The sequence below is a fragment of the Tachysurus fulvidraco genome, chromosome 20 (assembly GCF_022655615.1).
Source record: "Tachysurus fulvidraco isolate hzauxx_2018 chromosome 20, HZAU_PFXX_2.0, whole genome shotgun sequence".
NCBI lineage: Eukaryota > Metazoa > Chordata > Actinopteri > Siluriformes > Bagridae > Tachysurus > Tachysurus fulvidraco.
In genome coordinates, this window is record NC_062537.1 from 7173319 (window position 1) to 7317497 (window position 144179).

At 38.5% G+C, this 144179-nt stretch overlaps 4 protein-coding genes across 7 annotated transcripts; 1 reads left to right on the top strand and 3 right to left on the bottom strand.

The window, feature by feature from the left end:
• The first annotated feature begins 18728 nt into the window (after positions 1 to 18728).
• Positions 18729 to 22411, top strand: si:ch211-244c8.4 (APC membrane recruitment protein 2). Its single transcript, XM_027139413.2, has one exon. The coding sequence runs from the start codon at positions 18921 to 18923 to the stop codon at positions 21402 to 21404; it is 2484 nt and encodes an 827-aa protein (XP_026995214.1). The 5' UTR covers positions 18729 to 18920; the 3' UTR covers positions 21405 to 22411.
• Positions 22412 to 25539: 3128 nt separating this feature from the next.
• Positions 25540 to 72817, bottom strand: phldb2a (pleckstrin homology-like domain, family B, member 2a). Of its 4 annotated transcripts, none has more exons than XM_027139641.2 (16): positions 72556 to 72815; positions 69088 to 69176; positions 61556 to 62439; positions 61046 to 61303; positions 57727 to 57861; positions 53224 to 53364; positions 50386 to 50541; positions 50096 to 50206; positions 49914 to 50003; positions 31480 to 31579; positions 31197 to 31389; positions 29231 to 29324; positions 28722 to 28868; positions 27734 to 27953; positions 27209 to 27294; positions 25540 to 27066 (listed from the first exon to the last, which is right to left on the bottom strand). In XM_027139641.2, the coding sequence occupies exons 2-16, from the start codon at positions 69134 to 69136 to the stop codon at positions 26926 to 26928; spliced, it is 2805 nt and encodes a 934-aa protein (XP_026995442.1). In that variant the 5' UTR covers positions 69137 to 69176; positions 72556 to 72815; the 3' UTR covers positions 25540 to 26925. The 4 variants fall into 4 exon arrangements, with proteins under 4 accessions (XP_026995442.1, XP_047661012.1, XP_047661013.1 ...); XM_047805056.1 differs by having other exon boundaries at positions 29231 to 29321; positions 72556 to 72814; XM_047805057.1 differs by lacking the exon at positions 50096 to 50206 and having other exon boundaries at positions 72556 to 72817.
• Positions 72818 to 74771: 1954 nt separating this feature from the next.
• On the bottom strand, positions 74772 to 108671 carry smg6 (SMG6 nonsense mediated mRNA decay factor). The gene is made up of 19 exons (XM_047804743.1): positions 108513 to 108671; positions 105669 to 107943; positions 105361 to 105553; positions 105084 to 105194; positions 104604 to 104710; positions 104438 to 104516; positions 103528 to 103638; positions 102641 to 102829; positions 100671 to 100732; positions 100381 to 100523; positions 100159 to 100275; positions 99674 to 99833; positions 98791 to 99004; positions 97941 to 98120; positions 83437 to 83604; positions 83206 to 83350; positions 82843 to 83066; positions 75997 to 76078; positions 74772 to 75834 (listed from the first exon to the last, which is right to left on the bottom strand). The coding sequence occupies exons 1-19, from the start codon at positions 108601 to 108603 to the stop codon at positions 75704 to 75706; spliced, it is 4782 nt and encodes a 1593-aa protein (XP_047660699.1). The 5' UTR covers positions 108604 to 108671; the 3' UTR covers positions 74772 to 75703.
• A 29232-nt stretch (positions 108672 to 137903) lies between these two features.
• ovca2 (OVCA2 serine hydrolase domain containing) lies at positions 137904 to 140263 on the bottom strand. The gene is made up of 2 exons (XM_027137478.2): positions 139947 to 140263; positions 137904 to 138509 (listed from the first exon to the last, which is right to left on the bottom strand). The coding sequence occupies exons 1-2, from the start codon at positions 140104 to 140106 to the stop codon at positions 137998 to 138000; spliced, it is 672 nt and encodes a 223-aa protein (XP_026993279.1). The 5' UTR covers positions 140107 to 140263; the 3' UTR covers positions 137904 to 137997.
• Positions 140264 to 144179: the final 3916 nt, after the last annotated feature.

Below are 144179 nucleotides of genomic sequence, written 5' to 3' on the forward strand. Positions count from 1 at the left end.
GCCACTAGGTGGCGCTGTCACGAAACGTTGCATGCACCCTCAGGTCATGACTATAATGACATATACCAAGTTTTATGTCGACATGCATAAGTGTTGCGAAGATACAGCCTCACGTCTGTTTTGGCGTGCTCGCCACCATGTATGTTGCCACGGTTTGGTATCGTTTGACTCGGCATGCCTCAAGTAGTCTAACAACACCTCCTTCATGATTTTAGACAAAGGTTTGCAGTAGTTAAAAGCGAAAATAGCTGTTTTTAAAATCTCGTGGCCACTAGGTGGCGCTGTCACGAAACGTGGCATGCACCCTCAGGTCCTGACTATAATGACATTTACCAGGTTTCGTGTCAACATGCATAAGTTTTGCGAAAATACAGCCTCACGTCTGTTTTGGCGTGCTCGCCACCATGTATGTTGCCACGCTATACGAGAAGGCATTAGTCTATCAAAAAACTTTTGAAACATTTTTGTCTAGGGTGTCTCTAGATGCTATATACCAAAGGACATGCAAATCGGACAAACGGTCTAGGAGAAGTTCGAAAAATTAGGTTTTACGGAAAATTCAAAATGGCGGAAAGGTATTCATGACAGAAATGATGTCATATGGTGCATTCGAATCGACATGAGCAAAGGATCCGAAATATGCAAGAACTGTGTCTCTAGGCCTTACCAGTCAGCAGTTATGAACATGAACATAATTGGATTTTGGACTGTTGGTGGCGCTAAAGGGTTTGAGCTAGACACACCAGAGTTGCTAGAGTAACTTCTAAGACTTGCCTCTACATGTGCGCCAAATTACATAACTTTCCTACGTACGGTTCTATGGGCTGCCTTTGACTTCAATGGAAGAAGAGGAATAATAATAATAATAATAATAATAATAATAATAATAATAATAATAATAATAATAAAACCGACAATAACAATAGGTGTCTACGCCCCTTCGGGGCTTGACCCCTAATAATAAGAAAACCGACAATAACAATAGGTGTCTACGCCCCTTCGGGGCTTGACCCCTAATAAGAAAACCGACAATAACAATAGGTGTCTACGCCCCTTCGGGGCTTGACCCCTAAATATAGCTGCAAGCAACCATTCCGGCGTCAAGCCGATCACATGCACTCAGAACATGTCGCTGATGAACCATACCAAGTTTCGTAGCGATATGGCATTGTTTTTAAAATCTCGTCGCCACTAGGTGGCGCTGTCACAAAACGTTGCATGCACCCTCAGGTCATGACTATAATGACATGTCCCAAGTTTCGTGTCGACAAGCATACGTTTTGTGAACATACAGCCTCACGTCTGTTTTGGCGTGCTCGCCGCCATGTAAGTTGCGACGGTTTGGTATCATTTAACTCAGCATGCCTCAAGGAGTCTAACGACACCTCCTTCATGATTTTAGACTAAAGTTTGCAGTAGTTATAAGCGAAAATAGCTGTTTTTAAAATCTTGTGACCACTAGGTGGCATTGTCACAAAACGTTGCATGCACCATAAGGTCATGACTATAATGACATACACCAAGTTTCGTGTCAACACGCATAAGTTTTGCGAAGATACAGCCTCAAGTCTGTTTTGGCGTGCTCGCCACCACACAAAATGGCCGTCCGAAAACCGTTTGGTATCGTTTGAGTCGGCATGCCTCAAGGAGTCTAACAACACTCCCTTCATGATTTTAGACTCACGTTTGCAGTAGTTATAAGCAAAAATAGCTGTTTTTAAAATCTCGTGGCCACTAGGTGGCACTGTCACGAAACGTTGCATACACCCTCAGGTCATGACTATAATGACATATACCAAGTTTTGTGTCGACACGCATAAGTTTTGCGAAGATACAGCCACACGTCTGTTTTGGCGTGCTCACCACCATGTATGTTGCCACGATATACGAGAAGGCATTGGTCTATCAAAAAGCTTTTGATAACTTTTTGTCTAGGGTGTCTCTAGATGCTAGATACCAAAGGACATGCAAATCGGACAAACGGTCTAGGAGGAGTTCGACAAAGTAGGTATTATGGAAAATTCAAAATGGCGGAAAGGTATTCATGACAGAAATGATGTCATGTGGTACATTCGATTCGGCATGAGCAAAGGATCCAAAATATGCAAGAACTGTGTCTCTAGGCCTTACGAGTCAGCAGTTATGAACATGAACATAATTGGATGTTTGGACTGTTGGTGGCGCTAAAGGGTTTGAGCTAGACACACCAAATTTGCTATAGTAACTTCTAAGACTGGCCTATACATGTGTGCCAAATTAGATAACTTTCCTACATATGGTTCTATGGGCTGCCATTGTTTTCAATGGAAGAAGAGGAAAAATAATAATAATAATAAATATAGCTGCAAGCAGCCATTCCGGGGTCAAGCCGATCATATGCGCTCAGAACATGTCGCTGATGAACCATACCAAGTTTCGTAGTGATATGGCATTGTTTTTAATATCTCATTGCCACTAGGTGGCGCTGTCACAAAACGTTGCATGCACCCTCAGGTCATGACTATAATGACATGTCCCAAGTTTCGTGTCGACACGCATAAGTTTTGCGAACATACAGCCTCACATCTATTTTGGAGTGCTCGCCACCACACAAAAAGGCCGTCCGAAAACAGGTTTCGTATCCTATGACTCAGCATGCCTCAAGTAGTCTAACAACACTCCCTTCATCATTTTAGACTCAAGTTTGCAGTAGTTATAAGTGAAAATAGCTATTTTTCAAATCTCTTGGCCACTAGGTGGCGCTGTCACGAAACGTTGCATGCACCCTCAGGTCAAGACTATAATGACATATAGCAAGTTTCGAGTCGACACGCATAAGTTTTGCGAAGATACGTCCTCACGTCCGTTTTGGCGTGCTCGCCACCATGTTTGTTGCCACGGTATACAAGAAGGCATTGGTCTATCAAAAAACTTTTGATAACTTTTTGTCTCGGGTGTCTCTAGATGCTAGATACCAAAGGACATGCAAATTGGACAAACGGTCTAGGAGGAGTTCGAAAAAGTAGGTATTACGGAAAATTCAAAATGGCGGAAATGTGTCCATGAAAAAAGTGATGTCATATGGTGCATTCGATTCGGCATGAGCAAAGGATCCAAAATATGCAAGAACTGTGTCTCTAGGCCTTACCAGTCAGCAGTTATGAATATGAACATAGATGGATGTTTGGACTGTTGGTGGCGCTAAAGGGTTTGAGCTAGACACAGCAAAGTTGCTAGAATAACTTCTAAGACTTGCCTCTACATGTGTGCCAAATTACATAACTTTCCTACATACGGTTCTATGGGCTGCCTTTGACTTCAATGGAAGAAGAGGAATAATAATAATAAGAAGAAAACCGACAATAACAATAGGTGTCTACGCCCCTTCGGGGCTTGAACCCTAATAATAATAATAATAATAAGAAAACCAACAATAACAATAGGTGTCTTCGCCCCTTCGGGGCTTGACCCCTAATAATAATAATAATAAGAAAACCAACAATAACAATAGGTGTCTACGCCCCTTCGGGGCTTGACCCCTAATAATAATAATAATAATAAGAAGAAGAAAACCGACAATAACAATAGGTGTCTACACCCCTTCGGGGCTTGACCCCTAATAATAATAAGAAAACCGACAATAACAATAGGTGTCTACGCCCCTTCGGGGTTTGACCCATAATAATAGGAAAACCGACAATAACAATAGGTGTCTACGCCCCTTCGGGGCTTGACCCCTAATAATAATAAGAAAACCGACAATAACAATAGGTGTCTACGCCCCTTCGGGGCTTGACCCCTAATAATAATAATAAGAAAACCGACAATAACAATAGGTGTCTACGCCCCTTCGGGGCTTGACCCCTAATAATAAGAAAACCGACAATAACAATAGGTGTCTACGCCCCTTCTGGGCTTGACCCCTAATAATAAGAAAACCGACAATAACAATAGGTGTCTACGCCCCTTCGGGGCTTGACCTCTAATAATAATAATAATAAGAAAACCGACAATAACAATAGGTGTCTACGCCCCTTCGGGGCTTGACCCCTAATAATAAGAAAACCGACAATAACAATAGGTGTCTACGCCCCTTCGCGGCTTAACCCCTAATAAGAAAACCGACAATAACAATAGGTGTCTACGCCCCTTCGGGGCTTGACCCCTAATAATAATAATAATAAGAAGAAGAAGAAAACCAACAAAAACAGTAGGTTTCTACGCCCCTTCGGGGCTTGACACCTAATAATAATAATAATAATAATAATAATAATAATAATAATAATAATAATAATAATAATAATAATAATCTTGTAATGGAAATCAGAATGTTGGCTTCTACAAAGCCAACATAATAATAAGCTTATAACGGAAATCAGAATGTTGGCTTCTACAAAACCAACATAATAATAAACCCGAGCAAAAACAATAGGGCTTCGCACCATCAGTGCTCAGGCCCTAATAATATTAACAAACCGGAGCAAAAACTATATGGCTTCGCACCATCGGTGCTCGGGCCCTAATAATAATAAAAAACTCAATCAAAAACAATAGGACTTTGCACCAGTCGGTGCTCGGGCCCTAATAATAAACCTGAGCAAAAACAATAGGGCTTCACACCATTCGGTGCTCGGGCCCTTATAAACCCAAGCAAAAACAATAGGGCTTCGCACCAGTCGGTGCTCGGTCCCTAAAAATAAATAAGTAAATAAACCCGAGCAAAATCAATAGGGCTTCGCACCATTCGGTGCTCGGGCCCTAATTATGTTTGGGGTTTCTATTTTGGGGGTTACTGCCTTTTTTTAATGAAAATTAATTCTTTTCCACCAGTATCAACCAAACACAATACATTTTTTTTTTTTACAAAACTTTAAAAAACTATATATGGCTAAATATTATAATAATGAAGATCAAAGTGAACAGCATAAGTGGATGCCGTGATTTATTGGAAGGTTGGAGAAAATAGAACACTGGTAGGCATGGACAAGTGTAAAATTTTCAAAATTTTTTTTACTGCTGCACAACAGGACTCGGCGCAATCAGAAAAATCTCACAGAGGAAGGGCCTCGAACATTCTTTAGTTTTTATAGACATCTACATTAAGGAAACAATGTTACACCATCAAAAAAATCTAGGTTTGTCCAGATTAAGCTTATAATTCTAGCAAACTAGTTTGTTTAGCAGGATAACCTGATCTTTACACTATTTCATATAAACAAATGAAATTTCACAAACAGAAAACCTTTTCAATTGCAGTGACCTTTTCGTTAACTTTCAGTGAGTGTTGAACAGCACAGATACAACTATGAGAAACATTAATATTAACACACATATGTTGCATCTGTAATTGCTTCTCTTTATGGTGTCTGTTATATGGCCTGGACACAAGGTAGACTCAGTGGTAGACTACTTATGTACACTCATGCTCAAGCAGGTTAAAGTTTTACAGATTTCTCTCTCTCTCTCTCTCTCTCTCTCTCTCTCTCTCTCTCTCTCTCTCTCTCTCTCTCTCTCTCTCTTTCACACGCACACACACACACACACACCACATACACAGAGAAGAGTGATTTGATTTGAGTGCAGAGTGCATGAGTTTCAACTGCAATGATGCTTCTGAAGACATCCGCAGCTCTTCTGATATTTCTCAAGATATCTGTATCAATAAAAAGTCTTCCAAAAGGTAAGCCATACAATCTCACACGTAAATAAATACTGCTGAAATAAGCTATTTTGTCTTCAATAATCTAAACATCCTGTAAGAGCATTATAAGTCTGCAGTGCAAGTGAAAGGCAAATCTGCAAGAATGGTATATGTTATCTTGGAATGCATCTGAACAAACCAATCTCTTCAGATCATCTTCATGATCTAATAATAACTTATTATAAATAAATAGTAAATATTGAATGCTCATTTGCTTATTTTACAAAATATATAATGCATTCTTTTAAGTTGATTTTTCAGGTTCAAACTAATCTCTGTCAGAAAAAAATGTGAACGCATGGCTCAGTGGAACAGATATTTCAGGAAATGCCATTAGTCCCAGATTAATGCCCAGGGTGTAAAGAGACAATAAAACCCTGTTACTCATTTGTCCTTGTCTAGATTAGATGGGAATTTTAATGCTGCTCAGGCATCACAGTTAAAATTGAGAATTAAGAAAATTAAGTACAGCCCAATGGTGCTAGCAACCTTAATGCATGCTACTATCTTGAAATTTAGATATTTATATGCGAGCACTGTGTTAACTTAATATAATTTAGAAATTGATAGGAATTAGAACACTTTCATAATAAAATGAAACAAAATTTGTGCATGCAATAATGTCAGCAGTGTCACTGAATAAAAGGAGAGTAACTAAATTGCAAAATGCTTTGGTTAGGGCATGTTATAGTCATTTAATGTTCTAATGCACTTTGTAGATACACAGATGACCTGCTTGTTTCATGACGACTGCATCCTGCCCTGCAGTTTCACACCAACTGGTGCTGTTGTGATCCACTGGTACAAACAGCAGATCCCAGTGCACAGTTACTACTACAACAAAGACCAGTTTGGCCTTCAGAACAAGCACTTCAGTGGTCGGACTTGCCTGTTTAACGTCCAGATCGCTCAGGGCAATGCATCTCTAGTTTTACGCAAAGTAAAGGTGCTGGACAGGGGGCGGTATAAATGCTATACCAGCACAAGAAAAGGCAACCAGGAGACATTTGTAAACCTAGACGTGAAAGGTTAGTTTTTTGCATATCCAAGCATATACATTTACTTTAAATAAATTCAGTATGTTTGCAACTAAGGTAACACAGCTTGAGCTAGACCCCTTGATCCATAAACAGCATTTTCTATGCAGCAAATTCAGACAAAAATTAAGCAATATAAAATTGTATTTATATTATAAATATGTATTTAATTTGTATTGTATTTATGTTTATATATGTATGTGTGTGTGTGTGTGTGTGTGTGTGTGTGTGTGTGTGTGTGTGTGTGTGTGTGTGTGTGTGTGTGTGTGTGTGTGTATTATTCTTCATTACAGCTCTTATACAGATGGTAAAGGTAGATATTATTGAAAAGACGGTAAACTGTCTGGCCCAGAACATCTACCCTGTACCTCAACTTTTCTGGTCCACTGAACCTCCATCAGACCTGGGCAGTCTCCATAACCACACCTGCAATACAGCTGATTCAAAGGGCTTGTTCACCATTGAAAGCAGCATCAACATTCAGGGTAACATTTCCGAGCATGCCTACTTCTGTTCAGTGGTCTCTGGGGATAAGAGCCAAGTTTGGACAGCATCAGTGAAACAGCAAGGTATTAGCCATAGCAATTTGTGGGAAAAAGGAATCTTGCTACTTTAAAAAAAAATGATAGTATTTTATTTACAATCTTAGATAGCTGCAAAGCCTAAATGTTTCTTTTTTCTCAGACCATTTATTTGGTGTGGAGGGCAACACATTGTTCATCCCTTGCATGTTACCGCAACCATACAATAACTTCACTCTCACCTGGATCTTGACCAGAACTGTTGAGCCTATTATGATTTTCACTTATGATAGTCAGAGCCAGAAAATCACAAACTCTTGGGAAAAGATGGCTGAAGTGAACATACAACAGGCACACAAGGGAAATGGTTCTCTTACACTATCCAACCTTGAAAGTTCTGCACACACTGGGATCTACACCTGCACAATGTCAAGCTTCCAGATGAAGCACCAGGTCCATACTTGGGTCAATGTTACTGTAAAGGTGACAGGTATAGTATAATGCTGTGTGTGGACATCTTGTTTGGATTATTTTGCAATATAACATAACATATAAAATAAAAATATAATTCTGCAATTATTTAAAAGCATTTTCCTTTTACAGGTGAAGATGAAATTGTTTGTCAACAGTCATGGTGGGGAACTGCTGCTTCAGGAGTCATATTTTTGTTAATCATATCAGTGACACTGTCACGATGCTTCAGACACAGAGGTTAATAAAACAGGACGTTCTTTTATAAACTGTTTTCATTTTGGCTTCTGACTAAAAATAAAATCCAAATGAAAATAATTATAGATGGAATAAAATATGAAGAAAAGTTCAAACTTAAAAGTTTGGAACCACAGGGGAAACCACAATAGTGATGAGTAAAATAAATGAGTATAATTTTTATTTATACATTGTTCTTTATCAACAATATTAAAATTGCAGGTGTAAATTTGTGGTGTAAATAAATTTAAGCCAATATAAATCATGTCAGAACCTTTTCACCTTTATTTTGAAATTGCAACCTTTGTATTAAAGTGAAAAACACTGAAAATCATTTTAAACAAAAAAGGGTGCACACCCTTATATTTGTGAATGTGTCAGTCTTCAGAATAAACCAGTCATGTTAAAATTTAAGATAAATACTCTATATAGTAATTATATAGGATATACCTGCCAACAATAAAAGTGACTGATTAACTGCATATACATTACAACTGTCCCAACAGGATTTTTCTGACATTTTCTTAATAACATAATATTCTACTAAACTCTGAAGATTACAGTAACAGTTTTTTCCTTTCAGCATGAAAACAACCCAAAGCACACCTCCAAACCAATGAGTCCAGATCTAAATCCAAAAATCTGTGATGTTCCCTGAAAAGTTAGGAGACAGGAGATGAGTCGGACTGCTTTTGTAAAGAAGAAAAGACAAAATACTACTAAGTCAAGATGTGCCAAACTGATTGAATATTACCAACAAAGATTGAAAGCTGTGATCAAATTAAAGGTGTTCCATCTAAGTATTAGTTCATGGTTGTGCACAGTTAAGCAATCAAGTTAATGTACATATTTATTTATTTTTTTTCCCATGAAATCAGACTTATGAAATATTATTTCTTAATGTATGGGTTGCAATTTCACAATAAAGGTGAAAAGGGTTCTGACATGATTTACCATTCTTTTTACACCTATATACAACATCAAAGTATTTGTACCCACTAAACTTTTCCACAATTTGTCACCTTACAACAACAAACAAAAGTGTATTGTGTGCATCCAAAATGAGTGTGTTCATCCTCCTGCAATTGTATGTTTAATAGTAAATAACCATTGTGTTTTTAATGTTTATGTTCATTATACAGCAAAACTGCAGGACTGCAGGCTACTCTTGTTTACAAATTCTATTTTTTTTTATTTGTTAAACTGTTTTGGATTAATATCTTTATTTTCAGTGGTTTATTTTTGTTTCAGTAAAGCATGGATTAGGGGGACCCATAGTATTAGTGCAAACAAGCTTTCTTCATGCTGGCTTAGGAATTGTATGACTATAATAAGTTTCAGCTGCCCTAAGTGCAGATATTTTGTACGGTTTTACAAAAATTTTCCCTTTTACTCCAACAGTTGTGATTAATAATGCAACCTTCATATTGTTGTGAAGTTTGGAGAAAATAGCACACTGGTAGGCACAGTAAAGAGTAAAGATTCACAATTTGTTGTACTGCTGTGCATCCTCAAAGAAAAGGGGCCCTGATCATTCGTTACACTGAGTTACATTTACATTTTCATCAAGGTGGATGTACAAAAGAGCTTTGAACTTTTCCTTTATCAATGAATGGATCAACACTCGTATACTAGGTCACAGACGTATTATACCATCAGAATTAAAAACTGTGTTGGGAGGAATATAGCACATTTTTTTTAAATAAATACATAAAACAAATAGGGAAATGAGTGTTTTGGGAAGAGGTAGGACTACAACCATCATTTAAAGACAGTCAGTGACGTAGTTGTTCTGAAATGTATGGGAAGTTCATTCCCACATCAGTGCAAAAACATAAAAGAGTCTTGATGTATACCTCTCTCTTGCCCTCAGAGATGGGGGGACATGTTAGGCAGTGCCAACAGATCTGAGGATGCAAGGTGCAGTGAGAGGAGTGACAAAAGCTTTGAAATAAGAGAGTGTTGGTCCATTTTTGGCTTTGTAGGCAAACATCAGTCAGCTACCAGAAGCCAGTGGAGGGAGCGTAGCAGTAGGGTGATGTGTGAGAACTTAGGCAGATCAAAAACAAGTCACAGCACTGCATTTTGGAAGTACAAGTTGTGTTCATAGTTAAAACTGCCAGCAAGCAGTTGCAATAGTACAATCTTAAAAATTACATTGACATTATATACTGTCCAATATCACCCAAATGAGGATAGGTTTCCTTCCCTCATATCATGTGAGTTTTTCCTTGCCACTGTGACCTCCGACTAGTCATAATTGTTGGAGATATATAGTAACATAATTTTAAACTTTAAACTTTTCACTCCATGTCTTTTTACTTTTTTTTGTTTCTAGGAAAACAACGGATTAAAAAAGAACTAATTAGTTTTGTTAGAACTGAGAGTGTATAGAGGAACATATGAGATTTGACTTTTCTCTTTATTTGAATTATGTTGTATGTAGGAAATCTAGAAAAACCTTAGCAACCAACCAAAATATCAACTAACATCACTCAACCAACGAACTGGGTTAGCCTGACAACCAACTAGCAACACTCTAGTAGCCAACTGTTTTTGCATAGCAACCAACTACCAACATTCTAGCAATCAACTTGCTTAATAAATCAAAATATTATTATTATTATAAATATTATATCCTAATTTTACCTTTCTATGGGTTATAGTTTTTGACATAAAGCCACACTATTTGGCACCGACAGAGCCCATATGGGAATTGGTTGTTTGTGCTTTTAATACAGCACTCCACAGTACAGCCATTATTCATGGAAACCAAACAGCAGAATTCACAGACATTAAATCCAATCATTATTAATTCATTAGTATATAGATTGAATTGTCACAGCAACCTGTGATACACCAGAGCATCCAGCTGGAATAGCATACCATTCCTTTAGTAACAACTGTCCAGCCACATGGGACTATATATAAATTTACTGGAAATATAGTTAGTTGGTTACGTTAATTTAAAAAGGATAAAACTCATTAAGATACAATCTCTTTTACAAATGAGACCTAGTCAAGAAGGAAACACAAAGTAAAAAAGAGAAAACAAACACACTGAATGGTGAAAATTTATTTTTTTCAAGATAATTATATTGCCCAACAATCTAATATTCAGGACAGGAGATATGAGCTGCTGTGCCTGAACTTTGAAATGGAGGACTACAGAAGTGCAAAACAATAGACCAAATAAGAAAACAAAACAACAAATCAGAAAACAAAATAACAAATCAGAAAACACAATTACAATTCAGAAAACAAATTAACAAATCCAAAAGCAAAACAACAAATCTGAAAACATAATGACAAATCAGGAAAAAGATCAGCTGATTGTTTGAATTTAAGGTCTATTACTGCCTTAATAAAAAGGTCTATTACTGCCTTGCATTGTTTTCAAGCAAGGTGCCTGCTCCCTGTGGCTTGGGCCCCATGTCCGTAGAAGTGGCACGCTGGCTTCATTCATAAGGGTTCACAGGTGGATGTGGTGGAAATGGAGCATGAAACTTGGTTGTACTCTAGCTTTCTTCCCCAATTCTGAATCCCACATTTTGGACTCGGAAGCATTTCCTGCTAATTCCTCCTGACCAAAAGAAGATGATTGTTTGAATTGGGCACTGAGGAGATGAAACTGACAACTTGCAGGTGTTGGCTGAGCAGCTTCTTTGGTCAGTCACATTTGAGGAAAAATACCCAAGTGTTGCCCAAGGTGAAAAAGACTCTTATAATCTATCTCTTCAGCTCAAGACTAAAGGTTGTAATTGCTGCCAAAGGTGCTTCATGTAAGTTCTGAGTAAAGGGTCTGATTACTTACAGTATGTACATGTGCTATTTCAGTTTTATATTTCTTTTAAATAAATATAATAATAATAAATTAATAATAATATTTTAATCAATTTCTAGAATTTTGTTTTCACTTTGTCATTATGGGGTACTGAGTGTAAATTAAAGAGAAAAGCAAAAAAATTTGATCAATAGGAGAATCAGGCCGCAACATAACAAAATTGAGAAAAGTGAAGGAGGTCTGAATACTTTCCAAATCCACTGTACATTTATGTTTAGAGGTTTACAGCACCACTTTTTTCTGTGCTACCAAACTGTTTCTGTTCTTTAATGCTGTTTTTGCACATTACACTTTAATGCTGTGATCAACTGCTGCTATTTTATATGTTAAAATTTTTACAAAAATACTTTTCTTTTTACAATAGTCCATACAGACTGTATACTGGTCTGCATTGTCCTGTAGCATATTGATTGTATTGTCTGTCTGCACTGTCCCTTGTCTTACACTGTCTCTTGTATTGCACTAGTTGGCATTGCTCTGTAGCATATTGTATTGTCTGTCTGCACTGTCTCTTGTCTGGTAATGTTTGCAATGGTTTGCACACAATGCATTTTATGTGGTTAGGTTAACATACTTTTTAGTTCTTAGCTGTTATATGTAGCACTGTGTTGATTTTAAATTCAAACTGTAAAAAAGCTGATGCATATCTGAGGAAAAGCTCTTAAAGAGGCTTATTTTAACTAATGATGTAGTTTATAAAACTTTGATTTGTTTATCCACATATCTTCATTTACTGTCTTTTCTGTGTAGTGCAAATAGTAGACAGATAAAAGGCCATCATTGTAGGTTAATAAGAAGGATGAGACACAGACTTATTTCCCTCTCTTTAGTGTGGATGGTGTAGCCCTCTCCCAGCTAATTCACAAGCATTAAAGTTCCTTTGACCTGGCTTTTTATTGACAGACTGCCTTAGAGTTATATGTGCCTGCAGTATCCTGAGGCAAATATTGTTGTTGTATGGAGAACACTTTGTTGGAGTATCCACTAGGTGTCACTGTGTGGTTGCTTGTTAAAAGATCCCTTGTTATTATGAAAGATGTAATAAACAAAAATCATTAAGAAAAGATGAAAAATTAATATAAACTGCACTTTATGTCAGTTATAGATGGATTATCACAACATATTAAAATAAATGACTGATGACTTGCATGTAGGGAGATAATACGAAAGGGGAAGAATTAATAATATGTTTAATAATATGTTTAATTTATATAGCGCCTTTTCCAAGCTCAAGGACGCTATACAAGATACAGTATTTCAAGACAGATGACATATAGTGTAACATACATATCGCTGTGTGAGGTGCCGACCATCTGCGGATCCGTAATTTTCGGATCCGTTTTGAGCGTTGGATCCGTTAAAAAATTTTAACTTGTGCGACTACACCGCATCCGATATGCCGACCGGATGTGATGTATTCCAATGTTGTCCAATCAGGATCGTGTGCGCGAGGTGTTAAGAATTATTAAAAAGTATTAACATAATCTTTAGTAATTTTTAAACTTTATCCAAAACAATCTTTTTGTTTTAAATACAGTGTTATTGATATAAAAAAAAAGTAATAAATTATTAATATTTATATTGTGTTATAATATGTTATGATATGTATTATTTTTTATGTTGTTCCCATGTTTCCTCAAAAATTATTCGCGGTCTTTCTGGATTGCATTGACTGTTTGTACTCCTAACTTCATTCACCATGATAAATGCTAATTAAGTTTGCAAACATTTAGCCCATTTCGGTAACACGCTTCCATGCTTAATTTTTCCTGTAAGCATCTCTGTATGATTCAAGAGTTGGATCATAAAGTAACGGGTGTTCGGAGACCGCGAGAATCACGCTTCTCTCCCATGTTGACGTCTGCACGATCATATTGCACATTACGTGCGACTGTCACTAGGGGGTCAAATCCGACATTCGTGTCCGTTTGTCGTGTGCAGTGTGAAGGCGGCTATAGGATGAGAGATGAGACTGGCAGCCAGTGAAGATCAAATAATATAGGGGTGATGTGGGCAGATTTTTTATTGGAGGTTAACATTCTGGCAGCCGAGAGTTTTGTATGTACTGTAAACGTATGATTGAGTGAGCTGATAGACCAGAGAAGAGTGAATTGCAGTAATCGAGACGGGACGTAATCAGAGCATGTACTAATGTTTCGGCATCATTTCTGCAGATAAAAGGTCGCAGTTTGGCAATGCGTTGTAAATAAATTAAAAAAAGACGTTTTTAGAGGCTGCGAATATGGGCATCAAAGGATAGTGAGGAGTCAAATATGATACCTAAATTTCTAACAGTAGCTGAGGGGAAAATAGCATCCAGTAAATAGCATCCAATAGTAGAATCCAGATCTAAAGTCCACAGAGTTGTTTGTTATTAGAGATGGAGGACCAGTTATCAGAATGTCGGGTTTTACCCAGATTCAGGCTAAGAAAATTTGAGTGTAGCCATAGTTTTAACTCGCTAACACAACTGGAGACTGAGGATTTTACATTAACAGAATCTGGTTGACAGGCAGTATATAACTGAATATCATCAGCATACTGTAACAATGATAACTAAAACCATGTCGACGAATGATGTTGCCAAGCGGCTGAAATGTACAGAATTGTTGGTCTAATGAACAGAATTCTAAGAAAATAACTATAATAAAAAAATAATGATAATTAATATTTTTTTTATTATTGTTGTTGTTCTTATTGTTACTATTTAGCAGTAGCAAACAACACTGCTTTAAGATAAGATTAGAGATAAAACAGCCCTGGATCTCAAAAATTTCTGAATCCTCTCTACTAATCCCTAATGTTAAAACATAATGAATGAGAAACATTATTCATACATTCTAGGATTAGTGTTGTGAATATTTCAATTTAAAAATGTATTTATGTTACTTATTAGCAGTATCAATACAAGCAACAATCTCTGAATTGTACCCAAGTTACTAAATCACGAATCATATGAATTAATGGTGCTAAATCCTCAATTCATCATTAGAGTATTGTGACTCTGCCTCAGCCTATTCTTTGGATTTGTTTGCTTGCATATGGAAGTCCCATTTCTACTGCCTCTAGCCTGTCTTTATAGAAATCAATACACATAAAATACTTGGCACGCAGACAGCTACAATACTGGAACAGGACTAGACATCTTTGTGAGATTCACCTCAAATGTATTAGAGATTTCCAGATGAGAACGGATCCGTCTCACAGATGTATATGTGCTCTTCTGCCACTGCTCCCGTTAGGGATTGTTAGAGTGGATCACTAATCCGCATACTTAATTAATAATAAACTTTTTTCATATTAGCTGTTTAAAAAATCTTTTAATCGTTATTGTGGTTTCCTTCACACAAATCTCGCCGCCTTCTGGTGTGTGTGTGTGTGTGTGTGTGTGTGTGTGTGTGTGTGTGTGTGTGTGTGTGTGTGTGAGTGTGAGAGTGTGAGAGAGAGAGAGAGAGAGAGAGAGAGAGAGAGAGAGAGAGAGAGAGAGAGAGAGAGAGAGAGAGAGAGAGAATGCTTCTGTAAAATTAAGAACAGGTTGCAGTGCCATTTCCTTCCCCCAGGTGGAAGTCACTCCATGGGTTTATAAACTGCCTTTAAAACTATTGATCACAATCCCAGTGACTAGGGTGTGGCAACGCTGTGTGCCTCCAGTTTTGTGTTTCTGGGGTGAAAGGTGCTAGTGCGCTGGCCCAAAACCTGTGCTGGTTTGCTACATTGAAACTTAATAATACATATAAACTGTGTTTTCCATTGATAGTAATATTGCATAATAATAATGATAATAATAATAATAATAATAATAATAATAATAATAATAATAATAATAATAATAATAATAATAACAATGATAATAACAATAATTATTATCATTGTTATTATCATTATTATTATCATTATTATTATCATCATTATTATTATTATTATTATTATTATTATTATTATTATTATTATTATTATTATTGTTGTTGTTGTTGTTGTTGTTGTTTGGATTAACCCCAACCCTTTTATCTTAATAGGGGTTTATTTCTTTAAAGATGCTGGAACCCTAGTTTTTGTTTGGATCATTTGGATCATTTTGTCCAAGCATTCAAGGAGGTCTCTCTTCCCTCCATCATGGACATTCACGACATATCTGCAAAGCCAACAGCATTGTGGATGGCAGTTCTGTGTTTTCGTACGTAGCTATGGGTGTCTATGCACCAGGGCCTGGAGGAATGCTGTTTGTCAAAATGACAACAAAAGCCTCCTGACTTGAAGAAGCAATGAAATTGCTGAACCCCTAATTTAATTTGTGGGGATTCTTCTTCTTCTTCTTCTTCTTCTTCTTCTTCTTCTTCTTCTTCTTCTTCTTCTTCTTCTTCTTCTTCTTCTTCAATTATTTGAGTATGAATCCAGTTGTAGATAAATTAAACTGCTTTGGAAATGTATCTGCCCTGCGATGGGTTGGCATTCCGTCCAGGGTGTATCCTGCCTTGATGCCCGATAGGCACAGGCTCCCCGTTCGGTTAAGCGGTATAAAATGAATGAATGAATGGAAATGTACCTTTGCAAAATTCACATTTTAAATGTAGCATAAAACATGTACAAAAAAATCAGAAAACAGGTTTAATTAGGCATTTTGTGGATTAAAATTAGGGTATAAACATGAAAATTCCACCTAAGAAATATTGCCAAGCTAAAAACATCCTATCTTTAGCTGAGGCTGAGAAGCAAGTTCATGCATTCATGACCTCCAGGCTGGACTACTGTAATGCATTAATAGGTGATTGTCCTGCATCTTCAATAAATAGGCTACAGTTAGCCAAAAATTCAGCTGCCAGAGTTCTTACTAGTTCGAGAAAATATGGTCATTAGATTAGATTCCATGTATCTAACTAGTCTTCTAACACAATACAATCACGCTCTCTGAGATCACAAAACTCAGGACTTCTGGTAATTCACAGAATATCAAAATCTACTAAAGGTGGTAGATCATTTTTGTATTTAGCTCCCAAACTTTGGAATCTCCTTCCTTATAGTGTTCGGAGCTCAGACACACTTTCCCAGTTTAAATGTAGATTAAAAACTCTTTAGTCAGGTGTGACTCTTTAGTCAGACTTCCCATAATCTTGTGCTCTGATACATGCACATTATCATCTAGTGCTTGCGAATATTATGTACAGCAGCTACGCTAGTTCCTCTTCCCTCCTTCTCTCTTTCTACCTATCCCGAGGCATCCGGAAATTGTACCAGCTCCAATTTTCTTCCGTGTCATGGAGATTGTGGACCGTCACTGAGATGACCAAATGAGCATACTGAGACATCTAGAGATTTACCAGCTCCAGTTGGACCCTGCTTCATGAAATATTCGGACATACAAAGAGGAGATGCCAACTACATGTGGTCTTTGAGGACAACAACCTCCTCATTAATACAGCATTTGTTGGACTGTATACTTATAATCACACCCTCCAGTGTCACCCAAATGAGGATGGGTTCCCTTTTGAGTCTGGTTCCGCCCAAGGTTTCTTCCTTTACCATCAAAGGAGGTTTTTCCTTGCCACAGTCACCTCATTGTAATTTTACAATTGACATTGTCTCAAAGCAGCTTTACAGAACATAAACATAGAACAAAAGGTTATCATAAAGAATAATATAAAGATTAATATAACACAATAATACAATACAAAATATTCTAAGGAGGTGGTGACAAATTTACATATACAGCTCTAACTCATTACTGCTTGCATGGTTTCAAACCTGGAAAAGCATATAGAGGACAAGTAAGCCATGCAACTCACTCAGTTTGGGAGTCATGTTCATGGTTTTTCACACACACACACACACACACACACACACACACACACACACACACACACACACACACACACACACACACACACACACACACACACACACACACACACACACACACACACACACAAATATCTGGAAAAGGTAAAATATATTTCCTTTTAATCCTTTGGCTGAACACGAATTTGCCTTTAGGAACATTTAGCCACAAAAAAAAGCCAAGGTTCCCAAATTTGGTGTCAATCTACCAGTCTCATGTTCAAGAACATCTATAACTGGATGTTGTATGAAATACCCATACATGTGTTATGAGAGAGTGTTTTGGCCAGGCTCAGCCTATTGTATGAAATATGCATACATGTGTTATGAAGGACGTTTTGGCCAACCATTGCAAAATGGCTTTCAGCAAAATTTCGTACAATTTCAGATATGTCATATTTATTAAATTGTTGATTTTTTTTTATTGCGCTATGTACCTTGCTAAGAACTGGCCACTGGGGCAATATTTGCTGGAAGTCCTTTGAGTCTGATAATAACCAGTTGTAGTTAATATTATTGCTGTTTTAAATCTTTATAATAATAATAATAATAATAATAATAATAATAATAATAATAATAATAATAATAATAATAATAATAACGGATAAAAAAATATGCATCTATTTTGTTCATGATCTATTATGCAGATGAGATGTCAGTGCATCATGGTTCATTCAGCATTTTTGGGATATGTGATACACCATGTTCTTTCTTTGACCATCTTAAGACATGAATACAGATGCATAAATCATTTTTGATAAATAATTAGATAAAATATATTAACACTGAAAATAGGCAATACAAAGACTTTTTTTATCCAGTATCTCTTCTCTTTTACTGCTCTCTTTTCTCTCATAGTATTCTATAATATTTAAATAGATTTAAATACTATTTAAATATTATAGAATACTATGAGAGAATATTATAGAATACTATGAGAGAATAGAGAGCAGTAAAAGAGAAGAGATAGCTGTTTCTGGAGTAGTATGATGAAAGAGCTCTTGGCTCTGCTCCAGTGCTGATGAAAGCTGCTTAGACCCACAGTTGCCATGGAAACCAACCAGAGCAGCCAGTGAGAAAGAGAGAGCAGCAGGGCAGAGGGAAGGAGGGACAGAGCGAGACAGAAAGAGAGCTGTGATAGAAGAAGAGCAAGAACAGAAATGGATATACAAATTATAAGCCAATCTACATAATTACAGGCAAGCAGAAAGATATTTATATATATATACAAATATATATTTCATTTTTTTTCATTTTCAGATGAAACATATGCAATTGAATTGGGGGAATTTGGGTGAATGCTGAGAGAGAACAATAGACACGCTGATACGTTGCTGAGAAATATTAACATGGATGCCCAGTCGGACAACTGTGAGCCCCCACCATGCGATCCTCAGCCTTCAGGTAAAATACGTAAGGCTTTGAAGCTGTTCAGCAAACGCAAGCCAGGCAGTGGTGTAGCCAGTATCTTCTCTGTGCGTATAAAAGGTGAAGGTGAACTCAAATCACCCCCATCAAGAAGCAAAACCCTGGATGGATTAACAGAGATAGTGTCTCCAGAAGCAGAGGCAGAATCAGTGGACCTAGACCAGGAGGACAGACACAAAGATGATGCTACATTGGACAAGCCGACAAGCATGAAGAATAATCTTGAGTCAACCTCAACTAGACAATCCATCTCTTCTCTTACTTCTGCTAAATCACTGAGCTTCCTTAGCATGCTTCGGTGGAATCGGAAGGGAGGAGGGGGAGAAAGAGAGGCCCAAACTGAGTCTCACAGACCTGTGCAGCAAAGAAAAGGCCTTAAAAGTCTGTTTGGAAGTGTACATTGGCACAGAAAAGACAAAGCGGAGGGAGAAGAAGATTTAACTGGTCCTCCTCTCCTTGCCTCTCGTTCTAATAGTGTGGAAATAATGAAAGAAACCCTGACCCTGACTCCAAGACCTGAACGGCACTCTACAGATGAATCAGAGCTTGAACATCAACCCCCTTCAAAGGATGATAATGTCAGCCCTAGGGACACTAAGGTGAGTGGAGCTGCTAAAACATCAACTAATGACAGACTGAGCATGCTACTTGGAGATATATCATCTATATTGAGCTTGGACTCATTAGCAGGTGGTGATGATATTGTTGCTGATGTAGAAGCAGAATGGGTCAAAGTCAGTAGTCGTGTGGAGGTAAAAGATAGCACAGGTGAAGCTGTGAAAAAGGAGAAGGCTTTACAAGCTCCTATACAAACACTTTCTGATGCAGCTACCATTAACTCTATTTCCACTATACCCTCTTCCACAGCAAACCTTATTTCATTTTCTACACCAGCCGAACCCACGCCGAGCCCTACAACAAAACAAACACTTTCACCCCCATCTACTCCAAACATTGCTACTTCAACTAATATCATTTCCAATACATTTCCCCCTACATTTATTCCTACAACAGAAAATCTCCTAACTACTATATTTAGCCATGAATCTTCCACTATTCCATCACCCAACACCATACCTGTCCATATTACTGTACCTATGTCCCATCCAACAACACCAACCTTAACTATTCCACCTAAACACGTCACACCGAGTTCTCCACTTACTCCTGAGCCTTCACCTAAACCTTCCCCAATACTTTTCCCTGCCCATACCCCTTCTACTATTTCTAAATCTCCTATCTCACTCACAGAAAAAGCTCCAGAGCCTGCTGCTGCTTTTACCATCATAACTGAGCCCACTCATGCCCCAAATCCAACAACCACCCCTAATGCTGCTTCCACATCCATAACAAGGCCCATTAATTCCATAGCTCTGGATATTAAGCACAGTAGTGCTCCAGTAAACAAATATCCTCCATTCATCACATCAACCAAGCCTGTTCCAACTGCTCCACTGGTCAGACCCAAAATCGTAACTACATTTGGATTATCAACTAGCCGCAACACCGCACCTATCATCAAACCTGAGCCTAAGCAGTCTGCTCATCAAAATAAATCAGGTCCCTTACAGATTGAAAAAAATGGGTCAGGGTCAGTCATCAAGAAGGGTTTACTTTCAGATGATGGACCTCCTCATGCTGCTAAACCTTTGTTTGTAGCTAGAAATCAGCCAACTCTGGCAACTTCATCTGCTACCTCTGAATCCGCCCCACATAAGGCAGAACTTGCTCATACTCTACCTTCTGGGCATTCCCTGCTGCCAAATATGTCAAACACGCCTGCTCCAAACATTGCACCATGTTATGTGCCAAGAGGAGAAAAAGGAGAGGAAGATATGGCAAGCACAAAAGTTATACAAGACACCCAAAATGCTACTTCTTTCAAACCAGAAAAGAGGAACCTAATTATGAAGCCCACAACTCTCAGTAAGATCCCTGTGAGTGGTGTGGGGAAGTCAAAGCAGCACCACAAAAATGTCAAATCCAATAGTGATGAGAAACAGTGGAACCCCCCAACACCAGTGCATGATGAGGAAACACTTACTTCTCTCTCCCGGGAGAGCAGCAGCAAGGATGCCCTGAGTGACATCTCTACTGAATCAGGGTCCATTACTTCTGTCCTATCATACAGCAAGGAAGATATACTAGATTCAGCAACCAGCCTCACAATGGAGACAGTCAGCATACACAGGGAGTCCAAAATTCCCATCAAACATGGTTCTACTGCAACGTACCACTCATTGCAAGGGAAAACAGAGGTATCACGCTCCAAAATCCCTATATCTAAGGTTCCTGTCCGCCGGATTAGCAATAAGACTGGGCCCACTTCCACAGCTACTGCCCCACAAAAATAATGGACTGTTGTATGCGATATTGCTCTATTTAATACACTATTTAATTTACAACTGTTCAGAATCTTCTCATATTTGGACTTGGATCACTATGCTTTTTCACAGACTCTTGGATTAGATGTCCTGCTTGGAATAATACAGGATTTTTACTGTTATATTGATCTGACCTGCATATCTGTGTTTAAAACTCTGTATGTACTGGCTATTTCATTTCACATTGTACCACTATAAAAGGCAGAGACATTATAAATGTAACATTTATGAATTAAGAAAGCTGTGTGCCACCAAGGAGAGAGCTATGTAAACAGCAAGGCAGACATTGAAGCACAACAGCTCTTGCCTGAGGACTGTAGCTATGTACAGTAGACCTTGCTTGTTATTCACTCAAGGTATCATTTCATAATCCAAAAAATTTAAAAAGGAGTGTCAAGATTATGTGGTGTTTAACCTGGTCTGAACCATCATGAATTATAGGTGCTTTTTTCCTGTTTCTACACAGAATTTTCTAATGGAGTTTTTGGTAGCCTTTGTTACATGTATTTTGCAGATCTTTTGGTTCTTAACCTTTAAGTGAATATTGTTAATCCACACATTGTGTTTTTCTCTCTTGGAACTCTCCAGCTCACACAAAAGTGGCAAAATCTCTCTCTCCTTAATACTGTATCAGAAGGACAGGATGTCACAGAGTATGTAGCAGAATGCATGTCCTACTTTTGCACCACAGGAGCTGTTGTGTTAATTTTTTTTTCTCTACACACTTTATTCTTCTTACATGTTCTGAAAAACACACTGCCTGTAAGCAACATTTTAAGTACTAGTCAGTGAAGGACACTTTGCCTTATGGATCTGATTCCTGGGACTTACTGGATTGATTGTTGACTGGAGTGCAAACCAGGTAATATCTTTAATGAAGCCTTCAGTCAAGTCAGGATTAATAGATCGATTCAACAGTGTCAAATGCTTTGTGCATGAGTAGTAGAACATTTGTGTGTGTGTGTGTGTGTGTGTGTGTGTGTATATATATATATATATATATATATATATATATAAAATAAATGTTGTTCTGTTTTTCTGTTTCCTACATGATCAATAAAATGGAACTATATTTAATCCTATATGTTATTAGACATTACAAGTACAAAGTAAATAAGGATTGGATGGTGTAAGGGGTTGGGCAAAAAGAAGAACAATGTTAAGATTCTCAAAATACACTTTTTTTTTGTTTGTTTTACAATTAACAATTGATGAAAGGAGGAGCATCTTCACTGAAGCATAGATATATTCCGGAGGCAGGATCGCTGAGGCAGCCTGTCAAGGCCCAAATGTCAATGCATACTAAAAGATGCACCTATAACTCTAGTATTGTCACAATTGCTGTACACCAAGCAGTAGTGAAATACTATACAATATATAACAACTGAGTCTGATGACCGTCCTTGCACACAAAGGTCTGATTGTAGTCACAGGGCAAGCCAAAAAAAAATGTTGTTTTTCCAACAGCCAAATGAACAAAGATTTGATATAGACTCTGCAAAATCAAACAACTCATGTTCTTTCATGAAATGAAGATCAGATTTGTGAAGCTGGAAAAAGCATGCAGTGCTCAGATTACAAATGAGCAAGTGCCTGAGGTCTTTCAAATTGAAAGGGCTTTTTGATAGTATACCAGGACAGCTTTTCTGTCTTTACTTACTTAAGAGAACATCTGATATTGTTTTAAATCAATTCTTTGGAAGGTTAAAGTAGCCTTAGTTTTAGCTTAAGCCTAAACTCAATTCTCAATCTTTCACAACATTGTTTGCGATGGAATATCATTGATTAAAAAGTAAGACATGTTCAAAATTCAGAGTAGAATGGTTTATTGGAATTATACTTCCTCTTCAAACTGTGTACTGTTAGTACACATGGACTTGTAGTAATGGCTACCATAATTAAAATGACAGATATGACTGAAAGAAAAGTGAATAATCTGCCCATAAAATGTGATAATGATAATACAACATCATTCTTCATTAGCAATCTACAAATTTCAATGGTCTATATAGTTTGTAAAATCTAAAATCTAAAAGTTGTAAACCAAAAAACATCCAGTCAGCACTATTTCTGCAAGTGGAAGCACCTTGTTGATGAGTGAGGCTACTAAGTCATACTAACACTACTAAGTCATGAAACCACTCTTTAGAACTGTGGTGAGCAGGATAGCATATTAGAACACATAATGATACATTATAATTTCAAACTAATTTTCATACCAAAATTGCAGCTATGACACAAAAACAGACACAAAATGCACTTTATTTTAAACATAGTGAGGAGTGTTTGCAGACTGCTTATGAGCTTTAGTGTAGGTGCCGCCATCACAGTCTTTATAGTTTTTAGGAGTACATGAGTGTGAGTGTATGTATTTATACAGTGTAACAAAAGTATGTGGACTTTGTGAGTTTCTTTGACATCCCACTCCAAATCTGTGTAAAGTAAAATGTGTTTGGTCCCTGCTTTGTGGTTATAACAGCTTCCTCAATTCTGATAGGGCTTTCTACAAGATTTCTGAGTGTTTCCATCGAAATTTGTGCCCATTCAGTCAAGAGGGCGCTCTTGAAGTCAGGTCTCATAAAGTTCTCTGAAGAAGTTAAATGAATAACTGTTAATAGCTAAAATAGTAACAAATAATTTACAGGGTTGCTTACTCACAAAAATACTAACAAGGTGTGATGAAATGACACAAACAAATTAATTGCAAAATATGCAAAAAAAATTTTAAATAAAAAATAGAAAGTGTTTAGAAATCAGCATTACTTTTCCATTAATCTTTGGAATTTTTTCTTTGAAGATTTAATCAGACATTTAAGTTCTTTCATCGTATCCTAAAAACAGCCCAACATTCTATTTTGACAATGTTAAAAATGTAGTAGTGTCTGTCCATTTGAATGGTTGTCTAAATGATTGATAATGGAGCTGAAAACCAATCAGATTTATTACTGAATCACTGGCACATCTGAATTAAACCCAGATTTATTTATTTTTTTAACTATTAAAAAAAAAGGAAACTTTGCTATTGGTTATCCTAACTGGGAAGAAAAGGCAGGTATGTAGTTCCTTCTAAGGAAGTATTGATATTTAGCTTTGTGCCAAGGAATCATGGGTATTAATTGGGAAGTCCATTTCAGAAAGCATGAGCACTAAGCTTTACATCAGTGGTGTGTGCTCATTTAGGAGGAAGACCGTTTAAGGCCAGAGGTGTGTGCTCATTTCCCCCTACTCGAATTCTTTGTATTTATTTATCATTGTATTATTTATAGAGCAGATTTTTCTTTTTATTTCTGAGCATTAAACAGTCTGATCTTGTACAGAATTTTCTGTACTTCTGGGGAGAATGGAAACATTTTTCAGTCCATTTTTCAGTCATTCTTACTGTAGAATGGTGAATTTTATGCTATTTTTGCAGATAGATAAAGCTTTTCATAGATGGAGTAATAATTGCTTCCCTTTAGATCATGGCTGATTTATTCCTAGCTTGATGTAGACAGACACCAGTTTTCCAGAACACCAAACTTCCAAAGGTTATGCTTTTATAAAAGTAGTCACACTTATTGATTAAACATCTGTTTGCTCTTTACTGACTGCTGAGGAATTTCAGGATCTTCCCAATTAAATTACAACTGTACAAAAACTGTTTACATTGCCTAGACATTTGCAGATTTTTTTTAGGCTGAGCAGTAGACCTCAGGCATGTTACAGCATGTGACAGATAGGATGGGGTTTTTAATGAATTAATTGGAACACTCAGCCCGGACTTTTGGCCACGTGCCTTTTGTTTATTTTCCTCGTCTCATCCTTATTGTGTCATCGTGTCTTTTATATTTAAGTGAGCCGCGTTGCCGAGTGCAGCGCGGAATCATTAGTTACGTTTACCCTTTCGTCATGTCTAGTCGTTAAGTGTCGTCATTTGTATTGTTTCAGTTATCGTCTTTTGTCTTCATCATTTATTAAACCCCTTTCATTTGAAGCTATCCTGCATACGGGTCTGTCTCCTTCCGCCTGTGGTTGTGACACACACACACACACACACACACACACACACACACACACACACACACACACACACACACACACACACACACACACAAACAAACTTTAGTCATGTTTGCTGATCTTTTATTAAGCAATATAATGCAATGCATGTATATGGACAATTTTCCAAAAATAAGATCTTTAAATTCAAGTACAGTATGAAATAAACTGTTCATGTAAACTTTGGAGTTTATTATAGATTACATTCTAACTGATGAAAAACTACTTCATTTAATTATTGTAAAGAGTTTTAATTGTGTATAATATTAATTACAAAAATATAAAACATGCCATTATAAATTTTCAGTATATATGTCTAATGCACATACTGTTTGTTCAGCCTCCTTGCTTTTAACCCCTGGAAATATTATCCAAGTACCAAAATGTTTGGATAAAGTTGATTGTACATACACTAACATTTTGTACCTGCTAAAATCAAACCTCCAACTATATTCATGCCATCAAATGACTATGAAATAATAAAAAAAGTAAGTCACTCTCAATAAGGGCATCTGCTAAATGCCGAAAATGCCATAAACTATTTGATATGTTACTATAATTTTGCTTGCCAAATTACCTTAATCCTTATAGCAATAAAATTAGTTACAATGGTGACTATTTTTAACAAAAGAAACATTTCTATAGTGAGCCTTTACTTTGGCTGTTGCTGCTGCTAAAAGGGCTTCAACAATGACACAACAGGATCAGAATATTTTCTTCTATAATATTTATAATTTCTATCTTGTCCTTGTAATGATTAAGTTGGAAAGGTTATTAACTAAAGAAATTACAAAAAATAATGTGATATAAGATCTAATGAGAGCCTTGAATGCATTCACATAATATAGATCAATTCAAAGGAAGCATGTCTTTGGTTATATATATCCTTCCATTTTTTGACCTATATCCTGCTTCTGGTTTTCTATGAGCAACAAAAAAGAACCAAATTTAACTTGTGTATACTTAACTTGTTTAACTTGTGACAGACCTTGCTGGCATATGAAAATAAAACCCTAAGTATTAGCAAAAGCTTTAAAATTGTAACTCTTTTAAAATATGTTTGAAGGTTAGAAAAAGTAGCTAAAACAGAATAACGTAGCATATTCTCTGGTTAGTACACTCATACAAATTGAATAAATGAGAGCAAAAAACATTGGTGCCATGCAGAAAGGGGTTTCTGGAGCTGCTATCTGGAACAAAAATTCAAAAATGGGACAGCATACATGGGTTTAGGGGAAAAATCAGATTAGGCATTGATAACTTCAATTACAGCTGCTGAACAGAAAACAATATTTTTATACTATACTGTGATTCCCACACCAAAATATTATAATGTATATAATACCATGTATAAATCTGAGCTACAAAAAAGATTCCTCAAAAAGCAGAAAGTACTAGAATCCATTTTAAAGTCTGAGCCAAAGTATGATGGGTCACTGCAGAAAGCTGCTACTCAAACCAGAAAGTGTGAGTATCCTTCTGCTCCTGTTACTATCACATCCATCCAGATCCTCATAGCCTCTGGAGAAGGTGCTACCATGAAGTAAACGCGATCATGTGTCTTTATGCTGAATGTCAGTAAAGGGTTTGGACTCTGTGTGCATGTGTGTGAGAAATATGAAGAGAAAAATACCATTAGTAAGTTACATAAGAAAATAAAAGTTAAATTAATTGAAAAATCATGTACTTTCTTTAACACTGATATTTATGTAAATGTGTAAATTTCTGAAACTCACCTTATGTGCATTCTTAAGGTGATCATAATACACTTCCTTAATAGCTTGAAAGTAGATGACACCCTTTGTTTTTACTTCATGTTTATCTAAAGAGAAGAAATACCAGAAACAATATTTGAATAGAATTAACATTCAGATTATCCAAGATGAAGCTCATTAAAATAATGTAAAAAGAAAGTGTACAAATAATTTATCATATTCATATGAAATACATATAAGCTCATTTTGAGTGCACCACTTCCAACTATATTTAGGTTAATACTGCCCCCTAGTGCTGATGCACTAGGGGGAAGTATTAACTTAAATCACTACACTATATCTCACTCATTTTCTACCGCTTATCCGACACTACACTATATATATATATATATATATATATATATATATATATATATATATATATATATATATATATATATATATATATATATATATATATATATATAAAAGACACTACATGCATCATGATGTCATAGATATGATGACCTCACAATTCAAGTGTTGTTTCTTTTAATGCAGCTGTACCTGCATAGTATGCCAGGGTCCTGCGATTTCGGTCAAATACAAACCAGCGTTTTTTCCAGGTTTTGATTTTCCCCCCCATCTTGACTAGAAAGCCTCTGCATGTCTTGTCAGTAATAGCAAGGTGAAAACAGCTGTTGGGTTGATGACCTGCTGCCTCAATATGTCTCCGCAGGTCAAAGTCATCCCTCCTGACTGGCAGGTAACGTGTCAATGGACGAGACTGAGAAGACAAATGTCAAATAAATGCTGACATTAGGTGTGGGTTATTTGCTTCCATTTTTTAGCATCTGTGTTTGTTTCCATGCATACATTTCAACAACATAAAATGCATTTTCACTGTTATATGAATAATTTGAAAAAGACAACAATTTTAAGTGTTTAACTTTGAAATCCTAAAGTACTAAAATAGTATGTCATGTCTTGTAAATATGGTAAACTGAGTGCTAAATAACTATATTTAGTTATATTTATAGAACAGTTCATGACTTTCAATTAATCTGAAAATTATTCCCCATCCTGCCGAGGTAATCTGAAGTTGTGTGTTTTTAAATTGTGTAGGGGTACAAACAGAGAGTTAAATTCTGCAGTGGAATAGTTTTTAAATCTAAACTAGAACTACTAAATCAGTTGAAATCTCGTTCTGTTTGCATCTTGTGGGCAAGTCGTGGTCTAATGGTTAGAGAGTCTGACTCGTAATCCTAAAGGTTGTGGGTTCAAGTCTCGGGCCGGCCATGACTGAGGTGCCCTTGAGCAAGGCACCGAACCCCCCAACTGCTCCCCAGGTGCCGCAGCATAAATGGCTGCCCACTGCTCCGGGTGTGTGTTCATGGTGTGTGTGTTCACTGCTGTGTGTGTGCACTTTGGATGGGTCAAATGCAGAGAAGGAATTCTGAGTATGGTTCACCGTACCTAGCCGTATGTCACGCCACTTTCACTCTCATCATTGGCATCCAATTTTATATACCTAATCAAATTCCCATTGTCTCACCTGTGTTCTTTGCTTCTCCCGGAGCTTGACCTCCCTTTCTATAAGTTTCTGCCTTATGTTTGTCTCCTCTCTAAGTCGCCTTTCCAGTTCTTCTAGCCTCATCTTCTCCTCCTCTAGAGCCTGTTGACGCTGCTCCATTTCTCTCTCCTACAATGAAAGAAATACAAACAAAGACATGCATAAGTCTTGATGTGAGGACAGTGGGGTCTAAAATAAACACCTTTGAAACTGTGAAATCCTATTGTTTTTCTATTGGGCTAATATATCTTTGCTTTTTTATTAAGGGATGTGATAGCAATCAACCTGGGATGTCAATGGGGAAAAAAAAAAAATAAAAAAATTAAATATCACACACTGCAGCTATTATTCATTTCCATGAAAAATGCCAGTAATGAAGTTGACCATATTACATCACATTATTACACAGGAATGTACCTGAATTGAGAGACAGAAAAAAAGTTACTCCATTGGTAGGAGAAAAAAGTTTAGAGAATGATGACAAATGTTACCCTGTACTTCAAGAGTCTGGACTTCTCTGCCTGCAACTCTCTGAGCAGACACTCCATCTCCTCTATCTTAACCACATTAGATATTCTGGCACTGCTGACACCAAACACACAGACAAATTGTTTTTATTATCCTTGTGATGATCTTTCATCAACATATCAATTAATGTAGCTAATTAATTATATGCAAAATCTAACCATTACCCTTTTTAGTTTTTTTTAATAAGAAAGGTTTCTTAAGGTTCAGGAAGACAAAATCTTAATGTCCAAATATCAGTTTCAGATAATTCAAGTCCTTTGGACATTTGTCCCAGCATTTTCAATGAAGGGTTAAGATCCTATGAAAAAAACAGACATTACAGTAACAAACAGAAACTAACAGTAACTCTGGACATAGAGACAGGTCCTGGGAGTCGATGGGATTAATGCAATGTGACCATAACATTAAGAATCTGTTTACAATCTGTTTGTTAAAGGCAGTACTTGCTCGGTCTCCAAATCTCCATTTAGCCACACCATATTGGCTAATTTGATTGGAATGCAGTTTAAATTCCAGAAAAGCAGACAGAAAAAAAGGAAAAAAAACAACTACACAACTCTTGCTGTATCAAGAATTCCAGAAATTAAAGTAATTATAGAAAATTAAGTTAATGAGTATCTGAAATAACAATTTCACCTTGCTCTGACCATTAGGTGTGGACTAGAGGTCTTCACGGGTCTAAAGAAATGTACCCGACCCGAAGTGACCCGAATCACTTTTTACCCGAACCCGACGTGCATAATTTTATTTTTTTTTTAAGAAAGATCCAACCCGAGACAAACCAGAAAAAATTAGACCCAAGTCCGACCCGACCCGTTGGCAATTTTTTTTTAACCCGACTCTACACTAAAGTAACCGCTACAGCATGGATCAAAAATTGATTGACAGGTCTGTTTCAACGAAAATTAGCTTACCGCCCCCCACACGTCGCCAGCCACATGTCGCAAGCGGTCTTGGCAAAAAGAGGAGAGGTTGGAAAAGGACTCGAGTCGATGCACACACATGAGATACAGTAGTTTGGTCTTCTTGGGTCCGTTCGGTAAAAACACATTCATTTTAAATTACCCGAGACACGATGCTGCTATTATTAACCTGACCCATGTCCGAGGTACACGTGAAACTTTTAGACCCGAACCTGCTCGGTTTTCGGATCTAAGTGGACCCTTGAAGACCTATAGTGTGGACTCTACAAAACTGGTGAAAGTGTCCTCTGGTTTCTGGCACATAAACTAACACCTTTACGTCCTTTAAACTTGTTTGTCCAGTAAATCCCACAGATGCTAAATCAGATTGAGGTCTGAAAAATTTGAAAGCTAAGTCAAGACCTTGAACTCTGTCATGTTCCTTAAACTATTCCTGAACAATTTTTGCAGTGTAGCAGAGCACATTATACCAGAAGCCACTGCCATTGGGAATACTGTTGCCATAAAGGGGGTTTACTTCATCTTCAACAATGTTCACACTGATACTCTGATCATTCTGCAGGTACGCAGCCACATACAGTACATAGCAAGCTGTGATGCAGTGTCTTCTGACACCTTTCTATTATAGCCGGCAGTAACTTTTCCAGCATATTTTTGTGCTACAGTAGCTCATCTCTGGGATCAGACCATAAGGGTTAGGCTCCACCCAGAAGGGTTTGGCTCTGTGTACCCATGACCCTTAACCTGGTTCAATAGTTGTCTTTCCTTAGACCACTTTTGATAGATAATCTGACCAAGCCATCTAGCTAACAGTTTGACCTTTGTGGCTCAGATCCACATGCTTGCCATTTTTCCTGCTTCTACCATCAACTTTCAGAACTGTTCACTTTCTGCCTAATATATCCCAAACCGTAACAGGTGCCATTGTAACAAGATAATTTTGATATCTGTACAGCAAAATTTTTTTGTATTCAATGGGGTAGATTTTGTATTGAGTCAATTCTACCTGGAAATGTTGTCAGGAGAGCAGGCTGAGATGCTCGTCTCCAGGCTGTCTGAACTTTCCACACTGATGGTATCAAAGTTGGTAACATTGTCCACATGGTGAAAAGGGTTCAAATAGAAGTTTGACTCAAACACGGTCCTGCTGTTTATTTCACTCAACCTCTGCCTGCTGTCATTCAAATGCAGGTGATCAGCTGAAAGACAAAGAGACAAACATGGAAAGTTATGGCTTGAGACTTAAAGAAACACATGGGAATAGTGGAGTGAAAAGTGAAGTGCCTCACCCTTGAGTAGACAGCGAGTGTCTAGATCTCTTGGTGTGAGAGAGGGAGCATGAGGGGGCATACTACCACAGCTAGAACTCTGAGACATGGGCAGATGGGGCTACAGGATAGAAACAGTAGAAAAGAGTGTAACAAAACATATTATTCATGTTTAGCACAATATATGCGTTACTATATATATCTGTTAATCTGAGATCTGTTAATTTCATCGTAGGTACATCTAAATTGTGAGAGACAGAATAAAAGAAATCCAGAAAATCACATTGTATGATTGTTAAATAATTAATTTCAATTTTATTGCATGAAATAAGTATTTGATCACCTAACAACCAGCAAGAATTCTGGCTCTCACAGACCTTTTTGTCTTTAAGAAGCCCTCCTATCCTCCACTCATTACCTATATTAATTGCATCTGTTTTAACTCGTTACCTTTATAAAAGACACTTTTACACACACCTGATCAATCACAGCCTCTCCACTATGGGCAAGACCAAAGAGTTGTCTAAGGACACTAGGGACAAAATTGTAGATCTGCACAAGGCTGGGCTGGGCTACCGGACAATAGGCAAACTGCTTGGTGAGAAGGCAACAACTGTTGGTGCAATTATTAGAAAATGGAAGAAATTTAAGATGACTGATAATCTCCCTCGCACTGGGGCTCCATGCAAGATCTCGCCTCATGGAGTATCAATGATCCTGAGAAAGATGAGGGATCAGCCTAGAACTATACAAGAGGACCTGGTCAATGACCTGAAAAGAGCTGGGACAACAGTCTCAACGGTTACCATTAGTAACACTCTACACCAACATGGATTAAAATCCCTGCTCATGTCCAGGCCCGTCTGAAGTTTGCCAAAGACCATCTAGATGATCCAGAGGAGGCATGGGAGAAGGTCATGTGGTCAGATGAGACCAAAATAGAACTTTTTGGTATAAACTCGACTCGCCATGTTTGGAGGAAGAAGAAGGATGAACACCATCCAGACTGTAAAGCATGGGGGTGAAAACATCATGCTTTGGTGGTGCTTTTCTGCAAAGGGGACAGGACGACTGCAAAGTATTGAGGGGAGAATGGATGGGGCCATGTATCATGAGATTTTGGGCAACAACCTCCCTCCCTCAGTAAGAGCATTAAATATGGGTCATGGCTGGGTCTTCCAGCATGACAATGACCCCAATAACAGCCAAATTTACGGAGGGAGCTGAAACTACAGGAACTAAAGAACTACAGGAAATGACTGACCTCTGTAATTGTAAACAAAGGTTTTTGTACCAAATATTAAGTCCTATTTTTCTATTGTATCAAATACTTATTTCATGCAATAAAATGGAAATTAATTGTTTAAAAATCATACAATGTGATTTTCAGGATTTTCTTTCTTTGATTATGTGTCTCACAGTTGAGATGTACCGAAGATGAAATTTACAGATCTCTCCATTCTTTGTAAGTGGGAAAACTTGAAAAATCGACAGTGTATCAAATACTGTACTATGCTCCCACTGTGTGTGTGTGTGTGTGTATATATATATATATATATATATATATATATATATATATATATATATATATATATATATATATATATATATATACTGTGTCTGTGTATATATATATATAAAGATGTTGTAGCGTTTTAGGTCATTTAGATTTCATGTCCCAGGCACCCTAAACTTCGGCATCTACTCTTCAATCAATCGATGAGCAACCCAGTTTTACGATTTTATTCATGGCTACATTCCACAGTGTCTCACACACACAACTGGCTCCAGAATGCCTGGAGCCTACACAAGGACCAGATAACCCCATGCAGCTTCTCTGATTGAACTCATGGGGGCCCTCAATACAAAACACGCACACACACACACACACACACACACACACACACACACACACACACACACACACACACACACACACACACACACACACACACACACACACACAACACAATGAGACATTCCTTTTTACTAATAAAACCAGTAGATAAGATACTCTAAGATTCTTATTCTTGTAACCCTTTTGTAATGTTTCTTCTGTTAAGGCTTGCCTGACTTAAAATTATTTGCTCCTTACTTTCCTGACAAGGGTGTATTTTATTCATGTGTCAGAACACAACACTGTATTAACATCAGTTATACTCTAATTACTGATCCTGGCATGTTAATGTATACCTGTTCTATTGCTGTATGCCCCTTTAAGGTCTGGTGTCAGAAAGTATACAAAGTTATCGGTTTTTCACTTCCCTAATGAAAGTGCATTTTGTTTTGTGTTTCATTTTTGTTTCTTTGCCTTTATCAGAACACAATAGCGTAGTAACATCAGTTACACTTTGATTACTGATCTGCATATGTAATGTACCGCTGCCTTTATACCGTCATCCCCTGTCATGTTTAGTATCCAAACGACCACAAAATTACCGATTACTCATTTTTCAAACAATGGTGTATTTTATTTGAGCACGAAAGGCGCCATACCGTCTTAATACACCTTGGATAAAACTTTAAATTCATCTAAAAGTTTATAGCTAAACCACGCCCACAGACACCTGAAACAAAGGGAGTTTTTCCCTCTGAAATCTGGGCCATAGTATTGGCCATCTCCCCAAAGATGAAATGTCACAAACACCACCAATCCTTGGTCAGATTTTCGGAACAGCTTAGAGACGACTCCATCTTCCTTCATAGAACTTCTGGCAAACTCCACTTCCCAGAACCATCCTCAAGGAAGAACGTCTGATCCCACCCTAACTGACTCTTCAGAGATTTCTCTGTTGCATCCGGACTCTTGTGCAGCAAGCCAGTGCAAGTAACCGTTTCCTTTACCAACCAATTTAGATGCGCATTTTAAGTATGAACCTTGTATTGTGTCTTAAGGTGAATTTAAGTTTCTGTGAGGATTTCCCAGTTAGGGTGTGATTCATTTTTTAGTCTAAGCTTGATATTCCTTTCCTTCCTTTCTAATTTCAATTTCTTTTGTGTATTTTATTTTCATCTTTGTTTTCTCTATTTCTTTTGTTTGTTTGTGTAGTTAGTTTTATGTTGTGTTTGTCTCATTCATTAAACGCCATATTTTTGTTCCACAAGTGATTGTCTCTGAGTATCACTCACAAATGTAAGGTACCTGCAACATCTGGTCTATTAAGTTAATTTAATTTATATTACGGTATAAAGTAAAAGGGAAGTGCATCTTTCTAGGCCGGGAAGATAACATTATTTCCATTACCGTCAATTTCAACTTAGATTAAAATATTTAGGAGTCACTATAACACGTTATAATTACTTATAAATATTTAACTTGCTTCACGAGCCAAAATCGCTACAATGCTTACAAATGCATTTGCTAATGATCACTAACCATTTCAAAATAATTTAAAGCATTCACATACAATTATTTTTCCTGTATGTGAAATTTAAATCAAGTACAGTATTTTCCGCACCATAAGGCACACCGGATTATAAGGTGCAGTCTCAATTACGGGCTCTATTTCTGTACTTATCCCATACATAAGATAAGGCACACCGTATTATATAGTGATGGCCAGTTCGTGAACGAATCGTTCTTTTGAACCAGTTCTTTTTAGTGAACTGGATGAACCGGTTCACCAAATCGGACTGATTCGTTCTAAACAGTTTGCGTCTTGAGTCAGCGCTGATCCACAAGTTACTAAAGTTACTCACTTTCAGTCATGCCTGACAGTCTGTCTGACTCTAAATAAACTAATATCACGGAGTATATGTAACTCCTGTACACTGAACTGACATGTTGTGCTGAGAGAACTGTGAGCGCGAGCTGTTGATATTGCGCATGCATGAATTACTGAACTGATACAACGAATCACCAGTACACTGAACTGAGAACTGTTTCTTTCGGACGCGTCCGAGAACCGATGAACTAGTACAGCGAATCATCAGTACACTGAACTGAGAACTGTTTCGGACGCGTCCGACATACTGTTGATGCTGCGCATGCATGAACCTTCAGAGCAAATTATACATATTGGGATATGCATAGTAACTAGTCATAGGCTATTAAACATTTTTATAAAAAAAAATCAATATATGTCACTCAATATATGTCAGTTAATTTTACTATTGACTATTGTGCAGGTTAGTCTGTATTTTTATCTGCCGCTTTTTGTAAGTTGATGAAGATTAGTTTATTAACTTTATATCTTTAAGACACGTAAAACATCCACGTTTGCACATAAATGCCTGTACTGCGTGTTTTAGTTGCAAAACTTAAATGTAAGAAACGTATTCAACTAAAGTTATGATTACAAAGAACTTTTCGAATGTGTTAAATTGATTGTATTAATATCTGCCGTCAGCGGGATAATGGAATTTGCATCATTACGTCATTGTGAATAACGTCATTACATCAGGACGTAAAAGAACTGGTGAACTGGATTTTTGAACTGGTTCATTAAATCGAACTGTCCGAAAGAATATGGAGTAACTACTCCACCTACTGCATTTTTTGTGGCCACACTCAAATACTAAGATATAGGCTTTTACAAAAACAATGGAGAACAAAGTTATGATGCACAAAATTATACACATGAATGGCCAACCTTAGTGTATTGGCTGTGGTCCAATGTGAAACTACCAAAGCTTCCAGAACTGCGTCTCTCCCTTTTATGGGACATATTGCTGTCATTCTGCATAGGCCCACCTTCCTTATTGCTGTTACTCAACCAATTTAGATGCGCATTTTAAGTATGAACCTTGTATTGTGTCTTAAGGTGAATTTAAGTTTCTGTGAGGATTTCCCAGTTAGGGTGTGATTCATTTTTTAGTCTAAGCTTGATATTCCTTTCCTTCCTTTCTAATTTCAATTTCTTTTGTGTATTTTATTTTCATCTTTGTTTTCTCTATTTCTTTTGTTTGTTTGTGTAGTTAGTTTTATGTTGTGTTTGTCTCATTCATTAAACGCCATATTTTTGTTCCACAAGTGATTGTCTCTGAGTATCACTCACAAATGTAAGGTACCTGCAACATCTGGTCTATTAAGTTAATTTAATTTATATTACGGTATAAAGTAAAAGGGAAGTGCATCTTTCTAGGCCGGGAAGATAACATTATTTCCATTACCGTCAATTTCAACTTAGATTAAAATATTTAGGAGTCACTATAACACGTTATAATTACTTATAAATATTTAACTTGCTTCACGAGCCAAAATCGCTACAATGCTTACAAATGCATTTGCTAATGATCACTAACCATTTCAAAATAATTTAAAGCATTCACATACAATTATTTTTCCTGTATGTGAAATTTAAATCAAGTACAGTATTTTCCGCACCATAAGGCACACCGGATTATAAGGTGCAGTCTCAATTACGGGCTCTATTTCTGTACTTATCCCATACATAAGATAAGGCACACCGTATTATATAGTGATGGCCAGTTCGTGAACGAATCGTTCTTTTGAACCAGTTCTTTTTAGTGAACTGGATGAACCGGTTCACCAAATCGGACTGATTCGTTCTAAACAGTTTGCGTCTTGAGTCAGCGCTGATCCACAAGTTACTAAAGTTACTCACTTTCAGTCATGCCTGACAGTCTGTCTGACTCTAAATAAACTAATATCACGGAGTATATGTAACTCCTGTACACTGAACTGACATGTTGTGCTGAGAGAACTGTGAGCGCGAGCTGTTGATATTGCGCATGCATGAATTACTGAACTGATACAACGAATCACCAGTACACTGAACTGAGAACTGTTTCTTTCGGACGCGTCCGAGAACCGATGAACTAGTACAGCGAATCATCAGTACACTGAACTGAGAACTGTTTCGGACGCGTCCGACATACTGTTGATGCTGCGCATGCATGAACCTTCAGAGCAAATTATACATATTGGGATATGCATAGTAACTAGTCATAGGCTATTAAACATTTTTATAAAAAAAAATCAATATATGTCACTCAATATATGTCAGTTAATTTTACTATTGACTATTGTGCAGGTTAGTCTGTATTTTTATCTGCCGCTTTTTGTAAGTTGATGAAGATTAGTTTATTAACTTTATATCTTTAAGACACGTAAAACATCCACGTTTGCACATAAATGCCTGTACTGCGTGTTTTAGTTGCAAAACTTAAATGTAAGAAACGTATTCAACTAAAGTTATGATTACAAAGAACTTTTCGAATGTGTTAAATTGATTGTATTAATATCTGCCGTCAGCGGGATAATGGAATTTGCATCATTACGTCATTGTGAATAACGTCATTACATCAGGACGTAAAAGAACTGGTGAACTGGATTTTTGAACTGGTTCATTAAATCGAACTGTCCGAAAGAATATGGAGTAACTACTCCACCTACTGCATTTTTTGTGGCCACACTCAAATACTAAGATATAGGCTTTTACAAAAACAATGGAGAACAAAGTTATGATGCACAAAATTATACACATGAATGGCCAACCTTAGTGTATTGGCTGTGGTCCAATGTGAAACTACCAAAGCTTCCAGAACTGCGTCTCTCCCTTTTATGGGACATATTGCTGTCATTCTGCATAGGCCCACCTTCCTTATTGCTGTTACTCCTCCTTCCTACCTACATGGAGTGAAAATGCTGTGTGTAAAACCATGATAAACTGTTTTCTATAAATGATATCAACTGAACAAAAACCTTTAAATGTATTATATTTCTAGTATTTCTAGCATTATTCGAATTGAAACTGTTATAACAAATAACAATGACACATTTGAGTGTTCAATTGATTTTTCCATAATAGTTTACAAAGGAAAGAAAACAAGTGAATAACAAAGGAATATCATTGCAAGCATTTATAGCAAAAACAGCTACTCTGAATGCTCCATAGAGCAATATATTATACAGTACAGGAAAATTATATCAGATTCAGAAAAAAAAAACAATTAAGCAGTTACATAAAACTATTTCCTCTGTCCGTCATTATTTAATTTTATTAAATAAAAGTGTAAAATGATATCAGTGAACCAAAAAGCAGTTACATAAAACTATTTCTTCTGTCCGTCATTATTTAATTTTATTAATAAAAGTGTAAAATGATATCAGTGAACCAAAAAGAATCTGTCAGCAGCATGGGGTTAAAACCCAAATGCAGGATAGCGTAAAAAAAAAAAACACAGACTAGGACACAGACTGGGAAACACAACAAATAACCACAGGACAACATCAGAGGATTCCGCGCTGCCATAGGCAACACGGCACGGCTAAATACACGTGACAATCAACACACAAGGAACAGGTGTGCAGAGGCGGGCAGGAAGAGACAAGGCAGGCACGTGACATAAAACAAACAGATGCACATGGCCAAAGTCCGGGCTGAGTCCTGACAGTACCAACCCACCCCCCCACTCCACGAGGCGCAGCTCCCGACGTGCCAAGGCAGGTTGGGGGTAGCAAGGCACACAGCGAGGCAGGTGGGAGAGCAAGGCACATGGCGGCACAGCCAGAGAGGGCCGAGCGACGTCCACAGCCGAGCAGAGGGGCTGAGCGAAGTTCACAGCCGAGCAGAAGGGCCGAGCGACGTCCACAGCTGAGCAGAAGGGCCGAGCGCATACCCCCAAAATATGAGCCTGAAACAGTCCAAACGGACAGGAAGTGGTCCACAGAAAACCGGAAGTGAAGTGAAGCAATGCTTGGTGACTTCAACCTCCCCTCGGACAAGCTACATTCTTCTTCCCTCATGTCTCTTCTCAACTCATTTACCCTCACACTCAACAGCTACATCCCCACACACAAAGGAGGAAATGTCCTGGACCTGGTTTTCACCCGTCCTTCTCCAGCTACAGACGTGACTGCTACCCCTCTACGCGTCTCTGATCATCACCTGGTATCCTTCACCATCACTCCTATCTTACCTAAAACTACCTCTCACCCCCTCGCTCTTACCCGCCGCAACCTTCACTCTGTCTCCCCTTCATCTGTAGCTTCTGGCACTCTTTCTTCCCTTCCTGATACTGAATCTTTTTCCTCACTACCCTTGGACTCAGCCACAGATACTTTCCTCTCATCTCTTTCCTCAACAATGGACTTCCTCTGCCCTATGTTCACTAAACCCAAGAAAACTTCTTGTTCTGCTCCTTGGCTTTCAGATGTGCTGCGCAACAATCGAAGAGAGCTAAGATCATCAGAGAGAAAGTGGAAGAAATCACAACTTGATGTAGATCTTGATTTTTACCGAACACTTCTCGTCAAGTTCTCCTCAGATGTGACTTCTGCCAAGACTTCCTTCTACAAGGAAAAGCTTGAAGCTTCCTCACATGACCCTCGGAAATTCCACAACATCATCTCTTCTCTGCTCAACCCCCCGGCTCCACCTTCTTCGTCCTCCCTGACTGCAGAAGACTTTGCTTCTTTCTACCAGGAGAAGATTGAGGAAATCTGCAAGACCTTCACTTCAGCCCCGACTGCACTTACATCTCAGAGTATGCATTCCCCTACACCTTCGTTGTCACATTTCTCAACTGTGGCAGCAGAAGAGATTTTACAACTCATCCAATCCTGCAATCCTACCACCTGCCCATTAGATCCGCTCCCTACCACTATGCTCCAGACCATCTCGCAAGACCTTTTGCCCTTCATTTCCACTATCGTCAATAGATCCATAGCATCTGGTCAGGTACCAACTACTTTCAAGAGAGCAAGGGCTATTCCCATCCTAAAGAAACCTGCTCTGGATCCATCAGACATCAGTAACTACAGACCAGTATCACTTCTCTCATTTCTTTCAAAAATTCTTGAACGCATTGTCTATAATCAACTGTCTGTCAATCTCTCACAGAACAACCTCCAAGATCCCAACCAGTCTGGCTTTAAAGCAGCTCACTCTACAGAGACAGCCCTTTTGGATGTCTCTGAGAAACTACATGCTGCTAGATCAGCCAAACTGTCATCCGTCCTTATCCTCCTTGACCTTTCAGCAGCGTTTGATACGGTCAACCACAAGACTCTCTTATCCACCCTCAAGAGTCTTGGGATTTGCGGATCAGCTTGGGAATGGTTTGCATCCTACCTGAAAGGATGCTCGTATCAGGTAACATGGAGGGGAGTGACTCTCCACTGGCGTCCCACAGTGCTCAGTACTTGGTCCTCTTCTTTTCTCCCTGTATACTCACTCACTTGGTGAAGTTATTTCATCACATGGGTTCTCTTACCACTGCTATGCTGATGATACACAACTTATCTTCTCTTTCCCACCCTCAGATGCCACAGCTTCTGACCGGATCTCAGCATGTCTGGCAGAAATTTCATCATGGATGACTGCTCATCAGTTAAAGTTCAATCCTAGCAAAACTGAACTGCTGTTCATCCCAGGTGATTCATCCCCAGGTCACGATCTTGCTATATCCTTGCACAAAGATCTGATCTCCCCTTCAGCCACAGCTCACAACCTTGGGGTAACCATGGACAATCAACTGTCTTTTTCCTCTCATGTTGCTAATGTGACTCGCTCATGTCGGTTTCTTCTCTACAACATTAGAAGAATTCGGCCCTTTTTGTCCACACAGACTGCTCAGGTACTTGTTCAGTCTCTTGTCATTTCTAGACTGGATTACTGCAATGCACTGCTGGCAGGTCTACCTATGAACGCAATCCGTCCTCTGCAAATGATCCAAAATGCAGCTGCCCGACTTGTTTTCAACCTGCCAAAGTTCTCGCATACCACCCCGTTGCTGCGATCCCTCCACTGGCTTCCGGTAGCTGCACGCATCCGATTCAAAACACTGATGCTGGCCTACAAAGCCAAAAATGGACCAGCTCCCTCTTACCTCAAAGCCCTCATCATTCCTCGCACTGCACCCCGCAACCTCCAATCTACCAGCACTGCTCGACTGGTTCCACCATCTCTCAGGGTAAAAGGCAAGTATACTACTTCTCTGTTCTGGCACCAAGGTGGTGGAATGAACTTCCCCTAGAGGTCCGGACAGCTGAGTCACTGGCTATTTTCAAGCGGCGGTTGAAGACCTACTTATTCAGGAAACACTTCAACTAGCACTTCTTTCCTTATCTTTTGCATTAAAAAAACAAACAAAAAAAAAACAACAACTTTCATTGTAACTTTGAATAAATGTTTTAAACTCATGGTATCTTAAGTATGTAACCTAGTGAACCAGCATTAATGTATTCAATGTTAGAGATTTAAGCACTTATGTACGTCGCTCTGGATAAGGGCGTCTGCCAAATGCTGTAAATGTAAATGTAAATGTCGACCACTGGACAGTTGCGGGGCGATGTCGCAGGACACAGCAACAAACAAAACAAAACTCAGGCTGGTGACATTGCCCACAAACAGGAAGTGAGGCGGCGCCCCCCACGGAGAACTGAAAGTGGCATCCCTCACTGGAAAAATGCCGATGTCACCAAAACCACAAAAGTCCAGGGCAAAAAAAATAGTCCGAGAAAAAAAATGCTCCCACAGAGAAGGTCCAGGCTGACGCTATCCTGCTGTGTCTTAAAGTGTCGGAATCCTTCTGTAAGCAGTGTGGGGATAAAACAGACCCAAATGCAGGATAGCGTAAAAATAAACAGGGTTTAATAAATAAAAACATGTAACAAGGACACATACTAGGACACATGACAAATAACAACAGGACAACATCAGAGGATTCCTCTGATGTCATCTGATGCACAGATAAATACACGCAACAATCAACACATAAGGAACAGGTGTGCAGAGGTGGGCAGGAAGAGACAAGGGCGGAGCTAGCCGCCTACCAGGAGCAGCTTAAAGCGTTACAGAATACCAATGCAAACCTCCTCCGGGTCCTGCACAATCCACCTACGCCTTAGCCTAGACAATCTAATCCAGAACAGGCTGCAACAGCCCCAGTCTGTACCACATGTACTGCACTTCTTCCATGACGAAACGCCAGAGCCCATGCAGATCGGCCAGACTAGAGTATCACCAGAGGATCTTCTATTGTGGATATGCAGGTTATCACTGTGCAACCTGTCCAGAGCTAGCCACTGTATGTGGAACTAATTTCATTGTAACTTTGAACAAATGTTTTAAACTCATGGTATCTTAAGTATGTAACCTAGTGAACCAGCATTAATGTATTCATTGTTAGAGATTTAAGCACTTATGTACGTCTCTCTGGATAAGGGCGTCTGCCAAATGCTGTAAATGTTAATGTAAATGTAAGCAGAGCCCAAATCCTAGCCAGTGTTGTCTTTTAATTCCTGCTTTAATTCTCAATGCTAATTCTGCCTGTCATGAATCAGCCTTGATAGATTCTGGCTCCGTGTTTAATTAGATCCACCGCCAGCTCGCAGAGAAACTACAGCTCCCATTCACTCAATGTCCCTTTCCACTAAGGATTACGGCTGTGGACAGTCCACCCATTGGAAAATGCCTCATCACTTATCACACACCTCCCCTCATGTTACAACTGTGTTGTACATCACTTCATCTCCTACTAACCCATTCATTTTAGGATTTCCTTGGGTTCAGTTAGATAACCCACAGATATATTGGCCCAACAAGGAACTCCTCGACTAGACACCTCACTTTGTCACTTATTGCCTTAAGCACCCCAGAATCTTCCATGCCATAGCACATTCATTGAGAGCCCACACACTAACCTCCAGGGTAACATACCATCAGTTATGAGGACCTGAGGGAGGTATTCAACAAAACACACTGTGCCCAGTTACCAATGCATTGACCTTGGGATTGTCATTTGGGACTTGCTCCCAAACACAGCGCCACCCAAGGGTCAAATATACCCCCTGTCCAGACCAGAGCCCAAAGCTATGGAGGACAACATAGAGGAGGTGCTCACAGCAAACTTCATCAGCCCTTCAACCTCCCAGGCGGTAATGGGCTTCTTCTTTGTAGGAAAAAAAGGGGGCGGCCTAAGGCCCTGTATTGGCTTCCAGGGACTGAATTCCATTACAGTAAAATACTCATTTCCCATAGCACTAGTCTTATTCACCAAAGGACAACTCAAATGTGCAAAGATTTTCATCTTTCAGGCATTTGTCACAGAAATACTAAGAGACTTCCTGAATCAGTGCATAATTGTTTATATTGAAGACATTCTCATCTACTCACCCACCCTGGAATCCCACATTACTCAGGTATGCCAAGTCCTGCAGCAGCTCTTGCAGCATCATTGTAAAGGAGACGAAGTGTGAATTTCTCCAAGATACAGTCTCATTTCAGGTTTACAATGGCCGGAGGTGGAAATTGACCCTAACCAGTATCAAAGAACTGCATATATTTCTCAGATTCAACATTCAGACCACCCATTTGTCATGGAAGTAGACGGTTCATGTACCGCAATAGGGGCTGTTCTATCCCAATATTACATTTACATTTACATCATTTGGCAGATGCCCTTATCCAGAGCAACATACAAAAGTGCTCAAGTCTCTATCATTGGATACATTAACTCTGGTTCAGAGTTTCATCTGGTTTCAGAAACCTCCAGATGATCCAAAACTTAAGACTGCTGGCTGAGCCTACGCTACGCTCCTGGAGAGGACTGCTTCACCTTGCTACTGCCTAGGCTTGGAGCCTGGATTTCTGCCCAAGCACCCCTACAACCCCTTAAAGGAAGGACCTAGTTTGTTTTCTCTTTATCACTGACTTTCTGCGGCTCTAATATTGCACCAGAAACTTAAGAAAAATAAAACCACGACACTGCTTGCTCTAATCCTGTTTCTTTGCCTGTTTTTCCATATCCCATCTCTCTAAGTGCCCTACAATACATACAACAAACAGGGAGGAAGTGATGGTTCATGTGTCTCATGAATAAGTAGTTCTTCAACTGTCGTTTGAAAATAGCCAGTGACTCAGCTTACCTCTTACCCTGAGAGATGGTGGAACCAGTTGAGCAGTGCTGGTAGATCTGAAAGTGTGAAGTGCAGTGCGAGGAGTGAAGAGGGCTTTGAGGTAAGATGGAGCTGGTCCATTTTGGGCTTTGTAGGCCAGCATCAGTATTTGAATCTGATGCCTGCAACTACCAGAAGCCAGTGGAGGGATCGCAGCAGCGAGGTGGTATGCAAGAACTTAGGCAGGTTGAAAATAAGCTGTGCAGCTGCATTTTGGATCATTTGCAGAAAATGAATTGCAGTCATAGGTAGACCTGCCAGCAGTGCATTGCCGTAGTCCAGTCTTGAAATGACTAGTGTTTGAACAGGTGCCTGTGGTAGCTTAGTGGTTAAGGTGTCGGGCTACCACTCGGAAGGTTCTGAGTTCGATCCCAGGTCCACCAAGCAGCCACGGTTTTGCCCCTGAGCAAGGCCCATAACCCTCAATTGTTCATCTGTATAAAAATGGGATAATGTAAGTCGCTCTGGATAAGGGCGTCTGCCAAATGCTGTAAATGTAAAGTGCCTGAGCAGTCTGTGTGGACAAAAATGGCCGAATCCTTCTAATGTTGTAGAGAAGGAACCAACATGGGCGTGTCACATTAGCAACATGAGTGGAATAGGACAGTTGATTGTCCATGGTTACCCCAAGGTTGCGAGCTGTGACTGAAGAGGAGATCAGATCGTTATGCAGGGATATTGCAAGATCATGAAGTTAAATTTATCTAGAATGGAGCTTTAACTGATGAGCTGTCATCCATGATGATATTTTTGCCAGACATGCTGAGATCCGATCAGAAGCTGTGGTATCCAAGGGTGGGAAAGAGAAGATAAGTTGTGTATCATCAGCATAGCAGTGGTAAGCGAACCCATGTGAGGAAATAACTTCACCAAGAGAGTGAGTATACAGGGAGAAAAGAAGAGGACCAAGTATTGAGCCCGGTGGGACACCCACTGGTGTCCCACATTTGGCACACAATGAGAGTCTGAATGGAGCAGAGGTCACTCCACTCCATGTTACCTGATATGAGTGTCCTTAAAGGTAGGATGCAAACCATTCCCATGCTGACTCACAACTCTCAAGACTCCTGAGCAGAGGTGGCAAAAGTACACACATCCTTTACTCAAGTAGAAGTACAGATACTCATTTTTTAAAAGACTCCAGTAAAAGTAGAAGTATTGACTACACTCTTTTACTCAAGTTAAAGTAAAGAAGTATGGGCTCTGACATGTACTTAAGTAAAAAGTCGCCGATACTACTACCTGTTTAGTGTCATGCTGGTAACTGGACATCATGTTTTATTTATATATATTCATCCCAAAGGTGTTCAGTAGGGATGAGATCATAAAACAACCACATATATCAGGAAAGGTCAGGTGACCCAATACTTTTGGAAATATAATGTATACCAAGTGTATCACTAAGACCATATACCACACTGTAGGGAGATTCCAGCTCTGTCCTTGAAAACAACTCAAAATTATTGTGATGTTTTACAAATGACAAAATTAATGTTAATTAAATTAAGCACTTCATGTTTTTTGGGTTGACAGGGGCGGTTCTAGGATTTCATCTTTAGGGGGGTTTAGCACTCAGTGAGAATTTAGAACAAGAAGAGTTCAATAATATATATTATATGACAACTCATAATAAGAATAGTGAAATTTCACTGCTTTTGGTTGCTGTCTTTGTGTCTTTCCGCCGATTAACTTTATAGATAAATGCCTCCAGCTCTGACTGCGCGTGCACGCTGCGCGTAACTGTGCTTTTCTGTTCAAATAAAGCAGACAGCTGAAGACGCTCTTTTGAAAGACTACAACACACGTGTGTAAAAGCAAAGTAAAAAAAAATCGCTCTTGGATCAAACTGATAAATAATTTTCTTTCCCAACGACAACATGTCCTGCATTTTAACGGGATTTTTATTGTTTATTTATGAAAGTAAAAATTATCCTTATAGTTTTAGGGTGGCTGAGATTACAGACAGGGGGCTGAAGCCGCCCCTGGTTGGCACAATTCGTAACGCATTCGCCAGGAATCCTTTTTGACGCCGATTATTTCAAACATCTCCCTCATATATGGCCATGTGTGTTCAGGAATGTCCTCGTTGTTAGTTATTTTAACATCGGTGACTCCCTCTGAATTAACATTAGCCATTCCTTTTGTAGGCATGCCGATCATTGTTAGCTCCGCTATCCTTAGTCTATGTCTGATAGCCAGTAAATAATACAGTACACCATGCAGTCACATGTGAAAAAAGCCGCACAGTGATAGGATGATAGGCTGGAAACAAGAAGAAGAAATAATACTAAAAGTAACGAGTCCGTTTTGAAAATGTAAGAAGTAAAAAGTACAGATATTTGTGTAAAAATGTAATGAGTAAAAGTAAAAAGTTGTTCGAAAAATAAATAGTGGAGTAAAGTACTGATACCAGAAAAATTTACTTAAGTACAGTAACAAAGTATTTTTACTTCCCACCTCTGCTCCTGAGGGTGGACAAGAAAGTCTTGTGGTTGACCGTATCAAATGCTGCTGAAAGGTCAAGGAGGGTGAGGATGGATGACAATTTGGATAATTTAACATCACAAGTCCCCAGCCAAACTCCACCCATGTGCATTCTATTTTTGTAAAAAGCTTACCTTGGTTGAAGCCAACTATGACATGGGAAACCGGGAGCTACTTTTCATCAAGGAGGCGTTGGAGGAATAGAGACACTAGTTGGAGGGGACACAATGTCCATCTTAAAATCGGACCACAAGTCTGTTTTTACATGCTCTCAGTTCACGGTTACTTACAACCATGTATCCAAGAACAGCAAAGCTGATGCACTGTCCCACCGACATGACCATCAACATCAAGTCCCAGAAACCCCTCCCCACCTCCCGCACCTATATAATAGGACCTTATAGAGGAAATACGACAGGCATAACAGAGTGAAGAGCCCCCACCCGAGTGCCTGCCTAGGTTGCAATATGTACCAACAGACCTCAGGCAATGCACTCTGGAATGGGTCCATACCTCCTTGATCTCAGGACACCCAGGCACTCGATGACCGACACAGCTAACTTTATGGAATGCCTTGCGAGTTAGCTGTGTCATTCATGTGGGACCAAGGGCACTGAGGTATACTGAGCAGTTCTGCTCAACGGGTCAGCCAGATGCAGGGCTCCTGGAACTGCTCCCTATAAGTCAGTGCCTTTGTACCCACATCACAGTAAATTCTGTCATAGATCTCCCCAACTCACAAGGATTCACAACCATCCAGGTGCACACAGTTTACTTCTTGGGTCTGGAGGGCCTTCTGCAAAATGTTGGGGATCATTGTCAGCTTAAGATCTAGCTATCACCCCCAATATAAAGGGCATGCAGAACGTCTTAACCAGGAGCTTGGAAGGTACTTACGAACATATCGTAGCCAACAATGACACTGGAGCGAGATTCTCCCGTTGGCGAAATATGATCAAAACTCCCTCACCCATATGGCTTTGGGCCTCACCCCATTCCAGTGCATCCTAAAGTACCAGCCGCCCTTGTTCCCATGGTCAGGAGAAACATGTAATAAGCTTTTATTATTTTAAGGTTGGATTGTGTCTTACTGTCTGCATAAATGAGCTCCAATTTGAATGAATCAGCAGATATGCTAGAATCAGAAGATATGAACACATAATCTTTTCGACACTACATTGTATCCCAAATGTGACGTTGAATATTAAATACTTCTACTGCCTGCTGTGTCTTACAAAAGTATTCATACCCACTGAACTTTTCCACATTTTGACACCATCCAATCTGACTGGTACAGGCTAATTGTTGGTACCTCAAATTGTGAAGACTACAGCAAAGGACAGGGCTTTCTCTTACAAAGTCCTGCATTTATGGAACTGGCTTCCAATTACTATTTGAGACTAGGGCCTAGACGATTAGTCAACATTGTCGACAAATGTTTGGTTGTTCAGTAGTCGTTTTATCGCATGTGACCTAATGTAAGGGCCTGAAATATCACAATTTGACTGCTATGGTGTGGTACCGCTATAAAGCATAACGTAGCCCTCTTAACTGCTATTGCAGTAGAAGAAATCCCAATTACGCAGACTAGCAAGGTGTGGAAAAGTTTCACAAAATTTAAAACAAAGAATAATATTGTGTGTAATACATGCAAGGCGGAACTTGCTTGCTTTGCTTTATGACCTCCTTTTGACGATGAATTCTTGTACTCCTAAGAAGCCACTACTCTTACAGAATAAATTTTGGACATGACATGAGACCTCTTTCCATAGTGGATGTACAGTAGAAGGCTTTCATGAAATGGTTTCTGCATTCAAACCTAGATATATCCTTCCATCAAGAACCTTCTTTACAAGTTTAATGGAACAAAAATACGTAAAACCTGGTTGGTTAACAACAAAGGGTAAACAAACACCTAATGCAGAATTGCAAATGCCCAAACAAGGAAAATGAGGGATGTTTCAAACATATATTTCTGCCTATAATGCAGCTGATTAATTTATTTAGTTTTATTATTAGTTATTTTTCTATTGAAAGGAAACTAAAAATGAAACAATGCTTTGAGAGCATGTGTGTGAGATTTTTGTTCGGCAGAATCGGAAAACTTACAGAATGACTTGTTTAGTTGCCTCTATTTCAAAAGCTGAATTGATAATATGTTTTATTTATTAGTACAGAATATGTATAATTCAATGTTTTAACTAGCTGCAAATGCTGAATAATTGTTCAAAACCTACTAATTAGTGAGTGAAATAATCAATGATTCATTGATTCATCGTTCTAATAATCGTTAGTTGTTCAAGTCAAGTCAAGTCACCTTTGTCGTCACATCACGGTGTTTAAGTCTAGCCTGTCTAGCCTGAAAACATTTTTAGTCAAGCCCTTTTATGAACAGTTATTCAGTATTTTTTCCCAAAAAGTAACACATTTACTTTTAGCAGGTAAAATGCATGCTCAGCTGGATTAATGGATTAAAGTCATTAAAAAAAAACTTTGGTTGCTTTTGAAGTATGCAGAAACACCATGCAGTGTTTTCTATCCATTTGCTGTGTATTGTACCACTTGTAGACCATGGTGGTGGCATTCAACTGCTGTTGCAGCAGACTGTTCCACTCTTATGCTTGGGTCTCCAAATTTGAATATTTGATGGCTTTGTTCTGGTTCCTCCCTCATATCGTCTCAATGAGAGTCTTTTAGTGAATGTCTGTATTTTCTATGATCCTCTATTGATTGATAACTCAGGTATACAGGTACACTTACCTCCTGACATCATGAATTGTTGACTGTGGGTTTTTTCTTCTAAGTATGTACCAAAAAGTTGATTTGGACATACCAATGGTTTTGATATCACTCTCATGGGTTTGTTTGTCTCATAGATTGTCTCATAGTTGTTTTACTAGCATTACGTTTTTTGGACTTAATGAACATTAAAAGGAACGGAACCAAATACAAATATCACACTTAAAATAACACTAGACCTTTATCTGCAAAGTGAAATTATATGTAAATATTTTTAAATAAAAAATTAACTAAGTCCAAATATGTATGAAACTGAATATATAAAGTATATAACCATGTGTGTTAAATGTAAAATGAATAGTCCCACCTCTTTCAAAGACACAGGGTTCAGAGAGAAGGTCTGGCCACTTATCAGCTCTGCATAGTTCCTTTCCAGTGTGGCAAGATTCTCTTGCTCCTGATGAAGAAAGTAATCAAAATGTGTGATACTAAAATCTTACATGCCCTGAACCAACCCACCCAAACACACAAACAGAGACACACATTTACCCTTTGTAATATCAGATGAAGATTGTTCTTCTCTTTCAGGAAGTTCTCCTTTTCCTGCTGAGCCTGCTGGGTAATCCGAGTGGATTGTTTCTTCAAACCCATAAGCCTCTCCTTTAATAAGTATACATTTTGTTTGTAAATTAAAAAATATTATGATTAAGCTTTAACTCTTCCACACCAGTACATTACCAGTGTTTTGGTTCCCAGCTAATTAAATGTATTTTCATGATGGACACAAACCACAGAAAGTACAAAAATAAATAACCAAATTCCCACTCCCATAAACACACCTTGCGTGTGAGTAAATTGTGCTGGTACTCAGCAATCTCTTGGAGGAGTTGCTGGTTCTGTGACTCTTTTTCTTCAGCCTGATTGCTCTTTTTCTCTAGGTGCTGAAACTCAAGATCCTCAAAGTGCTTCATCTCTGTCCCCAACGTCTCTGTGTCCTGAGATAACAGATATATACATGTACACACTAAACTGAACACAACTCAGATCCTGTTCACTCACATAATATTGTTTATTTTTTTGTTTATTTATAAGTTCTCAAACTTGCTCAACTACTACGGTAGAAAACGCATCAATAAGGCCTTAAACACAACATATGGGAAATGATTCTTGGAGAGCCTGCCCCCAAAATGAAGAAAGCAGACTGCATAAAGGAGAGCAGAAAAGCCCAGGAGACAAGGAACTGTTTCTGGAACAAGTCTCTCTTCTCTGGAAAAGTGGAAGAGACTGAGAGTGGCCAACAGATGACCGACTGACTCTGGCGAGCTGACTCTGCAGCTGTTCCTTCAGTGCTTCTGGACATGAGTCCAGCTGGCTCTTCTGTTCCAAGACCAACTCTGCTAACTTCTCTACATTTATCTCTCTCAGTCTCCAACAGTGCCTTACCCTGTTAGTCCAAAAATGGCCCAGGTGCAGACATACAGGAAAAACACATAAAAAACAAAAATGGAAGGGATAGAGAAAAGACTGAGTTAGTGAAATAGAAAAGGAAAATGTAAGTATGTGAAAGTAAAAGTCCAAAATTTTGGACCAGCTGTCACATACAGATTGATCTTGTCAAGCTACACATGCACTCATGAGATATTCTAGTGATCCTGATAAATTTCTGCTCTCTGGAGAATGTAGAGTCAATAATATTTGTAAAGGGGAGGTCTAATTGGGTTAGAGATAAAAAGATGAATATCAGAATCTCAGCTTTCATATGCTGATATTTACATCTAGATGCATTAAACTTAAAAATGGTACCTTTTGCTTATGCCTACATATACAGTGTCACTTGAAAGTTTGTTATCCCTTTAGAAATTTATATATCTCTGCATAAATATGACCAAAAACATCATGAGACACTCTCCTAAAAGTAAACAAGGTCAACGCAACCAAACAAATGAGCCAAAAATGTTCCTTCCATAACATTTCTTTGGCTTTGACCATTACAAAACATTATCTTAGTTCCTCTTTAATCATTCTTTTGTAGACAGACTTGAGTGCTTGTGGTCATTGTCTTGGTGTATTGCCCATTTTCTCTTGAGTTTCATTTCATGGACAGATGTCCTAATATTTTTCTTTAGAATTCACTGGCATGATTCTGAATTCATTGTTCCTTTAATGATGGCAAGCTGTCCTGGCCCATCAAGTTTCACAGATGGTATAAATGTTATGCTGGAATGCATTATTTCCCTTTTCCCAAAATAATGCTCTCATTTCAACCAAAAAGGTCTATTTTGTTCTCATTCCTCCAAAATTTACTTTTCCTAATAGTCCCCTGGTTTGTACACTTGAACTTTATCAAACTTTATGGGTAGCAATGTTCTTTTTGGAAAGTAGTGGCAACTCTGCCATACACACTACGGTTGTTCAGTGTTCACCTGAAGACAGACTGCCAAACAGTAACATTATCCAAAATAAGAGAGGCCTTTAGTTGCTTAGACATTATCCTGGGCTCCTTTCTGACTCAACAGACCATTACTGGTCTTGTTTTTGGAGTGATTTTGTTGGTTGTGTATTTCAGTATGATTAAGGATTCATTTTATCGTTGGCTATAATTTTACAATGAAAGTGTTATTACATCATGTGAAAGAACTGATAATGTCAACAGTTTTATTATTTGAAAATAAACAAACAAACAAATAAATAAATAAATAATATATATATTTTTTGTTGCACATAATTATGCAGAATGCAGTTTGAAAACATTCAATGGCTTACAATGAACTCAAAACATAAATAAATACATTTTAATACAAAAAACCTATTTACAGTTCACGTTACACTCCCGTCCACCCTCTTAGATCTTCATTTTAAGGATGCCAACAGTGGCTTTTTTATAGCTGCCCTTTTAATAACATTAATTTGTCTGACAGTAACCTCTCTTAATCTCCCTTATCTGATCACATTCTTCTCGGCTGTGAATCACTGACAAATCTTCTGACAGTTCGATGATCTCTTTTCAGTTTTTGTAATATATCGATTGTTTTCATACCTTTTGCAAGACATGATCCACTTCTAAAAACATGTTGTAAATATCAGACTTTGATACATCCCTGTTCTTTAAATAAAACAGGGCACTCATGTACACCTAATTGTCTTCCTATTGATTGAGAACAGATCAACCCTAATTTGACCTTGAAATTAAACACTAATCCTAGAGTTTCACATACTTTTTGCACTCACAGATAAATAATATTGGAACTTTCCTGAATATAAAAAAATTACCAAGTATAATATACTTGTCTGATTTGTTTGATATGGTTCACTTAGTCTGCTTTTAGGACTTGTTTTGCCCAGGTATGTCCTGTTGGCTGTCTAAACAGTTCTGAATGTCTGAATAGTTCTGAAAGCCTACATTTGTTGTTAAAAATGATCAATCAACATGACAAAGACAGTAAGCAGTATATGGGGAAAAAGAAAGCCATTTTTAAGCTCGGAATAGACAATAAAATCCAATGCAAGTGGAAGCCTTTGGAATAGCCAAAATTTATTGTCTTGTAAACTAATGGTGTAAAAACAACTAGATATTGAACTTGGACAATGAAAGAAAATGCAAATTATTACAAAATTTTAATCTATAGCAACAACAAAAGTATTGGCTTTGTCAATTCAATGTGATAAAGAGACTGTACCTTTTCAGTTGTATTAGGATTTGTGGTTTTCCCCATTTTGCTCATCTTTTCATTTAACTTCTCTAGCAAAACCTTATCTGCTTGCAGGAGAGCAAGCTCTTCATTCTGCTCACCTTCCAATAGGGCCCTCTCCACCTCCATCTAAACAGAGAGAGAGAGAGAGAGAGAGAGAGAGAGAGAGAGAGAGAATTAGAGAGGAACTAGAGAATTCAGCATTGCACTGCAGAACTTTATCCAAGTTTCTTATCAAGTTATTTATTATATCACACACACACACACACACACACACACACACACACACACACACACACACACACCTAATCTAATTTACTCAAAACAACAGGATTAAATAGGGGAGGAAATCATGGAAACAAAAGAAACAGTTGTGCACCTGGAGGGAACCGATTACAGACCGGGCGTGGCAACACCACGTGATACCAAAACCAAAATGCACATAGCACAAGACAAAACCTGCCAGTCCCCCTAGTGTCCAGGTAGGGAAAAAGTCCAAGCTGCTCCTGACAGTAATCCACCTCCCCCCAAACCAGAAACATGCCTGAAAGTAAAAAGAGGCAATGATCCCGGCTAGAAACGGAGAGAGGAGCGAGGAACACAGAGAGGCATGTGGAGAGAGTAAGGAACACAGCGAGGCAGGTGAGGAGAGCGAGGAACAAGGCAAGGCAGGTGGGGAACATAAGGAAGTGATTTGACATCCCCCACGGGAACAGGTGCAGAGCCATGTCCTCATAGAAAAAGGCAATAAAGAAATCCATAGTCCAGAGGAAAAAAAAGGTTTCTAAATGCCAGAAAGAATAGTCCAGAATGGATGCTCTACAGAACGCAGGTGCCAGGCATAGTTATCCCGCTGGGTCTGAGACTGACTGAGTCTGTCAGGAACTGGGATGTCAAAGCAAGGATAACATAAAAGGGGAAGATATTATAGGAAAAATAACAAAAAGCGGAGACACTAGGAACACAGAAATACAACATTCAGGAACAGAAAACACTGCAAACCAAAATCACAGGGAATCAGAGACAGAGCAACACAGACAAGCACAAAAAAAAGACAAGGACTCAGCAAACAACAAGCACAAAACAACAGGATTAAATAGGAGAGGAAATCATGGAAACACAAGGAACAGGAGTGCAGAAGTGGGAAGACATTAAGGATAGAGTGGCTCAACACACAAGATACACAAAAACAAAAATAAAGGACGTGGAACAAGACAGAACCTGCCAGAATGTCCCTCTAGTGACCAGCCAGGGAAAAAGTTCAAGCTGTTCCTGACAAATACACTCTTTCTTGAAAAAAATGTTTTATATCCAGCACAGATTCCTTTCATGTCTAATGTGACACTCTCATGTCGGTTCCTTCCCAACAACATAAGAACGATTCTGCCATTTTTGTTCACACAGGCTGCTCAGGTACTTGTTCAATCTCTTGTCATTTCAAGACTGGACTACTTCAACGCACTGCTGGCAGGTCTATCTATGAATGCAATTCGTCCTCTGCAAATGATGCAAAATGCATCTGCACCTCTTGTTTTCAACCTGCCTAAGTTCTTGCATAACACCCCACTGCTGAGATTCCTCCACTGGCTTCCGGTAGCTGCACACATCAGATTCAAAACACTGATGCTGGCCTACAAAGCCAAAAATGGACCAGCTCCCTCTTACCTCAAAGCCCTCATCATTCCTCGCACTGCACCCCGCAACCTCCAATCTACCAGCACTGCTCGACTGGTCCCACTATCTTTCAGGGTAAGAGGTAAGTATACAAAACGACTCTTTTCTGTTCTGGCCCCAAGGTGGTGACATGAACTTCCCCTAGGGGTCTGGACAGCTGAGTGTCATGACGTGGGGTAAGGAAGCGGACCCAAACGCAGGATAGCCAAATCAACAGGGTTTAATAACAAAAGGACATGAAACAACACACGGACTAGAGACAGGACAAAGACAACAGTAGATCTACTGTAACAGTAGATCTACTGTTTACTCTACTGTAAGTAAAAATCCAGCACCAGGACCCAGCAGTATAGCAGTGCTCAGACCAGCTTATCGTGGGAGCATTTTTGTTTTTTTTCCCCCTGGACTTTGCGGGTTTGGTGACATCAGTCCGCATTTTTTCGGCGAGGGACGCCGCTCCGCATCCGGTTTCTCGTGTGTGTGTGTGTGTGTGGGGGAGGGGGGGGGTGGTGGATGGGTGTGTGTGTGTGTGTGCCGCCTCACTTCCGGGTTGCGGGCCATGTCGCCGGCCAGAGTTTTGTTTTGTTTTTTTGGTGTCCTGTGACATCGTCCTGCATTTGTCCGGTGGGGGGCGTCGCTTCACATTTATTTTCCGTGGAGGACGTCGCCCCACTTCCTGTTCGTGGGGGGTGTTGCAGGCCCATATTCTTTGTGTGTCAAAATGCACCTCGCCCACCTACCACCACTGTTTGAGACTTACACAACAGAGGAGGGTAGATGAGGTTACTGGGATTGTGAACTCTGCTCTGTAGATGAGAGCGTCTGCGAGAGTAGGTCTTGAGTACAGAGATTGGTTTAAGGCACATATTTGTAGTCAAACAAGTGTGAGAATTGAGGTTTGGTAGAATATATCAAACAGTACTAGACACTAATGTTAGAGAGAGATTCTGACAAACCTGAGAACCTTCAATTTAAATAGGTAAACCCTGCCCCCAATTCACACCTTAAGGGAGACTGAAACTACCTCTGATTAATCAGCTGGGAGAACAACAAAGACCAACACTATAAAATCAACAATGGTATAGAATATAACACAATTCAAATCACATTACTCTAGAACAAAGTGAGTTAAGCAGATAGTATACAAAAGACAGGAACCTACTGTAACAGAAGACAATATAATCAAATGTAGAGAGTTAAAGCACACTGAAGAGTAGGCTGGTTCACCTTCAATTTAAATAGGTAAGCCCTACCCCTAATTCACACCTTAAGGGAGACTGAAACTACTCCTGATTAATCAGCTGGGAGAACAACAACGACCAACACTATAAAATCCACAATGGTATAGAATATAACACAATTCAAATCACACTACTCTAGAACAAAGTGAGTTAAGCAGATAGTATACAAAAGACAGGAACCTACTGTACCAGAAGACAATATAATCAAATGTAGAGAGTTAAAGCACACTGAAGAGTAGGCTGTTTCACCTTCAATTTAAATAGGTAAGCCCTGCCCCCAATTCACACCTTAAGGGAGACTGAAACTACTCCTGATTAATCAGCTGGGAGAACAACAAAGACCAACACTATAAAATCAACAATGGTATAGAATATAACACAATTCAAATCACACTACTCTAGAATAAAGTGAGTTAAGCAGATAATATACAAAAGACAGGAACCTACTGTACCAGAAGACAATATAATCAAATGTAGACAGTTAAAGCACACCACCATGGTGACTCCTCTCCAAACATAAGAGTTTATGGTTGTGACTATAAAGTTCAATTTTGGTCTCATCTCTCCAAATGACTCCAGAAGCTGTGAGGCTTGTTTAGGTGCTGTTTGGCATAATGAAGGTGGGCATTTTTGTGGCATTTGCACAGTATCAGCTTTCTCCTGGCAACTTAACCATGCAGGTAATTTCCGTTCAAGTACCTCCTGATTGTGTTCCTTGAAACAACACCACTTTTTTCCAGAGCAGCCTGTATTTCTCTCAAAGTTTGTTGTGGGTTTTTTTTGCATCCCGCACAATTATTCTGGGAATAGTAAGTAAAATCTTTCTTGGTGTACCTGACAGTGGCTTAGTATCAACAGAATCCTCATCACATCAAGAGCTGAGAAACTCACTGTGTATTTATGAACAGAGACTAATTATAATTATAACTAATTATACTAGAATTACAATGAGTGAAAGGTGTGGAAAGTACCATTTAATAGCCATTTAAACCTCTGTGTGTCAACCTGTGTGATCAGGGTTGTTTATGTGATTTCAGTTATCATTAGGTTTCCAAAAGGAGTCAAATAATTATGATAATGACTTTATGTGACCACTGTCCTTAAATAAATTATTTTGTGTCATAAGTCATATTTTACAAATAATTATATATTTAACAATTTCTTTCAGAGTTTCTTTCAATCTTTTGAGCACAACTGTATATAACAAAGTTATAGCAAGTTTTCATCTTTTAGTTTGTCTTTTCTCCCTTTAACCATTTCTATTTGTTTTTACTTGAATTTTGTTGGATGTTTTATAACTTTAAAGGTGAAAATGTCATTATTTTGTTGTTTCATTTCTACATCACAAATGTCCTCAATGTTATCAGGGGTGTGAATGTAAAGGTGAAAATGTCATTATTTTGTTGTTTCATTTCTACATCACAAATGCCCTCAATGTTATCAGGGGTGTGTAGACTTTATTTTCACTGTATATATTTAAGCTCAAATGTCATTGTATGTGTTCATAATCATTTTTGCTCATTTGATAATCCTGGAGTTTACTGTGTTTAGAATAATTAAAGCTTCTGACACAAACCTTTCTGATAGACTCATCCACCTGTGTGTCTAAGTCCTTTATCTTCTGCTCCAACTCTTCAATGCTGTTGAGGACTTGAATCCTCTCCTCTTCTACCCAGGTTATATCCTGTTTAATCTGCATGGTGTCTGATGCCTGAACAGATAAACCAAAAACATTTAAGGATCACAATATCAGAAAATCAAATTTATCTTAGAAAATGTGTTTATTTAAATACATGACACATAAGTTGATCTATCTGTCATCTTTTTGCCGAAGAACAGGTAAAACCTCTCCTTCCGTGCAATGAAACCAGATATCACAACAGCCTGCATCTTTCATTTATGCAATATATTTTAATTACTTACTTACTGCATTGACTCACACTGTTAGTGTCAGGATCATGCTTGGAAATTCTCTGCCGGCATTCCAGCAGCATGTTTTGGTGCTGTCTGTCTCATGTGGCCTAACAGAGTCCTTGTTATTGGTTAATTTCTTTGTTTAATTTTTGTGTCTTCAGTTTTTGTATTCTAGTTTTTGCCATGTCATGTACCAAGTTTCCCTTGATTTTCCCTGTTGATGTTATGTTATTTTTATGTTATGTTATTTTTCCCTGTTGATGTGTTTTGTTATTTTGGGTCTGGTATTTATCCACGCCGTGGCAACCAATATTACTGACAGAAAGCCTCCACAACTTTCAGACGCAGTAGGAAAATGGAAAACTAACATTTTAACATAAACGTAAACATTTTTTCTCTGTACTTTTTTCTTTTGTTGAGGACATTTATTTTGGTTTCCGGGTTAGTTTGTTGTATGCCGTGACCCTCACTCCTGTTCCTGTGTGGGACACTGCAGAAAATTAATTTAATACTTTGTTGGAAATGGCACCTTCAAAATGCATTCTGTATGGAGAAACTACTTGCATGCATTGGTCTGGTGTAATTTTGGCCCATTCTTCCACTCAAACAGTATTCAAATCTTGAAGGTTCCATGGGCCGCTCAAAGTAACTCTGATCTTTGGTTATTTCCATAGATGTTCTACTAGATTCAAGTCAGGTGATTGGCTGGGCCATTCGAGCAGCTTTATTTTCTTTCTCTGAAACTCACTTGAAATTTTCCTTGGCTGTGTATTTGGGATCACTGTCTTGCTGAAATGTCCACCCACATTTCATCGTCATTGTCCTGGCAGATGGCAGCAGATTTTTATGAAGAATGTCTTGGTACATTTTTCCATTCATCCTTCCTTCAATTGTATGAAGTTTGCCAATGCCGTATTCCGAAAAACAGCCCCACACCATGATGTTCCCACCTCAAAACTTTCAAGGTTCAAGGTTTTTTATTGTCAATACCATCATTTGTGCAGACATGCAGAGGAATTGAAATTCCATTTCTTTTTCCTTTTTTTTTAAGTATTTACATTGTCAATGCATTATAGAAAGTTTGTACAGAATATCAGCAGTTATAGAATATAGAAACAGATTTTTGAGATAACAGCAGTGTACTTTTAATAAATAGATATATTTAAACCGAGTGAATATATCTCATACATCTGAATGAATATACATCTGAGTAAATGTAAACATCCAAATATATGTAAACATTCTGTGTATAAATTCATTTGTAAGGTGCAAGACAGATAGCACCAGAATGACTGAATTGCAAAAAGACTGTAATGTGTAAATGTGCAACAGGCAGCAGGATGAAGTAAAGGTTTGATGAGTGTAATCTATCAGCAATGATGCTGATGGCTCTGCAAGTGAGGTGGGTGTGGAAGATGGCCATAAGGGAGGGCAGAGAGACACAGATGATCTTGCTGACTGCATTCACTATGCATTACAGAGTCTTTTGACAGGAGATTCTCTCAATGTCCCATTAGAAGGAGCCGTGATGGGAGGTGGGACTCGTGCTTTCCTCAGTTTGCGGAGGAAGTAGAGGCATGACTGAGCTGTCTTGGCCAGTGATGTGGTGTTTGACATCCAGGAGAGGTCCTCAGTGATATGCATCCCTAGGAACTTGGTACCGCTCACCCTGACCACTGCGGCAGCATTGATGGTTAGTGGGGGTGCTGTGATCCTCTATTCTGAAGTTGATGACAATTTCTTTGGTCACTTGAGGAAGTGATTGCTGTCATTACACCACTGGACCAGTCGGCTCACCTCGTTACTGTAGCTGGTCTCGTTGTTGTTGGTGATGAGGCCCACTACAGTCCTGTCGTCTGCAAACTTGATGATGTGATTGGTACTATAACTGTGTACACAATCATGGGTAAACAGCATGAAGAGAAGCGGGCTGAGCACGCACCCTTTTGGCGCCCCTGTGATTAGCGTAATGATGTTAAAGGTTTTTTCCGCTGACAGGCACATTTTGTGATAAGAAGTCCATCACCTCTGATAAGAAGTCCATCACCCAGTTACAGAGAAGGTAGTTGAGTCCCAGGTGTCATTTTATAGGCCATCAGTTGGTACTAATTTCCACTAACAAAGAGCAGGATTGCTTGCTATTTACTGACAGATTTCAGCTGGTGTCTTGGTTTCCGTAACTTTTTGCACCTCTCTTTCTTCGTGAGTTCATTACATTTTCCCTGTGTCATTTTAATACACAACTTAATTTCTGAACTTATTTGTTTTGTTTTCTTTGTATATCTGGATTACTTGGATTGTTACCGACACTTTTAGAAACAAATGAACTGTGAAAAATGATGATGTGCTCAGTACTTTTTTACCTGCTGTATATGTATATATTAAGCAGTATCCCTCTGGTTATTTTTTTACTCTTTTCAGACATCATAACCTTACAGCCACAAATTACTTGATGACTGACAGGCAATTCTCTTCCTTTTGTGTGCCTGACTGAAATTTGGAACTGCTGCTGTCACCTGAAAACTGAAAAGCTTCACCTCCCGTGCTAGTAGAAGTCAGTGGATTCAGGCAGTAGACCAGTGAGAAGCCTGCTCTCCGATATCTTAATTTTTACTGATGTTTCCCATTCAAAGTAAGGCCTACCATACAGTAGGAATGTCGCTTGAAGGATTAATAATGTTAAACATACACTAGTGACCTTTTTGTTTACTACACTTCCATAATATTTGTTGACTGTAAAACACAAAAATACTTGCCTTAAATTACATGATGTAAAACTAATGGACAGCAAAACATAAACAACCAACAACAGCCATCAATCCTAAAAGAAAATCATCATTATTTCTATCATAATTTTTTTCTAGATGTTAAGAAAAGGTGCTAAAAAACTAAGCATAACATAAAATAACCTTATCTAATCCATTTACTGTTTGTGTTAATACAGACCTAAATTAATATTTGAGTTATTTGATTGAACTCACAGATGTTTGCAGGATGTTAGTTGTCTGTAGCTGTCTCTCTTGTCTACTCTTCTCTACCAAGTCATCCTGTAGAGCAGCTACAGCGAGCAAGTCAGAAAATTCACTTTCATCATCCAAAACCTGCAGCTTCTCCAGCTCATTATTGATCCTCTGCAAGTCAGATATGGCACAAACACCAGCACTGCCTTCTGGGCAACTTGTTGCTGAGCTTCCCAATTCAGAGCATAGGCTCAGTATCGTTTCCAGACGCTGACGCTCCTGCAGGAATAAAGGTCCAAAGTTGAAAGACATTAATTTATAAAACGGTAAATAAGAAGCTGAGTACTCATTTATGCATAACATACACAATTAAATAACAAATCAACCATGTGAGAATAAATATCCGTGTGATACATGTGAGAATAAATATAATACAGAGTATTAAAGTACCGGGTCTCAGACAAAATTTAGATAGGTATTTTAATATATATGATGTATCACGATATGTGTATATACTGCACTCCTCCTCACCAGCCTCTCCACTTCCTGTTCTCGTAACCGCTCGTCTTTCTGTCTCTGATGGTAATCTTGAAGCTCATTCTTGCTGCTTAGTGAACTGATGCTGCCTCTCCACTGGCCTATCCCTGGACCTACTCCTCCTTTCCCAAACAAGAGCATCTTCTTAAAGCTGAGATCATTGCTCAAGGATGTTACAGTCACGTCTGGAGGGCACTCAAGAGATGGGAGGCTGCATCTTGCCCTGGATGAGTGCCGAGGGGGCAGAGAGAAGGAAGGTGCATCACTTCGATACAGTCTGGGAAGGGAACGACTTTGTACTCCTAAGCCATTCAGAGAGCCAGTGGAATATTTCCTTTGACGAGGAGGAGGATAATTAACTGGATCTCCATCTCGTGCTAAATGTTTTCTGCCTAGCCTAGGACTGGAGGGCATGCTTGCAGCTCCACTAGGGCCACGATGGTATACATTAAAAGCATCTGACATGTAAGAGCTACCATTCCACATGGAGCTGGATGTGTTGGGTCGACAGATGTCACAGAATTGAAAGAGTGGAAGGTTCTCATGAGAGTGGTGGCGACTGCGAGTATGGGTGTGGACTGGGCTTGAAGGGCAGTCTGAATGACGAGGGGAAGGAGCCATAATAAGACTGTAGGAGGAAGGCATATGAACTGAGTGGGATGGCTGCTCTTGAAGGAGTGATATGGTAGAATGAGGACTAGGTGGAGAGGACAGGCTGAGGTAGGGGTGGCGCTCTGCATTAGCACGTATGCTGGCTTCAACAGCTGCCTTCTTTCGCTGCAAACTGTCCATCAGCTCTTGGAGCTCTGCTTTTGAACGGGTGCCTCGGACACTAGAGCTGCCCACAAAGCCATCATTGTTGTATATTTTTCCAAAATCTGAAAACAGTATAAATTCAAAAAACGTCTATCCTGTTATCAATAATATACGGAGAGTCTACCTTCAAGTTTATTACATGCATTTTGGCAAAATTACTGTAAAAAATACAGTTAAGACCAACTAATACCAGACTTATGAAACAGAGCATCATCATCTACCTGTGCGATGTCACGTCTTGTGCATGAATTGTTTGCCACAAGTTTGGTGCCTGTCTCCGCGTTTAAATTATATTGTTTTTTATTTTCCCTTTTTGGTTAATATTTTATGTAGTTGCTTTAGTTTTTTTTAATTCTATACTTTTCTATTGTTAATTTTATTCCTCTTCTTCAGGAGATGCTTGTTTGTTTCCAGTTTTCAAACAGCTAGTGGAGAAAAACACTCTTCGGATCTTTTCATTAAGTATGCCAAGCTTTCAGCTTGTCTAGTGTGTGAGCTGCAGCATGTTTAGTAATTCTTCCTCCATCATTAGTGCTAATTTTACTTGTGATAATTGTATTTTCGTTAGCTCTCTGACAGAGAAGATTTTAGCTTTAGAGGTACGCATCCAGACACTAGAGAGGGATAGAGCTAGTAGTGTAGTTTCTGTAGGGGAAAATCTGGATGCCTTAAGCACTATTCGGAGGGGACTATTTTTATAGGGGGTCGTTATAGAAATTTAAGTTTCACAGATGTACTTTGTGATTTTAATCCCGTTCGAATCTGCCATGTCTGTCTTTTTCTCACATGACCTGTGTAAAAACTGTCCAGAGCAAATTACCTACTGTTTTTCAGCAAAATCGGTGCTCCTATGAGAAATCTAATCCTGTCTGAATGCGAATGTCTGTGATTGCCGAAAATGTTTTTTCCAAAACACGTTTTCTTGTCTGTTATGGTCAAGGTGAACTACCGTATTAACCCTAGAGCACCGGTATTAAAGTTTCTGCTTTCTGCACACCAAAAATGGATGTAAATGTGTTTGCTACCCTGTGAAGAAATAAAAACATTAAATCAACAAGAAGAGCCAAATCACGTAAATTGTTAAGACTGGCTACTGTTATATCAGTTTTAGGTATCAGTTTTTCATTTCTAAAAGTTTATAAGAAGTTCTATATAAAACCATATGATGTTAAATATTTTTAACATTTGTTTTTTTTTTTTTTTTTTAATATTATTATAATGTGTATAACATTTTTAAACACTTAACAAGTTAGGATGTTTACATTTTAAAGTGCTTAAATGTAAATTTACTTAATTTCAAAATACATTTTATCATATTTTATATAATATGACCATACGCAATCCACGCATCCTGGGCATGTGGTCTTGTGCAACGCCCACATGTAAAACACAGACACTCCTACCTCCGTAATAAGTACAGAGATGTTAGTCCCATCCGAATCCATACATGAAATGACAGACGTCGGCTGAAAGAAATTCTAACTCAAATGTCGTTTGGAAAACTAGTCCCGTCCGAATAGTGCTTTAGATGGAGTTAGAAACCCTCCAACTCCGGCATTAGAGCCCTCACAGTGGGCCGAATGGGTGACAGCTCTGCGGCAAAGTCGCAAAGCCAAAGCTAATGCTAAGGCTTGCCCACGGGAGCACCACTTCTCTCTGCTTCACATGTCTAACAGGTTACATACCTGCAAACTCACAAGAGGTCCCCCCCCGAAGAAAAATTGAGAACTTAAAATGAAGCACTCTGACAAGAACATAAAGGGAAAAGACAACATTTGCTTTAAGTGAAAAAAGCACTTTTATTAATCCTATTTTTACCAACATTTCTTGGAAATAATTTTTCTCTGTACAATTTAAGTGCCTTGGAACCTGTAAGCTGCTGATGTGCATGACAGCCTCAATCCACTCAGTGCTACATTGTCTGCAGCCAGAGCTTGGGCCAGCTTCACCATCACTGGGGCAAAGGTAAAAGGAAGTGAATGTTCTGCAAGAGTAGCGAGAACCATAGCCTAGACAAAAAAAAAGGTTATTAGATTTCATCATTAAATCTTTTATTACAACCCTGTGACTGTATGGTTTAATATTTGTGAAATGTTATTGTTAAGCTAGTGTAGCCTCTATGCATTTTAAATATGTATTTCATGTAGTTGATCTCTAGATGTTTAACCCACATTGCTATCTCCTGACCATTTACTATGGCAAATTTGAAGTAGCCTATCACTTTATAATTTAGTGACCCAAAAAACTGAAAGGCTATTTAGTCAATACACACCTCTGCATTAGCAACTCTCTGAAATGTAGGTACAGGTACCCAAACTCGTTCTCTCATAGCTTCAGGGCCCTTAGGAGCAACTGCACTTTGGGTTGGGACTGGAAGGACACTGGCTGTAGTCATTATAGTGCACACTTTTTGCCGGTACACCACGGTTTGGCAGTGTGCCAAGAGGGCATGAGAACCTTTGTTGTTGTAATTAATTTCTTTTCAGCAGAGGCTGCATTTTGCATACCCTGCCTTGTCAATTTTTTTTAAAATACTGTGACAGCGGAAAGCTGTGCTGCACTCCTGTCACCTCTGTTTTGGTCTCAAACTTCAGCCAGGACCAGCTCCATCTGCACCTCAGCCCTGACTCAATCTGTGCTACATAAACAACATCATCCTCTTTGAGCTCTCTCATTCTGCAAAAGAACTGTCCAGATATCAGCTGGATTCATGGCTCCTTTTCCATCATCATTAAACAATGTTAGGGCCAATTCCAACTATATCCAGCTAATTTAAATAATCTGCCAGAGTTTATGGTTAAGTTTAAAGCAGGGATGGGCAACTTGACAGTGACGAGGGCCAGTTTGTTAATCCACATTGTTTTCGTGCTGTTCTGGTTCATGTAATGACAGATATATACATAGTTACACAATACACAATTATAGACATAAAAAGCCCATGGCACATTATCAAATTTGTTTCTCTGAAGTTTACGATTAAAAAAGGGGGTTCACTCAGTGATTGACAGCATGATGCATTCGTGTTCCCCTCCAACAGTACAATCAGTGGATAAAGTTGTAAATTTATCTGTTTCTCTTAAGGTTATTAAGATAGATGAGGATTCATTTAGTGCAGGGCAGAGATAATAGCACAGTCTTCAGTGTGTTTTAAATATTTTATCGCTTTCTTTAAATTGCTCAAAGTCATGAGTGTTTAAAACACACTTGCCATCACATTCATGATTTTATTGTAAAATGCGACTTTTCGTGTCAATCCACTAACATTTAAACCATAAACAATGCAAAAATAGAGCCGGTCTCATTTGAGAAAAGTAACCGTAAAGAAATAAAGAAATAAATTCTGTACAAGGGCCTTGCCTGTCAGTTGCTGTTGTCCATCCCTGACTTAACAAGCTTAATAACAGATTGGTAAAAGTTTGATGTGGTAACGTTAGTTAAAAATGTATCACAACAAACTTACTTGCCTTACTAACCGTCTACACTTGATTTGGCAAATTTAGCAACTAGTACCCAAGTTATAAAGCATAAAATAGTTAGAAACAAAATTAGTTACCTTACCTCGGAATTGCCGATGTCCAGAAAAAATAGGTGATTGCCTTATCTTGCTTCTGAATGCTGATTGGTCAAAAGACGCGCGGATGATTGAGACGTGAGGCGTCATCTGTTTACTAGTGCTTCACACTCCAGTCCAGTTGGTGGCGGTGAACGCACCAAAAGTTGGTTTGCCATCCGCCATAAAAAGTCATTAGAAGTAGAGACTGATAGATTGTATACTACACTACGTCCAAAACCGCTGCCTAAGCACTACTTCGTCTATTGGATGGAAGTAAGCGGTAACACCCCCCTCCCCCCAACTAAAAACTCTTCGGATCTACACGATTCACACAAATGACGTATTTTGATTAAAAACGGCGAATTTCGCAGAAAAGCGACTAGTTTGCAGGTATGAGGTTAGCTCTCCTCAGTGAGAAACCTGAAAGATCTCTGGTTATAGGAGACTCCATCTTAAGGCATGTGAAATTAGCTAGGCCTTTTGGGGCCTCAGCAGCACTGGTTAGGTGTATTCTGGGAGCCAGGTAATCTTAGGGTCTCAGGCAAGCATAGGTACTCAACGGTAGTTTCCCACATAGGAGCTAACTATATATGCATTCGTCAGTCAGAGATTACTAAGTGTAATATTGTAGAGGTGTATAAATTACCGAAGGCAATGTCTGATGCTGTAGTATGCTCTGGCCCCATCCCATTGTGGTGTGGCAATGTAGCTTACAGCACGTTATGGTCACTAAACTGCTGAATGTCCAGGTGGTGCTCCGAAAACAATGTGGGCTTCATAGTTAATTGAAGCACTTTTGAGGGAAGCTGGCCTATTAGGACATGATGGTGTCTATCCCACTCTGGAAGGTGCTGCTCTCATTTCTTGCAGCATAGGGTTCACAATATAGAGACTGTGTCTGTTTCCCAAGCTAAACAAAAAATGTAAATACTCAGAAAATTTGTTTCAGTAACCTTATTAGCATAAAAGGCTCTGGGTTGTTGATCGGAGGATCGGGGTTCAAGGCCCAGCACAGCCAAGCTGCCACTGCTGGGCTCTTGAGCAAGGCCCTTAACCCTCTCTGCTCCAGGGGCCCTGTATCCTAGCTGCCCCTGCACTGTGACCCCAACCTCCTCAGTTGGGATATGTGAAGAAAAGAATTCCACTGTGCTGTAATGTATATGTGGCGATAATAAAGGCTTTCATGCCCCGTTCTATTCTATTCTCTAAAATTAGATCATAGTGAATGCACAACCAGCACCTTTGATCTGAAGCTAGGATTGTTAAATATAAGATCTCTTGCACCTAAAGTTCTTATGGCTAATGAAATAATTACCGATCAGAAGATTAGTGTTCTGTGTTTAAAAGAAACATGGGTCAAACCAAACGAGTTTGTCGTATTAAACAAAGCTTCTCCAACCGGCGTCGCAGTTATTCATTATAATAAGCTCGATGTCAGGCAAGAATCTAGACACGTGTTTAACTTACTGACCTTGACCCAAGCTGTCCAACTATAGGCCAATATCAAACCTCAGCAGTTATGCTCATACCTACATAGGAATAATATTCATGAAATGTATCAGTCAGGATTTAGGCTTCATTATATATTTACATATATTATATTTACAGCATTTAGCAGATGCCCTTATCCAGAGAGACTTACATTTTATCTAATTTTCATACAACTGAGCACTTGAAGGTTAAAGGCCTTGCTCAGGGGCCCAGCAGTGGCAGCTTACTTCCGATTGGTAGCCCAACACCTTAACCACTAGGCTACCACATACTCACATCATCATAGCCAGCACTGGTTAAAGTTGTAAATGACCTGTTACTTGCCTTTGATCAAGGTTGTGTCTCTTTGCTTGTACTACTTGATCTTAGTGAAGCTTTTCATACCATAGACCATGCTATTCTACTTGATAGGCTAGAACATGTTGTTGGTGTTATTGGGACAGCCCCCTCCTTGATCTGGTCTTATTTGACGATAAATATCAGTTCATAGATCTAAATGGTGACCACTCTAAACAAAACTACGGTAATGTTTGTTGTTCCGCAATTTTCTGTTATAGGGCCATTGCTTTTCTCCCTATATATGCTACCCCTTGGAGCAATTATTCATAAACATGGTATTGGCTTCTACTGTTATGCTGATGACACGCATATGTTTCAGCTAAATCAGATGTGCGTCACCAGCTTAATAAGATTGAAGATTGTGGAAAGGGCATTAGACAGTGGATGCTTACTAACTTCCTCCAGCTTAACTCTACAGAGTTACTCTGGATGGTCTTTCTATTACATCATGTGTAGCAGTAAAAGACCTTGGTGTGATTATTGATACCGGTCTCTCATTTGAAGCTAACATAAATAATATCACAAGAGTAGCCTTCTTTCATCTCAGTAATGGCTAAAATAAGAAATATGATGTCATTAGAGGATGCAGAAACACTAGTTCATGCATTTGTTACCTCTAGGTTGGGTTATTGTAATGCTTTACTGTATGGATGTTTCAGTAGGAGCATAAAAAAGCTCCAGTTAGTTCAGAATGTGGCAGCTAGAGTCCTAACTAGAACCAGAAGATATAAACATATCACACCTATCTTATCCTCATTGCATTGACTCCCAGTCAAGTTTCACATTGATTATAAAATACTATTACTAAGCTATAAAGCACTTATTGATATCGCTCCACAGTACCTGAGAGATCTTGTTTTTTATGATCAGTCACGCCTACTTCGATCAAAAGGTGCAAGCTATTTGGTAGTACCTCAAGCAAAAAAAGGCCACAGCAAGGCGAAGAGCTTTCTCTCACAGAGCCCCAAAGTTATGGAACAGACTTCAAATTAGTTTTCGAGACTCAGACACAGTCTCAGTGTTTAAGTCCAGGCTAAAATCACATTTGTTTAGTCTTGTTTATGAATAGCTTTTCTTAGGTAAAGGAGTAGATCTGGAAGGTTCATGGGCATAAAGTGTTTGGTGAACTAAGATGTCTGTGATGCCCCTTCAAAACCGGCAGAGGGAACATTTCCTTGACCCACTTCCTGGTACAAATTAATTCCGCCGTAATTGCCACAGCAATTATCCTGCTGCAACACTGCTGCTAATATTATCTATTGCTTTGTTATAAAAACAAGCGCCATCTAATTAGCAAAAGACTGACAGGAACAAAAAATCTACCTACCTTTTTTGCTACTGGCCAGTGAATGACCAACAATTTTCTGGGGCAGCATTTTTTTTCAAGTGGTCTCTTGAAAAGATACAGCATGCATCCTGCAAAAATTCAAGATACACATACTGTACATATACCACTTATGCATTTAACTAGTCCAGCACATTTTCAGTATGGAAACATTTTTAAGATCTTAGTGGGAAAAAAGATTAATCCACTTCTAACGGATACTTAGGCCATAGCATATAGGATACAAACTCAGATCAAAAATGAAATAATCTCTGGTATATTGATTCTGTAAATAGTGATTACTTCAATGATTTACCCAGTGAAATCCTACTTAGAACCTATTTTGCATCTATGTAACTCTTGCAAGAAAAAAGAGAGACATACATAAAAAGAAAGTATATATACAGAGTTAAATAACAAATGAAAGTTTATATTTCAGGCTGTGTCTTGATTCCCTCATGGAGTAAGAATCCAATTAAATCTTTAATACAGCCATTAAATAACTTTTTTCAGAAATCCACTTTTAAACTAATCGACAAATAATTATGAAATATATCGTATCAGCAATTAAATATACAACAAACACAGGGCAGCAGAAACCTGAACCACATCTGTACTTCTATAGTACTATAGTACCATCTGTACTTCTATAGTACCACAAATACATCAGCACTTCAGCCTCAGTCTGGGTATGGGTCCTGCAGTATGGTAAATGGAATTCACAGGAAGTAATGGATCATTTTACACCATTAGCAACACAATTCTTCATGATGAGTTCACCATTCTGAACACCTAAAAGCGTTGTGGGAATTCCCTTTACAGAAGATATAATAGGCGACCAACTACAGAGCCACCATTAAAAAATAAACATCAGATCATAAAAGATGCTGTCCTTTTTTTCGAGCATGGTGAAGCTTTTTCATTGTTTAATTAGGTTGCCTTTTCATGTTAAAATTTTTATGTGGACAAGAGTCATTTAAGGTTCACATTTTAACTGATGCTGGAATGCAAAATCATGCTGGTAAGAGTACTGGCTATGTTAAATTGCCCGAGAGTGTGTATGCATATACTGTATGTTCATGTGGTCTTTGGTAACCTGGTGTACCATCAAATGTGTATTTCTACCTCATGCTAGTGTTCTCTAAACAATATTAAGCAGTTATTAAAATTGTAAGAATCACTCACTCTCATTCACTCATTTTCACTCTCATTCACTCATTCACCGCTTATCCGAACTATCTCGGTTCACGGGGAGCCTGTGCCTATCTCAGGTGTCATCGGGCATCAAGGCAGGATACACCCTATACAGAGTGCCAACCCATCACAGGGCACACACACACTCTCATTCACTCACGCAATCACACACTACGAACAAATTTCCAGAGATGCCAATCAATCTACTATGCATGTCTATAAACCCCCGAGGCACAGGGAGAACGTGCAAACTCCACACACACACAAGGCAGAGGTGGGAATCGAACCCCAAACCCTGGAGTTGTGAGGCGAACGTGCTAACCACTAAGCCACCGTGCCCCCTCCCTGTAAATATCAGTGAATGATTAATATACAGATTCATTCATTCATTCATTCATTTTTACCACTTATCCGAACTACTCGGGTCACAGAATATACAGATTCACCCCTTACTAATAATATTTTATGAGACGCTTATGTTTGATATGTGTGTGTAAAATAGTACATAACAGTGTTATAATTAAATGTATTCATCTTCTTTCAAGTAGATAGAGGTACCAGTGCTGTCTGTTCACTCAAGCAAATTAACCCCTTATTATTGACGTATTAGTAACAAACATATCAACCATAGTTACCTAGTTAAAACTAATCAAAAGGTATCATGGCAAAACCTTTATTATATTTAAAAAGAATTTAAATTAAATCATTGCCCATAGGCTCTATCCTATTGGATCCTATCCTACCACAATAAACACAACAGCACTAAATGCAGGCTAAATAAATATATTGACCTTTATACTGACATCCAATAATAATAAAATCACTACACTACAGGTAGTAAAATACATGCAGGCATGTTTACATTATTTATTTCTGAATGATGACACTATTAGTGTTTTTAATTTACACTTTTATATTATTACTTTTTTTTATAGTTGTAATGTACTGGTCACCAGAAAGGAATTAATTGAATACAAATTCTGAAAAATAGGCAAAAATAGGCAAAAATTATAAACCTATAACAATAATCTAAATGTGCACACCCCAAGCAGCTTGATGTAGTTTCATAGCACTTTTAACAATGGAAAGAGTAAAAATTTTTCAATGTGACAGATCTTAACTTAGTAATAACCAATCTTTCTTGCAAAAACATTCTGTAATGGCTTCTCCTGTGCACAGCCTGCTTTAGATCATCCCACAGATTTTTTGTAGACCTAAAGGCACATGAACTTTTCTTTACTAAAATCAACTCAGAATTGTTGTCATTGTCGTCTTTTAGCTGCTCCCTGTTCAGGTCAACACAGTGGATCATCCAATCTGCATATTTTGATTTTTGGTACAGGTATTATGCTGGAGGCATTTCCTGACGCAACCCTCCCGTCGTATCTAGGATTAGGACCACTAGTGATCAATAGCTGGGTTGGTTCTCTGTCAATGAACCCAGGCTGCAGCAGTGAGTGCACAAGCTTCTGCCACCGGACCTTAACCCTAAAATCTAGTCTTTGTAGCTATTCATGATTACCTGTACATGTAAAATCCCAGATTCTAGCTAAAGAAAAGCAGCCCTAAAGCATTGTTCTTCTACCACCACCATGCTGCACCGTGGGTATACCGTACTTTTTTTTTTTTTTAACAAAACAGACTTTTTGGAATTATGGAATTATTATATGTTTTAAAATTAACATTTTTATATGTTGTGAATTAAAAATATCAGAAAAACTTCTGACAGGATTTATCTTCGTTTTAATTTTTTTTTTATATCACAAACCCTACGGTTTCCATAGGTGTGTCAGTACCAACTTAAACATTATCTGAAATAACGATTAGTACCGACTGGCGATTTGGGGTGAGGTACCGGCATATCGACATATCACGAATATACTGTTCAATATTGTAACTTTCTGAATCCAATCAATATACAAAGCACTCATAGCATTAGTTAAGAAACACCACATTTCAGTTTCCGCATATAAATTGACCTTTAAAAGTCAGTATTAAAAGCACAAATTAGTTCTATTAGTTAGTTGTAGTTTAGGATAGAAAATCGGCACAAACAAGTTATGAAACCGCCCTAGATAATGCTAGCACAATAGCTATACTAATCGAGTCCCAATGTCATTGAAAAAGTCCACTACAACACATCTCGGATATCAGTATATCTCTGTTAATACCAGAATAAGATTAAACTCTGTTCTATATGACGAAACCCCGTCTAGTTTACTCCCTTATGAACGATAACTTTTTAGAGAAGTTCGAAAAAGAAAAACAGACGCTCACCTTTACTTTCTGGTCCATTTAGTGTATCTGCTAAGGATGATGAGCGCTCATTTGTTCATAACAAAGACGGGAACTTGGACAGTGTCCCTGACTATCCCGACTATCCTCCCGCCCATCGCTACGTCTGGGTGGTCGCCGAAGCGCAAAAGTTGATCCAGACGAGACGGTTTGGTCTCAGATAAACGTCAGACTCAAAGTAAGCGGCAGTAGGTTTGACTTTTTGTTAGTTTTGTTGCTGTGTCTTGTATACAGTGCATAAAAGGGATTCAAATAATCTGTTTCCCAAATCACCTCCTTACTATAAGAACGAATTATTACGTCACTTTGAAAACTACATACTGATATGGCTGCAAAAAGAAAGCAAATCATGTCATGTTTACTGGTGGCCTGTACTTTGTTCTTCTCCACTGGGTTATTTGGACAGGGGTGCAATATCCAAATATATCCTTATATTTATACAAATATAAAAATTTTAGATTAAAATTACAAACCACAAAAACACAGCACTTACACTAAATTTATCTGTGTGTATATTTTTAATGGCCAGACTCTTAACCCAGAAGGTAACTTATGGTTATGCATTTGCAATTCTCCAATTGGAAACTATTCTGTAACAGTATCTAATAGAAAAGAATGACAGAGAAACCCTTCCCCCATCCTGCATGCATCCTGTTCTACACTCTAGGAACTCAAGTTGCATAATGGTGAAGGGGTGCTGGAGCTCTGCCCGGCCACTCTGACTACTTCCAGACCTCAGCTACATACTTGGTTGAACACACACACACACACACACACACACACACACACACACACACACACACACACACACACACACGGTATAATCTTGGTATGATTGGGGAACAAGGGGATGTGAACTATGAAAGAAATGTCAGAAAGATTATTTCTGTGTGTCCTCTGCAGTCTCTGTGGTTTGTAAATATTTATCTTTCATCTTTGATTACTGACCCTTAAGACCCTTAAGAGCCTGTGGCTCACCCACCATGAAAGCGAGTTTGAAAACGGTATAGTGAAAGGTGGAACATACAAAGCAAATAAAGAAAAGCGACCCGACAGCGATATTAAAATTACAGAAACAAACAAAACTCTTTTACAATCATTTGACTAATAATGTAGATGTAAACTGTGACTTCTTTATGCATGAAAAGGTTATGTTTGGTACCCTTGGTGCAATTATTACATAAACATTGTTTTATATATATATATATATATATAAAAGATAAAATCACTTTATTTAAAGTGCTTTTTCTTTCATTTTATCTATGATTTCATCTGTACTATGCTATTAAAAATGTTATATAATTTTATACAAAAAAATGTGCTCCTATAATATACTACATATCATGATAGCAAACTGCTGTAAAATACATTGAGTATTTAGTAATTGAGTAATACAGTACTCAACAGTCTCGTTTACTCTGATGTAGCCTAAAATATGTGAGGTTGATATATTCCTTACAAAAAGCATTATTTAATTTACTTAATTCCTGATTTTTCTAGTGATTGTGCCAATGTTGCAGTGATTTATTTCTTTTATTGGTAGCTGCAATGTATAGTACAATGTGGCATGAAGCTTAAACTGCTAATGTACAAAACACAGTTCCAGACAAGAAAACATATATGCATGATATATGTTATACATGTATACATATATTATGAACTTAGCTTGATGCCATTTCTTCAATATTCACACAGTAATGCTGTCAGATTTCTGTATCTTAATAATTATCAAGACATTAACATACATCCATTTACATTTGAAAATATGTACTATTACCATGGACCTGTTTGCTTATTTATATTTTTTGTGTTTTGTATTAAGGATTAAATTTTTTTTTTAGTATTTTTTTATACTTACCTGCAGGTCAGTTAAGGTTTTTTATTGTAATATTTAAGTCAGACAGTTTGCACAGACATTTTCACCTCTAAATGTATTTAATGTGTGTATTTTGTAAATTACATATTTCTAGTAAACACAAATTTATTTTAATAGTTAACCTGTGCTCTGTTTTACTGAAGTAACTGATAAACCTAATTATTCTTCAAGTAACTAATCCTTCTTTAATCTTACCTTTTAGACCGTGAATGTCAATGATTTGAGTACAGTGTAAGTAAATATAATTAAATATAGTGAATATACCTTTCAGTGGTCACCCAAGTTTAAATTTAAGTATTCTACAAAATCAGGGACACAATAGCAAGATTGCAAAGATTTATTAGACCAAAATGAGGAAAAAACTGTGATGTGTGGACTGCCCATAGATGAAACACTTTAAATTCAGTTCAAGAACAATGAGCCCATAAAACTAAAATATCAGATGAATACTGTATTTCACATGAAACATATGTATGGCTATGGTTGGAGCTGCAAAACACCACATTTTAAGGCCAACCATAAGTTTTTTTGACAAATATGTATATCTCAAAATCATTGTAAGCTTGTGTCTGTCTAGTTAAAACATATTCAAAAGTAGCATAATTAGCTGAGCATTTAGTTTATTGTGATTGGCAAACAGAAAATAATGTTTAATTGAATACAATGGCATGAATGTCTTTAAGGCCTTGTAGGCCACAGGACAGGAACAAAAGATGACAAAAATGTCTCTCTCTGCTGTGAACCAATGGTTGTCAGTGGAGGACCAATGTGATCACATCCACGAATATTTCGATCAGAGTGATCTGGTTTTTCATATCTGATTCCCAGCTCTCGTACTTAAAGCTACATAATGTTCAACATTGATATCTTACAGGTGTACTGTATTAATTTTTCTTCTGCCCTACGCTTCTGTGCAGATGCGCGCTCTATCATACACACCCATCCACTAATTCCCTCACTCACGCACTCACTCGCTCACACACTCACCTCACTCGCTCACTCAAGCACAGGACTCTGGTCAGCTCAGCCTGACTCATCAGTAAAACTCTCCTGCGTCACTTCATGATTGTTATGAAGAGGATAAAGGAATTCATCTTCATGAAAAGATGAAGTTAGTTACAAAAAAGCCTTGCTTAGTTCCTCTCTCACAAACATACTCCCTCTTAAGCTTACTCTGTGCCACATTCTTGCTCTCCACTCTGTTGCACTGGAGAATGAGCATTGTTTTTACATCAGGAGGTCTTTTTCCTTCGTTCAGCCTACTTTAGCCCAGCTCAGAAAGCCAGGGATGTCTCGAACTGGGACATTACGTGTTAGAGCTTTCACACGCAAATTACGGTCATCTGTGAGTAAAACCACTTCCCTCTGTAGTCGAACTGGTCCATCTGATGGAAAATACAATAATTAGATTTAGAGCTGTAAACACAGGAAGATCAGTTCAAAACACACACAAAGGGCAAGAAGAAAAAAACAGCATCTTTTCCAAAAGTCAACACAAATTAGCATAGATGTTTGCTGGCTTAGTGAAAGGAAAACATATTTCTCACCTCTCTGAGCAGGCATAAATTCCTTAGCCTTGTCTTGACAGTAATGCAGGCAGCATGACAGAATCACATCATCATTGTTGCCCTGGAGATAAAAATGGACAATAAGACTTGATAATTGATATGAAGAAGTTAGATATATACCAGAAGTTAAGTTTGATCCATGGAAACACCCAACCAAGGTAAGGAAAATGGATAAAAAAATGTGAACATAATTGATTGAATGTTTATGCTACACTGTATAATTACAATGCTAAACAGCAGGAAAGGGAACATGGGTTGTAAAGAGTGATTAATGCCACATGATTGGCTGATTACAAAACCGCACAACTTCACTGATCTGAACTATAGGTGTACCTAAAAGTTGACTGAGTGTGTGCATGTATTTGAGTGTGCATATGTGGTATGTAGGAGAAGTGGTAGCTTGGTTGTTAAGGTGTTGGACTACTGATTGGAAGGCTGCAAATTCAAATTTCAGGGCATTCAAGCTTCCACTGCTGGGCCATCAAGCAAGAACCTTAAATCTTAACTTCACATGTTGTATAACTGAGATAAATGTAAGTCGTTCTGGATAAGGGTGTGTGCCAAATGCTGTAAACGTAAATAATCCCCTGACAGATTAGCACATATACCAAATTTCAGATATAGGCGATTTACAGTTCCTAATAAATGTCCTCCTTAGAGACTCGAGATGTATTTATCAGTGTGTGAGTTAAAGTTGGCAAAACACTAGGTTGAATTGCTGTAGTGAGTCTACTCAGAACTCTGTAATGGCAATAAGTGAGGTAGGGTTTACTAAACAATCGGCCAGATCTCCAGTCAAAGCTCTTTAATAAAGTGAACTGTGGTTCTGTACACAGGGAACACAGAAAACAATGCACTTAACATTACAAAGCAATGTGACACACTGATATCTTCAAACTTAACTTGCTCCGCATAAGTAAAATGCAGGTCCTTTTTGTACCAATTTTTGTCATGTACTAATGTAACAAAATTACTGTTAGCTATTGCTGTTATTTGTTACATGATGAAAATATTATTAGACAGCCAAGTACCCTTCTTCGTTTTTGGCTAGCATTTATATAGCAGCCCATACTGTCTGGGGAAAAAGTTTTTAAATTTAACATTGTCTCTGGTCTAAATGCTCTATCACCACCATTGGGTCAAATTTAGGCCTACTTTTTAAGTATGTTTATGGTCATAACCTTTGAACCAGTTGTCTAAAATTTAAAAGCCATTTTGTCAACAAGCTACATCGACACATCATGTCTTTGTACCATTTCATAAATGTGTCAACCTCTTTAACATCATCTGGCCATGCATCATGACAAAACTTTTAAAAGATTCTGATCATATCTTAGACCTTTAAACTGTTGTGTACCTTTTGTCATGTTTAAAAAACAAATTCTCGTTCTTTAACAGTAATGTCAATTGTATTCTCAATCACTTCTTTCTGACATTTGTAAGTTAATGCCCATGTTTACTTGCAGCCTTCCCCTTCCTGTTTGCAGTCTGCTGGCAGTATGTCCTGCATCTTCCTTAATTTTAATGGCATTTCCTTCATTCCTTAACTGTCGCCACACAGATGTCAATTGCAGCAACTGTTTGAGAAAAGACTGGAGAATTCTTCTGGAGAGTGAAAATGAGTTTTGAGACATCTGACATCAAAAGGACCTGAGAGACATCAAAAAGTGTCACGGAAACCGAAAGTCTTTCTATTTGGTTCTCACTGAGCTTTTTTGAGATAAGGTTGCATGGTTCTGCAATGATGTACTACAATGTCTTGCCCATGCAATGTTACATAATTTGACTAAAGGAAACCTGAGACTATTGCCCCTTTTCCACCAAGGCAGTTTTTCCCCTTTTCCACCAAGGCAGTTCGAGTGCTGGTTCGGAGCCAGAGCCTAATTTAGAACCAGTTCTTTCTGTTTCGACTGCCAAAGCACCGGCTCCGAACCAGGAAAAGTGGTTCTTAAGTAGCACCAAAACGTTGCTGGTCTACACTTAAGAACCGCTTGTGGCGGGAGCTGGGGGCGGGGCTACTGTTAGCACATTTGATAATGTACCTTAAGTATACTAATGTTTAATACATTTTTACTTTACCGCGATATGATATATTATCAGCACACATGATAGTAGGTTGCTACATGCTAAGGCTATTTTTTTTCTGTGTTAACGATAAAATAACGTTATGTACTTTATCGATTACAACCTCCGTTTATACAGATTACACGGAGCTGCACGTACACGTTTTATTCGCCGCGTTTGGATGCCAATGTAGGTTCGCAAAGCCATGAGCATTAACAGTAAAGCAACATCCACCATTGTTGTTGTATTTGTGTTTGCCGCTGCTGCGCTAACGTTGCTGGGACACGTGACACGTATACAGTGACGTCACACTCGGCGCTGTGATGGCTCTCTAGCCGGTGGAAAGGCAAACCGGTTCTTAGAAGGTTCGCCAGTGGAACCAACTTTGAACCAGCACTAGTGCTAGCTCTGAACCAGCACCTGGTTCTTTCCGGTGGAAAAGGGGCATTTGAGAGCTGGTTCAGAGCCAGAGCCTAATTTAGAACCAGTTCTTTATATTTCGACAGCCAAAGCACTGGCTCTGAACCAGGAAAAGTGGTTCTTAAGTAGCACCAAAACGTTGCTGGTCTAGACTTATGAACTGCAATCGTCAGGGGCTGTGGCTGGGGCTACTGTTAGCGCCTGTGATAATGTACCTTAAGTATACTAGAGTTTAATACACTTTTACTTTACTGCAATATGATCAATTATCAGCACACATGATAGTAGGTAGCTACATGCTAAGGCTAACTTTTTTCTGTGTTAATGATAAAATATTATGTACTTTATCGAGTGCAACCTCCATTTATACAAATTACATGGAGCTGCAGGTACAGTACACGTGGATTCACCGTGTTTGGATGCCAATGTATGTTCACAAAGCCATGAGCATTAACAGTAAAGCAACATCCGCCATTGTTGATGTTGTGTTTGCTGCTGCTGCGCTAACGTTGCTGGGAAACGCGACACCTATACAGTGACATCAGACTCGGCTCTGTGGTGGCTCTCTAACCGATGGAAAGGCAAACCGGTTCTTAGAAGGTTCGCCAGTGGAACCAACTTTGAACCAGCACCAGCACTAGCTCTGAACCAGCACCCGGTTATTTTTGGTGGAAAAGGGGTATATGTAAAAACTGTGTGTGACCTAAAACTATGTTAAAGAGAACTACGTTTTAACAGCTGATGGGTTCCAAACTATGGCCTAATTCCTAGAGATGCCTGTTCCACAATTGGTTACAACATAGCTACAATCTACCTTTAAAGCCTCTTCTAACATATAATTCAATTTATTGGCAATGCAGCCTACAAACACTGCCCATGCAGTCTGCAACACCCATGCCATTTTTGTTTATCTGTAGAAATTAGGTGATAAACTTTATGAATGGTATTTCTTGTACTTCAAATGTTTAGCTGCTCTAAAATTTTATTTTCAATTTCTCTTTAATTTCTGCAAATTTATCACTGACATTTCTATAGACTAGCAAAATAACACAGTCCCAAGAAAGTGCTAAGTTAAATATTTTATGAAGAGTTAGGTCTCCATCCGCCGTTTGAAGACAAGTGACACAGCTGTTCAGGAAGTTCTTTCCATTACCTTGGAGCCAGAACATAAGATACCATGTTTGGTGGGACCATTCGAGCAATGCTAAAAGATCAGAGGGAGTGTGGTGCAGTGCTTATTTACTTTTTCTTATTTAAAATTACTTGAACCACTAAGGAATTTTGGTTTAAATCAGATTTCATGCTCTGCTTGAGCACAAAATGTTCACTGCATCTTCCCCTTAACATAACCAGGCAAATGCATGTAGTCACAATGACTTACATTGCCTTGAAGACAGGGTTGCTGCTGACAAAGGAGACTCAGTAAGCAGTGATTTACAATAATTATCTGGCAGTTACTGTATACTGACCTAGACTGGCAGGGATGACTGTACATGAGAACTTTTTTTTTCACTCTTAACTCAAATCTCTGTAGCAAGAATCACACATGCACATTAAAGACCATCGGTAAATTAGAACGCAGATATTGTAAAACTACATTGGTAGTATTTCAATTAGCATTACAAGCCTCCTGAGCTTCAAAAAATCTCTTAATGCAGCTAGATCAGCATATCTCTTATTATTTCTTTATTATGCCATTTCTTTTTCAACATATGCATCACTAAAAGACCTTGCTGTGATTACTGACTCGAGCCTTTTATTTGAAATATTGCTAAGACAAGAAATAGAATGTCACTACATGAAATGTCTGAATGCTCCAGCAAATGCATAAGCTCCAGTGGGCCCAGAATGCAGCAGCTGGAGGCCTAACTAGAACCAGATGATAATGACACATCACTGACTTATCCACACTGCACTCTCTCCTAGTAAAATTTCACATCGATTATAATAGATTACTAGTGATATATAAACCTCTGCATGGTCTCATGTCACAGTTCACCTTATGAAAATTCTCATGATCTCAAATGTACTTTTTCACGTTTGGCAAATTGGCCACAGTTAAAAGGCTTCAGGTATTTTTTGTTTGGAAGAATCCAAAGAAAAAGATGAAAAAAGTCTGCAGATAAGAAAAAAAAATCACACTCAACACTGCTGTACCACAAGGCTGTGTGCTGAGCCCCTTCATCTACTCCCTCTTCACCTCTGACTGCAGGCCTGAGAATGGATCTAACTCCATCATCAAGTTTGCAGATGACACTACAGTGATCAGTCTCATCACCAACAATGATGAAACTGCCTACAGGGAGGAGATCCAGCACCTACCCACATGGTGCAACGACAATAACTTGCTCCTTAACACCTCCAAAACAAAGGAGCTTATTGTGGACTTCAGGAAAGAGACAGGAGGCACACATGACAACATCCAAATCAATGGGATGGCTGTTGAGCCGTGGCTGGGGATCCACATCTCGGAGGACCTGTCCTGGACTACCAACACCTCCAGCCTGGTGAAGAAGGCTCACCAGCACCTCTTTTTCCTGAGGACACTAAAGAAAAATAAGCTTTCCTCGGTTATCCTGGTGAACTTCTACCGCTGTGCAATAGAAAGCATCCTGACCAGCTGTGTCACAGACTGGTATGGGATCTGCTCTGTTGCAGAGCACAGGGCATCGCAGCAGGTGGTGAAAACCGCCCAGTGCATCACAGAGACTCCACTTCCAGCCATGGAGGACATCCAGAAGAAACGCTGTCTGCATCGAGCTCGCAGCATTCTTAATGACTCCTCTCATCCCGCCAAGAGACTGTTTTCACTTCTGCCCTCCGGCAGGTGTTTCAGGTGCCTCCGGACCAGGACCAGCCAACTATAGAACAGCTTTTTTCCTAGAGCTGTCTCTTTATTGAACTCTGCCCCTCGCTGATCATACTGTCAATGTCCTTCATACACTGTTACATCTCCCCTTTCACACATCGTTATTGCGCTAATGGACTGTGTACACAAATGGACGTTATTGCACTAATGGACTATTACACAAACTATGCTCACTTTTGCATTGTTGCTCACCATTGCCTTGTCTGTTAAATCAGTAAATGTGTGCACATCCCACCTTCCGGCAGGTGCAGGACAAAAGAAACTGTTAAAGTAAAAAATTTGTAATGTCCGCAACACTTTTAACCTCCCATCTTTATTAATTAAAAAAAAAGCAACGTTGCTTTTTTTAATTAATTAATTAATAAAGATGGGAGGTTAAAAGTGTTGCGGACATTACAAAATTTTTTTTACTTCACCATTGCCTTACCATTATATATAAAACACCTGATTTCTGCTTATTGTAACAGCAATATATTATATTAACAGCCATACTATTTTATATATATATATATATATTATATATAGTATACTATATATACACTACACATACTATTCTGTAAATTTCAGTTTATACTGCATATCATATTCACAGTACATATATATTCATCTGTATATTATGTTCATAGTACATATATATTCATCTGTATATTATATTCATAGTACATACACATCTGTAAATTACTGTTTATAGTAATAGCCATATTTTGTTACATCCTTCTGTAAATTTCAGTTAGAATTATAGCCATCTGTATATTATGTTCATAGTACACACAAATCTATAAATTACTTCTATATTACCACTTTATTTAACTCATTTAAATCTTGTAAAAACTGCATATCCTGCACTTGCTGCTATTGCACTCTGGTTAGACCTAAACTGCATTTCGTTGCCTTGTACTTGTACATGTGTAATGACAAAGGTGATTCTAATCTAATCTAAAATTGAAGGTAGTCTTTTGATTTAAATACTGAAGTTTTTTGTATTTTTGACTATGGAAAATTTTGCCTTGAAGGAGTAAAATATTTACAAATCGTTTCTTGTGCTGTTTTTGACATAAGTTTGAACTTATATTGCAATGCCATATTTTTGCTTATTTGTACTGCACAGTTGACTTTACTGCAGAGCAGTGATTTGTGTTGTTCTTACTAAAATGCCTCAGTTTTAAATAATAAATAATAATAAATAATAAATATTGTGCTTCAATATATTGTTTAAATTAATCAGTATCCTCCTGGTATTTTAAAAGGGAGCTAGTGTACAATGTAAGGAAATTACACGGTTTTAAACAAACACATTTTTAGAATTATGTAAAATATCGTCTGATTGTCATTATCTTTTTTTTTTATATTGCATACCGCTATGTGATTCTAAAACTATTGGAACCCTGGGAAAACAGCAAAACACAAACAATTAATACAATCAAATACACCATAATGGTTGTTTTCAAAGAATACAGAAAATATATACATACCTTATGTCCGGAAGTGTCCTCACTGCGGAAAGCAATTGACTCTAACTGGTTTCCCCTGCTGGTGAGTGCTCTCAGTCCAGGCTCTCTGGCTTCAAACCCCTTTTCCAAAAAAGTCATGGCTGCTTTAGCACATTCCTGCACCTGCCTGGCATGTGCTGTCTCACCTATGTAGTCCATATCCCGGCATTCTTGCCCTTTAGCCAAGCCATCCAGCTCTGTAATCACTGAGCCACAGGGAAAAGATATACTTTGAACACAAAATGGATGGAAATTTTTATAATTATTAATTATAATAAAAAAGTATACAGAAAAATATGAGAAAGAAAGAAAGAAAGGAAAGAAAAGAAAAGAAAAAGTGCTGACCTATTAATGGTACCACCAGTATGTATTTGCCACACGCCAACAGCTTTTTCAATCCCTCCAGGTGGTCAATAAAGCAGTTTGTATCAGGGACAAGGTAGAAAGGTCTAATCTCCAGCTCTAGCTGGATTCCGGTTTGTAGAACAGCCTGATATAAATGGACATTCAGACAGTTACCAAGGGTTAAAGTGAGGGGGTAAAAAATAATTTTTTGTGTGTGTGTAATTGCCACACCTTTATTTTGTCTCTCCTTTTCTGTTGTTCTGCTAGTTTGTGAACTAAAGCACAGCGCCGTGCTCTCAGCTCTCGGATATCACTCTGATTTTCATATTCATCCATCCCTTCATCCATCTCTCCTTCTGATGTGGACAGTGATGCCTCCTCCATGGTCACATTGTTGTCCTGGAAAACATAAACATGCACATATATATAAAAAATATAAAATATAAGAATATATATTATCAGGTCAGAGTAAGAGAAAATGGAACAAATTCTGTCCGACAAAATTGTTCAATTTTAGAGTGTACATCACTTTAAACTCAGGTAGTGAAAGCCTAAAAACTCAAGAAATCTATTTTATAACATCTCACCATTAAGTGATTGATTTACCTATTGTGTATCAGAGGTATTCTGTTCATTATATTCAGAAGGTATATAAATATTTATGGTTTGTTTTGGAATCTCGCCACTAAGTAAATACAGTAGTTACAGTAATATGTGTCATGCCACAGCTGAATGCGTATCCGGGTTAAAGTGAGCCTCGAGAGCAAGCCAACACTTCCATGAATAAAAATAGTCATAACTTTGGACCAAATAAACAAAACTAATCCATAATAAACTCGTGTTTACAGACCTTTCAGCTAATATAAGATATTCCTGATCGCTATTCTGAAAAGCTGTCAATTTAAAAACATAACTACGTTGTCTTTTATCAATAAATCCAGCTCTTCTTGTGTCGCATACACAGTCTATTTCTTTTCCAACCGTTTTATGATAAAAATCATTGACGCAGTTATCTACAGAATGTAAAGGTCCAGGACATTTAAATGGGGTGTAAATGTTTCTTTTCTGAACAGCGTTTGCTCCAGATACCCTTGGCCGACTTGAATGCTTGACCCGCCTATAGAAAGGATTCAGCCAGCAGAAAGGAATGGGCCCAAATTCTTATAACCTGAAGCAAAATCTTATAGCAATGCAGACATTTTAATGTGTGAGGGTTGATGATCAATCGCCTTCTTTGTTTTGTAAACCTCTCTAGTTTTATTAGCAACACAGTCATGGGATTACAAGAAAGAAGTGGAGTTTTATATTGGAATGTGAATTATAATCACAAAACAGCAACGGTAAGAGCAAACTTAGTGTTATGGCCATACGAAAGTCTAGTGGCATTTGTTTCTACATAGTTCTGTGAGTTTTGGTCACTGAGTTGTGATTCTTATACTATTATAATCTGTAGAATCTCAGCTTTTGTTTGTATAGTGTAATGGCTGATTTCTTGTGTCATTTTTCTGGTCTGTTAATTTAGCTGCTTTTATTGGAATTGTGTTTTGTTTAGGTGGAAATGGTGTTTGTAGTCATATAGCAGAGATTCTTCACATTCTTCTGGTATGATGGATATACATGTATGTACTGTATACATTCAGGATCTGTTTGTTTTTGAAAATAATTTACTTTTTAACCAAAAAGAGTTTAAAGACCTCATGCACAATTATTACAAAAAACTGCATGCGATCATTGATGCTAAAGGGGGCAATACACAACTAGATTTGTAAAGTTTCTCGCAACAAACTTTGATGTCGGCTTTGAGGAGGCAAGTATTCGCAAAGGCCAGTGTTTTTGGAGGCAAGTGGACATAAGGGTCAGTGTTACATTTGGAGACCAGTGGACATAAAACTTGTGAAATCTAGTGCAGTGCTAGGGTGGCAAAATATTTGGAGGCAAGTGGAGACGAGCATGTGATGTCATCCAAAAATCTGTCACACAATTCCCCTCCTTGGGCTGAGTGTTTTTATATGTCACATGTCCATGTTGTAAAAAGTTTTTTGATTTTGCATATTTTGGGAGTGGGTCTGCGGGACAACCGAAAGGCCAGTCGGTACACCAATTTAAAACTTTGTTCAGAGTATCACCCTAAAGGAGCCTGCCGAATTTGGTGTATATAGTTTGAAAGCTTGCCAAGTTATAAACATCAAAAGTTTATAATAGGAGTCTATGGGGAAAAAAAAAACATTTTGAGAACCGGTACTCAGATCGCATAGAAAAGTAATAGCAACAAACATCAGAACAGGGTCTACAATGGCAAGTGAAAAGCAAGAAAGATTGTGAAAGCTACTGGACCCCTAGGGTGCCAATACGTTTGGAGGCGATCAGACATGAGCATGTGACGTGATCCGAATACCTGTGAGGCAGTTCCCCTCATTGTGCTGAGTGTTTTGATATGTCACATGTCCATGTTGTGCAAATTTTTGATCGTGACGTGACCAAAATACATGTGAGGCAGTTCCTCTTATTGTGCTGAGTGTTTGATATGTCACATGTCCATGTTGTGTAAATTTTTAATTTTCACGTGACCAAAATACACGTGAGGCACTTCCCCTCATTGTGCTGAGTGTTGTGATATGTCACATGTCCATAATATGCAAATTTTCATTTTCATGTGACATCACGTGACGTGACCAGAATACACGAGGCACTTCCCCTCATCGTGCTGAGTGTTTTGATATATGACATGTCCACGTTGCGCTAATTTTTAATTTTGCTTATTTTGGGGGCGGGGCTACACATGACGTCACCAGAATACCCGGTGGGGTGCCAATACTTTTGGCGAAAAGTGGCTACTGAGGGTTTGTCAATACTGCAGTCATTATGGGATTCTACTTATTATTAGACTGCATAGAACACCGAACAGAAGCTGTGCCTGAGCTCTGCGCACGCTGCGTGTGTGAGAGCTTAGAGGAATTTTCGGAATTCCCCATTCAAGTCTATGGGATGTTCGATCGTCGACTACGGGAAAACCGAAAGTTCTGATCGGAAACCCGAAATAAAATAAAAACTACAGACCAGGGTCTACGACATATCCAAATTTGGTGCATGTGGCTCGAACGCCCTAGGCCGCATTTTTTTCGTAGATTTTTGGCTAATAATAATAAGCTTATAACGGAAAACAGAATGTTGGCTTGTACAAACATAATAATAATAATAACAATATTAATAATAATAATAAGCTTATAACAGAAAACAGAATGTTGGCTTCTACAAAGCCAACATAACAATAATAATAAGCTTATAACGGAAATCAGAATGTTCGCTTCTACAAAGCAAACATAATAATAATGATAACTAGAACAGTACATTTCCTGAAAAAAATGTGAATGTGCTTGCACGTGGCAATCTCTCCTCATCGTGCTGAGTGATTTGATATATGACATGTCCATGTTGTGCAAAATTTGATATCGCTTATTTGGGGGGCGGGGCTACACATGACGTCACATGACGTGACCAAAACATGCGTGAGGCACTTCCCCTCATTGGGCTGAGTGTTTTGATATTGGACACATCCATGTTATGCAAAATTTATGATTTTGCTTATTTGGGGGGCGGGGCTACACATCACTAGTCATGTGAATACCCGGTGGGGTGCCAATACTTTTGGACAAAAGTGACTACTAAGTGTTTTGACATTTCAAAACTGCAGTCATTATGAAATTAATGTGCTTGCAATAGCACATTCTTATTCTCTTGCATACTTCTTCTTCTTCTTCTTCCGGACACTTTTTCGGCGCGTAACTTGTCCCACAGCTTTTGTCCTAGACCCATAAATGAGGTGTCAAATCGACCGGCTCATTGAGGAGAGGTGTGCCATGGTTTTTATAAGCGATCGGAATTCCAGAATTCCCAGTATGGAAGCTCAAAGGAGTGTTTTATCCCCATAGACTTGAATGGGGAATTCTTAAAATCTCTCTGTAGATGTGCTAACATCCAAAAGAGGGCAGCAGACACCAGTGAATCTGTCAGATCACACAACGTTGGAAGTAAAGGTCTTTAAAGCTTGTTGCTATATTTCACAGTTGTTAGAATTGGTGAGCTTCCAGTTTCATTTCATATATATATATTGTGGGATCGCCCCCTATTTTCATGATCTTTGTTTGATTCGTTAGGCCCTGGATTACAAATCTGACACCGCAGTGAGAGCTGAAACAAAGGACGGAAGTGAACTGCTGTTTACAGTTTTCGGTAAGAAACATAATATTTGTGAGGCGAGCGTTTTGGATTAAAGACTTTTGGATTAAAAGGCTTACATATTCCAGTTCCTTAGACTTTTTTTTTTTTTACAAGCATTTGTTTTGGAAAATATTACCCCAGTGAAGAAAGGGAAGCGTTTAAAGGTAAGTAAAAACTGGACTAGCGCCGCCTAGTTCAGGTGACTATCAACTTGGATTAAATTAGTATGATGGCTATAAATCATATTATGCTTTGTGTGAGGGCTAATAAAATCCTGAGAGTCTAAGCTTTCAAACAATATAACATTTAACCGTGTATTTAGAGGATTTAATGCTTAAAACTAGTGGTGGCTTGCCGTGGACGGCACGGCGGTCACATATGTTGTTGTTTCTGCCATTTGTATAACTTTGTTGTTTTCAAATATCAGTGTAGTTTTTATAATTTTTTATTTCACTTTAAACTAATGTCCTTTTAAGAGCAGCAACACCATTAATTCAAATTAAGCGCATTTTTTCTTTGTCTCCTCACATTACATAATTATTTTTTAAACATATGATACATGTACATCACAAAGAATGATAAGAACTAGAATGGTACATTTCCTAAAGAAAATGTGAATGTGCCTGCACGTGATGTCAGTTCCCCTCATCTTGCTGAGTGTATTGATATATGACATGTACATGTTGTGCTAAATTTTTTTGATTTCGCTTGAATTTTAGGAATTTCCCATTCATGTCTATGGGACTTTTTTGGCCGCTTTTTCGCCCGCTGTGCGAACATCGTTGGTCAGATCACTTATAAAATACATAGCACACCACTCCTCAATGAGCCGGTCGATTTGACACCTCATTTGTAGGTCTAGGACAAAAGCTGCGGGACAGGTTACACGCCGAAAAAGTGTCCGGAAGAAGAAGAAGAAGACCTAAAACGGTACATTTCCTAAAGAAAATGTGAATGTGCTTGCATGTGGCAAATTCCCCTCATCGTGCTGAGTGTTTTGATATATGACATGTCCATGTTGTGCTAAATTTTTGATTTCGCTTATTTTGGGGGCGGGGCTACATGTGACGTCAGTTTCCCTCATCGTGCTGAGTGTTTTATGTTGTGCAACTGAAAAAAAATAAAAAATTAATGTTGTGTAACTGAGATATAGCTTCTTCATATTGCAATATGGTTCGTAAGGTGCACTACATGGTTGCTAGGGTATGGCTGCACAGTTACTATGGTTATATTTGCAGACTAGTTTCTCACCTGCAAAAAAAGAGCACACCTGAAAATCCATTTATCTTTTCCTGAAACAAGCGCCATGAAGATCTTGAACTAAAGCATCAATCAGTGATTTTACTGGGAAAAAATATAATCACGTTACAATAAGGATCATTAGTTCAAATTTAATGTATTAACTAACATTTACTAACCGTGAGCAATAAATTATTGTATTTAGTAATCTTTGTTAAAATAAAGTTTATTCTTTGTTCATGTTAGTTCACAGTATATTAACTACTGGGAAAAAATATAATCACATTACAATAAGGATCATTAGTTCAAACGTAATGTATTAACTAACATTTACTAACCATGAGCAATAAATTATTGTATTTAGTAATCTTTGTTAAAATAAAGTTTATTCTTTGTTCATGTTAGTTCACAGTATATTAAGTAATGTTAACACGGTGTTAATGATGTATTAGTAAATGTTGAAATTAACATGAACAAAATGAATAAATGCTGTAGAAGTGCAGTTCATTATTAGTTCATGTTAAGTAATGTGGTAACTAATGTCAACTAATGAACCTTTATTATAAAGTTTTAGAAAAAAAAAAACTGTCCGAGGGTGGATTCAAACCCCGAATCTCTGCATGCTAAACGGATTCGCTATCCACTACGCCATCTAGGAACCCGAGAAAGCCTTTGCGGTTTTATGTATTAATTCACTAATGTGAAGAATGGCGCGTCTAATAGTACCCAAGCTTTATTATATTAAAGTCATTCTTATCATTTTTTGTGATATACGCGTCATATCATGTCAAAAAAAATTACGTAATGTGAGGAGACAAAGAAAAAATGCGCTTAATTTTAATTAATGGGTGGCTCTTAAAAGAGCCGTTGCTGCTCTTAAAAGGACATTAGTTTAAAGTGAAACAAAAAATTATAAAAACTACACTGATAGTTGAAAACAACAAAACGTTATACAAATGGCAGAAACAACAACATATGTGACCGCCGTGCTGTCCAAGGCACGCAACACTAGTTTTAAACATCAAATACACGGTTAAATGTTATATTGTTTGAAAGCTTAGACTCTCAGGATTTTAAGCAGCCCACACACAAAGCATAATATGATTTATAGCCATCATAATAATTTAATCCAACTTGATAGTCACCGGAAATTGGCGGCGCTTACCTTTCTTCACTGGGGTAATATTTTCCAAAACAAATGCTTGTAAAAAATCCCCAAGAGTCTAAGGAACTGGAATATGTAAGCCTTTTAACACTAGAAATACTGGATTTTTAATTTTCTGGTGCAGGTCCCAAGGTGTGATTCCCCCTGTTGAGATTTTCACAGTTCTTCAGCCCTGCTTTTGTTGTGCAAACGGCCCCATCACCTGTGAGGCCTGGCTCATTTGCATTTGTTCACTCAGAGTAGCTCAGATCCAAGGCAGGCCAAACCTCTGTCTGTGACGGAAACCTTCAAGGCCTATCTATACAAAATAGTCTGTTTAATTTATATAAAAAAATTGTGTGCTAAGGTTTGTCATTGCCATAGTACATATCATATTTATACAACCCTTGTGCAGACCTGGGGTCTATTTGACTCATCTGGAAAGTTTAATCTGTCATAACTTGGATTTCCTTCTACATATTTGCCTGAAATTTACCAGGATTGTTTCAAATTATGAACTCTGCAAGTAAAATTAATCTTGTCCTCCCGGGTCAATTTGACCCGGGCACATTTAGTGGGGCAATAGGTCACACTTTTACCCTTTTCAGCGCAATGAACATACATACCTGTACAGACACAAAGATGCACACATAAAATGTCCACTAACACACGCACCAAAAACACGCACTCACACACACACACACACACAAATTGGGCATTGCATTTCATTATGCCTTTTGATACACGTTTGCTATGCCTTTGTGTAGCAGAGGAGTGTGTATGAGACATGAGGAGTGTGTTTGGAACAGTAAGAGTGTGTATGAGACATGAAGAGGAGTGTGTATGAGACATGAGGAGTGTGTTTGGAACAGTAAGAGTGTGTGTATGAGACATGAAGAGGAGTGTTTATGAGACATCCCTTACTTGGGAAAGAATGAAAAGTTGCTAATACATGAATAAAATGAAAACTTGCAAATACTTCAGTCTCCAACGTATGTTTGTAGACAAATGTCATAAGCTGAGTGAAGTTATGGTCCATGGCTTTTGACATGTTCTTACACATACAGAATAAAATGATGTAATTTCATTTTCATTGGCCATCAATGAATTATAACACCAAAAGTGAATTTTGAGAACAAGAACCCAACATGCCTCCACAGAAGATGCACCGTGGTACTGGGAAGCCCTGTCTGAGTCAGACGACAAAAGACGGCACTGTGTGGGTAGAGGAGGACATTGGAATGTCCAGTGCAGTAGCAAATCGCTTGTGCATCACTGCGCAAGCTGGAACCCTGGGCGACTGGGGTACTTTCCCAAGTAAGGAGATGCATTGCAGACATATTTGGTCTCCAAATCCGTGGCCATCCAGAACTTGATCCCAAATTTGTCTGGCTTGGTTGCGATATACTGTGTGAATGGACAACAAACCATGGTAGGGAACAGTTGTTCATCTATGGTCATGTGTTTTCCTGGAGTGAAACTCTCAGCACAGTTCTCGTTGAAGCATGTCCAGATGTCGGAGACCGCAGCAAATTTGTCTGTTAGAAGGTGTTGTATAATTGAAATGAATCCATCTCTTGGCAATGTCTATTTGAAAGCCAGGAGATTGTTTTGAAACCATTTTGACCATTTATAACGTCAGTAAATAATAAAACCTGTTTTTTCCAGGTCAAATTGACTTGAATGCTTATAAAGTAAAAATTCTACAATGATCACCATTCTGTGTGATCAGCTTACATTTTGAACATTTTACACTTATGTCTATTTTGCCTACCAGATGCCATCTGATCACCCAAAAATGGGCTACACACACACACACACACACACACACACACACACACACACACACACACACACACACACACACACACACACACACCACTCAAAAACTTGGCATAATTTATTGTGAATAAAACTTCCTTTACACCTCTTATGCTTTTTATTATATTTAAGTTATAAACAATAAACCTCATGATATTATGCCATGATTTTAAGTAAAATAAGCAGAAATTATTAAATATTATTTTGGATAACCACTGGCTGGTGTATGTCAAACATCCCCAGGTCAAAGCTGACTGAAGCAACTAAATTCATGAATAAAAGAGAGAAAACAAATATGTGTGTGTGTGTGTGTGTGTTTTGGGTGCGTGTGTTAGTGGACATTTTGTGTGTACATTTTTGTGTCTGTATGTATGTTCATTGCGCTGAAAAGGGCAAAAGTGTGACCAATTGCTCCACTAAATGTGGCCGGGTCAAATTGACCCGAGGGGACAAGATTAATTTTACTTGCAAAGTTCATAATTTGGAACAATCTTGGTAAATTTCAGGCAAATATGTGGAAGGAAACCCAAGTTATGACACATTAAACTTTCCAGTGCAGACCCCAGGTCTGCACAAGGGTTGTATAAATATGACGTGTACTATGGCAATGACAAACCTTAGCACACAATTTTTTTTATATAAATTAAACAGACTATTTTGTATAGATAGGCCTTGAAGGTTTCCGTCACAGACAGAGGTTTGGCCTGCCTTGGATCTGAGCTACTCTGAGTGAACAAATGCAAATGAGCCAGGCCTCACAGGTGATGGGGCCGTTTGCACAACAAAAGGAGGAGAACAATGGAGCTGTAGGGGTGCTGGTAGGTGTGAGGTCCAGGGATTTTATGCAAAATTGCGCAGCTTTAGCAAAACTAGTTTAATCCAAAATGCTTTAATCCAAAACGCGTTTCTGACCGAAATGTGTAAACAACAATCCACTTCCGTCCTTTGTTTTCAGCTCTCACTTTATTTTCCAAAACAAATGCTTGTAAAAATCCCCAAGAGTCTAAGGAACTGGACTATGTAAGCCTTTTAATCCAAAACGCTTTAATCCAAAAAACGTATAGCGTCTGGTACACGTCATTTTAGATTTCATGTCCCAGGCACCCTAAATTTCAACATCTACTCCTCAATTAACCGATGAGCAACCCAGTTTTACACACACACCTGGCTCCAGAATGTCTGGAGCCTACACAAAGACCAGATAACCCCATGTGGCTTCTCTGGGCCCTCAATCAGAACACACACACACACACACACACACACACACACACACACACACACACACACACACACACACAACACAATGAGACATTCCTTTTACTAATAAAACCCAAAGATAAGGTACTCTAAGGTTCTCATTCTTATAACCCTTTTTGTAATGTGTCCTTCTTTTAAGGCTTGCCTGACTTAAAATTATTTGCTCCTTAATTTCCTGACAAGGGTGTATTTTATTCATGTGTCAGAAAACAACATTGTATTTTAAAATCCGTTATACTCTATCATCATATCTTACTGATCATGGCATGTTAATGTATACCTGTTCTAATGCCGTTTGCCCCTTTAAGAACTGATGTCAAAATGTATACGAAGCTATCGTTTTCTTTTTACTTCCCTAATGAAAGTGCATCTTGTTTATGTTTCATTTTTGGTTCTTTGCCTTTATAAGAACACAATATCGTATTAACCTCAGTTACCCTTTGATTAATGATCTATGTATGTAATGTACCGCTGCCTTCATACCGTCATTACCCTTCATGTTTAGTATCCAAATGACCACAAAATTATCGATTACTCATTTTTCAAGCACTGGTGTATTTTATTTGAACACGAAAGGCGCCATACCGTCTTAATACACCCTGGATCAAACTTTAAAGTCATCTAAAAATTTGATAGCTAAACCACGCCCACAGACACCTGAAACAAAGGGAGTTTTTCCCTCCAAAATCCTGACCGAAGTATTGGTCATCTCCCCAAAGATGGGTGGAGTTTGCGAACTTTAAATTGTCACAAACTCCACTAATCCGTGGTCAGACTTTCGGAACAGCTTCAAGACGACTCCATCTTCCTTCAGAGAAGTTCCAGCAAGCTTCACTTCCAAGAACGACAACTGCTCTGATCTTCAGGAGAACTTGGAAGAACGTCTGACCCCGCCCTAACTGACTTTTCAGAGATTTTCTCTGTTGCATCCGGACTCTTGTGCAGTAAGCCAATGCAAGTAACCGTTTCCTTTACCAAACAATTTAGATGCGTAATTTTAAGTAGTAATCTTTCATTGAATCTTAAGGTGAATTTAAGTTTCTGTGACGATTTCCCAGTTAGGGTGTGATTAATTTTGAAGTTTAAGCTTGCCATTCCTTTCCTTCCTTTCTCTAATTTCTTCTTTCCAGTCTCTTCCTCCCTTTCCCCAATTTTAATTTCTTTTGTTTTATTTTAATCTTCGTTTTCCCTATTTCTTTTATTTGTTTGTGTAGTTAGTTTATGTTGTGTTTGTCTCATTCGCAACATCAGGTCTGAACTACATGCTCTATTAAGTTAATTCAATTTAAATTACGGTGTAGAGTAAAAAGGGAGTGAACCTTCCTAGGCCGGGAAGATACCTCCTTCATAGAATTAATAAAGTTACACGGCCTGTTCGGTGGACGAACAGACCAAATTAGTGTAACGTTAATTCCATTACCGTTAATTTCAACTTAGGTTAAAATATTTAGAGTCACTATAACACATTACGATTACTTATAAATATTTACCTTGCTTCGTGAGCCAAAATCGCTACACGCGTTTCTGACCGAAATGTACTTCCGTCCTAGTTCTGTACTTCCAACGTTGTGTGATCTGACAGATTCACTGGTATCTGCTGCCCTCTTTTGGATGTTAGCACATAAACAGAGAGATTCCCCATTCAAGTCTATGGGGAAAAAGCACCCCTTTGAACTTCCATACTGGGAATTCTGGAATTCTGATCGCTTACAAAATAGATAGCACACCTCTCCTCAATGAGCCGGTCGATTTGACACCTCATTTATGGGTCTAGGACAAAAGCTGCGGGACAAGTTACGCGCCGAAAAAGTGTCCGGAAGAAGAAGAAGAAGAAGAAGAAGAAGAAGAAGTATGCAAGAGAATAAGAATGTGCTTTAGCAAGCACATTAATAATAATAATAATAATAATAATAATAATAATAATAAGTATGCAAGAGAATAAGAATGTGCTTTGCAAGCACATTAATAATAATAAGTATGCAAGAGAATAAGAATGTGCTTTGCAAGCACATTAATGATGCTTTGCAATCACCATTAATAATGCTTTGCAAGCACCATTAATGATAATAATTAGATTGGTAAAGTTCGTCACAACAAACTTTGATGTTGGCTTTGACGGTGCAAGTATTCGCAAAGGCCGGTGCACTTTGGAGGCAAGTGGACAGAAAGATTGTGAAAGCTACTGGACCGCTATGGTGCCAATACTATTGGAGGTGAGCGAACATGAGCATGTGACGTGATCCAAATACCCGTGGGGCAGTTCCCCTCAATGTGCTGAGTGTTTTGATATGTCACATTTCCATGTTGTGCAAATTTTTGATTTCGCTTGTTTTGGGGGTGGGGCTACACGTGACGTCACGTGACCAGAATACCCGTGCGGCAGTTCCCCTCATTGTGCTGAGTGTTTTGATGTGTCACATGTCCCTGTTGTGCAAATTTTTAATTTTCACTTGAGGTCACGTGACGTCATGTGACGTGACCAGAATACCCACGGGGCAGTTCCCCTCATTGTGCTGAGTATTTTGATACGTCACATGTCCATGTTGTGCAAATTTTTAATTTTCACTTGAGGTCACGTGACGTGACCAGAATACCCGTGGGGCAGTTCCCCTCATTGTGCTGAGTGTTGTGCAAATTTTTGATTTCGCTTGTTTTGGGGGCGGGGCTACACATGACGTCACCAGAATACCCGGTGGGGTGCCAATACTTTTGGCAAAACGTGGCTACTGAGGGTTTGGACATTTCATGTCAATACTGCAGTCATTATGGGATTCTACTTATTATACTGCATAGAACAGTACATGCAATTCTTAATGTTGGATGTATTGTGTGTGAGAGCTTAGAGGACTTTTCGGAATTCCCTATTCAAGTCTACGGGATGTTCGATCGTCGACTACAGGAAAACCGAAAATTCCGTTGGAACTCTGAAATAAAAATTTCGTCCGGAGTAAGGTCCTAAAGAACCTGTCCGAGTTCGGTGTAAATCGCTCGAAAACTTGCTGAGTTATAAACCTCAAAAGTTTATAATGGAAGTCTATGGGAAAAAAGGTCACTTTGAGCTTCCAAATCGGGAATGCCGGAATTCCGATCGCTTAGAAAAATAGAAGCAACAAACGTCAGACCAGGGTCTACGACATATCCAAATTTGGTGCATGTGGCTCGAACGCCTTAGGCCGCATTTTTTTAAATACATTTTTGTCTAATAATAATAATAATAATAATAATAATAATAATAATAATAATAATAATAATAATAATAAGCTTATAACGGAAATCTGAATGTTGGCTTCTACAAAGCCAACATAATAATAATAATAATAATAATAATAATAATAATAATAATAATAATAATAATAATAATAATAATAAATCTTATAAAAGAAATCAGAATGTTGGCTTCTACAAAGCCAACATAATAAGCTTATAACGGAAATCAGAATGTTGGTTCTACCAAGCCAACATAATAATAATAATAATAATAATAATAATAATAATAATAATAATAATAATAATAATAATACGCTTATAACGGAAATCAGAATGTTGGTTCTACAAAGCCAACATAATAATAAGTATGCAGAATAACAATAATGATGCTTTGCAAGCACCATTATTATTAATAATAATAATAATAATAATAATAATAATAATAATAATAATAATAATAATAATAATAAGTATGCAGAATAACAATAATGATGCTTTGCAAGCACCATTAATAAGCTTATAACGTAAATCAGAATGTTGGTTTCTACAAAGCCAACATAATTAAAGGTATGCAAACTTTTGAACAGGGACTATTTCCAATCATGGTCCAATCACATTTTTTTGCCTTCTCACTCATGTTCTCACTCAAAAAAAAAAAAAGTAAACATATTGCAAATTCTTTGCAATTCAAAGAACTGGACCACAAAGCAATGAAGGAAGGTAGCCTAGTCTGATAAATCAAGTTTTCTTTTACTTCGCGTTGATGGTCGGATGCATGTACATCACACACCTGGGGAACACATGGCACTAGCATTCACTATAAGAAGGCAGCAACCGAAGGTCATGTGACGCTTTTAGCAAATGTTCTGCTGGGAAACCTTAGGTCCTCCCATACATGTACATATCACTTTCAAATGTACCACCTAACCCAGGGGTCGGCAACCTTAAACAGTCAAAGACTCATTTAGACCCACGTCCCACAGAAACAAAAACACAGGGAGCCACAAAACCCTTTTGACATCTAAAATGAAGATAACACTGCATCGTTTTTTTACCTTATGGAAAGTATAGAAAAAACTGTAGTGTGTTACATTTATGAAATCAATGAACTGCTACCGAGTAAACGGAATTTTATTTCTGCAAACAAACAAAAATATTTTGAACAGTTTGAACTAACTTTAACAAAAATGATGCTGGGTTGAAGGTTACTTTTAAATAAAATGTTCAATGTCTAATTGAGTCCTCTTTGTATTCATGGCCAGGGCTCTCAAGTTTTGAATACAGGCAAGTGTGACAAGTTTTGGTGAACTTTGTGCCCTCTGCAGCCTTCGCTTTTTGTTTGTGGCAGACAAATGTGAACCTAATATGGTCTGCTGTTACAGCCCATCCAGGCATGTTCAACAAGTTGTGCATTCTGAGATACTTTTCTGCTCACCACAATTGTACAGTCAGGTTTTCTGAGGTTACGGTAGCCTTCAGTCAATTCAAACCAATTTGGCCATTCTCTGTTGCCCTCCCTCATCCACAAGGTTTTTCTGTCCTAAGAACTGCCACTCACTGGGTTTTTTCTTTCTCTTGTGTGCTTGAAAATTCAGGATCAGCAGTTATAGAAATGCTCAAACCAGCCCATCTGACACAAACAATGACAGTCAAAATCACTGATCACATTATTTCAGGCTGCTAGCCTGAATCTTCATGTTTTTATGCACTGCACCGCTGCCACATGAATATCTTATTAGATAACTGCGCAAAAAAAATTTTTGTTTCCAATAAAGTGCGCAGTGAATATACGACCAAAAGATATAGGTCTACAATTATGGTTGATATGTGCTGTTGAGTGCTTTCTGACCTGACACTGCTCACTGATGTGCGATTGTGTCTTGTTCTCAGTTGATTGGCTGGGAGTGTCCAGTGATGCTATGGAAACATACTTCCCCCCTTTAAAGGCAAGCAGAGGTTCCTCTTGACCACAAAGAGCCTCAAGGAAGTATTTCAGTACAGTCACTCTCTTGCAGTCAGCTGCTATGGCCTGAAAAAAAATATATATATAAACAGCGCCGTGTAAATGTAGTGTTAATGTCACATTACTTATGACACACACTTAGAAGCTCTGACAAAAGATTTAACATGTTCTTTGACAAGGTGTGTTTTCAACTGTGGGGTAAACAATTATTTTTGTGATTCAAGTCCAAGTTGCTTCAGTTACTTCAAGGGATTAAAATTACCTCTTGTGATCATGCTCAATACAATGCGTATGATTGTTTACCTCAAAGTACTTCTTTAGCAAACATTGCAACTCACTACACCAGCTCGGAAACAAATCCAAAGCTAGTGTATCCATGCTTTGAATAAAAACAAAATGGAAAAAAAATAGAAAAGAGCTATGCATCCATGGCTGACATTCTCAAATGTTTACATGCAAGAGAGCACTAGGTAGTCGGTTTAGCTCAATTATGTTATATAGAATCATCAAAGTGATCAGAAATTCATTTGGAATTTGCCCTAAAAGAACGTGGATTTTACTTATAAATTTGATCTTACACACACACATGCACACACACAACACTATATATTTGTTTTTAATTTATTTTTAAGAGATACGAGATCAACCTTTGCACTCAAGGTGCATCACTATTCCTGATTTTAAGGATGGAAAAATGCTATTAATATACATGATGCCACAAGCAGTTCAGACTCACAATATCTGACTTTGGGTCAATATAGCATGGCTCTTGTGGAGCAGCCAGCAATGGGACAAATCCAGCCAGCATCCTGTCCTCCTCTAGCACAAGCAGTCGCAACTCATCACTCTCTCCATCAGCATCTGCCTTGTAGAGCGGAATCTCACCATGATAGACAGTTGCAAAAGAATTACATAGTTCTGCCAGGCACTGCCAAACGTCTGGACTGCCACTGAATGGACACACAGAAACATACACACAAATACAGGAGAATTCACCCTCTACTGATTTGTCACAAATTATATTCATTTTCATACATGACAGATGTATTAAAATATACAGTTTCACACAATACACATCGATGTGTATTGTATTCTGAAACCTCTGTATGCATAGAAGGAATTATAAATGCCTATTATAAATTAAGACTGCCAAAACAATTTAAACAGCCACAATAATGCACTGTTGCAAATCGTTACTTTTCCTGTAATATTTCTATTTTTCCATGACCATTTTAGCAAGCACAAGGCCACAGTTTAGGGTCAGGATCAACAGCCTCCATCACCTTTATCATTAGGAACCATCTTTGACTACCAATAAAGTATTGCTTTCAAATAAAAAAAAAAGTGTCATAAAATATGGGAGAAAAAGGGTCAACTTTTTAACTGGTATGATTAAAAATGGTTCAGGATGTTCAGCATCTCTTCAGGAAGAGGGCAAACATGAACATGTTAATTTCAGGTTCTTTTTTGCAAAGATGATCATGTTTAGCCCAAACTAGAGTTTTATACCACATATAGCAAAAAAAAGTAAATGCTGTCCTTGTTTTATAGCAACTGACATGGTCTCTGTGAAAACATTTTGTGTGCCTAAAATCTGTATGGGTGTTCAACACACTCACTCAAAAATACACGGTGGTGGGTTCCACTGCTCTGGGTGTCCCAGCATCCAGTCAGACCAGACTTTAACACTGGGCAGGAGCTCTCGCAGGTCAGTTGATAAAGTGGACACACGAACCATTGGACCCAGTTCCTCAGCAACCTCCCCCAAAGGTACAGGCTCTGAGACACACAGACAAATTATTCTCCCTCTGGCTTAATACAAAACTGGACATATACACTTTGTATTTATGCAATTTTATTTTTATTGTACTTTAAGCAAGAGCTTCAAGTTAAATCTTGCTGGCAGAAGTTTTCTGAAAAGACCTTTTATGTTTGGGTACTTCATTCAGGCTGCTCATAATTTTAGGTCAGAATGGCTCTTAATGTAAACTGCTTATAAGTAATCCTTTTGACAAGTTATTTTGATTAAAATTTTGAGTGGATACTGTTTAAGTTTTGATTTGGAAATTAAGTGGAATTTAAAGAATGTATGATTACTGGTCACCTGCAGGTGTTTCTTTAAGAAGTTCAGTGCAACGCTGGACGAGTACCCCAAACATGGCCAAACCCAGAGAAGTAGACTGTTCTTCCAATACTGAACGAGCCTCTCCGTGCCCTTTTTCTGAGAAAATCATGGGAAGGGACATATTTATAATCATCTAAATATATATATATATATACATTTCAACAAGTTGATGTGAGGAGAGTGTTATTAGAGTGGGCATACCTCTAGTCTGAGCATAGTAAATGGTGAACATGTTGATTGTGATGATCTGAAGCATGCGTGTACTTCCCAAAGAAGGGCTATGCTGGAGAAGGGCCTGGAACTCCTCCAACATACGAGTTGCCACAGCTGTAAAGCTCTCCATCCTACCAGACAAAGAATTCATAACTGTGAAAAGTTTAATCTTTAATACATTCCCAATCCACAAAAAGCAAAAGGTATGGAAAGAAATTAAAAAGGGGAAAAAAGAAATACAATGAACATGGTCAATATAGACAAAGATAGCAACTTACCCTACTTTAGTGAAGATCTTTCCATGAGTGTGAAGAAAACTCAAGACAAATCTCTTATTAATCTAGAAGAAAAAAATAATGTTCATTAAAATGAGGGCACTGTCACCATCATGGCACTGTTGCAAGGCAATTGCTTGGATCAGAATGATGTTTATAGGCCAAGTATGTTTTGCACACACAAGGAATTTCCCTTGACCATCAAAAGTCCAAACATAAAAAATGGCAACTCCAAAGATGAAATGATTCTTGCTAATGCATAGAAATAATGACAGTGGTGCAAATTTAAACTTCTGCACAGTCCAGTGTTGTCTAAGCCAGGCCCTGAAGACCCACAGGCAACCACACTTATTCATGGTTGCAAATAAAGGGTCAATAGTTCTGTCAATATTTACACTGGGAAGTAGCCAAATACTTTGTATTTACAAAGTATGAATCTTATGCAAGAATAATAAAAGCTTATTTCCATGCTTTCATTATGCTATTTTGAGTAGTAGAATTAATGAATTGTGAAAATGGATAATCTTTACAGGGAGTCTTAATTACTAGTAAGTAGGGCCATTGAGGCATTCTTCCATAATATGCATAGTAACACTTTATTTTAGAGTCGTTTAACTAGTTGCTTAACATGAACATTGACTATTTATTAGTACTTATTAAGCACATATTAATGCCTTATTCTACACTTTTAATTGTACCCAATACCTACACTTAATAACTACTGTACTAACTCTTATTAAGCATTAAATTAGGAGTGTTACCACATGCACAGATAATTTGATGACCCTCCCTCACACACTCACTTGAGAAAAAATGCTTGGGGTGCAAGGGTGGGGGATGCTTTCATTTTACAGCAATATCATAGGGAAATATGTTTATTACAATTATTAAGTGTATTATGTTTATTACGAGCATAATAATGGTTATTATGCTTTTGTGTTACTCAATGAAATAATCAATTAAAGTTCTACTTACAATTAAATCAGTCAAGACGTCATTTTTAAAATTTGTATTACCTTGCATGCATGTCTGCTTATTACCCAACCTAAATGTTAATTTATGTTTGTATATGATACAGTTTATATAAATTTCCCTATATTTCCATATAATTACCATAAATTCCCATAAATTCCCGTAAAGTTTCCAATTTGGAATATTTTCAAAATTCCCCAGATTAAGTTCCCTTGGAAAGTTTCCGGAAACTTTCCGCCCCTTTGCAACCCTACTAGTAAGTGACTGTACTGATAAAATCAATGATTAAGGTGAAATTTCTTAAAATCGCCCATGGCGCTCCAAGCTAAAGACTATGGCCTATTCAAAAAATATTAATATAATTAACTGATTTACAATGTCATTTAATGCTCTCAAACCTTTCTAAAATTTTCAAGTGTACCTCTTTCTACAATTTCAAATTTACAGTCTCCAAAAATATTTCAGCTTGAAATCTTGTGGTTACAAACTGTCAGACTACGTCCTCAGTAACAGTGTGCAAAATGTCTCATATGCAAGTAATGTTTAACTTCTTACAGTGCATGGCCCAGGACAAGTCTGGCTAAATTCTACACTATGCAAATGCACATGACATATGCACATGTATGTAACATATGTAACAGAATTAAATTAATGGAAATTTTATATGCATACAAGTTTTAATATATATTTTACGAAGATTTTTAATATTTGTGATGTGTAGTGATTGTGGTGTTATGTTATTGGTTGTGCTGCATTTGTGTATGTGCTGCCTTGAGTGCTGTGTTGGCATCTGGTACTGCTTGATAGTGTGGATATAAGTTATTGTCAGGTAAGTTACAGCTTTGAAATCTTATCTGTTTGGGCAGAATGTAAACAAACTAAAATATAAATGAAACAAGGCTTATTTAAGTTAATGGTTCATGTGCAGACACTATTTGCACACATAATATAAATAAACACACAATATAAATAAAGGTGTGTTGATGGGATGCAGAGCTCACATCACTTGCACTCAGTGCCCTCAGCCCTCCAACTTGCTCAGAGTCATTGCCAGTGCCTTCAATGCGAGATGCCACTCCAGGCTGCTTAGCGGGACGTATCCAGATTTCCACACGAGTGGAATCCTGACCTCTTACTGTTCCCTGCACCTGTGTGCAACTTTCAATATCCTCCTTCAGTCTGTGCTCAACCTAGTGAGATAAAATTTATTGAGTCATTCAAAATAACATTGCACAAATAATTGTACATATCTGCATTTTTACACTGTTTCTGCGAAAAAATGCTTATAGATTTGCATTCTCTCTCCTCTTTGTTCAGCCACTTCACAGCACTTTAGACCATATAGCACTAATGATTTATTGGCTTAATGGCTAGTGTTTTTGGCTGTGTGCATTCTGCATTACTAGTATCATCAAAAGCACAAGAGCCCTAGTGCTGTTCCTGAGTAAAGTGATTTGAATAGTTCTATTATTTAAAGCATTGTTACTGCAACAGTGTAGAACCCCACATTGTAATAAATAAATATTTATCATACATTCATCTAAGAAAGAAACAAGAGACAGTGAAAAAGTTGTTGATACAACAACTCATTCAGTTAACTGTTAAAGCGTTAATTTGTGGTCGTATATCAAATTAAATACCAAAAAAAAAAAAAAAACCTGTTGCTCCTATCAGCTGAAATCTGGCTATATAACTTCCGAGCGTTGTTGAATGAAACTTTATCTCAAGTACGGTCTACTTTTTCCAAAAGTGACCATAAGCACCTAAGCACCTAATAATGTGTGAACTGGTTTGGGTACTAAATAGAGCTTGAAGGACTACTGGCAATTATTTAAAAGCTTTCAAGTATTTTTAAAATAACATTTAATAAATTTTGTAAAAAACTAACCTTGCGCTTGGATTCTTCAAACAAACTCATCAGGCTCTCCTTGGCTGTGAGGATTGGGTTGCTGGCAGCTAGGCTGCGCATGTAGTAATATACAGCATCCAACTTCCGCTTCTACCATTGGGAAAGGCAGAGAGAGAGAGAGAGAGAGAGAGAGAGAGAGAGAGAGAGAGAGAGAGAGAGAGAGAGAGAGAGAGAGTATGTGTGTGTGTGTGTGTGTGTGTGTGTGTGAGTGAGTGAGAGAGAGAGAGAGAGTGAGTGAGTGAGTGAGTGTGTGTGTGAGAGAGAGAGAGAGAGAGAGAAGCAAAATATTTTATGAATAAATCATGCTCTAGCAGAGAGAAGCAAAATATTTTATGAATAAATCATGCTCTAGCATGCTGCTATAGGAAGGAAATACACAGTTTATACACAGTTTATATCAAAATGTAAATTTCTTCAACATTCAAGGGAGAAGTTAGTTTGTTCTCACCTATACTACAGTAATAAAGTCATTTGTTCACCAGCACCTCTCTTACTCACAAACACACACTTAAATCAGAGGTTTTCATTTTACCAAAAAAAAGAGAGTGTTTAAAACTAAGGCTGCTTTGGTACATAAACATCTAACAAAATCTGACTTCATCAACAATTATGAGAATTACTTTGTTAAACAACCTTATTGGACTAAGGTGTAGGGTCTCTATCTTGGTCCCTTTTGTCCCTACAGAATCATTAAGATTTACAAGAGTGCTTTAATATTATGCTTTGATTCATAATTCATATAATAAAAATTATATAATGCACACCTTCTTACCAATTAAATTTAAGCATTCATGCACAAAGACTTAAAAATAGGTACTAAAATTAAATAATAAAAAAAATACAAGATTTCAGATTAAAAAAAGGTTAAATGAAGTGAATGTGTTCTCACTGTGTACACTGCTAACACAGCAAGCTGGTTGTATGGTCGGCCATTTTTTGGTGCAATCTGCTGCGCTTTCAGGTACCAACTGTTAAAAACAACAAACAATTTTAGAGAAATTGAAAGTACTTTTATTAAGAAACACTAGTTAGGATTAAAATGCAAAATGACTGACCTGCGTGCTTTGCCATAATTAGCAGAGTAATTTGCTTGTTCTCTGTATCTTGCGACATCTCCTAGACAAATCATACACCGCTGGGCACTAATCAAAGCATATTTCACCTAAAATGAACAGTAAAGTTCCTAGAATTTGTGATCCAACATAACCCTTTATAAAAGACATATAATATAGAAATTATTATGCACATTGGATCCTGGAATTGAGTTATACATTTTAATGCTCATTTACAAATTGCAATTTTCAAGAAACTGCAGCAAATCCTGTTGTAACAATCTCTATCATTTGTTACGTTTCTCATTTGTTGACTGAATAAGCTTTTTTTTCAAAATCACTGCCCAGTCAGTAATACCACCAAAAAAAAAAAATGAATATTGCTAAATATATTACCAGATTGATAACCAGATATATGTTAAATTTGAAGAAACAGGGAGGAAGTATAAGCTTTGAGTTAAATTTGGAGTTAGAAATATTTACAGTCTTTCGTAGAGGTTTTGAACGTATTGCCATTCCATCCATGTAGTCTTCTAGTTTAAACTGGAATACAGTTTGTAACTTCAACAGGAGTGAATCAAAAAACACTGCCCCCTAGAACACAAATAGGAGGGACGAATGAGCCACAAATAGCATGCAGAAATGCCAAAACCCCTGTTAAATATGAGAAAATTATAGCTCTCAGCAACAAAAAAAAAAGGCAAAACAAAAATATTTTAACAGCAAGGAATAATCTTAGAAATAAATATAAGCCATGTACCTCCTCCAATATAGTGAGAAGCATAGTCTTAATCTGGGAAGCTGTATCTATATCCTGGTTCTTTAGTAGGTGTCTGAATCTCTCAATGACCTGATAAAACACATTCTTCCATAGTAACTGGTCCACATTCTGTGTGTCAGAGAACTCTATGTCTGTTAGAATTATACTCTCATACAATGTCAGGAGCTCAGCTCTGGGGAAAAAAAAACAAAATTTAGGCCAATATATTAGCAACATTTTACTATAGTCTCTTCACAACCAGTTCTTTAATATTAATATTTTTAATATAGTGATCAGTCCTTGTTTACCTCAGCTGGGTCATCCTGTCTAATCCTTCTCGACTAAGTCGCTCCCTGGACAGCAGGTTACTGAGCTGGAGTTCATGGCTGTCAGCCATTCGCAGAAGTTTTACGAGTTCCCCTCTTGTCTGCAACTCTGTGTCCTCTGGGCTAAAGTTGATGCCTGTAGATGGGTAAACCTGGCCACTGTGCCCATACATTCCATAAAAGGGTGCCATGCCTGGATTCGAGAACACCCCATTAGAACCATGTAACTGATATGGGAGATGATAGGAATAGGTGTAGCATGGAGGTGTGTTTGAAGACTCTGTTGGTAACGGGTAACCGTAAGGGTTGTCAGCATTCTGATATTTGTAGTAAGCCATGGTGGCAGCATGTTTCATTTGAAAGTCTTCCCCATGGTGCACAGGAGGGCTACCAGTGGCTTCATCATCAGTGTCCAGAAAATGCAGTGGTCCGTATCCTCCTTGATGCTGTAAGTACAGTGGCTGTCGGACAGATGACTGCAGAGATTGCTGGTTGCCTGAAAGAGCTGGTTTCTTATCAGGGTTATTAGGATCCCACAAGCGCCTAGTACTTCCACCACGACTTCCTCTTCCTCTATCCAGGCCTAAGCTGCTTCTTGTTCCACACATAAGCTGAGGACCGGGTTCTGAGGACGTGGTTAGTTCAGTGCGTGTTGGGAGTACCAAAATACCTCTGTGGCTTTTTTTTTTTTTCTCCTCCCTGGTTCCTGAGGACAATCCAGTCTGTCTGTCCAAGGAAATTCTCAAGACTCCTCCTTGGCCACCAATCAAGGCTCCTCTCAATCCTCCATTATTCTCTTTTGATACTCTACTGTAATTCTTATCTGCTTTGGCTTTAAGGACTCCTCTTCCATTTCTCTCCATTCCCTTATTTTCCTCTATGGGATTTCTATGGTAATTTATGGGTGACATATCATTAGTTGTCCTTCTACTTTGCCTGGGCATGCCTGCTATGCTCTGGTCCATCACCTTTATCAACCTTTCATGAGACTTAGGCATTGGCCCTTTTAATCCTGCCCCACATTGTTCATTAGACCTGTATGCTTCAGACTCTGTTGGTCCATCCACGCTGGTGCCACTGCTGGCAGAACTTGTACTATAGGTACGGTTTCTAGTCCTTCTGATGTCTGATTTGGAATATCGCTTTGAAGAAGAGCTGACTTTGCACGGTTGTGTTTCATGAGCTATTCTGTGCCTCTTGCCATCACTTTCTATTGGCTGATAGCTTCTGTGTTTTTCTTTTGTAAAGTACTGATCTTGAAGAGCCTCTTTTCCTTTCACATCCCACTGAAATATTCTTTCTACTTTTGGCTCACTGTTTTTCTCTAGATGATGTGTCAGCAAACATTTTTCGACTCCTTCTCCTTCCTCCCTCTTCAGTGAGGCTTGACTGGACTCTCTCTCCTTACCCCCTCTGGACCTTCGTTTTTCCTGCTCCTTTTTCTTCTCCTTCACTTCTCCCACTCCTCTTCCTGTCCTGTTCTTAGAGGCCTCACCACTTAACCTTCTTCTTCTATCAACATTTTCACTCTTCTTTTCTGTATCTATGGCTGTGAGGCTGTTAATGTTGAGTTTCTCTACTTTATCAGTCATATTGTTAACAGAGGGCTGATCATAGTCTACAGAAGATAAGTCTAATTTCTTTTGTTTCCCCTGCACCTGTTTTTTCACGCCTTCCTTGATTTCTCCAACATTTCTTTTTTCCTCTTCCAGATGTATATCCTTCCTTTGATCGACTACGCTTATCAACCCATTACTTGTAGTGTCCTCTGCCTTTGCCACATCTTGTGATATCTGTTCTAACTCGCTGGTTGTGCCATCATCTCTATAACCTTGACTCCTTCTCCCACCAGGCTGGTATATTTTACGATCAGGTTTGCGCATTTTCCGAAGTTTTGGAGAATTAGGTTTTCCAGTGCTGGACAATTCACTTTTTATAACAGTGTTCCTCCTGTCATGTTGATGACTGAAAGATGCACTAGCATCATTGCAGTCAAAATTAACAGTGCTCAGTTCAAGCTGACAGTCACTGCTAGTGAATTTTATTTCACTTGGATTTGGTAGAGAGCTGTCAGGCAATTTAATAGCTGGATCAGACACAGACTCCTCTAAAGTGTATGCAGACTCTGCTGAATATGATCTATCCTCTTCACATCTATCCTTGGATTTGCGTATCTGTGCTGCGCCTGGATCGTATCTCTGGATGTCTGGCCTTTTCCCATCTCGCTGACTTTGTTTTTTACTTGTCTTTTGCACATCTAAGAAAGAAACAAGAGACAGTGAAAAAGTTGTTGATACAACAACTCATTCAGTTAACTGTTAAAGCGTTAATTTGTGGTCGTATATCAAATTAAATACCAAAAAAAACCTGTTGCTCCTATCAGCTGAAAGCTAGCTATATAACTTCCGAGCGTTGTTGAATGAAACTTTACACTATCTCAAGTACGGTCTACTTTTTCCAAAAGTGACCATAAGTAGCCAAGCCTTACTTACTTATTCAGGCAAACACCAGCATGATGTTTCTGCTAGGTTGATGAGTGCTAACCAATTGAAACAAGTTTGTCTGCCAATGCTTTTTTTTTTTTTACCATTATTATGGTAAAAAAAATCACATTTAGCCGAACACATCCACCCCCGTTACACTGTTAGGCAACAAGCTGCCAAAAAAAACTTATAACAAGACAAGTTATTCAACTAGCAAACAGCTAGCTTAATGGCGTTGCCATTAGCTTTAGCTACTCGAAACTGATCCAGTCTGTTTTGATTAACTAAGTTTGCAACTAACTCTGTTTTACCGTATTGCACCAATACACCTAATCAAACGAACCTTTGGAGTTGTATCTAAATGGTACAATACTCGACGCCTCAGCTCGTAGTTCAGCCTCAGAAATTCGTACTCTGTCCAGTTCGTCCGCCATTTTCGTCACCACCAAACACAAACATTACGGCGTCCTGCCAGGTTCAAACCTTCACGCGCATGGCTGACGAATTAGAAAAAAAAATCAGGAAAACAAACGAACAGTATGGTGGCAGCAAAATAAAAAAAATACAGCATGGAAAGTTATACAAAACGGAATGTTCAGCTGAGTAAATTAATTAACGTACAAAAATAATTATATAAAATAAACGTTTACATACGAATGTGACGGGTGTGTTGAAAAGAGTACAGGCGGGTTGGAGTGTGTGGAGAAAAGTGTCAGCAAGAATCAAAGGAAAGGTGAAAAGTCAGTAGTGCGAGCAGAGTTAAAGTAGAGATACACTAGGTAAAATATTATTCCAGTAAACCTGCTCATTTGACACTTTCACTTTAGTAAAAGTACAAAAGTTATTGCCTTCAAATATATCCAATGTTCTATGATGTATTATGGCTTTAATATACTGTTATAATTTTTTGTCACAATATGCTTTATAAACAATATGTGAAAAGACTCATTTTACTCTTAGCACACCAATCTATTAATTGAATGATATTAATTAGTCTGACACCAGGGGAACTAGATTTCATTTTTAGGGGGGCTTAGCCCTCAGTGAGAATTTAAAACAGAAGAGTTTTATATTATACAGTATATTATATGACTACATAGTAAGCCAAAAGTTATGGTATTATTAAATGGCAAAAGTGGACACCAAATTTGTATGCATGATGTAATGATGCCAGTCTTGAATCAAATCAGTTCATGTATGTGTGCATTCTCTACGAACAGTGTGTCCAATGAATGCAGTCATTAATAAAAAAAATATTCACAAGACAAAGACCAAATCAATAAATGTTATTTTTAGGTATTGAATGAATTGTTTGCATTAATATTTTGTTTGTGCTATCAACTCGGGTAATAAGAATAGTGAAATGTCACTGCTTTTGGTTGCCGTCTTTGCGGTTTTCGGCCGAATAACGTTATAGATAAATGCCTCCACAGCTCTGACTGCGCGTGCACGCTGCGCGTGCCTGTGCTTCTCTGTTCAAATAAAACAGACAGCTGATGACGCACTTTTGAAAGACTACAACGCACGCGCGTTTTAGCAAAGTAAAAAAAAAAATCGCTCTGGGATCAAACTGATAAATAATTTTCTTTCCCATCGATGACATGTCCTGCATTTTAACGGATTTTTTTATTTTTATTTTTGAAAGAAAAAACTTATACTTATAGTTTTAGGGTGGCTGAGATCGCAGACAGGGAGGCAGGAGCCACCCTAAACAAGGTCTAGCCCCTGTCTGACACTCATGTTTATGAATGTGCTTGCAAAGCACATTCTTATTCTCTTGCATACATATTATTATTAGGGGTCAAGCCCCGAAGGGGCGTAGACACCTATTGTTATTGTCGGTTTTCTTCTTCTTCTTCTTCTTCTTCTTCTTCTTCTTCTTCTTCTTCTTCTTCTTCTTCTTCTTATTATTATTATTATTATTATTATTATTATTATTATTCCTCTTCCTCCATTGAAGTCAATGGCAGCCCATAGAACCGTTTGTAGGAAAGTTATGTAATTTGGCACACATGTATAGGCCAGTCTTAGAAGTTACTATAGCAACTTTGGTGTGTCTAGCTCAAACCCTTTAGCGCCACCAACAGTCCAAACATCCAATTATGTTCATGTTCATAACTGCTGACTCGTAAGGCCTAGAGACACAGTTCTTACATATTTTGGATCCTTTGCTCATGCCGAATCGAATGTACCACATGACATCATTTCTGTCATGAATACCTTTCCGCCATTTTGAATTTTCCCTAATACCTACTTTGTCGAACTCCTCCTAGACCGTTTGTCCGATTTGCATGTCCTTTGGTATCTAGCATCTAGAGACACCCTAGACAAAAAGTTATCAAAAGCTTTTTGATAGACCAATGCCTTCTCGTATACCGTGGCAACATACATGTTGGTGAGCACGCCAAAACAGACGTGTGGCTGTATCTTCGCAAAACTTATGCGTGTCCACACAAAACTTGGTATATGTCATTATAGTCATGACCTGAGGGTGTATGCAACGTTTCGTGACAGCGCCACCTAGTGGCCACGAGATTTTAAAAACATGTATTTTTGATTATAACTACTGCAAACGTGAGTCTAAAATCATGAAGGGAGTGTTGTTAGACTCCTTGAGGCATGCCGACTCAAACGATACCAAACGGTTTTCGGACGGCCATTTTGTGTGGTGGCGAGCACGCCAAAACAGACTTGAGGCTGTATCTTTGCAAAACTTATGCGCGTTGACACAAAACTTGGTGTATGTCATTATAGTCATGACCTGAGGGTGCATGCAACGTTTCGTGACAGCGCCACCTAGTGGTCACAAGATTTTAAAAACAGCTATTTTTGCTTATAACTACTGCAAACTTTAGTCTAAAATCATGAAGGAAGTGTTATTTGACTCTTTGAGGCATGCTGATTTAAACGATACCAAACCGTCGCAACATACATGGCGGCGAGCACGCCAAAACAGACGTGAGGCTGTATGTTCGCAAAACTTATGCGTGTCGACACGAAACTTGGGATATGTCATTATAGTCATGACCTGAGAGTGCATGCAACGTTTTGTGATGGCGCCACCTAGTGGCAATGAGATTTTAAAAACAATGCCATATCGCTACGAAACTTGGTATAGGTTCATCAGCGATATATTCTGAGCGCATATGATTGGCTTGACCCCGGAATGGCTGCTTGCAGCTATATTTATTATTATTATTATTATTATTATTATTATTATTATTATTATTATTATTATTATTATTATTCCTCTTCTTCCATTGAAGTCAATGGCAGCCCATAGAACCGTATGTAGGAAAGTTATGTAATTTGGCACACATGTAGAGGCAAGTCTTAGAAGTTATTCTAGCAACTTTGGTGTGTCTAGCTCAAACCCTTTAGCGCCACCAACAGTCCAAACCTCCAATTATGTTAATTTTCATAACTGCTGACTGGTAAGGCCTAGAGACACACTTTTTGCATATTTTGGATCCTTTGCTCATGCCGATTCGAATGCACCATATGACATCATTTCCGTCATGGATACCTTTCCGCCATTTTGAATTTTCCGTAATACAGACTCCTTGAAGCATGCTGAGTCAAACGATACCAAACATCACAACATACATGGCGGCGAGCATGCCAAAACAGACGTGAGGCTGTATGTTCGCAAAACTTATGCGTGTCGACATGAAACTTGGTATATGCCATTATAGTCATGACCTGAGGGTGCATGCAACGTTTTGTGACAGCGCCACCTAGTGGCAACGAGCACACCAAAACAGACGTGAGGCTGTATCTTCGCAAAACTTATGCGTGTCGACATGAAACTTGGTATACGTCATTATAGCCAGGACCTGAGGATGCATGCAACAATTCGTGAAAGCGCCACCTAGTGGTCACAAGATTTTAAAAACAGCTATTTTCGCTTATAACTACAGCAAACTTTAGTCTAAAATCATGAAGGAGGTGTTGTTAGACTCCTTGAGGAATGCTGAGTCAAATGATACCAAACCATCGCAACATACATGGCGGCGAGCACGCCAAAACAGACTTGAGGCTGTATGTTCGCAAAACTTATGCGTGTCGACACAAAACTTGGGATATGTCATTATAGTCATGACCTGAGGGTGCATTCAATGTTTTGTGACAGCGCCACCTAGTGGCAATGATATTTTAAAACAATGCCATATCGCTACGAAACTTGGTCTGGTTCATCAGCGACATGTTCTGAATGCATGTGATCGGCTTGACCCTGGAATGGCTGCTTGCAGCTATATTTAGGGGTCAAGCCCCGTAGACACCTATTGTTATTGTCAGTTTTCTTCTTCTTCTTCTTCTTCCTCTTCTTCTTCTTCTTCTTCTTCTTCTTCTTCTACTTATTATTATTATTATTATTATTATTATTATTATTATTATTATTATTATTAATGTGCTTGCTAAAGCACATTCTTATTCTCTTGCATACTTATTATTATTAATGTGCTTGCTTAAGCACATTCTTATTCTCTTGCATACTTATTATTATTATTAATGTGCTTGCTAAAGCACATTCTTATTCTCTTGCATACTTATTGTTATTATTAATGTGCTTGTAAAGCAAATTCTTATTCTCTTGCATACTTATTATTATTAATGTGCTTGCTAAAGCACATTCTTATTCTGTTGCATACTTATTATTATTAATGTGCTTGCTAAAGCACATTCTTATTCTCTTGCATACTTATTATTATTAATGTGCTTGCAAAGCACATTCTTATTCTCTTGCATACTTATTATTATTAATGTGCTTGCTAAAGCACATTCTTATTCTCTTGCATACTTCTTCTTCTTCTTCTTCTTCTTCTTCTTCTTCTTCTTCTTCCGGACACTTTTTCGGCGCGTAACTTGTCCAGCAGCTTTTGTCCTAGACCCATAAATGAGGTGTCAAATCGACCGGCTCATTGAGGAGAGGTGTGCTATCTATTTTGTAAGCGATCAGAATTCCAGAATTCCCAGTATGGAAGCTCAAAAGTGTTTTTTCCCCATAGACTTGAATGGGGAATCTCTCTGTAGATGTGCTAACATCCAAAAGAGGGCAGCAGACACCAGTGAATCTGTGTAAAGGTCTTTATTAAAGCTTGTTGCTATATTTCACAGTGAGCTTCAGTTTCATTTCATATATATATATATATATATATATATATATATATATATATATATATATATATATATATAGTGGGATCGCCCCCTATTTTCATGATTTTTTTGACGGCTCAGTGTAGTTTTTTAAGCCTCCTAGGACAAGTGAGAGCCGAAACAAAGGACGGAAGTGCTGTGTGTTTTTCGGTCAGAAACACATTTTGGATTAAAGTGTTTTTGATTAAAAGGCTTACATATTCCAGTTCCTTAGACTCTTGGGGATTTTTTACAAGCATTTGTTTTGGAAACTAAAGTGAGAGCCGAAAACAAAGGACGGACGTGGATTGTTGTTTACACATTTCGGCCAGAAACGCGTTTTGGATTAAAGCGTTTTGGATTAAAAGGCTTACATATTCCAGTTCCTTAGACTCTTGGGGATTTTTTTACAAGCATCTGTTTTGGAAAATATTACCCCAGTGACGAAAGGTAAGCGGCGCCTATTTCCGGTGACTATCAACTTGGATTAAATTAGTATGATGGCTATAAATAATATTATGCTTTGTGTGTGGGCTTAATAAAATCCTGAGAGTCTAAGCTTTCAAACAATATAACATTTAACCGTGTATTTGATGCTTAAAACGAGTTGGTGGCATGCCTTGAACAGCACGGCGGTCACATATGTTGTTGTTTCTGCCATTTGTATAACTTTTTGTTGTTTTCAACTATCAGTGTAGTTTTTATAATTTTTTATTTCAGTTTAAACTAATGTCCTTTTAAGAACAGCAACAGCTCTTTTAAGAGCCACCCATTAATTAAAATTAAGCGCATTTTTTCTTTGTCTCCTCACATTACATAATTATTTTTTAAACATATGACATGTATATCACAAAGAATGATAAGAATGACTTTAATATAATAAAGCTTGGGTACTGTTAGACTCGCCATTCTTCACATTAGTGAATTAATACATAAAACCGCAAAGGCTTTCTCGGGTTCCTGAATGGAGTAGGGGATAGCAATTCGTTTAGCATGCAAGAGATCTGCAAATATAACCATAGTAACTGTGTAGAAAAAATTTTTTTCTACACACAAAAATTTAGCACAACATGGACATGTCATATATCAAAACACTCAGCACGATGAGGGGAACTGACGTCACGTGCAAGCACATTCACATTTTCTTGTGCCGTTCTAGTTGTTATTGTACCGTTCTAGTTATTATTATTATTCTTCCGGACACTTTTTCGGTGCATATCTTGTCCCGCAGCTTTTGTCCTAGACCCATGGATGAGGTGTCAAATCGACCGGCTCATTGAGAAGTGTGCTATGACTTTTATAAGCGATCCGACCAATGATGTTCGCATAGCGGACGAAAAAGCGGACAAAAAAGTTCCATAGAAATGAATGTGAAATTCCTAAAATTCAAGCGAAATCAAAAAGTTAGCACAACACAGTTATGTCATATATCAAAACACTCAGCCCAATGAGGGGAACTGCCTCACGCGTGTTTTGGTCACGTGTGGCCTCGCCCCCAAAGTAAGCAAAGTAATTAAATTAGCACAACATAGACATGTCATACATCAAAACACTCAGCCCGATTAGGGGAACTGCCTCACGCGTGTTTTGGTCACGTCTAGCGACGTCACGTGTAGCCCCGCCCCCAAAGTAAGCGAGATCAAAAAGTTAGCACAACATGGACATGTCATATATCAAAACACTCAGCACGATGAGGGGAAGTTGCCACGTGCAAGCACCATTCACATTTTCTTCAGGAAATGTACCGTTGTAGTATATATATAAATTTAAGGTGACCCCAACATAGTGTGGACATCTCAAAACAAATTACACAAACATTCAACACAAATGACATGTACTAAAATAACAAGCCTCCAATGGCAATGAACAATTTGTGGCAGTAAATAACTTCTGGGAAGGACTTCAGAATTACTTTGTCATCAGCGTTGCAGGTGAGGTAGCCATCTAAGTGCATGATCCCTTCCTGACCATGAGTAGGCTTCATGCTTGCAAAGAAATCCTCGTCCTCAGAGGCACTTGAACCAGTAACTGGTGTATGATTTGAAATCTCTTCCTCCAGATGGCCCTTGATGTAATCCAGGCCTGAAACTGACATTACGACAGATGCTAAGAATCAAACTTCACTTTAATCATAATTTTTTTTTTTAGATTAAAATATCAAAAGAACAGCATTGCCCCATATATTTCTGTTTTACATTACATTACTTTAGCACAGGCTTAGATCACAGTCTATAGAAACTGAACATTTGGGGGAAAAAAAATCAATCTCTTTTAATAAGGAGTACTTCACTCAACAGTTTAAGCATCATACGATGCATGCAAAAGTAGGTCAAAATAGAATTTATATTCCAAAATAAAGTATTAAAAAAGATTGATTGTCATTTCAAAATACCGGACCACTCAACTTCAAAAACTCCAAACTTTGGTAAAACAAGTAACTTAACAGACACAATTAAACTGTTTTCTGCAAGCTACTGTTAGATTACTCAGTTATAAATGACCACCAGAATGAAAATGAGAATTTTTGTAAGAAGATATTTTACAGGGTTACGGCAGGCAGAGAAGACAATTGAAAATGAAGGACTCTTTCTTTTTTCAACGGCTTAAAACAAACGTGCAACTAAGGTCACAGGTGTTGTGGCAAGTTAGAGACAGGAATTTCTTCCATAATTTATGAAGGCACTGGCACTGTCAAAATGTTATGCTTTTGCACTAACTCTGAGCTGTATTTGCACTAAGTAGATATCATCGCAACCAAAACAAGATCAAATCAGAGTGCGTGCTGTAGCCTGATAGGTGGCTTGCTGTGTGCTCGACCAGTTAAGTTTTTATCCACTCAAATAAGATGATTTTACAAAATGTAGACTTTTATATGTAGTGAACCTAAAGTAAAAAGTCTCCCCAAATGGAAATGTTTCCAGATACATGAAAAAGCTAACTAAAAAGAGTATCAAATTACATTTAATTTATTACTGTCTACCACTGGAGAGTAGAGGATGCCGAGGATAGACCTAAGTATCATGGCAGACAGGAAACTCAGGAACGACCTCCGAATCAGATCCTTGTGTGAAAGTGACATTTGAATCAGACATTTGAGCCCGAACAGATCAAATGGCCATAGCAGCAACATAAAATGTCTGTGTTGCATCTTGCACCTATGGGAAAACTTGACTTCATATGCAACACTCATAACTGGAGACGTTGATATGGGGTCCATAGTGACTCTGGGATAACACCCTCAAAGGCTGGAGACTCTGGAACAATGTCTATGACAGCTGAAGGGCAGCCATCTTGGCTGAGGGCTCTGGCCTGGCAGCCATCTTGGCTGAGAGCTCTGGCCTGGCTCTTGAGTGGCAGCAATGTTATGAAAAGGCACTGACCTGGTGCCCATATTATGAAGAGTCACTGACCTGGTGGCCATATTATAAATAGGCACTGACCTGGCAGGCATATGAGTAGGCTTTGGCATGGCAGGCATGACGTGAGCAGGCTTTGGCATAGCAGGCATGACATGAGCAGGCTTTGGCGTGGCAGGCATGACGTGAGCATGTTTATTTTTTAGAGGCATGTTCCTTCTCTGGATCTGCTTTTACTGTGGGCATTGATCCACTCAACCTTAAAGCAAAGTCTATGTACTGTTCTAGGGTCCAGTGTGGGGTACATAATGGTATAAACAGTGAAAAGTCCTCTATAAGCCGATTTCCCTGATGAAAACATAATGTAAATGTGGTGTAAAATAATCACCGCTGGATCCATAGCATGGTCGGTTGTGCTGTAACATGTATGGAAAGATGAGGCAAAGGATCCAAGGATCCAACACAAAAACACAAGTAATCCAGGCAAGGGCAAGGGCAAGGGCAAGGGCAGTGACAAAACAGCCATTAAGGAACAACTACTGACAAACAACATGGTTGACATATAGGCTTAAAAACATACAAAACCAATGACCAGTGAGAACAGGAACTCTAGGCCAGAGAACATGAGGGAAAGGGAAGCAATACACAAACGAAACAAGACAGGTTACAAAATAAAACTAGATTTGTAAAGTTCGTTGCGACAAACTTTGATGTTGGCTTTGACGGTGCAAGTATTCGAAAAGGTCCGTGCATTTTGGAGGCGAGTGGACAGAAAGATTGTGAAAGCTACTGGACCACTAGAGTGCCAATACTTTTGGAGGTGAGCGGACATGAGCATGTGACGTGATCCGAATACCCGCAAGGTAGTTCCCCTCATTGTGCTGAGTCTTTTTATATGTCACATGTCGATGTTGTGCAAATTTTTTAATTTCGCTTGTTTTTGGGGCGGGGCTACATGTGACGTAACGTGACTTCACGTGACGTGACCATAATACCCGTGGGGCAGTTCCCCTCATTATGCTGAGTGTTTTGATATGTCACATGTCCATGTTGTGCAAATTTTTAATTTTGCTTGTTTTTGGGGCGGGGCTACATGTGACATCACGTGACATCACATGATGTGACCAGAATACCCGTGGGGTAGTTCCCCTCATTGTGCTGAGTGTTTTGATATGTCAAATGTCCATTTTGTGCAAATTTTTAATTTTGCTTGTTTTTGGGGCGGGGCTACATGTGACATCACGTGACATCTTGTGACGTGACCAGAATACCCGTGGGGCAGTTCCCCTCATTGTGCTGAGTGTTTTGATATGTCACATGTCCATGTTGATCAAATTTTTAAATTTGCTTGTTTTTGGGGCGGGGCTACATGTGACATCACGGGACGTCACGTGACGTGACCAGAATACCCGTGGGGCAGTTCCCCTCATTGTGCTGAGTGTTTTGATATGTCACATGTCCATGTTGTACAAATTTTTAATTTTGCTTGTTTTTGGGGCGGGGCTACATGTGACATCACGTGACGTCACGTGATGTGACCAGAATACCCGTGGGGCAGTTCCCCACAATGTCCTGAGTGTTTTGATATGTCACATGTCGATTTTGTGCAAATTTTTGATTTCGCTAATTTTGGGGTCGTGGCTACACGGGACGTCACGTGATGTGACCAGAATACCCGTGGGGCAGTTCCCCCCATTGTGCTGAGTGTTTTGATATGTCACATGTCCATGTTGTGCAGATTTTTGATTTCGCTTGTTTTGGGGGCGGGGTTACACGTGACGTCATGTGGTGTCGAGTGACGTCACCTGAATACCCGGTGGGGTGCCAATACTTTTGGCAAAAAGTGGCTACTGAGGTTTTGGACATTTCATGTCAATACTGCAGTCATTATGGGATTCTACTTATTATACTGCATAGAACAGTACATGCAATTCTTAATGTTGGATGTATTGTGTGTGTGAGAGCTTAGAGGACTTTTCGGAATTCCCTATTCAAGTCTATGGGATGTTCGATCGTCGACTACCGGAAAACCGAAAATTCCGTCAGAAGTCCGAAATAACAACTTTGTCTGGAGTAAGGTCCTAAAGAACCTGTCCGAGTTCCGTGTAAATCGCTCGATGACTTGCCGAGTTATAAACCTCAAAACTTTATAATGGAAGTCTATGGGAAAAAAGGCCACTTTGAGCTTCCGTACCGGGAATGCCGGAATTCCGATCTCTTAAAAAAATAGAAGCAACAAACTTCAGACCAGGGTCTACGACATATCCGAATTTGGTGCATGTGACTCGAACGCCCTAGGCCGCATTTTTTTAAATAAATTTTTGTCTAAGAATAATAATAATAACTAGATTTGTAAAGTTCGTCGCGACAAACTTTGATGTTGGCTTTGACGGTGCAAGTATTCGCAAAGACCGGTGCATTTTGGAGGCGAGTGGACAGAAAGATTGTGAAAGCTACTGGACCGCTAGGGTGCCAATACTTTTGGAGGTGAGTGGACATGAGCATGTGACGTGAACATAATACCCATGGGGCAGTTCCCCTCATTGTGCTGAGTGTTTTGATATGTCACATGTCCATGTTGTGCAAATTTTTGATTTCGCTTGTTTTGGGGGCGGGGCTACACGTGACGTCACGTGACGTGACCAGAATACCCGTGGGGCAGTTCCCCTCATTGTGCTGAGTGTTTTGATATGTCACATGTCCATGTTGTGCAAATTTTTGATTTCACTTGTTTTGGGGGCGGGGCTATACGTGACGTCATGTGGTGTCGAGAGACGTCACCAGAATACCCGGTGGGGTGCCAATACTTTTGGCAAAAAGTGGCTACTGAGGGTTTGGACATTTCATGTCAATACTGCAGTCATTATGGGATTCTACTTATTATACTGCATAGAACAGTACATACAATTCTTAATGTTGGATGTATTATCTGTGTGAGAGCTTAGAGGACTTTTCGGAATTCCCTATTCAAGTCTATAGGATGTTCGATCGTCGACTACGGGAAAACCGAAAATTCCATCGGAACTCCGGAATAAAAATTTCGTCCGGAGTAAGGTCCTAAAGAACCTGTCCGAGTTCGGTGTAAATCGCTCGAAAACTTGCCGAGTTCTAGACCTCAAAAGTTTATAATGGAAGTCCGATGCCGGAATTCCGATCGCTTAGAAAAATAGAAGCAACAAACTTCAGACCAGGGTCCACGACATATCCAAATTTGGTGCATGTGGCTCGAACGCCCTGGGACGCATTTTTTAAAATACATTTTTGTCTAATAATAATAATAATAATAATAATAATAATAATAATAATAATAATAACAACAACAACAATAATAATAATAATAATAATAATAATAATAATAAGCTTATAACAGAAATCAGAATGTTGGCTTCTACAAAGCCAACATAATAATAAGCTTATAACGGAAATCAGAATGTTGGCTTCTACAAAGCCAACATAATAACTAGATTTGTAAAGTTCGTCGTGACAAACTTTGATGTTGGCTTTGACCGTGCAAGTATTCACAAAGGCCGGTGCATTTTGGAGGCGAATTGACAAAAAGATTGTGAAAGCTACTGGACCGCTAGAGTGCCAATACTATTGGAGGTGAGCGGATATGAGCATGTGACGTGATCCGAATACCCGTGAGGTAGTTCCTCTCATAGTGCTGAGTGTTTTGATATGTCACATGTCCATGTTGTGCAAATTTTTAATTTCGCTTGTTTTGGGGGTGGGGCTACATGTGACATCACGTGACGTGACCATAATACCCGTGGGGCAGTTCTCCTCATTGTGCTGAGTGTTTTGATATGTCACATGTCCATGTTGTGCAAATTTTTGATTTCGTTTGTTTTGGGGGCGGGGCTACACGTGACGTCACGTGACGTGACCAGAATACCCGTGGGGCGGTTCCCCTCAAAGTGCTGAGTGTTTTGATATGTCACATGTCCATGTTGTGCAAATTTCTGATTTCGCTTGTTTTGGGGGCAGGGCTACACGTGACCTCACGTGACGTCACGTGACGTGACCAGAATACCCGTGGGGCAGTTCCCCTCAATGTGCTGAGTGTTTTGATATGTCACGTGTTCATGTTGTGCAAATTTTTGATTTCTCTTGTTTTGGGGGCGGAGCTACACGTGACGTCACGTGACGTGACCAGAATACCCCTGGGGCAGTTCCCCTCATTGTGCTGAGTGTTTTGATATGTCATATGTCCATGTTGTGCAATTTTTTGATTTTGCTTGTTTTGGGGGTGGGGCTACACGTGACGTCACGTGGTGTTGAGTGACGTCACCTGAATACCCGGTGGGGTGCCAATACTTTTGACAAAAAGTGGCTACTGAGGGTTTGGACATTTCAAGTCAATACTGCAGTCATTGTGGGATTCTACATATTATACTGCATAGAACAGTACATGTAATTCTTAATGTTGGATGTATTGTGTGTGTGAGAGCTTAGAGGACTTTTCGGAATTCCCTATTCAAGTCTATGGGATGTTCGACCATCGACTACGGGAAAACCGAAAATTCCGTCGGAACTCCGAAATAAAAACTTTGTCCGGAGTAAGGTCCTAAAGAACCTGTCCGAGTTCGGTGTAAAACGCTCGAAAACTTGCCGAGTTATAAACCTCAAAAGTTTATAATGGAAGTCTATGGGAAAAAAGGCCACTTTGAGCTTCCGTACCGGGAATGCCGGAATTCCGATCGCTTAGAAAAATAGAAGCAAACTTCAGACGAGGGTCTACGACATATCCGAATTTGGTGCATGTGGCTCGAAAGCCCTAGGCCGCATTTTTCTTAATAAATTTTTGTCTAATAATAATAATAATAATAATAATAATAATAATAATAATAATAATAATAATAATAATAATAATAAGCTTATAACGGAAATCAGAATGTTGGCTTCTACAAAGCCAACATAATAAGAAGCTTATAACGGAAATCAGAATGTTGGCTTGCAAAGCCAACATAATAAATGAAAACCAGAACTGAAACAAAAGCCAAAAACAAAAAGTGATATCAAGTTGCTAAGCTGAACTGTCAAGAATAATTAAAAAGATTTAAACTGTCAATAATAAATAAAAAACATTTACCTTGTTTCAGATTTTCCACACTTGTGAAGGTATAGTATTATAGTCCTGACCCTAGATCTATGTATGAGTTGTGTTAGGACACGTGATAGATTAGGAGGAGTTTCTTGAGCATGATTCTTAACACTCAACTAACCAATTATATAAACATTTGTGTAATGGTATCGGCCAAGTGAACTAGGCGTTTTCACTGCCAGCTGCCAGTCAGGTGTAAGCTAGATTTATCAGCATATTTACATAACGCCTTATCAGGATAACTTGATTTACATTAAAAAAATAAAAATAAAAAATTCAAAGGATCCAATTAGTTATAAAATATATATACGAAACAACATTAAAATACACAAGGGTTTCATTGCATGTTTGTTAAAGGATTAAATTCAACCCCTTTCAATTGCCTCCAGATGGCAGCATTGTTAATTGGAAATGGATTTTTATTATTTATCCACTTTCTCCTATGAGTTGTACAGGGCATTTTTGGTGACATAATCAGATAAATTGAATGAACATTATAGAATGTTATTATATGCTCCATAAGATGAAGAAAAGAGACCAACATGAAAGACATGGTGAAGAAAAAAGGAAGATAACAGAAGAAATGAGAATTAAAGGACACAAGAGACCAGCAACTTAAACTGGTTTAATAAACAGCTCTATCTCTCTAGGAACTTGGTGTAACTCAGATATAAAGATAAAGGCCCCAGTCTCTGAAGTCCTTGCATATTTGTAATTAGGTCTCTTTAGTATCCTGAATTGACTTAAATGACCATACACGATTATTTTTTGAACATTAGAGCACTATATGTTTTTAAATAATACTTAAACATAAACTATGATAAGGGCTGATTTAGTGGTCATGCAAATAAATTATTCATTCATTTTCTACCGCTTATCCGAACTTCTCGGGTCACGGGGAGCCTGTGCCTATCTCAGGGGTCATCAGGCATCAAGGCAGGATACACCCTGGACAGAGTGCCAACCCATCGCAGGGCACACACACACACTCTCATTCACTCACACACTACGGACAAATTTCCAGACATGCATGTCCTACCGTGCATGTCTTTGGACCAGGGGTGGAAACCAGAGTACCCGGAGGAAACCCCCGAGGCACGGGGAGAACATGCAAACTCCACACACACAAGGCGGGGGCGGGAATTGAACCCCCAACCCTGGAGGTGTGAGGCAAACGTGCTAACCACTAAGCCCCTGTGCCCCCGCAAATAAATTATATGCTATAAATGATCAATTATTCACTCTGGGGCAGGCAAACTAATGCCAGTTGACAGCAGAGAAGAAGGATAACGAAACAAGGGCTTGGAATACAGATGACCGCTACAGAGGTGGAAATGGCAGGAAGCATTTTCCAGGTAAATTCTAAACACTAAGGGTTTCTCTAACTATTCATTAATCAATCCCTACTTGTCTCACAATCTCCCACTCTACCTTGGGAAATCATATGGTGGCTGGAGAGGTGGTGAATGGTTTGAATGTAATAATGAAGGTGGAGAATATTAATAAGCAAAAACAGGAATTCAGTCAGAAATGCCCTTTAAACCTCACAGTGGCAACCAATCCTCATACCACAAAATACCTGAGAAATAGCAATTACACTAATTACACTGAAAAAAATTATTCTGACCCCTTGTAAATGTTACATGTTTTTATCTGGTTAATTTCACTGATTTTAATGTAATTTAATCCAACTTATTTTTTATTAGTAATTTTCAAACTCACTGCCCTTGTTTAAAACAAGCTAATTTCATTCAATGCATTGAATGTACCTGATGCACTCTTGAATGCTGTATCCATCCCTCTATCTTCTACCGCTTGCATTTTCGGTAAGAAAGCAATTTATAATCATTGGTGTGTTATATTTGTTACTTAAACAGGGTTCTGTTTGTGGAAGCTGAATAAAAGCAAAACAGTTTTACGAATGTAACCAGGGCTGCCAACGTTTGAGTTCAGCTTAGTGATGGCCGGTTCGTGAACGAATCGTTCTTTTGAACTGGTTCTTTTTAGTGAACTGGATGAACCGGTTCACCAAATCGGACTGATTCGTTCTAAACAGTTCGCGTCTTGAGTCAGCACTGATCCACAAGTTACTAAGGTTACTCACTAAACTAAACGACTCTAAATAAACTAATATCCCAGAGTATATGTACTGTAACTCCTGTACACTGAACTGAGACATGTGCTGAGAGAACTGTGAGCTTGAGCTGTTGATACTGCGCATGCTTGAATAACTGAACTGATACAGCGAATCATCAGTGCACTGAACTGAGAACTGTTTCTTTCGGACGCATCCGACATACTGAGAACCGATGAGCTGTTGTTACAGCGCATGTGTAAATCACTGAACTGATACAGCAACAAATGGAAATGGTTATGATTTAATGTCTTATCAACGTATGAGTGTTTAACTCAGTTGCATTAGTTTTTGAAACAACTGATGGAGCGAAAGAAACATTTCAATATTATGCTTTTTTTTGTAAGTTTTTGTAAGATGATGAAGATTAGTTTATTAACTTTATATCTTTATGACACGTAAAACACCCACGTTTGCACATCAATGCTTGTACTGGGTGTTTTAGTTGCAAAACTTAAATGTAAGAAACATATTCAACTAAAGTTATGATTACAAAGAACTTTTCAAATGTGTTAAATTGATTGTATTAATATCTGCTGGCAGCGGAGTGATGAAGGAATTTACTTCATGATGTCATTGTGAATTACGTCATTACGTCAGGACGTAAAAGAACTGGTGAACTGGATTATTGAACTGGTTCATTTAAAACGAACTGTCCAAAGAACCGAACTTCCCATCACTAGCTCAGCTTAGAGTGAGATTTTGGAGGTGGGGTTTGCCATGGGGAGGGGCTTATGGAGGGGTGTGGCTTGGTGTGGGAAAAATACAAACAAAATCCTTGCATTAGCAGAAGTGTGTTAAGTATAAACTGATTGTCAATGTATTTGGTATCTGTACAGAATTTCTTGGGAGATTTACATTAGATTTAATTTTCACAAACATTTTACAGAAATAGGATTAACATGTGATTAACATGTTCACAGATTAGAAAACAATAATTAACATTAACTACTAGGCATGTCCAGATATGTCATCTGGAAATGATTTTGTACTGTTTTTATGATAAAGTTATGTAAAATAACTGCTCAGTGCTGCAAAACAAACAACTCTACTAATGCTAACTTAATTCTATATAAACTATATAACAGCATAGGCCTATTAGTTACTAGCCTAAACTGGACTTAAGTAAAGTTGGACTCATATTCACAGATTCAAGTTTCCAGAGTCAATAACTCCTGAGCTAAAAGGTCTTTTTACACAAATAACACCTCTTTTCTATCGTAGTAATGTAGAGAGGCAGCTACAACCCAATTTTCCTCAAAATCATCTTTGGTGGACAAAATACATAAGTCTCTATGTGTGAACACCTGAGACAGATTCCAAGGGACCGTTTGCAAAGTGCAAATTCCAAAAAGTGAATACAAAAAAATAAAAAATAAAAACAATATAACTATCCACTTGGATAAAATTAGTATGATGGCTATAAATCCTATTATGCTTTGTGTGTGGGCTTAATAAAATCCCGAGAGTCTAAGCTTACAAACAATATAACATTTAACCGTGTATTTAATGCTTAAACCTGGTGGTCGCGTGTCTTGGACAGCACGGCGGTCACATATGTTGTTGTTTCTCGGCGGTCACATATGTTGTTGTTTCTGCCATTTGTATAACTTTTTGTTGTTTTCAACTATCAGTGTAGTTTTTATAATTTTTTATTTCACTTTAAACTAATGTCCTTTTAAGAACAGCAACGGCTCTTTTAAGAGCCACCCATTAATTAAAATTAAGCGCATTTTTTCTTTGTCTCCTCACATTACATAATTATTTTTTAAACATATGACACGTATATCACAAAGAATGATAAGAATGACTTTAATATAATAAAGCTTGGGTATTGTTAGACGCGCCATTCTTCACATTAGTGAATTAATACATAAAACCGCAAAGGCTTTCTCGTGTTCCTGGATGGTTTAGTGGATAGCGAATCCGTTTCGCATGCAGATATTCGGGGTTCTTATCCACCCTTGCACAGTTTTCTTTTTTCTAAAACTTTATAATAAAGGTTCATTAGTTGACATTAGTTACCACATTACTTAACATGAACTAATAATGAACTGCACTTCTACAGCATTTATTCATTTTGTTCATGTTAATTTCAACATTTACTAATACATTATTAACACCGTGTTAACATTACTTAATATACTGTGAACTAACATGAACAAAGAATAAACTTTATTTGAACAAAGATTACTAAATACAATAATTTATTGCTCATGGTTAGTAAATGTTAGTTAATACATTACATTTGAACTAATGATCCTTATTGTAACGTGATTATATTTTTTCCCAGTAAAAACACTGATTGATGCTTTAGTTCAAGATCTTCATGGCGCTTGTTTCAGGAAAAGATAAATGGATTTTCAGGTGTGCTCTTTTGTTGCAGGTGAGAAACTAGTCTGCAAATATAACCATAGTAACTGTGCAGCCATACCCTAGCAACCATGTAGTGCACCTTATGAACCATATTGCAATATAAAGAAGCCATATCTCAGTTACACAACATAAAACACTCAGCACGATGAGGGGAACTGACGTCACGTGTAGCCCCGCCCCCAAAATAAGCGAAATCAAAAATTTAGCACAACATGGACATGGTCATATATCAAAACACTCAGCACGATGAGGGGAACTGACGTCACATGCAAGTACATTCACATTTTCTTTAGGAAATGTACCGTTCTAGTTATTAGGGGTCAAGCCCCGAAGGGGCGTAGACACCTATTGTTATTGTCGGTTTTCTTATTATTAGGGGTCAAGCCCCGAAGGGGCGTAGACACCTATTGTTATTGTCGGTTTTCTTCTTCTTCTTCTTCTTCTTCTTCTTCTTCTTATTATTATTATTATTATTATTATTATTGGGGGTCAAGCCCCAAAGGGGCGTAGACACCTATTGTTATTGTCGGTTTTCTTCTTCTTCTTCTTCTTCTTCTTCTTCTTCTTATTATTATTATTATTATTATTATTGGGGGTCAAGCCCCAAAGGGGCGTAGACACCTATTGTTATTGTCGGTTTTCTTATTATTATTATTAGGGGTTAAGACCCGAAGGGGCGTAGACACCTATTGTTATTGTCGTTTTTCTTCTTCTTCTTATTATTATTATTATTAGGGGTCAAGCCCCGAAGGGGTGTAGATACCTATTGTTATTGTCGGTTTTCTTATTATTATTAGGGGTCAAGCCCCGAAGGGGCGTAGACACCTATTGTTATTGTCGGTTTTCTTATTATTAGGGGTCAAGCCCCGAAGGGGCGTAGACACCTATTGTTATTGTCGGTTTTCTTATTATTAGGGGTCAAGCCCCGAAGGGGCGTAGACACCTATTGTTATTGTCAGTTTTCTTATTATTATTAGGGGTCAAGTCCCGAAGGGGCATAGACACCTATTGTTATTGTCGGTTTTCTTCTTATTAGGGGTCAAGCCCCGAAGGGGCGTAGACACCTATTGTTATTGTCGGTTTTCTTATTATTATTAGGGGTCAAGCCCCGAAGGGGTGTAGACACCTATTGTTATTGTCGGTTTTCTTATTATTAGGGGTCAAGCCCCGAAGGGGCGTAGACACCTATTGTTATTGTCGGTTTTCTTCTTATTAGGGGTCAAGCCCCGAAGGGGCGTAGACACCTATTGTTATTGTCGGTTTTCTTATTATTATTATTAGGGGTCAAGTCCCGAAGGGGCATAGACACCTATTGTTATTGTCCGTTTTCTTCTTCTTCTTATTATTATTATTATTCTTCCTCTTCTTCCATTGAAGTCAATGGCAGCCCATAGAACCGTATGTAGGAAAGTTATGTAATTTGGCACACATGTAGAAGCACGTCTTAGAAGTTATTCTAGCAACTTTGGTGTGTCTAGCTCAAACCTTTTAGCGCCACCAACAGTCCAAACATCCAATTATCTTCATGTTCATAACTGCTGACTGGTAAGGCCTAGAGACACAGTTCTTGCATATTTTGCTTGAGACTTGAAAAACAGCTATTTTTGCTTATAACTACTGCAAACTTGAGTCTAAAATCATGAAGTAGATGTTGTTAGACTCCTTGAGGCACGCTGAGTCAAAGGATACCAAATGGTTTTCGGACGGCCATTTTCTGTGATGGCGAGCATGCCAAAACTGACGTGAGGCCGTGTCTCGCAAAATTTATGCGTGTTGACACGAAACTTTGTATATGTCATTATAGTCATGACCTGAGAGTGCATGCAATGTTTCGTGACAGCGCCACCTAGTGGTCACAAGATTTTAAAACGAGCTATTTTCGCTTATAACTACTGCAAACTTTAGTCTAAAATCATGAAGGGTTATTAGACTCCTTGAGGCATGCTGAGTTAAACGATACCAAACCGTCACAACATACATGGCGGCGAGCACGCCAAAACAGACGTGAGGCTGTATGTTCGCAGAAATTAATGCGTGTCGACATGAAACTTGGTAAATGTCATTATAGTCATGAACTAAGGGTGCATGCAACGTTTCGTGACAGCGCCACCTAGTGGCGACGAAATTTTAAAAACAATGCCATATCGCTACGAAACTTGGTATGGTTCATCAGCGACATGTTCTGAGTGCATGTGATCGGCTTGACCCCGGAATGGCTGCTTGCAGCTATATTTATTCTTCCTCTTCTTCCATTGAAGTCAATGGCAGCCCATAGACCCGTATGTAGGAAAGTTATGCAATTAGGCACACATGTAGAGGCCAGTCTTCGAAGTTACTCTAGCAACTTTGGTGTGTCTAGCTCAAACCCTTTAGCGCCACCAACAGTCCAAAATCCAATTATGTTCATGTTCATAACTGCTGAACGATAAGGCCTAGAGACACAGTTCTTGCATATTTTGGATCGTTTGCTCATGCCAAATCGAATGCACCATATGACATCATTTCTGTCATGAATACCTTTCCACCATTTTGAATTTTCTGTAATACCTACTTTTTCGAACTCCTCCTAGACCGTTTGTCCGATTTGCATGTCCTTTGGAATCTAGCATCTAGAGACACCCGAGACAAAAAGTTATCAAAAGTTTTTTGATAGACCAATGCCTTCTTGTATAACGTGGCAACATACATGGTGGCGAGCACGCCAAAACGGACGTGAGGACGTATCTTCGCAAAACTTATGCGTGTCGACATGAAACTTGCTATATGTCATTATAGTCATGACCTGAGGGTACATGCAACGTTTCGTGACAGCACCACCTACTGGCCACGAGATTTGAAAAATAGCTATTTTCACTTATAACTACTGCAAACTTGAGTATAAAATCATGAAGGGAGTGTTGTTAGACTTCTTGAGGCATGCTGAGTCAAACGATATCAAACAGTTGCAACATACATGGCGTCGAGCACGCCAAAACAGACGTGAGGCTGTATGTTCGCAAAACTTATGCGTGTCGACACAAAACTTGGTATATGTCATTATAGTCATGACCTGAGGGTGCATGCAACGTTTTGTGACAGCGCCACCTAGTAGCAACGAGATTTTAAAAACAATGTCATATCCCTACGAAACTTGGTTTGATTCATCAGCGACATGTTCTGAGTGCATGTGATCGGCTTGACCCCGGAATGGCTGCTTGCAGCTATATTTATTATTATTATTATTCATATTCCTCTAGTTCCATTGAAGTCAATGGCAGCCCATAGAACCGTATGTAGGAAAGTTATGTAATTTGGCACACATGTAGAGGCCAGTCTTAGAGGTTACTCTAGCAACTTTGGTGTGTCTAGCTCAAACCCTTTAGCGCCACCAACAGTCCAAAATCCAATTATGTTCATGTTCATAACTGCTGACTGGTAAGGCCTAGAGACACAGTTCTTGCATATTTTGGATCGTTTGCTCATGCCAAATCGAATGCACCATATGACATCATTTCCGTCATGAATACCTTTCCGCCATTTTGAATTTTCCGTATAACCTAATCTTTCGAACTCCTCCTAGACCGTTTGTCCAATTTGCATGTCCTTTGGTATCTAGCATCTAGAGACACCCGAGACAAAAAGTTATCAAAAGCTTTTTGATAGACCAATGCCTTCTCGTATACCGTGGCAACATACATGGTGACGAGCACGCCAAAACAGACGTGAGGCTGTATCTTCGCAAAACTTATGCGTGTCCACACAAAACTTGGTGTATGTCATTATAGTCATGACCTGAGGGTGTATGCAACGTTTCATGACAGCGCCACCTAGTGGCCACGAGATTTTAAAAACAGCTATTTTTGCTTATAACTACTGCAAATGTGAGTCTAAAATCATGAAGGTAGTGTTGGTAAGACTCCTTGAGGCATGCTGCGTTAAACGATACCAAACCGTTGCAACTTACATGACGGCGAGCACGCCAAAACAGACGTGAGGCTGTATGTTCGCAAAACTTATGCGTGTCGACATGAAACTTGGTATATGTCATTATAGTCATAACCTGAGGGTGTATGCAACGTTTTGTGACAGCGCCAACTAGTGGCGACGAGATTTTAAAAACAATGCCATATCGCTACGAAACTTGGTATGGTTCATCAGCGACATGTTCTGAGTGCATGTGATCGGCTTGACCCCGGAATGGCTGCTTGCAGCTATATTTATTATTATTATTATTATTATTATTATTATTATTATTATTATTATTATTATTATTATTCCTCTTCCTCCATTGAAGTCAATGGCAGCCCATAGAACCGTATGTAGGAAAGTTATGTAATTTGGCACACATGTAGAGGCAAGTCTTAGAAGTTATTCTAGCAACTTTGGTGTGTCTAGCTCAAACCCTTTAGCGCCACCAACAGTCCAAACATCCAATTATGTTCATGTTCATAACTGCTGACTGGTAAGGCCTAGAGACACAGTTCTTGCATATTTTGGATCCTTTGCTCATGCCGATTCGAATACACCATATGACATCATTTCCGTCATGGATACCTTTCCGCCATTTTGAATTTTCCCTAAAACCTACTTTTTCGAACTCCTCCTAGACTGTTTGTCCGATTTGCATGTCCTTTGGTATCTAGCATCTAGAGACACCCTAGACAAAAATTTATCAAAAGTTTTTTGATAGACCCATGCCTTCTCGTATACCCTGGCAACATACATGGTGGCGAGGACGCCAAAACGGACGTGAGGACGTATCTTCACAAAACTTATGCGTGTCGACACGAAACTTGGTGTATGTAATTACAGTCATGACCGGAGGGTGCATGCAACGTTTTGTGACAGTGCCACCTAGTGGTCACAAGATTTGAAAAACAGCTATTTTCGCTTATAACTACTGCAAACTTTAGTCTAAAATCATGAAGGAGGTGTTGTTAGACTATTTGAGGCATGCTGAGTCAAACGATACCAAACGGTTTTCGACAGCCATTTTGTGTGGTGGCGAGCACACCAAAACAGACATGAAACTGTATCTTCGCAAAACTTACGCGTGTTGACACGAAACTTGGTATATGTCATTATAGTCAGGACCTGAGGGTGCATGCAATGTTTCGTGACAGCGCCACCTAGTGGTCACGAGATTTTTAAAACAGCTATTTTCACTTATAACTACTGCAAACTTTAGTCTAAATCATGAAGGAGGTGTTGTTAGACTCCTTGAGGCATGCTGAGTCAAACGATACCAAACCATCGCAACATACATGGCGGCGAGCACGCCAAAACAGACGTGAGGCCGTATGTTCGCAAAACTTATGCGTGTCGACACGAAACTTGGGATATGTCATTATAGTCATGACCTGAGGGTGCATGCAACATTTTGTGACAGCGCCACCTAGTGGCAACATGATTTTAAAAACAATGCCATATCGCTACGAAACTTGGTATGGTTCATCAGTGACATGTTCTGAGCACATCTGATCAGCTTGACACCGGAATCGCTGCTTGAAGCTATATTTATTTTTGTTGTTATTTATTTATTTATTTATTTAAAATGTGTACATTTAATTCATTTAAAATGTGTACATTTAATTTCATTTTTAATTTCAATTTAACTGCAAAATATAATATTGATTATAAACAGAGAGGTTATCAATATGCAGTCTTGTGAAATACAATTTTGCAGTATTTAAAAAATATTAGGAATATGATGTGCTTGAAACAACCATTTTAGTGAATGATCTAATTGTAATTTATACCTACCTGGCAACTTTAGACTTTAAACTGCTGGCTTAATTAACAAATGTGAATTGATCTGTTGCTAAGAAAAGGAACTATGAGAAGTAGAATAGTGAGGAACATGTGTCTCTACCAACAAAGAGGTAGTCAGAGTCTTCACAACTCACGAAATTTCCGGGATTAACACATTTCTTTTAATGACAGATAAAGTTTTTACAGCATTTCTCTTGCTGGTCTAGGCATACATTACAATGGATATATGTTAGTTTCAAAATACACGTTTTCCCTTTATTTTTAAATACGGTATAATCTAGACTCTAACCTTAAGGATTCTTCAATTGTCTTTCTAAGAGAAAAATGGTTTAGACTCCTTAAACTCCTGTCTTAAAGGTTTATGTTCTAGAACACTACAAGGATCTTTTTCCCTATTAGAAAGGATTTTAAATTAGAATGCATTTAAAGAGCTAAGAATTAATTACTTAATAACTTAATTACACAAAGAACCAACTGAAGAAACACTAGAACACTGTATCTCTTACTATATGTGAAAACCAAATAGAACCATAGATATGGTTTGCTAAACATGATAAGATTGTTCATAGTGTTGAGGATGATTCCCTATATCTCAATCCATTTGAGCCTCTGTGGGATCTGATGCAAGTTACAAGACTGCTGCAAATGTCTATACTGTATATCAAATCTCAGAGGTCAGAGGTGTTGTGGTGGAACAAAGGAGACCAACACAATATTAGGCAGTTTTGATGTGACTGGTGTGAACTGTATGTATACATAAGTGCCAGACTATCTGCTAAATATTCTGCATTGCTAGTCGGTAGAATATAAATCAAATAATCAACCTGAATATTAAATATAGTGCTGAAAAGTAGTCTGTTTCGGGAAAAACACTGTTTCTGCTCCTTTAATCATCCCACGTTTCGGAGGACAAGGGACCGCCTATTTGCCCTCCTACGTTATTGGGTTCCCCTCAGTCATTAGCCAGAAATGGGCATTCGGATACTCACTACCGGCTTACTGGTATTACGCATAAATGGCGCGTGCCGCCCCCTTCCTTCATGGCCACTAAATAACTAAAGAATACATGTTCGCTGCAGGTTCTTGTTGAGAGCTGTCCTCTTCCAAATGATGTGTGTAAACAACTCAGAGTTAGCTGAAATACTAATTGCAATCGCAATAACTGCCGTTTGCATGTGCCGAACAAATTGTACTAGTTTGGAGTAATCACTTAAAGATTAAATGTAGATTATATATGCATCATATTTTTACCTAACACGCACGTAAAAATCTGCATTACATTTTCATTTTAAGTGTGCATAGTTGAAGTGAAAGTCATTGATTTTAGTTTTACATGATATACAAAGAACGAGTACTTGGTACCCATCCATGATTTTTTGACATTACAACAGGCCATAAAGCACACATGCCAAAACCGGTATCCGTTTACCGGTCCGAGTCCGGCCCGCTTTAAGACAGCAAAGCACCGTCAATGACGTGGTGCGAACACGCACTTGTGTAGGTGCTGCTTTTTAGTGAATGAGTCCTCCTCCCCTCCGGTTACTAGTACTATGAGGTCTCTATAAAAAGCGCAAAGTAGATGGCAAGATCGGAAAAGAGCCTCTAGTTTCCACGAGGAAAAGAAGACGAGGGTGGACAGCGGCCCATATGGAGACATTTAGGTAAGAGACCACCGTCGTACTGCATTTTATATGCACATTCTCATTACCGAGCAAGTAATCGCGCAAAATGGTCTTGGAGGGCACCGGAGCCGGCATCTCTCATAATTTCGAATACATTATGAAAAGCTTCTTAAGTATTCGAAGAAAATAAAATTTTACCTTCCGAGTTTATATGAAGTGGTGCTTAAACATGTAAACTGTTAAAAATAAAACAGGTTGTTTGCAGGATATTTATGTGCCATTTCATAAATAAATGAATTAATTAATAAACTCGTAGACTATAATTTAATATAAACCAGATATTTTTGATGAGCATGTCTTAGGAGCTTTACGGCCTATTGAGGATGACTTGAAAGATACTGCAGTGTGAGTCACTTTTCTCGCACGTGGGCAGCATGTAGTCTGTAAAAAGCACAGAGAGTAGGCAGATAGAACCCTGTGCACTTTTCATCAGCTAGTTCGACTAGCTTTTTTCTATGAATGTTAAAATATAAAAGGGTAATGTCAGTTAAATTGTTATGATTATGTTTTGTGCGCCCAGATATATCACAAAATTATGTGATTTTTATAGGCTGTCTACCAAATCTCTTAAACTGTGCACAGAAAAGTTAATTAATTTTATATAAATAACCACATATGTCAGTGTGTTTCTGTCATCCCTGACACACATATTTGCGGTGATCAAAGTGTTTTTAATTACTGCAGATACACGAAAGAGCTCATGAAACCCCTCTTCCCTTACATTCTGTTAAGATCTTCTTGACTTGACTCAAGAGTTTTCTGCCCATCACTTCCGTTTTCCTTATTAAAACTCAGTGACGTCTTCTTTGCGTTGAAGTCAAGTCTGCGTCACTCTTGCGCACTTAGCAGATAATTCGCAGTCACCTACTGTAAAGTTTTAAAGAGACAGCGCCCAAACACACACACAAAAAAAATGACTGCGGTATAGCCATCGAGTCTTTACGAAAGTCGGACGTTTAAAATTAGTAAGTGAATCGTAAAATGCTTAAAATATATAGTAACAGTCTAAAATAATAAACTGACATAGACAATGTCATAACAGAAAAAAGCATTACAGACAAAAGGAAATGGTAAATCTATCAACCATTAATTCTTTTTATGGTAGAATAAAGCTTAGTTTTAAACGACCTCGTTAAAATTTGTGGAACTTCGATACATCATCCACAAAGACTGTATTGTACGTCTGTGGTGTATTGGCAAATACTTTCCCAATTTAATATGCAAAAAAAAAAAGGTTGTGTTTCAGAACCATGGACAGTGGAACTGCACGATATTCCGTACCATCACAGAGCAGTAGTAGAACAATCATCGCTCTTGAACTTTGTCTACCAGTCAAGATGATAACTTTACGAAACTTAAAATGGTTTAGGATAATGACAACTAGCCCTTGTGAAGTGTTTTCTGTTCTGAATCGTTGCACCAGAACTAATGAACTAATGAGCACAGTATATATGGACACAGTGCATGTCGACTTTATAAGGAATACATTTATTTTTTATGACTTAATCATTCTGCTTTGAAACGCTTTTAGCTCAATGTAATGCAGTAGTTAAGCAATAATAATAATAATAATAATAATAATAATAATAATAATAATACAATGATAGTACATTTTGAATCATTTATACTACATTCAAGTAAGGAGTTATTTAAAATGTCTCGAAATTATTAGAAAGAAAAAACAAAAGTTTTTTTAGTGTTTGATCAAAGTCAGGTGAACCTAACACAGCCTTCCTGCACTCAAACTGGTGTTTATCTTTTCCAGCTGCGAGTCTGTGCAGTGTGAGCCAGCACATCATGACCTTGGCTCTAGACTGCTTACTGCTTATAGAGTCTAACACCACAGTAACAGTCTACAGTCATGGCTACTGAAGTCTGGTTATGGCTCCTATTTCTAGTTTTTTCTCTACATCGATTTAATTTGAACATCACAGATGTCAGTCAGTATACACCAAGATTGCTTAATTGTGTAGTAATAATAATATTTTAGCTTATGACCTTACTGCTATATTGCATTTAATCAGGTATAATCATCATATTAAAGTGTCAAATCCTTTTAAATGAAACATATTCAATTTCTAAATAATATAATTACACAAAAATCAAAGCCAGGGTAGCATGCATTCATTTTGATATGATGCAAACAGGAAATGTGAAGTGGATTGTATTGGGTGAGTCCTTGTCTATGCAACTTTGGTGTTGCATCCTGTAAGCCAATGGGAGTATGATGTTCCCAGTTACTATGCCAACTGTCACACCTCCCTAGCTCTGCTGTCTTCATGGTGACCGTGGCTTTAGATTGTTACTGTGGCAACAGCGCAAGGTAACAGTCTACAGCCATGGTCGCCAAGGGCCAGTTGAAACATCTACAGCTGATGAACAATATCTGAAAATTGTGTGTATGTGTGTAATTATATGGGAACAGGAGAGTATACTTGTATGTGTGTGTGTATCTCAATCATTTCTTTTTTCTTCTTAGAACAGGTGTATCACATTCACATTTTTAAAGCTATAAAATGTGCTAGTTGTATAATTAGAGCTATTAGGACAGGTATCCACTATAGAACGGTTTAAAATGTTCTTTACTGAGAGAGAGAGAGAGAGAGAGAGAGAGAGAGAGAGAGAGAGAGAGAGAGAGAGAGAGAGAGAAACATTTAATTTTTGTGTAAAATAATCAAAAGCAGCAAAGTTGTAGTACTGTATCTTTCTTGATAGTGTTGTAGTACTGTATCTTTCTTGAAACAGCCTCCCATCTGCATCAATTTTTCTCTTCCTGGACATTTTGGGATCATTGTATTTCTTAATTCGGAAAATGGCACTGATGTGGAAACACTGCAATCTAGTGGTGGGATGCCATCACTTCTTGGGTCACATGACCAGCATGCATTATGGGAAATGTAGTTTATGGTCAATGCACCCTTTTGACTTATTTATTATAAGATAATCAGACCTTTTCAGCTCTCACGGGCCACATTTAGCCCGCGGGCGTTGAGTTTGACACATATGACATAGATAAAGACCAAAAGCATTTTACCCGCATTATGCTTATAACTCCAGGCTCATATAAGTACTCAGTGAAAACGCTCACAAAATGCGGACAATAGATTTGTTACTTCTGCAGTACAAAACATAACCCTTTTTTTTGCCCTTTAAACTCATCTCTGTCCGAGTGTGTGTGTATGTGAGAGAGAGAAACATTCAATCTGAGATTTTATCTTGGTTTAAAAATAAACTAATTCAATATACGCAATGCCTCTGCTATAATATTCTGTAGAAATGGTTTCTTTCTTTTAATTTACTTTCACTAACAATCAGAAAAAAATATTTGGTGGCCCCCTGCCCACCCCCCAGGACTTGTACGATACAACAACCAGAAACTGGGCAGGAAAAATCACCACTGACCCTCCACACCCTGGTCACAACCTCTTTCAGCTCCTTCCTTCTGGCAGGCACTACAGAACTTTGCTTACTAAAACTGCAAGACACAGTAACAGTTTCTTTCCCCAGGCAATCAACCTGATTAACAACTCACCATAATTATATTCCCTGCTTCATATCTATAAGTACTGCATTATCAGAACTGTCAGTCATCACATCATCTGTATATATTACACTGACTACTTCTACATATTGTACAAAAGCATAATATTGCACAATACTGTTATTTGCACTACCATGCACTTCTCACACTTTATGTACATAACTGATCAATCATATATTCTGTATTCATATTTAATACCCATACTGTCTATATTGTATCACATCTGCATTGTCTTGTATAGTCTGTATTATCTTGTCTTGTATAGTGTTTTGTGTCTGTACTTCTGAGAGTCACAAACAGCTGGAACCAAATTCCTTGTGTGTGTCAACACACTTGCCAAATAAACCTGATTCTGATTCCAAAATTAGACATGTAGTCTAGTAAGATCTAGTAAATAAAAGATAAATTTCATAGTGTAGACAAAATTCTCCTATATTAATAATTAAAAAATATATATAAGCAACACTTCTCATGACCACTAAACACACACACTTCACTGGCTGGCCAAAGGTTTGTGGACACCTGATCATCAAAACCATAAGGGTACCAACCTACACCAAGCCCTGACTTCAACCTTTAACAAATTCTAATGCTCTTGTGGATTTCAGAAGCAAAAGTGACATCTGGAATGGAATGTTCAAAAACACATTTGGGTGTGATAGACATGTGTCAAACTTTAGGTTTCCTTATATTAAATTACATTCATAAAGACTTTGGCTGTAGTTTTTGTACGTGTGTCCTGCTTTTATTAAAATCTCTTTAGGAACTCCTGGTAGATGTGCTTGTGTGCAGATGCAGCAGGGACAAAATGTCCACCTTGGTGAGTGAGGATGTCAGCTCCTATGAAAAGGGACAGTAAATCTCGACTCATCTGCTCTGGAATCACCTTATCGTCCTGCCCAAACACATGTAACGAGGGCATCGTGATATTCACACCCTTGTAAAAGTACTGATGCTGGGCACAGGCACTGCGGAAACCAGCAACCAGGATGGCAAACCGGAAGTTAAAGATAGGATCTAGTTTCTGCTCCTGCAAAGAACACAGCATGGCTACAAAGGCAGCACCTTGACTAAAGCCCAGGATGCCATCAAAGGGACCCAGGTTCTTCACAGCCATCCGCACAGCCTCCAAACTCTGCTCCAATCCAAAGCTGCTCTCACACTCTTGCCTGGCATCAAAGCTGTGATCCTGGACATCAGAGAACCACCAGCCACTCTTATTATCACCGACACTTGGAGTCTTTTCTTGCAAATCAATGTCTGAGTAGAGAGCAAGTGAACAATACATGAATTTTCAAAATTTCCAAATTACCATACCACTATTTTAATTTCTGTGCTTTTGTTTCCTTACAAAACGGCGTGTACTGATTTGGTCAATTATGAGCAAGAACAGTCAAAATATAAATAGGCATAGGCAGGCTGTTTATGATCATATTTACAAATTATTGAAATCCAATTGCATGTGAATATAATTGTATACTGAAGACTGAGTAACATAATGTACAATGTTTTGGTAAAACTTTGAAAAAAAATTAGACAGTTAGAATAATTTAAGCAATCCAAATATAATAATTACTGAGCACGATACATATTGAAATGTTGATCTGTGGGGGATGTGGTAGCTCAATGGTTTAGTTGTTGGACTAGAGATCAGATTGTGGAGAGTTCAAACCCCAGGTCCACCAAGCTTCCAATGCTGGGTCCCTGAGCAAGGCCCTTAACCCTCAATTGCTCAGTTGTATAAAATGAGATAAAAATGTATGTCGTTCTAGATAAGGGCATCTGCCAAATGCTGTAAATGTAATGAAATTATCTAAATTCTGTATGCACAGCTTGTCTAGAAGGAAGAATAGGGGAACCAACATAGCACTTAGGTGAGTGATCCAATACACCTAAATGCTTCTAATAAATCCCTATAATAAAGCCCGTAAATTCATATACAGTGTCACTAGAAAGTTTGTTAGCCTTTAACAATATTCTTCATTAATCCATAATTAGGACCATGAGATTATTTTTATATAAGATTGTTGTTATATATTTATCTAAGTCTGAAACCTGGCTAAGAGAACACAAATAAACCGATGATAAACAAAAATGATACATTTTACATTTATTTAGTGAGCAAAATTATTCAACTGTAAATATATTTGTTTGGAAAAAAATGTGAACCTGTAGGAGTAGGATTACATTTAAAGGGGCAATTGAAGCCAGGTAAATGTGGCACCTGGCTTCAGTTGCCCCTTTAAATTAAATCCTACTCCTACAGGTTCACATACTTTTTTTCCAATGAAGGGGATGGCAATCAGGCAGGCACTACTAAAGTCTTGTGTTCACCACAGAGGTTTGTGGAAGCGTGATAAGTGTTGGTCTCCCCATTTTTGGGGGTTGGCCTCCATCAATCCACTGTGGGCAGATAATGTACAAATAGGCAAAAGTTACTGCCTCTGTTGGTTGTATTGAGTAATGTGAATGTTATTAACTTATGCTCAGGTAAACATTAGCGAACCATGGGCACCAAACTGCCATTCAAATTCGTTCAGATCCTTATGTTTGACTACTTTTATAAGTTACTTTGCACTTCCGCCCTAATACATCCCACTAATTGACATTGTTACACTTGACCTGTACCGGCATGATATTCGGCACTGTGCACATGATTAGATAAGTGTATAAATGTGCAGGTCTTCCTACACTTACCGTTACTAGTTGGGACTGCATGTGGCGCATCAATGTACACCAATTCATACTGTTTTTTCAAAAGTTTTCGCAAAGCTCCAGTCTTCTCTCGGAAAGAGGCGCTGCTTTGCCGATAGCCGTGAATACACAGAATTCGGAGCCGAACATCAACTTTGGACATGATCGCTGAATTTTTTTAATATAGTGCCACAAAAGAGAAAATATACCCGCAGCTTATAGTTTAAACAACGCCCAGCAAAGCAAGCGTAATAAAGAAAACTACCTAAACGAACTTTACGTGTACGTTCGCTCAATGGGGCCGTGTGGAAACGATGCGAATGTGAAGTTCCGACTTTAGGTAAAACATTGAGAGGTGTAATCTACCTTTTAAAGTTCTAAACTTTTTTAGGTCATGTCTTGACCTCTCGCTACAATTATTCATACAGTGTTTAACTTGTTAGACTCAGGCTCCGTGCTGATTTACAGTCAATAAAAATATTTAATAAAGTGCTAAATAAAGCATCAGGGCTGTCAAGTGTCACGCATTGAGAGTGACAGTCACGCATTTGGGTCTTTTCTCACGCTCTCCCGCCACACGTCGTATTTCTCACGCAGAAAAACTTTTTGACTATTTATCATATATTTAATATGATAACGGGCAGGAATGACGCGTGTCTCAGTTCTTAATCGAGCCTGACACTTATCAGCCAATCAAAAAAAGAAGCTACACAATAGCCAATCAGAAAATAGCACTATCTGGGTAAGATTTAACAACCAATGGAAAAAAAAAAACATTCATTAGAGCAGGTATTTTCGATGGTCGGTTTGAAACATTGTCCTCAGTCATGGGGGTTGGAGATGTCACGCTTGCCTGTCTTCAAAACTTGAGAGCCCTGAAGCATCTATTAGGCTTCGAACTCTTGCAACCTGGCCTATGTCACCCAAGGTTGTTTTCCAGCACACATCTTTCGTAGCCCATCTTTAAAGTCGATGTTGGGCCTAGTTTTGTTTGACAGCTCACTGGCTATAGAACTCACCGGAAATAGACAACACAAAGGGTATATTTAAATTTAGTCTGATAACATGTTACATAACTGATTGGAAACACAGTTATATCACAGCAGCATTAGCCATAAACCATCATCATCATCATCATCATCATCATCATTATCATCATAAATATTGCTGCAAGCAGTAATGAAGGAGCCATGCATCTCAAACCACTAGTTGGACAACTAAAGGCATGTACACCTTTTTCCAGTAAAGCATCCAAATAAGCCATGTCACAAAAATGGCTCACTGAAATTCTATGACTAGAGCACTATTCGGACAGGATTAGTTCTACGTGGGGAGGTGGAGTAATGCAATTTTACCTCAGGACGTCTGTAATATTAATTGGCCAATTCACACGGGACAAGACATCTCAGTAAAACTAGCAGAAGCGGGAGGGGTAACTCGTTTTACGCACCACAGTAACCTCCTTGTCGTCATGTGCGTATGACGTTGCTTCCTGTTATCACGTGCGCAAACAGACAACTTGGCGCCTCCATGCTTGAAAACGCGCCAAAAACTACTTTTAAACAGGAAATTATGGAATTTTACCGTACATATTTACAGCTAGTCTTTTCGGACGGATTAATATTACCTGAGGTAATTTTTCCGGACCTTTTTACAGAAGGTAAAAGTCGCCGTAATCTTTACTGAAATTGTCCGTAATGATTACCGAGATGGCACATTCGGACGGGATTAAAATCACCGAGAAGCTCTGGTAATAATTACTTTACCCCCACGTCCCCACGTCGAACTAATCCCGTCCGAATAGTGCTTAGGACACCAAAACTGTAAGTGAGCCTGCAAATCTGCAATGCTTGGTTGGAGTCATGCCAAATTTTTCTGTGCTTTATTACTAGGGGAATGTTGGGTACCCACCAAGTTTAATGAAATTTGGCAACACATGCTTCTATACCAGAACAGAAGAAAAAATTCAAATGCCTATAAATTTGGAACCAAATCACAGTAGAGGACCCTGCCTCTGAAAATGAGTGTCTGCCATTTTGGTTTTCGGCCACCTTGGTATTATTGTTTTCTAAAAGTTTTTTTTTATGACAGAGCATAGAAGCCCTTGGAGGATGTTGGTGGAATCTGGTACCCCCTAGAGTACAGTGCAAGGTATCCAGGCACCAAATTCTCCTCATTCATACTGACCGGAGTTTACATTCCACCACAGGCCAACGTGAGTGATGCACTGCAAAACCTGGCAAACCAAATATCTGGCTTGGAGCAAAACAACCCGGATTCTCTTTTTATTATTCTTGGAGACTTTAACAGGGCAAAACTAACACTTGAACTTCCCAAATACAGACAGCATATAAATTGTCCCACAAGGGAGAAAAAAAATACACTGGATCATTGGTACACAATTCTAAAGGATGCATATCGCTCTGTACCCAGGGCAGCCTTGGGGAACTCTGATCACTGCTTGGTCCATCTTATTCCAACATACAGGCAGAAACTAAAATCTACTAAGCCTGTAGTAAAAACAGTGAAGAGATGGACCAGTGAGGCAAAGCAGGAACTACAAGACTGTTTTGACTGCACTGATTGGAGTATCTTTGAGGCTGGAACTGACAGCCTGGATGAACTGACTGACACTGTGACATTGTACATCAGTTTTTGTGAAGACGTGTGTTCCAACCAAAACCTTCTGCAAGTACAGTAATAACAAGCCATGGTTCACAGCCAAACTGAAGAAACTACAAGCCAAGGAAGAGGGGAGGACAAAACGCTGTTTAAGCAGGCCAGGAACCTATTGACAAAGGAGATCAGTATAGCCAAAAGAAGCTATTCTGAAAAGCTGAAAAGCAGGTTTTCAGATGACAACCCTGCGTCAGTGTGGAAAGGCCTGCAAGACATCATGAACTACAAGAGTCACCCCCCATCTCCCACTGAAGCAAACAAAGACCTGGCTGACGACCTCAACACAGGTTTGCAATCAATTTGCACTCACGATTTGTGAAGGGGATGTGAATTGACTCTTTCAGAGACAGAAGACAAGGAAAGACCCTGGCACAGACGGGGTCTCCCCCTCCTGTCTCAAAGCATGTGCTAATCAACTGGCTCCTATCTTCACCTATATCTTCAACAGATCTCTGGAGCTGTGTGAAGTTCCCTCCTGCTTTAAACTTTCTACAATCAAGAACCAAGAAACCCTCCATCACTGGACTGAATGTCTACAGGCTTGATGCTCTGACATCTGTTGTTATGAAGACCTCCGAACAGCTGGTATTGGTCCACCTAAAGACTGTCACAGAACAGATGCTGAATCCCCTACAGATCAGTGGACGACGCAGTCAAGATTGGACTGCACTACATTCTGCAACACCTGGACTGCACAGGGACATATGCCCGGATTCTGTTTGTTGACTTCAGTTCGGCTTTTAATACTATAACTCCGGAAATTCTCCACTCCAAACTCCTAAGGCTCACTAACCCTTCCATCTGTTAGTGGATCACCAGCTTCCTGACAGATAGGAAACAACAGGTGAGACTGGGAGGTGTCACCTCCAGCATTCGGACAATCAGCACTGGCACTCCACAGGGATGTGTCCTTTCCCCACTGTTATTCTCCCTTAAACTCCTGAAATTTGCAGATGATACTACGCTCATCGGTCTCATCCAAGATGGCGATGAGTCTGCATACCGGCAGGAGGTGAAGCGGCTGGTGCTATGGTGCAGTCAGAACAGTCTGGAGCTAAACACCCTCAAAACTGTGGAGATGATAGTGAACTTTAGGAAAGACCCCTCAACACTACTTCCCCTCACAATATCTAACAGCCCAGTGTCATCTGTGGAGGCCTTCAAGTTTCTGGGCACTACCATTTCCAAAGACTTGAAATGGGAGTGCAACATAAACTCCATCATCAAAAAGGCCCAGCAGAGGATGTACTTTCTACGCCAATTAAGGAAGTACGATTTGCCACAGGAAACTGTTCTACACCGCATTCGGTCCTGTGCACATCCATCACCATTTGGTTTGGTGCAGCAACTAAACAGGACAGAAACAGACTGCAATGCACAGTAAAAACAGCAGAAAAAATAATTGGTGCCCTCCTGCCCAATCTCCAGGACTTGTACGACACAAGAACCAGACACCGGGCATGGAAAATCACCACTGAACCCTAGACACAACCTCTTTCAGCTCCTCCCTTCTGGCAGGCGCTACAAAACTCTGCTTACAAAAACTGCCAGACATAG

Bases quoted from the DNA above. Each gene is read 5' to 3' on its own strand.
- si:ch211-244c8.4 (XM_027139413.2), top strand. From the start codon at position 18,921: ATGCTGAGAGAGAACAATAGACACGCTGATACGTTGCTGAGAAATATT.
- phldb2a (XM_027139641.2), bottom strand. From the start codon at position 69,136: ATGCTGCCCCAGAAAATTGTTGGTCATTCACTGGCCAGTAGCAAAAAA. The intron at 27,954-28,721 runs GTGAGACAATGG...TTGTCTTCTCAG, and splicing joins GGGAGAAGCAAAGAACACAG to TCTCGTCCATTGACACGTTA. The intron at 27,067-27,208 runs GTGAGTTTCAGA...ACATGCACACAG, and splicing joins ACCTTAAGAATGCACATAAG to AGTCCAAACCCTTTACTGAC.
- smg6 (XM_047804743.1), bottom strand. From the start codon at position 108,603: ATGGCGGACGAACTGGACAGAGTACGAATTTCTGAGGCTGAACTACGA. The intron at 105,195-105,360 runs GTACATGGCTTA...TTTGTGTTCTAG, and splicing joins TTCTCACTATATTGGAGGAG to GGGGCAGTGTTTTTTGATTC. The intron at 100,733-102,640 runs GTGAGCTCTGCA...TTTTTCTTCTAG, and splicing joins GGGCACTGAGTGCAAGTGAT to ATTAATAAGAGATTTGTCTT.
- ovca2 (XM_027137478.2), bottom strand. From the start codon at position 140,106: ATGTCCAAAGTTGATGTTCGGCTCCGAATTCTGTGTATTCACGGCTAT. The intron at 138,510-139,946 runs GTAAGTGTAGGA...CTCTCTACTCAG, and splicing joins TGCAGTCCCAACTAGTAACG to ACATTGATTTGCAAGAAAAG.